The sequence below is a fragment of the Phaethon aethereus genome (genome assembly GCF_964289735.1).
Source record: "Phaethon aethereus genome assembly, contig: HAP1_SCAFFOLD_313, whole genome shotgun sequence".
Taxonomy (NCBI): domain Eukaryota; kingdom Metazoa; phylum Chordata; class Aves; order Phaethontiformes; family Phaethontidae; genus Phaethon; species Phaethon aethereus.
This window is the reverse complement of record NW_028114043.1, coordinates 4,491-129,162: the sequence shown is the minus strand read 5'-3', so window position 1 is coordinate 129,162 and position 124,672 is coordinate 4,491. Positions and strand designations below refer to the sequence as shown.

Here is a 124,672-nt window from a genome sequence, read left to right as displayed (position 1 = left end):
ACAGGATCGCAGAAAAAAAAAGTCTGAACAACTTACAATTGCATGTTTGATATTTCTCCTTTGCCTTATGAAGAAAAGAGACAGTGCTCTTAATAGCTAAAAATCAGACAATAAAATGACACAAACCAAATCATTCTGTGTATTTTCAAATTTTAAAAGTGAAGCTCATCTTAAAATCGAGGGGGGGAACCCAAACGAAACAGTTTTACACATTTTGCTAAAAAACATGGTGGGGGGAACACAGAATCAATTGTTGCCACAACCAGAGCCATCCTCTCATATTTAAGTTTCTTTGTATTTCAAACAAACAGCAAAAAGCAGAAATTTCAACTTCATTTTTTAATACCAGAATCTTACTTAGACTGCGCAGGTAATCTTCTTAGCAAATTAGAGAATGGTATACTTTGTATGTTTGGCTGTAACTTAAAAATAAAACACGCATTCTGAAAATACTACATACTTCCGAGAATGATATGCCCAATTCTTCCACTTAGGCTGAAATTACTAGTTGTAGAGAGCATGTTGAAAATTCCTGGGAATTTATACCTCTTTGGTCTACATATACTTATTAGAGAGAAGCAGTACCTCATTCCACATTTCCCTGCACCTCAAATTTATGTATCTGGACAGGCTCCACTTACTTTAATGTGGCATTAAGCAATGCATTGCCATCCCAAATGGCCAACAGCTCAAACAGTCACAAACAGTAACATCAGCACCACAATTCTCTCTCTAAGTAGCTGGTATAGTAAACTCTGGGTTTAAAGTACCAAGAATAAGACAGTTTTGAGACCTTAGGATCACTGCAAAAATAAGTGCATCCAAGAAAATGCTTCAGTAATTGTTTATTTAGAACTAATCCTCTACCATGCAAACAGTTGCTTATAATAATTATACAGTCAGGCACACATTTTCATCAAGTAAGTGGCAAATTAAAATAAATACAATATATTGATTTGAACCAAAGACCAGAATTGTTGCCAACTGCTCCAATATTTCAAGTAAGTCTATAGGAAACTTGGGAGAAAGTTGAAGTGTTAGCTCAGTAGGAATGTGCTAATTTTCCTTGAGCTCTTTTCTCCACATAACTCATTATAGAAGTACTAATGAAGATAAATGTTATACTCTCTCCTGCCTCTGCTTTATTTTCTGGATGCTGAAGAGAATCAGGAGGAAATAATGTTATGCCATTCTATCATTTCATATTGTAAAAGGGTCTGAAACATCTTCTAGTTTCATCATAAAAATCGAGTCAAACTAAACATGTGGTTCATGATCATGTAATACTATCGAGGTCTCGCAGTACAAACAAACTGGACTTGTGCTCCAGACAAGTTTTGTCAAGTAGGCACTTTGTAGGGGTCCCTCCCCACCTTTTGTGAAAATTATATTTTCACATAATCCTGAAGTCCTATGTATATTTAATATATATTCCATCAAATAACAGGATTATGGAATTGTTTAGTTTGGTAGAGACCTCCAGAGGTCTCTTGTCCAACCCCCTGCTTAAAAGAGGTGCAGCAGTCTAGTCAGACCCCAAGAGCCTCTAAGGGTGGAGATTCTACAGCCTTTCAGGACAACATGCTCAAATGCCTCATATCTTCATCATGAACAATCCCTCCCCCTGGTTTATCCAGCCAAAACCTCCCCGCTTCAATTTATGACCACTGTCTGTCTCTTCTGTCATATGCTTCAACAAAAAACCTGGCCCTGTTTTGTCAGTAACCTCCTCAGGGCTGCTGTGAGTCTGTTGCCCCATTACCATGGGTTTTCAGAAGTAAACATCTGAAGCCTTTAAAAGATCATGAGACTTTAGGCATTAAGTCAGAATCCACTAGAGCACTTAGCTTTCTCAGTGTAGTCCCTTCAATTCTTCACTAGCTTCCGTATTTCAGATAAGTTTAATATGCAAGTTTAATACATGCTTGCGTAAAAACTAAACCTTAAAGAACACAAAATACCATGCAGCAGCTAAAACCAAATTTGGCTACAAAGTCAAGTTAAAATTTACACTGCAATGAGGTTTTATTGAGTAATTTTTATTTGGTAAATACCTATAGAAACTGCAGAACTATTCTCTGAATAATCTCAATGGCTTTTGTATCATCATAACACCAAAAAAAAAAAGCATGCCTAACGCTGAACTCTAAAAAGTGATTGTTTTTGAAGAGCTCCCAACAGTTTCAAGTTCCTGGAGAAAGGAAAACAGGAAAGTAAGTTATTTTGGGGCAGTTTCAACAACCTAGTTCTTTCTCCCTCTTATCCCAAATAAATGCTTGTATTATTTAACTAAAGCAAGTTTATTTTAACTACTCTAGTACAGTCCTGTTGGAGGAGCGGAGGGGAGAGGTGGCAGGAACACCCAACAACACACAGGCCTACAATGCTGTAGAAAAGTTACTGTATTATTTCTCCAAATTCTTATTCCACTTCATTCCTCTATATTGGAAGGACTTCCATTATTCTAGTTTGTTACAATATAATGAATATCTACAGACTTAGTCTATACCTGCAAACTCAGACTGTGCAAGAACTTAGTTTATTGGAAATAAGAATCTAAGTTTATAAAGCCACAATTTGCTAGGTTTTGTATGCTCATGTCCAAAGAAACTATAGTTCTTCCCTATAAACTCTTTCGAAAGAAATAAAAGCACTTTCTTGCTGCCCAGAGACTATACTGCAAATAAATTCTTGACATCTCTAATTATGAAAGTATACAGTATAAGTACTAATAGTTCCTCATGTTCAGCTGCTTCCACTGGAAAAAAATGAAACACTTTTTACTGCCCGTATTAATTAGCATACATTTAAGAAATAAAGCAGAGCTAGAAAGAAACCAACATTTTTAACTTAATACTAATTTTAAGTGTGTAGAGACACTAAAACATTACCACAAGTATCAGTTCTTACCGTTTATTAAAATATTACTCCATAGTTATACACAATATATTTCATATTTTCCAAAATAATAAACAGAACAACTGATAAAAAAATTCTACTAGTTGGTAGTTAAAAATACCAACTGAACATTCGGGATTTTCTCATCAGAACTGTGCTTATTCTAGGTCTGTACACATACAGTAGTTCTGTAAAAAAAGAATTTGAAAATTAAAAAAATATACAGGAACCTCTTCTTTTCCTGAGGTATCTACCAAAAGATCCTTTTATCCAGCATCAGGAATTAATAACTTTACACACATCATTACACATTTACCCTCAATAGTATGCCATATTCATGCACAGAGGTACTTATTGATCTTCCTCTTTGTCATTCCTATTTTGGAAATTCAATGTTCTTTGGCCTCTTTCTGGGTCTTGCATTCGGAGGATTCGAATACGGGAACTCGTAGGCAGAGAACTAAAAATAAAGTATGCATCATTTAAACAGTGTTTCTTCTCCACAAGTTTTAGTATTTGCATTTGATTCTTTCCATTACATATTTTCCTTTAAATAACTCCTTCTTTCTTTGGCAGTTTTAAAAACTAGTAACATGGTGTGAAGTTCTGGCTTCACTGAACTGATACTGGAGCCAGACTTCAGTAAAAACTTCAGGTAAAGACAATGACTGATTTCAGTCGTGTGACTTCTTACAATTAGACTACCTTAATTATGGAAAAGGTTATTTTAAGAGAAACTCCAAATGAAATAATAATCAAATATGGTTCATATTTGCCTTACAGATCCTGCAGTGGCACACACTTTATACATGTATAATCATGCACGTCATACTAAGAAAACTTACTAAACATACATTTATACAGGATTCTCCATCCATTATCTTAAATGTATTTTTTCCTGAAGGTGCCTCCTTACTATTGTTAAATTAGTTTGCTGAACATACATGTGACCAAACATAACACAACCAAGCTGCACATGAATTATTAAACAGTAACCATACAGAAAATTCCTATACGTTTATTGAATACAGTTTCAGAAATTCCCCCCAGTGCATTTCCATTGAAATAACAACAGGCTACCATTATTCTACTTTTTATAGACTTTAGTAAGGGAAGACAACTAAGAATAAATCAACTTCATTGAGGACTGACTGCTTAATTATCCTCTGCAGGCTTCACTGATTATGTTTGGCTGAGAGAAGAGTGGGCTGAATAAGGTTAGACAGTGACTGTCCCCTTAAGATGGACATGGCTTTACCAGGGACTTGTATGTAGGGTTTTTTTAAGAATTTTGGGCTACTAGATTAAAAAAAAAAAAGTAGTAAGGAGTAAGTTATCAGTTTCTAGATCAGTGATGTAAAAAAAACCATCAACTCAATTGACAAACTTCTTGAAAGTACTGTTAGTATTAACAGGAAAAACAGAAAAATGCAAAGGCTTCTGTTAATTTTGGGAGGGGAGAGGGAGATACAGGCTATGAGCTACCAGGAGCCTACTTTAGACAATAAAACATTTCAAAAAGCTGTTCTACTTAAGAGAAACTGATTCAAGTCCCACTGAACTACCATATTAAGAGTCATTACATACAGAAGAGTGAAAAACCTATTAAATTCCCAGAACCATCAGCAATGGACTGCTTAATTGTTCATGTTCTACTGCTACAAACAGGAAAATTTCTTTCTTTTCATAGTTACTTTTTACATACTCCTTGCAATAGAACTTCCTTGTAATTCTTTTACCAGGAAATATAACAAAACATTATTACCTCATGCTCTGTGGGGTAAGCAAAATGAACTGTCGATGCTGCTGAGAGTCAGCCACCTTAAGAATCATATCCATTGCAATTCTTCTGTTAACCATGTCCTAAACCCAAAAGATTTATCAGGTAGTGATACTGACTGTATACTTCACTGGCCTATTACTGCACAAATTAGGACAAATGCTCAAGAATAAATTCATTAGAAAGTGTCTTAGTAGAAAAACCTACGAGAATTAATTTATATGTAGTAAAGCTTAGCTAAAGAAAAGTCTAATAAAAACTATGCTAGAGAAAGATTAGGGTTAAATTCTAAAAGCTACAAACTATAGTCAGGGAAATTCTTAAACTCTACTTTTTAGTACACACATAATAGGATGATTCTATCAGAACAATCATACACTCCTACTCACAGTGGTTTTCTATCAGCTTTGACATACATGTAGTACTTCTTGCTTTATTGGTATGCTGAGAGGAATTGTATTTTAGCAGAATAATGTTTCCTATAAAATCCTGCCTCAAAATTACCTGAAAAGATTTAAGTGCTGCACAAAACCTATTATGTAGCTTGTTTTTATTAGTAGTAGTATTGTTATTATTATTATTACTATTTGGAACACAACCTTATACACTAGGCTTACTGAAAAAGATGTGTAATGGGAAGCTATTATTAGCAGGGGTTAAACAAAGCTCTGCTTCTATACGCTGTTATCTCCCTTGCCAATGTGCTGATGGAGTCCTCTTGTGGTGGGTCTCCAGGATTACACACAAAGTAACTACAGAACATGGAGACGGTAAGGTTGCACTTACTGGCACAGAAGTGGAAAGACAAATTGTGTGGAATTATTTATAGCATAGATGACATGGAAGTTGTCTGCAGGGCCTATGGTTCTGAGTATCCACCCTTTTCTGGAGAGACAGACAGTCTTCTGTACAACTAACTTGTAAAAGAGAACCTAAGCTTTGGAAGTTCACTGAAAATGACTGCTTGACCACCTTAGATGCATATTGTGTATATAAAGAATTTCAAAAGGAATTTTCCCTATAGTTCTGTGATTCAGAGTAAATCATTGGGACACTGAAGGCAAAATGAAATAATACAGTATCAACTCTGTCTCACAGCACTAATTATTTTCTCAAACCATACTATACTGCATACTAATAAAGGGGAAATAAAAATATATTTAAAAAATTGGCTAATTGCCTACTCAGGGAACCACAAGATGAGGTTTATCAGTTTTAGCTGACATTAGCAACTGTGAACTCAATTGCTACACTTCCTCTGAAAAAAAACACATTGATCTTAAAATCGGTAGGCGCCAAAGCACATGCTAAGCCCAGAACTGTCACAGCAATGTACAGAGGCAACCTGTGACAAACACAACAACTGCTTGGGGAACTAATAAAAAGTTATATCTTGTGATTTTTGCACTGAACTAAGGTTTAAGCATGTAAAGTAACGCAGATGCTCATAGCTCTGGGTATCAACTTCAGAAACAGAGTAGGTTTCAAAAGTCACTAAGCAAAGTGAACAAGATCCCTAACAAGTTCTGTCTGGCAGGGATTGGGGTTTTGGGTTTTTTTTATTTATCATTTACAGTTAACTGCAGTGTTTTAAAATCTAACCAAATACAACCCAACTATTTCACTAATATATACAAATCAAAATGGCAAATGTTTAAGTTTAAAAGTTTAAGTTTAACTTAAGTTTAAACTATACCATGTAGACATCAAATTCATCCAAGCATCTGAAAGGAGATTCAGTAATGGACCACAGAGAAAGAATGAAACAAACTGTTGAGAAGGAACGTTCACCTCCTGATAAGGATCTCACATCATTAAGGGCAGCTTTGTCTTCCTCTCGAGGCTGAACCTTGAAATAAAAATATTAGAGCAATTTTAAAACCTGAGATGGAGACTTACGAAGAGAATCATAATTTTAACAGCAAACACATTACAGATGAACAGATAGACATCACTTAAGAACAATTCTATGCACTTCACTGTCATTGCCATCCCAAATGGGATGGCTCCTAACCATTTCATAACACATTTCTAGGATTGCTACAACTTCATCCACCACAGTAAAATACACTGAACAGACTGAATGATTCTATCAGTGTTTTCTTATTAAGTTCTCCATTTCTAATAGCTATTAAACAATGTTTAATAAATGTCAACCAGTGTAGTTATATTACAGTTGAATCCCATGGTTACCAGCTACAATAGAAAAGTGAGTAATTGATTTACAGGAGGAGTTTAAAGGAGGAAGTTTCTTTACCAGAATACATGAAACACTCAACAGTCCTTTGGTTCCATTGATTATGACGACACCTTGTGGCATTCCCTCTTTAAGATTAAACTTAAGCATTTTCTTGTCCTATTAATTACATTACCTTTAAAAAGCTAAGCAGAAAAGTATGAATTATTTTGGAGCGGGGTCTTTTGTTTGGGGGGGGGAAGGGTGTGTCTTTTTTTCAAATTTACCTTCCTTGACTAAATATAGATCTCTTGCATGAGAAACATGAAACATCAGCTATGAAAAAAAAAAAAAAGGCATTCTGATAATGCCAGGCAATGACTTGACATTTTATGGACTGAATTCGAGTTCTTCAGATACATATCCTTCACCTGTTTAATTAGGACTGTGTCAACACATATTTATGTTGTCACTACACAGTCTTCCCCTCAATTCCTACAACTGAAGTCTCCCACAGAAACAAAAGTAGATACCCCCATGACTAAAACTTTTTGGAAGGTATGTTAAAAGATATGAACTTACAAAATACGTAGAAAAAACATAATATTGACGCTTTCAGCCATTAAAAGTTGTTTAAATAACAACTAGAGACATTATACAATCATGGAAATAACAGCAAACGTCCTACCAATGAAATAGGAATGAGTAATTTTGAAAGACTGAGTAGGATGACTAGCTACTGAATTCTTATTCTCAGCATAAGATGACAGTCCAAATTTATTCCATGTAATCTAGCAACCTACCCATAATAAAACAACAATATCAATTGTGTTTTTGCTTGTTTTCAACATCCTACGGTTTAGCATATCACATTTTGGAAAGGGGAGAAGAATTTATTCTATCCTTTGCAATGCATGATCTTGTATCTCATATAAAAAATAATTCATTACATGGTAATTGAAATAATATAAAGTAACTTACTGTTATTGAAAGTGTCTCATTCTTGTGATCAAAAAGTATTTTTCCAGAGCAAGCGCGAATACGTAATAAATGGTCAAAGTAGAGTTTGCATCGCAAAGAAAGGAGCCTTAAATCAGTTAAATCAAGCAAACAAATATTAGGTCAGTAAGTTTTATAATACATGAAAAAGTGATAGATTTTTTAGAATAGATTTATCAACAGTTCCACATCATAATCTTAAATATTAAGCCCTGCCTCATTAATAACATTTCCCCAAATGCTCTGGACCAGTTGACATTCAGTACTGGACATACTGGAGAGAATCACTGACACAAAGTAACAAGGTAAGAAATCCAGAAGTACAGGCTTTCTATTTTCTAGAAGTCTGTTTCAGTAGACTGGAGGCTTTTTACACCTTTTTTCCACAACTTCAACAGAAAATGACCAAATTCCACTTCCTTCCTATCCAGTATTAGGACTGCACAGTGAGAATAGTAAAGAATTTGCATGGACTCTGCTAGACATATATGAGCACCAAAAGGCAAGCATCAGATTCTGCAGATAAATCTCACCCACTAGTATTTCTAGACTTCCACCTCCCAAAGTTGGGATTCTCCTGATCATTACTATCTGTCAGGATCATACTGGCACCCCCTCCAAATCCCAGATCAAAAAGTACAAAAAGCATAGCCAACACAGATATCCCTCAATTTCTGCTGAAGGGAATGATAAATGATAAAGGACTGCACTGTAAAACAGACCATCAGTCCTTCTGAAGTGAGGCCAGCACAAAATCTTCATTGACAGGTCTAGGATACTAAGGACAGAAGCAAGAAAGGAGGTGTGGACTCCCGGTATGGACACCCCACGAGAGAGGAAACTGTCAAATTGCAGAATTGGAATAAAGATCTTGAAATTTTTTCAGGACAGGGAGAAAAAAAGCGTTTGGCCCACACAGTGAAATTAAATGAGCACGGCACCACTACTTATACTCTATGAAAGTCAGCGACAGTGCAGATGATTTCAATGCCAGTATGTTGCTGATAATTTACTGACCAAAACCAGCACTGAAACAAAACTGCCTTGGATTAAGACAGGACGGTCGAGGCCTTTGGTGTGAAGCAAAATAGAGCCTCCACTGATCACATTGATTTTCCAGCTGCCACTCCAGGCTGCCACTGAACTCTCAGGCTTGATAGTATTGGATCTGGGAGCAAGATTAAGTTAGAAAGATTGCTGTGAATACCACCTTAAGGATACCTCATTCTCACAGGTCTGCTCTGTAATTTTCACTCTGGAATATGGGCACATACTTACCTCTACAATTAGTTTATCTAAACCCTGAAATTACAGTAGAATTAACTCACCTTAAGAACTGTCGATATATTTTGAATCTCTGGGTCATTATTTCTTCCAGCAGCCTAATGAATTTCTTTAAATTCCTTACTTTACTGTTTGCATCCTCATATCTTTTCTTTGCATCATGAAATTGCCTGTTTTAATTAACAGAAAGTCTAGGATCAACATGCATTACATTAAAACTGTAATATTGTTGTAGACAATGAAACTCAATTTGATAATCAAAACATTAAAATAAAAAACTTTCTTATGAGGATCTATATTAAAGCTAAAAGCATTTGATGAGTCAAGTAAGACACCATTCACAAATGAAAAGTCAAAAGTGAAGTTTTACTTCTATTTTTAATTCTTTTGAAAGGAAACTCTTACACCAAGCAGAATGAATGACTGGGCTCCCCATGCTCAAGAATATCTGAGGTGTTTCCTTGAAATGCACTGCAGTCAAAGCTTCAATTGCTTAACTTCTGCATTAGTTATTCAAACTAGAAGTATGCTTAATGCTCACTGCATCCCAGAACAAAGGTGGGTTATGTTCACACCACGTAGTCGTAATTGGGATACCTCTAAACACTAAGAAGGTATGAAATTATTGGTAACTTCATATATATAGTACAGACACCATCTAAAATCACTAGGGGGTAATTCAACACTCCTAAGCCTGTTCAGTAATGGTTGACTAAGCAATCAGCATAGCATGTTTCTGTACCTTCATACGTGGTTTAAGTACTAAAAAACACATATAAATGCATTGCGAGTCACCAACAAAACTCTTCTTTCCCCTATCTTTTCCATCTTCCCTGAATTACTTTAGACATTAAAGATAACTTACTGTATTATTTCTTCTCTGTTTCCGTGGCGATCATTTTCTGAATTTATCCTCTCCCTCAAGCGATTCATTTCTGCATCAAGACTCTTAACAGTTCTGCTGACCTCTATGCGCTCTGAGTAGATTTGCCTAGCTTGTGCAATTTTTTCCTAAAGTAATGTTCGAAACTCAATTAATTGTTACCTTTTTCAAAAAAATCTCTTTAGTCTTCACAACAAATATTTTGTACTACGGAAAACCAAGGTCTCCAAGCAGTAACAATATTTTCATATCGTTCCTTCTGTACTTATCACAGCAAACCTAGTTATCATCAACAATTTTACTAACAGCATTTATAGGTAGGCAGTTATTTCAGTGCTAAGAACTGTATATGAGATCATATGTTCACAGTTATTTAGCTAATACAGATAAATAAGGAACCAAATTCACCGTATCTAAACAGCACAGTCTTCCAAAAGTCTTTGGGGACGTGATTTCTAAGTTAGTTAATAAGGCTAGATTAGATGAGTCTTCAAAAGGTCAGGTATGAGGTCTGTATAAGGAAAAACCTAGTATATAAAAACCCAAACCGGTATTACTGAACTTAACGCAAATTTTATGGTTAAGTGATTTTAATCTTTTCATGGCAGAATAAAGAAGAAAGAGTCCTAGATGGGTAATGCCTAACGTATCTGTCAAGACAGAAACGGTGCTTTGCCAGACAAAAAGAGGCTTTGATTCATTTATACAAAATTACTCTTACTTGATTTAGACAGTCAGCTTAAGACATAGGTGAGAGAATATGCAGTGTAGCTGACTATTAATATACTCTATATGGAAGTGTAATGATTTATTATTAAATATTAGAAGGATCATGTCCATCTGACTTCACCGAAGAAAAAAAACCCACACCTACCTCTAATTCTTTTTCTTTGGCAGCTAGTAATTCTTTATGGCTTTTTACGCAAGCCAAGTGTTCTTTTTGTTTGTCTTCATAGTGCTGCAGACGGCGTTTACTGTTTTCCACTTCTGTGTCTGCTTTGTTTAATTCATCCTGTTTGGAATAAATCAAGGTGTGAGCTCTTTGGGCTAACTTCCTAAGCATCCCTCTAGTGTTTACTGACTTATCACAAATAATTATGTTGTTTTTAACACTGTCTAATTTATTTTGCTTTCAGTAAGAGTACTCCTTCTGAAGTCCAGGAGCTTTAACAGCAACTCATCAGAAAGTCTCTACTCAATTCTGACACGGACAAAATAAATGACTGTAATGTTTTTAGGAATCATATCTTGAGGGGATGTTTTAATCTTTAAGAAAAAGCCATCCTTTCTCCTAAACCTCCAAAAACTACCTTTATTTTTTACACCACTCTCTAGCCAAAATTTCTGATGCCTGTGTGACATCAGCCAGAACTGCATTTCTGTGTGAAAATTCAGTGTCCTGCTATACCTATAATATGATGCAGACCATAGCAACTTCTATACCATATAAGTGTTGATAGAGCTGAAGTGATATTGTATCTTTCCAGAGAAAGAGGTATAAAGAATGACATAAATTAGATGACGATTTTCTTCCTCATCTCTGTCAACTAGATGTCTTATTTAAAAAAACAAAAATTAAAACCCCAAACCAAACAAAAACAAAAAAACACCCAAAAACACCAAACAAGAAAAGTAATTATCACCAACAGTAATTGATGCTCTTACCTTTTTCTACTCCTGCCTTAGAGCCACAACTTGCCATATGAAAACAATTCATTAAACAACTGTAGAACACATAGCAGTACATCTAATCTAAAATCCTTTCAGGAATGTAAGAGTTGCCCTCTATTGTGTTTAGTACTCTTAATAACAATCAATAATGTTCTAATATTCTGAATAAATCTATTCTCTTTCCTTACACAGTTTTTCTTTCCAAATAGAACATATCTTTAGAATTTCCATATTAGATACATTATAACTAACGTATTTATCAGTTGTTTTCCTTACCTGTTTCCTTCCTCTTTTTGATTACTCTTGCTTTTTTGATTTGGGCTGACTACATAGCAATATACAATTTAAGTGAGGCACATAAGAGATTCCTATAGTGACATTACTAAGATTTTCCTCATTCCATCCTTCTACCAGTTTACAATACTGTAAACGTGTTGGACCCTGTTATTTCTGTTTTCCATTTTCAAACCATGAGATTGCCTTCCATTTGCCAATATCAAATCTTGCTTGCCACCACTCTGCTACTTATCTCAAGTCTTGCTACTTCTCTGCAACTTCCAAGTGTCTTCTGTAGTCTTGAATAATTAAATCTATGTATTGGTACCTCTGTGATTCTATGAAGTTGAGTTGCGTAATAACAACCATTTCATATAGAACTTTAAATGCTACTTTGAAAACTGAACAGTTATGAACACTCTTAGCCAGGCTTTAACAGAAACAAACAAACAAGCCAAAACAACAAATGTGATACACTTAAAGGAAAGTCAAGGAACCTTCTTCTCTCTTATTTGCAATCTATGACTAAGAATATCTGGAAACCAGCTCTTTAAACATAAAACACTATAGCAACTACACTTAACAATCAACATAAGGCAATATTTTGAAGATTATTTCTTGACATGCTCTAGATGGAATGCTCTATTTCTATTTTCATAGGTAGACCTTAAATGTATCGGGAAGGAGGATATTCTTTTCTCCTGCCTCCTTTTAACCTCATGCCCCTTGCTACACAAAGGGAACAAATTAAAAATACAATACGAAATTATTGCTACCTTAATTGGACCAGCAGTTTCTTCCACTTGATGAATTTTTTCTTTCATTTCTTCAAATTTTTTTTCAGCTACCTGGAGAGTATTTTTCAGTTCCTCCATTTTTCTGCTTTGTTGCTGCATGTCGTTTTTTACAGATTCCATCTTACCCTTATTTTCTTCAGCTTCATCTTCCTGTCAAAATAGATTAAAATGAAGAATAATAAAAGGAGACATATATTTGCAAATTGCTGTACAATATTTTTATTTTTTTATCACTATCAGAGTACAAGACTACATGCAATACTCTAACAAGAATACAAACAGCTCAATGTAGTTGTCACTAAAGCCCAAACAAAGAGACTGACAGATCTTGTAAGAGACCACTAAATCAAACTGCAAAAGAAAAAGAGGAATTTCCTAATTACCTGACTGAAAATTAAGGGGACTTTATTTGGGAGCTGTGATGAAAACACTAAAGGGGCTGGGATTTTGTGAAGACTTAGCCATGCTAATATTTTACTACATTAATTTTTTTAAACAAAGAACAAGGTAACTTCCCTCTGGATCTGTGGTAGAACATATATATTCACTATACAAAGGAATACAGGGAAGAATAAGTGGATCATCGCTGTTCCCTAGACAATTATACTGCTCCTAATGAACTATCACCATACAGACTTTCTGAAGAGACAAATATTCCAAAACCTGGGAAAAATATTTAAACGAAACCTTGTATTGCTAAGATTCTTTTTCACAATCAGACAGTTGTGAAATCAAGGTAGCAATTAAAGACAAATACCAAGTGAAGGAATAGCAATTAATACATAATATTAAAAAAAAATTCTGGGCACCATAGCCTCTCATTGATCCCAGATAAAATAGTGGGAAAACTGGCATGAAATTTAACTGAAACAACTGTAGTCAGGATTATTATTAACATCTATCAACGTGAGTCTCAGAATTAAAATCTTGGCCATCTATATTACAGAGTAACAGCTGAAATTCATGGCCACCTACATGAAATTCACAACAGATGATCAAACATTTTTTTCTGTTCTTAAACTATTATGTGTACATTTTAAGAACACATGGATAAGAATAAGAGTGCTGAAGGAATAATCATATTACCATGATCCTTCCTTAGGGCGATATATGAACGTTAAAACTTCTAGATGGTAAAGCTACAGCAAAGCAAGAACTGTGGGTTCTGGGCAGAGTGGCAGTGCTGTGACATTAATTATGCTCCAGAGCGGCCTTTATCTATGCTTTCATGATGCCACTTCCGACCTCCAAACCTACAGCACTGCTTCTCCCTAACCAGTCTCTTACATCACAGCAGGTCTGGAACCGGGAAAGAAAATGCCTGGAATACCATTTTACAACACCACCTTGCCTTCCATAAACCTGCAGTACTATTGGTTTGAAAAAGGGCAGAAGACAAAGAAAAGAAGAAAGAATCAAACAAAGAACCAAACAAAAACTCATCAAAAATAAATAAAATCATGCCATTGCCATAATTGTTGACATTCTATCAAGTGCTACATTCTTCACTATTTATCCAACTTGTACACTAGTTGAAAAACCTACGGTATTTTCTTATTTCAAAACATTGCCAACATTAAAAGACTACTTCATATCCTTATTAGACATAATTTGATAATCTAGTCTTACTAATGTACGGATGTCCACCGACTGGTGTTCTTCCATATTTTCAAGATCTGCTATTTCTGCATTTGTTGTTCTTATTTTTATCTGAAAAGAAATATAAGAATTAAGAATATACATATTCTTAAGCTTAGCTAAGAGAAAAATTCACTGTTCATTTAAGTCAGCACAGAAAGCAAGATATTTGGTCTTCTAGTTTCATTAGTGCCTACAAAAAGACAGAACTCTTCACACGTACCTATGGAATCCATTTTTCTAAGATATAATTTGTTTTGAAAGTCACATGCACTTCAAAATCGTAAGTTATTGTATTTCCATTCAAAATGACATTTGAATAAAACCTACTTTATTTTTCCTTCAAATATTTATCTTCAGCAATTTGAGTCCACGTGCCATGTTTTTTGCTGGTTCTTATTTGTAATTTACTGAATATAACCTTATATAGCACGTATTGTCTTACACTGCCTAACTGTAACATCATTAGCCACCACAAATCCATATCCTACCTAGAAGTACTGGAAAACAGAGAAAGGCAACTAATAGTTGTAAAATGTTTTATAAAGAAATTAAAATTAAGAAAACCTAAAGGTGAAATATTCAGCATATTAAAATGCATTAAGAATATAAATGAAGAGCTTGAAGAGAAACAAGATTCTGCGAATTAAGAGGCAAGGCTCAACAGAAATAAAGGAGAGGGAAGCAGGGAAAAGAAATTTGCATCAAATACTGCAACAACTTCCTATTTGTGTCAAATAAAGCAGCAGAAATTTGTGAAATTTAGCACAAGAGGAAAAAAAAAAAGATACCATGCAGAAACAGCAGCATATGCTAGGACTGATGTGACCTGTATCGTTGTGGCCTAAATGATGAAAGTAAACAACAAAAGTAAGGATAAACATTAAAACCTATCATACACTCAAAATATATTGCAGAAGTCAAATGAAATAGGGAAAGACTGACCAGTTTCTAAAAATTAACACTATACTTATTTTTACCTGTAGTTCTTTTTGGTGTCGTCGATGACTGTGAAGATGATCTTCATTCTGCCTAATCTCATTTTCAATGGAATATAAATGTTGCTGAGATGCTGCCAATTGTGCCTTTTTGTTTTCAATTTCTTTCTCCAAGTGACTTTGTAAACAAAGTGATATTAAGATAATATATATTACACAGATATTATTTATTACACACACACAGAGAAATACACAAATAAAAATTAAATGCATAACAAGACAAAGGGTGAAAATGCACTCCCCTAAAAAAAAAAAAAAAAATCTGAAGTTTATTACGCATTGGATGGTTTTAATGATCAATAAAGAAACACCAAAGCTCTACAGCAGAACTCAGTTAATAACCAGCAGATAGCTGTTTGATGGTCCTAGTTCAATGCCTAGTGTATAAACCATTCATCTAATTCAAACCGTCTCTTAACTTCTGTTAAGCAATTGTCACACACAGGGCAAATGTTTGAACTGAACAGTGGTGTTATTTCCAAAAATACTACTGCATCTTAAGAGAAAACAAATACTTTGATTAGGACTCTCTCTCCAGTCAGAGAGAAAATACATTAACAGAGATGTGGAAAAAAAAAAAAAAATTATAGTCCCATACTTTTCCTTCTACAAAGAAGGTCATGTCCAGAGATTTGCATAATTAGTTCCTCCAGTTTGTTGTATAACTATTTGAAATTCAAAACAAAGCTATTTTTATTATTATTTATAGATGGAAAAACTTTTATAGTCTTTCACCCCTACAAAAGAAAGGGGAAGCTTTACTAATATTACTGAAAATAAAAAAATAATCTTAATGCAAGTGTTTAATCCAACTTTTGTTATATATGTATGAAGCAGACTGATTAAGCCTGATCCCAGAATCAGTGTTTAATAAATTGCACAGACTATTCCAGATAAATGTGTCATTGCTTTAGGCTAAGTTCTCAAGGTGGGGTAGGTGGTAAGACATTTTTACTTTTAAACTGGCCTACACCATTCCCCCATGGCAATACTGGTAATGAAATGACTATAACGCTTTGAAAGTTAAGGTAATCTTTGAGTGGATTTCATTATATACTGACATGAACAAAGTACACTTAACTGACATATTTAAAACTTTTGAGTTTACAGAAATAAGTTTTTTAACATTCAATTCAGTCTACACTATCAGCTATTAACACTAAAATTAAAATATTTACTTAGTATGTCTGTAATATAATCTGAGCCTCAAAATAAATATATTCTATTGTCACCAATTTGCTTGGTGATAGTCCAAGTTTTTAAACTTTGAAATACGTTTGGCTTTTATACTACCATTTTGAAAGTAATGAGGAAAAACCCCCTAAGAAATAAAATGGGGGGGAGGGGGGTGTGTGAAGTCAAGTTTTTCAGAGTGAAGTTTACCATGAGTGAAGTCAAAAGCCTGAGAAAACACAGATGCAAAATTTGAAACCAGTAGGACTACATGTGCAAATGTAATTTTCGTTTGAATAATCAGGCTTCCTTTGCAGTAAATTATGATACCACTGTTCAGGTATTAGACTTTTAAAGAAACAGCTTTGACTCCATGTTCTTTTTCAGCAAGCATAAAACAAAGAGGAAGGTAGCTAGATTTCCTGGCGTATTCAGACCAACAAATTCCCTACTTGCTGGGCAAGATTTACATGCCACAAGCTGAAAAATATCTAGGTACAACTCAGGTTTGTACTTAGCACAGAGAGGCATTGAGATTTTCCAGAATTCTCAGAAAGGAAGTGTAAATCTCAGAAGGAAAATGAAGAACAGTGTACATGCAAATAGACAAATACGCAATTCCACTATTCATGTCAACAAGTGCACTTTTTACAAATACAACACTACAAGATGCTAACCTTATTTCTGCTTCAACATCTTTGCTTAGGAACTTGGCTCTGAGGTAATCAGAAGAATAGTATCGTCTTTCAAATACTTGATCACCTTCAGCAGTGAAAGCTTCTCTACAATTTTTTGGAGGCCGATTAAACTGCATCACTTCACGAGCTTTATGGCTACTCTGAAAAATACAATAACCTTATTATACCAATGGAAAAAGCAACCATAATTAAAGATATCAATTTAAAGCTGCTCTGAAGTTCTCACCCAGAAATAATTTCAAGTCCTAATGACATAATACCAATAACAATAATAATAATGAAAGAATGTGAAAAAAATCTAGAATGTCAAGAGTCTGCTTTTCTTAGTTGAATAAGACATTTATGTTATCAAAACCACCACTTAGTTTAGCTGCCCATTTCTTTTATTCTATTACAAATTTATCTCAACTGTAAGTTCCATAATTTAATCAGGCTCTTATAATTTGCCATGGGGAAAGAAAAGAAAAAAAAAAATCACTAATCCAGAAGTCACTATGCACAGGTATATTTAACTATCAAGAGTGGAATACACATACAGGAAAATCTTCCAAAGCAAGCTGTGAAGTACAGCAAACAATATTCAATTAAGTTTGGGGAAACATGCTGGTAAAAAAAACATTGATAGTGGTCAGAACTGCCTTTGTCCAAGGCAATCATGTTATCCATTCAGAAGTATCATTTCTTCCACACAATACCCGTTCAACTTCTTTTAGATTCAGTTGAAATTATTATCTTTGAGCCCTACCTGAACAATGTTATGAAAATCAGTGGTTAGGTAAGGCAGAGGGGGAAGAACAAAACTAGCATTCCTGCCATGAGAAAAGCCTAGAAAGTTCAGCTGTTATGTATCCCATACAGTAGCAGCCATGTTTGCTAAACAGTCTCAGCTCTGCACGAGACAGTTTAGACAGTATAAACTGCCTCTTTTCCAGTAGGAATGTCAGAGGACAAACTGGGACAAGCGGTTTTGGAGAAAAAAAAAAAAAATCTACAAAAAGTAAGCATCATTGGTTCTGCTGCTTATGGAATACCCTGCTTTCTTTAAATAAGATGATATACATCTTACTTTTGTCTTTGAACTGTTTACCCATAATCTTATCTGCAGGATCTGGTATCTTCAGTAATAACAGAAAATCAAAAATCAGTTAAGACCAGAAGTTATATAATAGCAAAAAAACAGCTAATCAACATGTTTTATGGTGATCAAAAATGGGTTCCTATCAAAATAGTATGTAATCTTAATTCAACCGCAGTTGCTAGTCAACTCATTCAAATCTACTTAATAACTATTATTGATTTTTTTTTTTATTTTACCAGACTCTGTCCACAACCACATTTCTTTGCACTTTCTCATCTCAAATGCTTTAACACAGCAGAGTCCAAAGGGTCTCTGGTTGTTGTGGTAGGTGAAAAATAAATTAGGCTGTGAATGCTAACAAGTGGCTGACAGTTTCATGTACAAGTGGATGGTTGAATATCCTGAAGGGATCTTTTGAACCCTCAAGCACAAGCCTGCTGCAGCTACAACCGGTACCTAGCTACCAGTTGCTGGGTAGAACTGGTAGGGGCTGACTGCAAATTTTGGTAACACCAGGACTACACAAAACTGACACATCCTGAACCTACCAACTAATAGAGACATGAGACGGAGACAACAGCTAGGAGGCTGATCACATGCACATAGACTATTCAGACCGGGAAACTAGACCACTTAGGGGCTCAGAAAGGTGGTGGTGAACATCGCAGAAACAAGCAGGGAAGATCCTGGAAACACATGGGGAGAGATCTGTAGAGAAAAATCCTAGAGAATGCCCAGGGACCTTAGCCAGTAACAGCTCAAACAGGTATCTGTGAGTAGCTGCACAGCAAGAACCAGTAAGATTTTCTGCCTGACCTTCCCAGACCAGCAGTGCTCTCCCTTGCTGGGGAGAGAAGTTGAGACCTATAAAGGTGGTGGGGGGGGGAACAAGTAAGTGTGTGGAAATAAAGGTAAAAGCTCTAACCTTGCTGATCCTTAAATAAATCCCAGTATCTAAATTCACTATGGGTTGTTAGTTTACTGTGTCACCCATGATAGAAAATAGTGTTTGAAGTGGTATATTGACAGTTTATTGAATGCCAGTGGGGTCTACTGAGCCATCAGGGTCCTCAACTCTCCTCAGAGGGGAAAAAAAAAAGTAAAATTTTTCTCTACCTCTTTTGACCATTACGATACTTTCACTGATAGTGTCTGTATATGCTCCATACAGAGAGAAAATGCTTTTCTTTAAAGACCAATAGAGAGCATAGAGCCTTACTTTAATCAGTAGGATTGCTTCTATACCCCTCGCATCAATCAAACAATTGGCAACCACTGCACGATCTATTTCCAATGCTGTGAGAACTGATGGGAATTCTGGATGATGAACTCCTCTGATGAAAAGAAGAAAAACCACCATTCATAAAGCTCACATAAGATTGTTTAAAAAAACAGAAAATTACAAATAGTTCTTTTCAACTAATAACAATTTGAACCATCAAGGCTAAGCAATAAAATTCAAAACATAACTTACCTGTGCCTAACATCATAAATTGTATCCTGAAACTTATTTACAATTATTTGAGGTCTATATCCATGTGGATAATATTTTGACATCAGTAGCTGAAGAGTTCTTTCATCACTATGATTATCACAGCAAAATGCCTGCACTAGGCTCTTTAAACAAGATTCAATAGCCAAAGTCAGTTCAGCATCTTTCGGATGAATGAAAGCACCTAAATAAACATAAGAGACAAGGCTTTACGAGCTGTGTTCCATAACAAAATATCCTGTAGTGCTTTTTTACAACTCCAGGGTTTTGTTTTGTGGTGTTATGGGTTTTTATAAGAATCTAAAATAAACCTTTCATAGAATCATAGAGTGGTTTGGGTTGGAAGGGAGCTTAGAGATCACCTAGTTCCAACTCCCCTGCCATGGGCAGGAACACCTTCCACTTCCACTTGTCCAACCTGGCCTTGAACATTTCCAGGGATGAGGCATCCACAACTTCTCTGGGCAACCTGTGTCAGTGTTTCACCACTCTCATAGCAAGGAATTTCTTCCTTATATCTAATCTAAATCTACCCTCTTTTAGTTTAAAACCATTACCCCTTGCCTTTCACTACATGCCCTTGTAAAAAGCAATTTTTCCAGCTTTGTTGTAGGTCCCCTTCAGGTACTGGAAGGCTGCAATAAGGTCTCCCCAGAGCCTTCTCTTCTCCAGGTTCAACAACCCCAACTCTCTCAGCCTGTCCTCACAGGAGAGCTGTTCCATCCCTTGGATCATTGTTGTGGCCTCCTCTGGACCCACTCCAACAGGTCCATGTCTTTCCTGTGCTGAGGGCTCCAGACCTGGACGCAAGCCTGCAGGTGAGGTCTCATCAGAGTGGAGTAGAGAGGCAGAATCCCCTCCCTTGACCTGCCCGACATGCTGTTTTGGATGCAGCCGGCTTTCTGGGCTGCAAGCACACATTGCTGGGTCATGTTGAGCTTCTCATCAACCAACACCCCCAAGCCCTTCTCCTCAGGGCTCCTCTTAAACCCTTCATCCCCCATCCTGTACTGATACTGGGAATTGCTCCAACCCATGTGCAGGACCTTGCACTTGGCCTTGACGAATTTCATGAGGTTGGCACAAGCGCACCTCTCAAGCCTGTCAGGGTCCCCCTGGATGGCACCCCTTCCCTCCCTTCTTTCTTACAAGGAGGGGGGAAAAAAAAAAAAAGTTAACTAAAAGATAGAAAAACTCCGCAACAGATTAGCTACCCTGAGAACACAGACATATAATTTCTATTCCTCTAGAGATAACTATGCATATTTGGAGGCCTACATTTTCTTCCAAGATATTTGACAGGTCACTACTAGCTTCTAATTAAGGTACCAATTTTATGGCAGCTCAGCAGGAGTGTATCAAGGCAAAGATTGCTTATCAGCAATTTAATGCTTTAAGGGTGAAGGCAGAGGAACAGCTATGCTGTAAGTTAAACAAACATGAAAATTTCCATTATATCGTCTGTCTTCAGTAGTACGTGTGTTTGCACATTCTTACTCTGCAGTAAATGCCAAGTACTTAAGTACTTGGCCTTAACACATCCAGAACATGCTGAAGCCATTACTCCTATTCACAGACTGAAAATAGCATTCACTGTCAGAGCTGGTCAAAAAAATAATGAAACCAAACTTTACTAGAAAACCTCAGTTCGGTGTTACTCCATGCAAAACATGTCAAGTCTGACAAGCCCAAAAGTCAGCCACTGGACATTTTGAACAAAATCTGTCCAAGAGCAGGACAGCAGGTCGGATGCTTAGAGGGTGTGGGGGAGTTGGAGGGGTGCTTTGAAAGTTTACCTTTGTAACGACATAAAATACCTTAACAAAAACAGGCAGAAAATTAAGATAAACAGTAGATGTTAGCTAAACCATGACAATAACCTACCAGGGTAACACCTTTAGTCCAGGAAGTACAGAAGAAAGATATACCTGAAGCTCCTTAAAGAACAAATATTTTTTCTAAAAGATCACTATTTACATTAGCAGCCATGCAATAATTCTAAAGACTGTCTTTTTCAGCAGTCATTCTTACCTAAAGGTCCAACGGGTTTGTGTTTAAATCGCCCTTGCCTATAGGCTGTTTCAACTGCTTCAAGGAATGCTGGTATATGTGGTCCAAATCTTTTGAAGGTGTTTGTTTTACTGTCTTTCAGCTCTCTCAGCTGTTTCTGCTTGGCGTCCAATGCTTCCTTCACATCACAGTGTTCTCTCCTAAAAGACCAGATTTTTTTTTTCAGTAGCAACAGCTTATGAAGCCTTAATTTGATTAAAGTAATTATAAGGTCTCATTTTTCAAGTACTAATAGGACAGTACATCAAGACCTCAATACTCCAATGTACAGATAGCTACAGACATGCAATAATATTTTTATAGTTTCAAAAAACATAAGACAAAAAAGCAAGAAAGAAAATTACTACTTTGCAACAGTTTTATAAGACTTTTTTATTTCTAACAATTGATAATGAACTGATTTTGTTTCTCATTACATGCTTCAACTTCACTCTCTTCTACAAAAGTCTTCAACAGAACACAAAGTAATTGTTGGTTACAATTGATAAAAGATGTTTAAACTAATACATCAAGTGCAATAAGCAGCAATTCTCAAATTTTTTGAGACAAATACCCACATTGCCATAATCCCCTCCGGTAATCATTGTTCCAAGTTCAGGTTTCCAAATCAAAGCCAAAGAGTGCTCTGTTTTTCTATTTCGGGTATGGGCTAACTTGGTATTTGAACCACTTGCATCAAAGTCTCTACAAATTTGCTTTTAACTACAGACATAATAATTAACCCTAAGCGTATCTATTTCCTTGTATCATGTTATATATCTTGTGAGAACGTATCAGGATGTACTCATGTACTAAACAACATGAAAAAATTTAAATCATAGTCTGCCCACAGGTTGATAAGCGAATAAAAGACAGATGGTGAGAGGAAGAAAGAAGGGCATTAAACTGACAGTATGGATTTATATCAGGCTTTAAATTAGTAATACCTTTCACCTTTAACGACAGAACAGTTTTCTTAATTTTCCAGAATTTTCTAAATTAGGTCTTATTGTGCCAAACAGAAAAGTTTAGCAAGTCCTAAGATAAACTAGGGGAAAAAAATAAAAGAATCTGAAGACTAACACCTCAGAGAATGCAGGTATATACGAAGGGACCTCTCATAACTTGAAACAAAGGAAAACAGTTACTCAATAAGCATAACTTACCTATGTCTAACATGTTCTTCCTTACACTTACATATAGCCTGCTGAAACTGGTCCACCTGTTGACCAATCATTATTTCTTCATTGTGGAATACCTTTAACTTTTCCCTTAAGTGTGCAATTTTCCTTTGTTTTTCCAATTTTTCAGGCTCTGAAACCTGATTAGCACTAGAAAAGATCATACTTCAATATTTTAAAACCACACTGATGATTTATAAGTGACACGAACTTTGTTTTATTACCTGTATCATACAAAAGATTTATGTATCGGAAAGTTATACTTAAGATTCTGTATATTTACAATATCTACAAAGCATAAGAACCAATTTTTTAATTTTCTTTGTAATCACACATAACTTTCCCCAGTTACGTTCCTATTATATTTGGTTTAAAGTATATTTGTTTTGCAACACCATGGAAGCTAGAAAATGTATATTATCACCAACAAAAATAAAAGCTTTTTTTCTGCCCAATTATCTCATCACCTTCTAGTCAAGATCTTGTTAGGCAAAGAAGCAGGATCAGAAATATTAAATATTTAATGGGACCCTGCTAGAGTTGAAATAATATTTTGTTATTGCAGATTTTCTCATTAATCAGAAGACCTCACTCCCTGCATACCTATACCTTAATAAACATACACTGTAACCGCTATATCTGTATTTACCCGCTTTTCAGTTCTTCAATTCGTTTACGTAGCTGTTCATCATCTTTTCCCAGACGTTTTAACTCAGTTTTTAAACGATTATAAAGTACCTATGAAGAAAACAGGATACAGTAATTTAATAAATAGAAGCAAGAAATAATTTCAAAAAGAACTACGGTTTGAGTAATAAAGACTGAACTGCATCAAAACAGACAAACATAACTTGAATTTCAAAAATGTGAAAAAGAAGGAATACAAGTTAACTTGAATCATATTTATTTTTGACCTAAGCTTAATATTGCTTAATACCTGTGTAAAGAAATAAAACCTACAGCCCCCAAAGAGAAATTACTTGAAAGCCAGGCAGAAAATTACACCTATTTTGAACTGCACTATGGATTCAGGAAACCTAGACACAGATGGAGAAGTACATATGGGTAGAGCTAGGACAAGATTAAAGCTTTAAATTGGTATGTACTCTGAAAGTTCTTTTTGCCTACCTCAGCTTCATTGACTGCTTTTCTTCTTGCTTGCACATCAGCCTTCAAAGAAATACACTGAGGATGCAGGGCTTGTGCTTCTTCACTTATTGTCATTAACTTGTCTTGTATCACTCTGTACTTTTCTTCAGCTTCGTTCACTTTTACCTTTGTTGCAAAAAGAGAATAATACACAAGTAGTAATGAAGCAAAATTTTCTTCAAAACCTCTTAATGCTACAGAGGAAATATGTCTCAACAGAATCCATCCAACAGCTCTCATTTGCCTTTTTTTTTTTTTTTAACAAAAAGAAAAAGTAAGTCATTGCCACTATGAGTATGCTAAGATGAAAATTAATAAATTAACATACTCAAGAAACCAATGGACTACCAAACCTATGAAGTAAACAGCAACCTTCTTTTCTAGGTCATGGTTTACTCAAACACAGGACTTTTAATACAGTAAGGCCAAGTACCAGGATATGGAAAAAAGTGAGACCAGTATCTGGACAATGTTCCTTCAACACTACACAGACATGTTTGGCCATAAAATAAAAATGTCTCAATTGCAAAACACACACATAAGTCATATAAGTCTTTTTAACATTAAAAAAAAAAAAATCCATGAAAAATGAGTCTCAATTCAGAAAGTTTGGAGGAGTTTTAACACACCAAAAAGTTAAAAAAAAGAAGATGCTTAGTATTTCTCAGCACAAGATATATTTCATAGGTGAATCTGAATGCTTGGCAAAATTATTCTTTCTTGCTACCTACAGAAGTCTTAAGTACCATCCAAAGGGTCTGTTAAATTTCCAGGTATCTCCTGTAATCAAACGCTGATCTTTCCTAAGGCAATGATACCCAAGGAAACCTACATGACAGATCTCTGAAAGATGCTCCAACATTACAGAAATAGGCATCAAATAAGTACTCCCAACAATAAAACAGTTTAAATTACTGTTCACTGGTATATGCAATGTTAGTCATCTCAAATTCCCAGTCAAAATAATATAATCCTTACCTGAAACAAAAGTAGCAGCACAAAAACTACACACACATACCCCTAAACAGCAGAAACCAAAATGTCCTCATATTATTATCCAGTGGAATGTGGAATGCAAATGTTACTGTTAAGTTTTCGATGGCTAAAAAGGTGTATAAATAGGAATGTTCTTAGCTGCTTATGAAAAGCTAAGATTCCCTGTTTCAATAGCTTACAAGCTAAAGGACAATCATAGTTTAAATATTATTTTTATTCTTGAGTCAAGGAGCCAAAACTAGAGTGACATATGGTGTAAACCATGTATGTACCTGGCATTCTTCTATCTTCTGAACAAACTTCTCTGTATTGCCTTCTTCAGCTCTGATGCCGTCTTTGATTGGCTGTATTTCTTTTTCCATCTCACCCACCTAAATAGAAGCATATCTTAGCATGTATCAGAATGTCCACAGCAGACTGGGAATAATTTAAAGTACCTTTCATATGAGGCAACATATTTTAGCAAGACATTTACCACTGCCCATGCCATTTTATGTTTCAAATCTTCAAGATGATTTCGCATCTCATTCACAAATCCAATGCTTTTGTAACGTTCCTTTTTTTCACAATAAAGCAGCTTAAGTTCTTGAAGACGCTAAAAAAAAAAAGAAAGGTTCAATCATTAGTGCAAAAAGCTGTGATATAATATGAGATCTTGGAATTTTTTTTTTTATTTAATGTCACTGAGACCTAATGAAATCAAAACTAGGTAGTTTAACTCCTATAGTTATTTCAATGTTCAGATCTGTACTAATAATTACTCTAGCTTTTAAATACCTCTACTCCTTGTTCTATCTGAATAGATGTATTTTCCTTAGTTTTCATAATAGATGAATAATCTTCTTTCATTTGTTCCAGCTGAGTTGCCTTCATAAAAAACTAAAAAGGAATAAAAAGATGCAGATGTCAGATTCAGCAGCATATCTAAGTGGACCCTAAATAATTACCGTAGAAAGACCACTCATCCCAACCTCTGTGCCTGCTGAACGATACCCAAAGTAAAATAACTGGTGGAGTATTTCTGAATAATGAACTAAGTCAGCAGTGTCCTCTTTTTTTTTTTTTAAAATTTATCCATGTCTTCAGAGAAAAGAAACTTCAAAAAAATGTTCTTCCAAGTGGATGACTGCTACAATCAGATAGTGTCTGGGGTGGAATTAAGTTACTTCACAGCAACTGGTATGATGCTGCCTTTTAGATGTGTGACCAAAACAATGCTGATAACCCACTGTTTTAGCTATTGCTGAACAGTGTATAGCATCAAGTCCTCCTCTGTTTCTCACTCCACTCTCTCAGTGGATAGACTAGCAGGGTGTGCAAGTGGTTGGGAGTGGATACAACCAGGCAGATGAACGCAACTAACCAAAGAGGTATTACATTCCATAAAATGTCACTGTCATGATTTAGCCCCAGCTGGCAACTAAGCACCACACAGCTGCTCACTCACTCCCCCCTGGTGGGATGGGGAAGAGAATCAGAAGCATGAAAGTGAAAAAACTCGTGGGTTGAGATAAAGACAGTTTAACAGGTAAAGCAAAAGCCGCACATGCAAAGCAAAACAAGGAATTCATTCACCACTCCCCAGGGGCAGGCAGGGGTTCAGCCACCTCCAGGAAAGCAGGGCTGCATCACATGTAACGGTTACTTGGGAATCCAAGAGATTGATGAAGATATTAAAGAGTACTGGTCACAGTACAGACCACTGAGTGATACTGCTTGTCACCAATCTCCATCTGGACACTGAGCCATTGACCACTACCCTTGGGATGTGACCATCCAACCAATTCCTCATCCACCCAACAGTCCACCCATCAAATCCATCTCTCTCCAGTTGAGAGAGAAGGCTGTTGTGGGGGACTGTGTCAAAGGCCTTACAGAAGTCCAGACAGATGACATCTGTACCTCTTCCTTTGTCCACTGATGTGATCACTCCATCACAAAAGGCCACTAGGTTGGCCAGGCAGGACTTGCCCTTGCTGAAGCCATGCTGGCTGTCTCAGTTCACCTCCCTGCCCTCCATGTGCCTTAGCATAGCTTCTAGGAGGATCTGTTCCATGATCTTCCCAGGCACAGAGGTGAGGCTGACAGGTCGGTAGTTCCCAGCATCCTCCTTCCTACCTTTTTGAAAAATGGGTGCAATGTTTCCCCTTTTTCCAGTCTGCAGGGACTTCATCTGACTGCCAGGACTTTGTAAGTATCATGGAGAGTGGCTTGGCAACTACCTCAGCCAATGCCCTCAGGACTCTGGGGTGCATCCTGTCAGGTCCCATAGACTTATGCATGTTCAGGTGGTCTCAAACCTGATCATCTCTTACAGTGGGAAGGACTTTGCTCCTCCAGTCCCCATCTTGCAGTCCATCCACTCAAGAGGTGTGGGAAGAGAGACTGCCAGTGAAGACTGAGGCAAAAAAGACTTCCCCCAGCTTTTTATTGCTACGCATGATGTCATATGGTATGGAATATCCCTTTGGTCAGTTGGGGTCAGCTGTCCCGGCTGTGTCCCCTCCCAACTCACTGTGCACCTCCAACCTACTCACTGGTGGGGTGGGGTGAGAAGCAGAAAAGGCCTTGACTCTGTGTAAGCCCTGCTCAGCAATCACAAAAACATCTCTTATTATCAACGCTATTTTCAGCACAAATCAAAAACATAGCCCTATACTAGTTAATCTTCTTCATAGCAGCTATCCCAGCTGAAACCAGCACAGTCATGATCAGCAATAAGAAGGGAGAGGAGAGGGTTTACGGGTGTATACCCACCTTTTGCTTGGGAACTGGCTGGGCATCAGCCTATCCATGGGAGGTGGTGAGTGACTCCCTTTGTATCTCTTGTTTGTTTTGCTTACTTTCTCTCTTCTTCCAGCTTTTCCTTCATTTTTTAAACAAGTCTTATCTCAACCCACAAATTTTCTTGCTTTTACTCTTCCTTTCCTCTTGCCTCATCCCAAGCAGAGGGCAGCACGGAAGGGAAGTGAGTGAGTGGCTGTGTGGTGCTTAGCTGCTTACATGAGTTAATCCACAACAGGTCATTAAAATTAAGAATTCTGATTTTTTTTTTTCCTCCAAATGCCACCTCTAAAAATTTGAAATCAGTATTTTAATGTTTAATCAGAATGTTAAATTATTTTTCTTACCTTGTACTTGTCACCTTCATTTTTAGACTGTAAAAAGTGCTTACTCATCTCTTGGGTTAAAACAGACACAGGATTATCTACCTGTAAAAATAAATTACTTTAATTTTAAGTTAAAAAGTTCTCATATAACTGCATATGAAAATGAGCAAACCATCTCCCTGTTCCGTGCCCAGCAATTCAGTAATAAGCTTGAGAGAGGCAGATCCAGAAATTAAGATTTCTGCTCCTCTTACCCTTAAAAAAAAAAAAAACACAAACAAAAAAAACCCCACAAAACAAACCCTAACAACAAACAAACAAACAAATTTAAAAAATACAACTCCATCAAGATTGCTCACAGATGATAGCAAATACTTATCTGTCTAGGACAGAATCTTATTCTGCATTTTATGAAGTATGAATTTCAACTTTCTTTTGCCATTTTATTCAGTCTTGAAAGAACACAGAAGAGGTGAACCTCTCTTCATTTAATAAAATGGAACATTGTTTTTTATTTGAAGAATTATAACATAACATGCTGATGTCTTAAATTGCACAGAACTGAAACACTATAACAATTACCTGTATATTGAAGTGATCCAGTATTCCTATGAGTTCATCTTTCTTTGAAGAAATTAAGGTCCCTAATGGTAAAAAAAGAAAGGAAAAATACCAATAGGTCCAAAGCAGAGAGACATACAATGCCCTAGCCTTTTGTTCAATCTAGTGGTTCTTAGTAAATGTGAAAAATGAGATTAGTTTTTTTGTAACACAGTTTAGTCCTATATAAGAAACACTGTTTGGCTGAGTTTTCTAATTTTTCCAATATAATTGCATTTGTACATGAAGTCCCTCCTTGCCTCATAAACCCACTGTGACAGAATTTAGGTTAATCAGCAAATTCAACAAAAACTCAGAAAGACTTAAAAATATGTTCAGCCTCATCACACAAGCAGATTTTCATAAAGACGATACTGTATGACGTCACATCATGCAGAACTTGACACAACTACTGTCATGCTAAAATATTCTTAGTCTAAGGTAAACACAAAAAAAATAGACATCATTATCCTTGGATGATGAAATGAGAAACATCATCCTGTACTAACAACAAGGCATTTAAAGCAATGAAAACATTTGAAGAGCTTCTAAGACTGAGAACAAAACAAAACTACCACCAACCAGATTTGCTTTTCAGTCTGTAATTTCTGCTTCCATCCAGATTAATATGCTGATTCACAATAATAGAGCTGCCATATACTTCTGGTTTAAATGCATCTCTACCTTGGTTTCGCAATGTTATGGAAATATCTGCAGAACTAAACCATAAAAATAATAAAACAGACAATTGGCATTAGTTCCAAACGTTTAAAAAAAAAAAAAAATCAGAACATTCTAACTTTCCACAAAAATTGTCATGCCTTGTACGGGTCACAACTGGAAGTCAGTCATAGTACCTATCAGAACAAGATATATCTATGTTGTTTGAGCCAAAACAGCATTGCAGACACATGGCCAGAAAGGCTGCCACACACTGACTTGTTTGCACCTTCTATACTTCAGATAAATCATGAGCCAAAAGCAAATAGTTGTGAGATTTCCCCCACCCTCCCTTCCCATCCATGTGCTCCTTCTTTAGGTTGCAGAACCAAGTTGCTTTTTGGTTTTCCTCCTGTCCCCAAATCGGTTTCTGTAGAAAACAGTTGCTTAGCTTCTACAGCCACCCCTAACCAAAGTGAGCCTAGCACAGAGCTTGATGTTACTTTTTTGCCAGCAACTATTAAATGTAACAACCACCATCCAGGACACTTGCCTGCAAGTGACTTTGCCTGTACAGCTTGCTGGAGCGTGTCCAGAGAAGGGCAACAAAGCTGGTGAGGGGTCTGGACCACAAGCCTTCTGAGGAGTGGCTGAGGGAACTGGGGTTGCTCAGTCTGGAGAAGAGGAGGCTGAGAGGAGACCTTATCACTCTCTACATCTACCTGAAAGGGGGTTGTGGTGAGGTGGGTGTTGGTCTCTTCTCCCAACTAACCAGCGATAGGACGAGAGGAAATGGTCTCGAGTTGTGCCAGGGGAGGTTTAGATTGGATATTAGGAAAAATTTCTTCAACGAGAGGGTGGTCAAGCATTGGAACAGGCTGCCCAGGGAGGTGGTGGAGTTGCCATCTCTGGAAGTGTTCAAAAAACGTGTGGATGTGGCGCTTCAGGACATGGTTTAGGGAACATGGTGGCGCTGGATTAATGGTTGGACTTGATGATCTTGAAGGTCCTTTCCATCCTAGTGATTCTGTGGTTCTGTGAGAGTAGTATTTGTTCTAACTGCTGCTTGCAGATGCTTTCTTTGTGGTTTCACAGCCTGGTCATAAGGCAAACCTTTCTAATAAAGGCCTGAGAGAGTTGGCATTATTCAGCCTGGAGAAGGCTCCAGTACTTCCTGCAGCCCTCCAGTACTTCAAGGGGGCTTATAAGAAAGATGGGGACAGACATTTTAGCAGGGCCTGTTGTGACAGGACAAAGGGTAACAGTTTTAAACTAAAAGACAGTAGATTTAGGCTAGATAGAAGGAATAAATGTTTCTCAACGAGGGTAGTGAAACACTGGCACAGGTTGCCCAGAGAGGTGGTCGATGCCCCATCCCTGGAAACGTTCCAGGTGAGGTTGGACGGGGCTGTAAGCAACCTGATCTACTTGAAGATGTCCCTGCTCATTGCAGGTGGGTTGGACTAGATGGCCTTTAAAGGTTCCAACCCAAACTATGCTATGATTCTATGAAATATTCTATAGCAGAATGCTTAAGGTGTTCTTCTGGAAAAGATGAGATGTTATTTCACTTTTGAATTCAGATTTTCTGTTTCTCAAGTGAACGCTGAAACATTAAGTTGTTATACGTAAGGGAGGTACTGCCAACAATTTTACTCCAAGGACCTCTGAAAGGAAAAGCCTGGGGCACTGAGTTACAGCTTTATGTAAATGTAAACTTTTAAACATCCTCCCCTATCTTTTTATTAATTCCCCTAATCATGATATCCCCACTCTTGCAGCAGACATGAATCCACTTCCTGCATGTTTAGTAAACCACCTGTCAAGGTCTTTATATTGTATATTCATTCATGTCACCAGAAAGGCAGAAAAAGAATTAACCTCATTGCTCACAGAACAATGATAACTAGTTTCCTATGAATTTTTTCTAATGAACTCAATTTTTCTGTAGGATATTCAAGTACATTATAGAAGCAATACACAAGAACTGGGCAAAACGCAGGACATTATCACTATGTTAGCTAGTTCAGAGATAACGGTATACTACTGGTAAATTACTGGTAAAATTTCTGATGTGGTTTGTGTTTGTAGTTTTGGGGTTTTTTGGTCTAAATGTGGTCTCTTCAGTGTTATGCTTTTTATTCAAATCTGGTAGATCCAATAAGAGAACAGAGAAAACGAAGACAAATAGAAAACTGATCAGCTAACCTGAATCAAAATCACTAAACAACATGTTCAACCTTAAAACTTTCTCAGTTTTACTTACGTCTCTCCATCTCGTACAAACATTTTTAATGAGGAACCTCTATTAGTTGCAGTGGCTTTTCCACCAAGGCCAACAATTAGAGCAGTTAATACAGAACTTTTTCCACCTGTAATAGAAGCATTGAACTTTTAAAAAAAAAAATCTTGTAACTCTTTATCCAGTTTACCCATATTACAGATTTTGTTTGACTGCTTATGTGTTCATGGACTTAAAGTCCAAATTCTGTCTTTATTGAACAAACACATAAAATAGCAATAACTCTAGAAAAATATCCACCACTTCCAAGGTTCTCCCTTAAAACAAAACAAAAAAAAAACCCAAAACATTCTGAGCCAAACTTCTGTTAATTCTATTTAGCAATTTGCATTCAACAAGATGCCCTACGTCAGAAGGAAAGAATCTCCCCTTCCTTACAAGCATACAGAAAACATGTATACAACAAAAGAAATCAAAAGTATATTACCATTTATATAATCATCTGAAAGGTTTTAAGCTCCCTTTCAAATTTTATGTTTAATTTTTGAAATTCTCTCTCCAAAAGAAGCAAACTTGCATAAATAAGTATCACTTCCTTCTCCTATAACAGTTGCTATATGACACATACTTGGAAAATTACTGTGCATTTAATAATGAACATATGATTACATTTAGTTTAAATATAAATTTATGTATGATTTAGGTATGAAAAGATTTATATTCATAGTATCTTTTGCAAATCTCCAAATTTGAAGACCTAAATTTTTCACCAGCCTTGAACTACTGGGATAGACTTGTGCGGTTCCCAAGTCCAAAAGTGAATCTGTCTCCATTCTGAAAAGATAGCTAGTAATTCTTTTTCAAATAAAAATTTCATCTTCCAAATTATAGAACAAAAGTGTTCTTTGACAAAGAAATGATGCAACTAATACTTACTTCCATTGTTTCCAACAACAAAATTGAGATTTGATCCAAACTGAAAAGGCCCCAACATCGAATGGCACATAAAGTTCTTTAGCTGGATACTTTCAATTATCCCAACTTCCCCTGCAGTCTAAAGAATTAACAATTAAAACTGGTGTATGTATGCATTTTGATGAGATATTAAAAAAAAACCCACTATGATGAGAATCCAAACAGCTGCACTATATGAAACACGAATAGTTACAAACTACAAGGAAATCAGAAGGGTTTCATGACACTATGAAAAGTTGCTTGCTACAGAGCAGTTATGTAATAAAATGAGAGGAAAACAGTTATCAAAGCTGATCACTCACCCGTAGTAACTTTCAGTTCTCCCCATAACTAACTTAGAATTAATACAATATAAAAAATTAAGATCATAGGTTCTATACAAGTGTCATAGCAGTAAAGAGCATCATAGAAAGATTTTTTTGTTACTTAAATAATACCATTTGTGAGAATTCTTAGCACAGCCTAGAACAAGGGAAATTAAATTAGATCAGGAACGAGGAAATGAAACTAGAAATGGGACAGCCCACTGTTCAACTGATGAGGTATTGTTTTCACAGCAAATTTTAGTTTTGTCGCCAGTGCTTTAGACAAGCAATGTTTTCTAAGAAAGCAAAGTCCTCAGAAAAAATAAACAAACAAATGACACAGAGCAGCTGCTGTTCAAGAAAATGAAGTGAGGAATAACTCATCTGCATATAAAAAAATCAACCACGGTGTCTTATAATACACACAGTATCCGTAATTTCAGCAATTATTTTTTTAAAATCCTCCATCAAACTGGAATCCAACTATTACAGAAGACTACAAAAAAAGTGGTATTTCTGTTTTCAAGTTTCATTTTCATCAAAATATGCATTTCAAACACTTGATTTTTTTAGTCATTTGAAAGTGTCAGCTATGCAAAACAAACAAGTACTTGGTGCTTCTTCTAGTAAATAATTTGTTTTCTCAATATTGTCTCTGCTTTTATTACAACCATAAACCAAATATACCATACTTCTATCAAACAAAATCTGTTTCCTTTATTTGGTTATTTGACAGCCTCAACAGTATTCTGGTTTTATAGAATGAATACTACTATTTTATGATCAAGTGTTATAACTACATGACTCAAAAGATGTACGGTAATATGAACTCATGCAGAAATCCTCTTTGCAGACATTACCTCGAGCTTCTTTTATCTTGGTTCCACTGAAGGCTACATGCAAGACGTTTATTTCAACATCAACCAAATGCACATAACTTTTTTTATATCAACTTTTTCTTATATCTCCTCCCTGCAATTTTTTAAACAACTTACCGACAGTAAAGAGAAATTACTACCAGCTGAAGACTGTGAATTTTCTTCTTCAGTAGACTCATCGCTATGTTCATCTGTGTATTCTTGTCTCTGTCTTTTGTGGGATCCAGGCTTTGAAATACTTTCTTCCTTTCTCTTGCCCATGGGTACTGAAAAATGAAAGTAAAGAAAGATTGTAGGTTTCAGTCTTCTAGATGAAAACATACCTACAGATGATAGCACAGACATACCAATTTATTTACTTTGGTAAAAGAAATATTAAGATCATAGCAAATGTTGCAAGAAACGAATGTTTTTTCAGTACTGAATTCTCAGTGAATTTAAGCCTAAGCTTACTATGAAGAAGTTGTATTAGAACGAAAGAAACACAACTTCATTATTCTAATCAAGCTGAATTTTTTTCTTGATTAGCAACAAAACCAACCTTGATTCTGTTTTCCTTGCTACATTAGGCTTTGGGATATTTGCTGGAGTTGTTTTTGGTTAGTAATGGAGTTGAAGATGAAGTTGTAAAAAGTACATAACTATCATAATATGATCAGCAGCATCAATGCACATTTGATTAAAGTCAGCTGCGCAGCCAAAGAGAAAATGTATCAATTATGTGGTTGACAAATGCCTAGAAAAGTAATATGCAGAACACATTAAAACAAAATAAAGGAAAATTCAGATTCATAGCATTGCCCCTGTGCTGTTTCTTGCACACAGCCACCCTGCTTTTGTGTAAAGGTGGCAGTGTAATGTGATCACAGTAAACTGTGAACTGCTATTATTTTACTAATGCAGGCTAACAATTCTCTATATAGAGAACATACATCCACATTTTGTCTGCAAATGAATAAATAACACACAAACTTCCTGCACTAATGTGACTGGTCAGAAATGAATCCTGCAAAAGTAACAACGTCTACCGAAGTCACATAAAACTGAAACAACAGGCATCAAGATTAGTCAAAATCTCACATTTTCTGTAACTGTAATCTTAGGGAATGTTTTTTTATTCCCCCAAAAGTACATATTACATTCTTCATACCTAGAGTCCCAAAGCACTACACAAAACAGGAAAGTTCACATACTTTTGCCCAAAGTAGAAGCAAGGTCCTATTTATACAAAGGCAATGCACAATCTTTTTATTTGCCAGTAGTTAAGTCATCTACTGGTAAGTGTCCAAAACAAGCCAAAACTGACATCAGATGCACAGTCTTCCGATGTCAAAAAGTTTCTGAAATGGAGTATGCTCTCCTACTCAGACAACTTTGTTTACTAGAATTTAATCTAGGGCTGCCTTTTAGGAAAGGTGGCAGCGAACTTAAATACATCTCACCTGTACGAGCAAAATTCAGAGGCATTAAATGTAATTAATATCCACTGCTATAGAACGATCACTGCAGGACACATGGCCTAAGAGTAGGCTGAGTTTATTTAAAAAAAATAAATAACTTTTTTTTTAGATGGGGTGGAGCACAGGAAAGCAAAGAATGACCAGCATTAAAGACATTGCAGGCCCAAAGTAGCTAACCACGTGTCATGGTTTGAGACCAAACTGACTGCGTGGAGATTAAACACACTGGGGGCTTGGACACCAGAACACTTATAGTCACAGATACATTTAATGATAATGAGTGACCACCTCCTTGTCCCACAGGACAGATGGGACAATCCAGGAGAAGGCAGGCAGGTCAGTCTAACAGTTCCTGGGTCCTGCAGGGGAGATGACACGATCCATGAGAGCGCTGCGTGGATCAGCACCGCTGTTCCAGCTGTGCAATGCACAGTCCCAGAGCCCCATGGGGCCCCCTTGTTAAAGCTTTTGGGGGCCCCCCCATATCTCCTCTGTGGGTCTTGCTCCACATTCTCTCTTTAAATGTTTTAAGATTAATAACTTGAAGAATCCCCAGAGAATTCAGTGAAATAAAGACTGTTAAATTACAGATTTAGTCACAAGAACTAGCTGTAAGAACAAGAGAGGAACAGCCTTTCCTCCCTCTGCCTCTTCTGTCTCATCTCCCTGAGTTCAAGCAACTCTTTACACAGCACAATAATAAGCTGTCTCAAGGCACTGATTCTACTGAAAATTAATGCAGGCAAAAACTTTTTTGTTTTTAAACAAGGTAAGTTCCCAACCATTTCACCATGCAGATCAGTTCGTTTGGGTCACTGTGGAGAGAGTGCTTTTTTGAGCAGCTTCTTTTACTTGTGTCAGCTTAATGCTTGGGTCAGACTACAGCTTCATGTCAACTGGTGAAAGGTCAGATAGCTCATACTACCGATCATCACAGAAAATAGCAGGTATTACACAAAATACCACGACATTAAAATCTGTTACATCATTACAAAGAGTATTTAATTTCCATTCCAGATATTCACTGACTGTTTTATAAACTACACTGTCTAATAATTCCCTCATTAATTTTCTTTGACACAGCATCTAAATGATAATGAAAAAATAATATCCATCTCTTTCCATTAAGTGCAATTAATAAAATTCAAAGCAAATGCACAAATGCAATGAACTTCCCATCTGACATTCTTGTAATAATTTCGTACGGCAGGGATTTCGGATCAAACAGTAGATTATTATGTCCATTAAGTATTTACAGGGAATCTGTCATTTCCATTTTATGTTACACAGTTCAATACCAGACACACAGAAACCAAGGAGCAAATACACTTCATGATTCAGTTACATACCTTTTGCTATGCTACTTTCGGTTTCCTACATAAACACGTCTTTATGTTTAAATTACTCAGACCAGGAAAGAGACACTTGTATGCTCTTGTAATTCATCCATCACCCCAATATGAAGACAAGCATGCATTCAATCTGCTATTCCATTGAAATCTCTCTCTAGAAAGAAGGGAAAACACAAGATTTAAATATTGTAATTATAAACATCCAAACTAAAGATTGGAGCTGTGAGTTCCAACGCTATATGGTCATTTAAGAAAAAGAGAGCATAAAAGTCGAAAACAGAACAAAATAACCTAAAAGAAAACTCCCTCACACAATCTAAGCATGACGAAGGCAAAGGACAGAACAGTCTGCACCCCGGAACTCTTGAAGAGCTAGTACTGCAAACAAAACTTAACTAAAGCCACAAGCAAGTTTTACTGAAGTAGCCTCAGAGATTATTATGACAAGTACCAGTGGATGCAATACCTACATTGAGTACAAAAAAGCCAGAAGAAAAGAGAAACTGACTGCAGCAAGGAGTCATCCACTAACAAGACTTCCAAAGAAGCAAAGCTTTAAAATGTAAAGGAAGAAATAATCAACATCCAAAAAAACACCCCATAGAAAATGACACCTATATTTGAATTTTATCTTTAGATCATCTTGACATTTTTGACAGAAAAAGTTCCTTTTTTTTTTTTTTTACATTAATTGCTCCCAAAACTCTCACACCAAGACACACCTAATTTTCTTCATTAAGCTTTTAATTGAAAAAAATCCTTTACTTCAGTCTCGGCACCGCTTACCATGACTTTAACAATAGTTTGGGACTAACTATTCGAGGCAAAGGAAAAGCAGCCGATCTGACCTATCTGAAGGTTATTAAAATGTGTAGCACTATATTGGAAACAATTAAAGTGGCACAAACATACATTAGTACAAGTACTTTAAGATATGTAGAATAATGAGAAGCCAACAATGGACACTACTGACAAACATTAACAGAAGGTTTTTTTAATGGACCAGGCATCATATTTAAAAACCAAAATTTAAATTTATGTTTATATTGCAATACAAAGTAGGACTATGTTAACAGAAACTTGTGATGACAGAGTCAGGAACATTAATAATTCAAACGAGAACCTGACTGTTATTGAGAAAGACAAAATAAAAGTACTTATTTAAGACAGAAAATGAACTTCGCTATCATGGAATGTAAAAGCATACAGCTAGGAAGAAAATCTGGAGCTATAAACTGGGAACAAATAAGGGCAAGACAGATCCAATTATAAAAAAAAAAATCACAGGATCACTACAAGTAATTGTTATGCACATAACGAGTGCACGAAAAAAATGCAATCCCCAAATGTGCTGTATAAAGCTATTAGGACTATTACAAGTCATAGCAGAAAAGTATTTACCCTGTTAACATCGAAGTATGGGAAAACAGAGGCTGCATCCACTGGAAGCAACGTGCATTGATGCCCACCCATGTTCCAACGTAACCAATGGCATCTTTTTCCACAGTTCCCATTGCAGTGCAGGACTACAACTGTTTTCCCCTTTCCCTATCTGGCTAGTCACGGTCGGCCTCACTCAGAGCAGACACAACCAACCTACTGCCACCAAAACCACTCCACCGGTTTTCTAGCAGCCTCCTGTTGGCCTGCTGTCCGCATAAGGCAGGTAGCAGCTGCTGCTCAGAACATCCACTTCAACCACTCTGCACCCAGACCTGCTGCAACCTGGATTGCCTTTCGTCCAGGTAGCAAAACAGAGGCAGCGAGAGGACGTCGGAGCAGACCTACGGCAGGATGAGCGCAAGATCTGGGAGAAAAGCAAAGGCATAGGCTTGGAGAAGAGGAAGAAAAGAGTTGTGGTCTTCTGCTGATGTATAGCACACTACATTTGTGTAAACAGACACAAAGACAGTGATAAGTAAATTACAAAGTAACTCTAGTGGTTTATAATAATGAAGGAAGGGAACATACACTGTTGTACTCGAAAGGCACGTGTTTCAGAGGACTGAAGTCAGAAGCCTAGCTTCATAGACCACAGCAGAGTGCCATACATTTTAGAGGCTATCCAAACCAGATGCCCCGTGTTAGACTACATGACTGACAATTCACAGCCAACGCACAGGAAGTCTACACCATCCCATCGAGCCACTGCAAAGGCACTGTGACAACAGCAGCACAGAAGGCAGCTCCGACTCCCCTGTGGGGAGGCAGAAAGAAAAAGAGGCAGAAATCCCCCCGCCTCACACCTCCAATCCCACGGGTGTCTCTTGCTTGGCTTAGAAGGAGCCACTCACCTCCCAGAGAAGCGACACTGGTCCCTCCGCAGCTGGAAAGCCCAGGCGGCGGCGGCAGCCGCTGCCCTGTGCTTACGCTCTTCCTCCCCGCCTTCGCAGCGCCGGCTGCCGATGGGCCGCGCCGGGCACCCGGCGGGGAGCCCTCACACCAGGCAGGGCAACCGTGCTGGGCAGCGGGCGGCAACGGCCGGCTGCGGCTTCCGGCGTGCCCCCGCAAGACCCTCTGCGCAGGCCACCCCGGCGCGGGCAGGGTCGGCGCGGCGGGGCACGGGGCTCCCAGCCCAGCCCAGCTCTGACACTGCACGCCGGGCCGGGGGCAGACGCCACCGCCTGCCCTGCGGCCGGCCGGCCTCCCTCCCAGCCGCGCCCCGCTCCCAGACAACAGAAGCGCCCCCAGCCACCACGGCACCGGTCGCCCGCCCCTCGCCTACCTCTCCTCAACGTCGGCGGGGCCGTTACAGCCGCCGCGAGCTCTAGCCCTGGGAAGGTCCTACGCCGCGCGCAGCGAGAGGGTGGAAGCGCGGGACGGCGCGGTCACCCGGCAGCAACGGAAGAGCCGCCGCGGGCGCGGCGCCTGCGCGCTCCCACCCTGCGCCCCCAGGGGGCCGTTTCCGTGCGCCCGCCATTTTCGGAGGGGCGGAGCTGCCGCTGGGGCGGCGCCTGCCGGGGACGACCGTTTGAGGCTGAGGAGCGCGGCGCGGGTGAGCGGTCCTTCCCTCCCCGTCCCTGTGGACAGCCGCGTGAGCAAGCGGCTGGGCCTGCTCGGGGCTCAAACCGGGATGTAAGTGTCTACCGAACCCTTCCACGAAGGTTGAGTCGCCTTCGCCGGAGGCGTTGGGGGCCTCACGGCGCCCCGGCCTCAGCTCCGCAGGCGTCCGTTCGCGGGCGGGAAGGAGGGAGCGTTGCGAGGGAGGAGGCCCCTGCACCAAACCTGGAGTCCGGGCGTTGGGCCCGCAGTCCTCTCGAGCGCCCTCCGGAAGGCTTGTCCTCCCTCGGAGACAGCGGGTCAGGGAAGCGCCCGTGCGTGTCTGTGCGGCGCATCATTCTCTCTAGCACGCGTCGGGGCGGGAGTTTTAGATGCTTGTACTCAAGATGCCTGCGTGTCTGGTTATTTCGCTTTCAGGCAACTTCTCGGTTTTGTTTTCGTCTCGGGGGGGGCGGAGGGAGAGGAAAAGTAGGAGGTTAAGGAGGAATCTGTAAAATGCTGAAGCACGTCACTGCTGTGCTTCAGGTGCTCAGATTTATTGCCAAAGCTGTGCCAGGCTAGAGGAGCACAGAGAGGAAGTGGGAAAGTTGGTAAAAATGTGTCGTGGGCTGCCTTCTTTTTTTATTTTTTCCTTTTTTTTTTTTTTTTTGAGGCCTCTGGGTCAGACATATAGGTTATGCTTGGCAGTCTTTGCAAGTTACTTTGGCAATGAGTGAAAGCATATCTGCGTGAACAAAACTTGTGTTAAATGTCTTCTGTAGTTGTTTTCCAGTAACTGGCTTGCTTTTCTGTCTGTGTAAAAAAAACTTAGTAGAGCAGAATATAGTCTTAAAACACGATTTATAAAACATAAAAGCTATATAGCATTCAGGCTCAATGCAAAATTGAGAAGGTTTTTCATGAGCTTTTTTACATTATATTTCCTGTCAATGATCTTATAATAGCATAGTGTCTTCAGTGATTTGTAAGTATATGAAAACAATCAGATTCAATCTCCCTTCTTTGGAAGTTACTGTCTCTCTAAGAAGACTGGAGGCTTGTGATGGATGAAGCTCCTCAATAAAATCTGAATACACAAGTCACTCCTATTAAAAGTAGTAGATCTGTTTGTTTACAGGGTACAGATCTAAATATTTTACAGAATGTGCTCAAAAAAGCAAGGACTAGTAGGTTGCACAGGCTTTCATAGCTCAACCTTAGCTATACATTGAAAGGGGGTAAGGAAAACTTCTATCCTCAAATAACAATACCTCCTCTCATCATGAAAAAAGTGGGGTTTTTTAGTCTTCACGGTTTTTATACTTTTTTCTTTATTATTTGTAATCTTACAAAATGTGTTTTTAGTGTATTTGTCTTTCCTGTTATTTAAGTACCATGTGACATTCCATAACAATGTTTAGGAAAACACTGACACAGTTTTTTGTTAAAAAGTCTATTGATGTAGACTGGCAGGAACCAAATGATAACATCAAAAAAGACATCTCCCTTTTTTGCTAGGTGTTCTCTTGTTAAAATCCCCTGAAGCTGAAGATCACACTTGTCTTTTGAGACCGTTTGGATGCCTTTAATTAGCCTCCCCTATGCATCAGAGAAACTGATCATCCTGGATCCTAAAAAATTAGGCCATGCATTTGCATACTTTATATTTTTAATTAATTTTATGTGCTTGAGATATAGCAACAACAAAAGCAGTACATTATGCCCTGTATGCATACGACTAAAATCAGGTTGAGTGATTGAAGTAGTTAAAGAAATGGATTAGAGAAACATGATTTCTGTTGAAAATAAATCTTAACATGAGAATTTTATTTGAAAACAACCCAGAATTCCTGCAGTGGCAGAAATTATGTTTTATTGATTAGCTGCCTTGCTTTAAAACTGTTCTAGAGTATAAAATAACACATCCTACAAAGACAGGCTTGCTATTCTGACAGACTGTGATGGTGTTAAATGTGGAAGATTGCTGAATTTAACATGGCTGTGTTCACTATATGCCGCAAGGTGGCATAGCTCCTCATGTGCCTGAAGCAGATCTCAGAGCACAGGCAGCTAGCTCATCTACTCATGATTGATTTATTCAGAGGAGGGTTTGATTATATCCGAATATGTGGTATTTGCAAACTCAGGATGAAACAAATACAAAATGTTCCAGATTTTCTTTGATTTTTATCTTATACAATTGAGGGAGAAACAGGAAAAGTAGAGAAATAAGTGTGAGGCAAACTTTGTACAGTACGACAGTGCAGGAATAGATTGGTATTGTGAGAGGGGAAAAGCAGAGTATGTGTTAGAGGTCTTGTATAGAAGTGGCAAGGTATGAAAAGCAGAAGAATAATGAAAAAGGAAAGAAAGAAAATTAAATCCAGTAATGGGACAGCATGGAGAATAAAGCTATGTAAGTAAAGTTAGATAAGAGACAACGAAATATACTACTTAATAGCTATATGTTTTCAGCTGGCATTCATTAATAGGTAGTGCCAGTCACACAATACCAAATTAAAATAGTTGTCCTGGTTTTGACAGTAGTAAAAATATATACACTAGCGTGTTTCTGCAATTGCAGTGTTATAAATGTCTCAGAGTGTTTGTTGGAAGTGACCTCTGGAAGTTACCAATGCTGATTCCCTGCTCAGAGGGGGACTTCCACCTGTATGGGATTAAATCAGTAAGACAGTATGCTGGCTGGATGTTGAAAGTCTCCAAGAATGGAGATTCTGCAACCTTTGAGTAACCAGTACCCTCTGTCATTTTTTTCCTGAAGTCCAACTTGAATTTCCCAAGCCGGAATCTGTGGCTCTTATATCATCTTGGAATACTAAGGAGAATTTTACTTCTGTCATCATTGTAAATATTCCTCAAGTATCTTTAATCTACTTCTATGTGAACAGAAGCATTTTAATGTGAATCCTACTACTTCAGATCAGGAAGTAATTCCCGTGAGAAGTGTGTTTTTTCTTTGTTTTTAAGTAAAGCTTGGATTGTGCATATGTAAGGGACACGTGAGACCTGAAAATGTTTTTTGGTTTTGTTTTCCTCCAAGTGAGTTTGTTTTTATTTATGTTCCGGCTATTAGCAATGAAAATGTACAATCCAAAGACAATATTTAGTAATAAACCATCTGTGAACTGGAGTCACTACACACTTAGAAGGCTTGATTGCAAGTGTTCTTGGCTCATGAAAGTAAAACTGATAACGACTAAATATTTGTTTTCCAAACCTAACGTTCATGTCACACTTCATGTTATATTCTGAAAGTATTTTATTTTGTTTGGTCTTCACAGCAAAAATCTTCATGCTGACAACCAAGCAGCTGAAACAATGGGAGTGACTAACCTGTGGCAAATCCTTGAGCCTGTGAGACAGCCTGTCAACTTGAGCAGTCTCAAAGGAAAAACGCTTGCTGTTGATTTAAGTCTGTGGGTTTGTGAAGCACAGACCGTTAAAAAGATGATTGGAGTAGTCACCAAGCCACATCTGAGGTATGGTATCCATATAAATTGTTGTAGCCAAAAGTCTTGGAGCCGTATAGTTTAGGTACGATACTTATTCTAAATTTAAGACTACCTCCAAAATTCATATGACTGTGTTGTTTAGCTTCTGTTGTTATCACTTGTGCTACATGCGTAAAGGGTTTGAAGTGAAGACTCCATCGTACTCTCTGAATTCAGCTTAGTGATTGGGTGCAAATAGAAGTTCTTGGGCCCAGCTTGCTTTGTCTCGAGGCCTCGATGGTAGATGAGATGGATGTCAGCAGAACCATGTTTGTCTTACTGTGGTATAGCACTGTGTGATATACAGATTATCGAGGAACACGAACCAGTGTGCTAATTCCTATATATTTCTGAGTCTGTGTAATGGAAGGTAGTGTGAGAGTTTCAGCTGTTTATCACAGCAGTTTGGATGCTAGTCAATTCAGAGCACACTGAGTTATTAGCTGCTATTAGACGTTCCTGCGGCTTCTGTTGAATCCAGCTGATATGAAATATCAGCATCTTCTGAGAATAATTTCTTAAAATGTTACACTTATGACCTCAAATGGATAATTAACTAAAACTTGAAGCATGACCAAAGTCATTACTTCCGTATAGTAGGATGTCCTGTATGCAGTGGAATGGCAGCATCAGTCCAGATCACTTACGCAGTCTTTCCAAAGCAAGACAAAACCAAGACAAAAGAATGAACAGATTTCTAACAAAAAGAAAAATGTTTCCAGGCAGTTGGAAATTAAATTGTTTTGCTAAGTGAAACTTGTTGTAAGTGATTTTTGTATGATTTGTGAAAATAGAGCTAACCTCAGAAGATCAGCTTATCCTTTTTTACCAAGAGCAAATGTACAAAATTAAATCTAGAGTAATGGTCTTCCCATGTCAATTGAAGAGGTAGAAAAGCTTGGTCTAATCTTTTTGAAAGATTGATCCTGGAATTACTGGAAAAAGCATATGCTGTCTTATATTACTGCTCTCAATTTTACTATTATAGACCAAGCAGTTATTACTGCTCCCTTGCAAAATTCTACCCATCAGTGATGCTGGTTTGCATATGAAATAAATTGGCATGGTAATGGCATCATGAGTCTGTCTAATACTACAGCATTCAATCACTTCAGAATCTGATGTACCTGTATTGATAGATTTGGGATTAAAATTTGATATAAAATAATCAATGTGGATAGGTATTTGGAAGTAAGACTTTGGATATTGAATGTTTTTTTATTAAGCCTTTTAAATTTGCTTATGTTTTTACACATAAAGATGTTTCTTGTTCTTACGTGATATTTTCTTGGTAGTTTTGTAAAGCTGTTGCAAGTTCATAGTAAAGCAGGGATGTAGATAAAAAGTTTGTTAGCTTGGGGGTGAGGGAATCATAAAAGGTGGAGAGAGAAAGCTAAGATTATTCCTGGGGTAGGCTGAGGGATTTAAGGAAAACCTCTGAAGAAATTGGGGTTCGCCAATTCTGCAGCTTATGGAACACCTTGCTTTATTGCAGAAACCTATTTTTTCGGTTCTCTTTCTTAACATCAATGGGAATTAAACTAGTGTTTGTCATGGAAGGAGAGGCCCCCAAGTTGAAAGCAGACACCATGAGTAAGAGGAACGAGATGCGCTATGGACCTTCAAAGAAAGCTGGAGCTGCAAGAACAGGGAGATCTTTATTTAAAGCCATTTTAAAAGAGGTGAGGAATTGAGGGCTGTATTTCAGTAATTTTAATGTGATAGAAAGAAATCTTAACCAAATTAAATACAAGAACTTGAAATAATTAATAGTTTTCTACACAACAAAGTTCAACAGTATTTTGAGTTTTGAGGGAACATGTGCCTTTGAAATTGGGCATGACAGCATGTGCTAACTGTTGTTGTAGAAGAGGAACAATGTCGGTTAGAATATTTTTCGTGTTTGTTGTGTTCCTGTGCATGTTATGCTGTAGTGAGCCACAGTGTTTATTACAGAAATTCAACTTCCTTGTGCTTTAATAATGTTAGTATTGATACTTTTTTTTTTCCTAGATTGAAAACAGGAATGTGTTGTGTATCTATGTAAGCTAAGCTAGTGTGTTTTTGAAGGGGTACACAGAACTGTTTTGTAACCTAGATCTATGACTTGGCAAACTAACTGTGTATCTAAAGAGGATACACTTGTTGGAAACCTACTGGGTTAGGCTAAAAGGAAGATTGTATAGTCATCTTGGTATAAATGGTTGAGGCAACTCTGTCTGCAGTGACCTCCTTTTCAGTAATTTTGTTTTTCGTTCATTGTTGCAGATATTTAACCATTTTTGGCTGTTCAGAATTTTATGAAATAGCATTTATAGATGCTCATGGCTTCAGTAGGTTGAATGTATAAATTCATGCTTTATTCTTAAATTCTAAGATAAATTCTTTTCTCTGAAATTTGTAAGAAGTATATATATGAGTATATATCAGTGTGCCTTATACAATGGTCCAGTCTTACTAGGCCAACAGTACTGTTCTTTGATGCTTGATGTTCTCAGGGAGTGTGGTGTCTGTTGAAAGATTATCTGTCCTAGCCCAGTATTACTACTTGAGTAAACAGTGTTGCTTTACAAAGATAAATATTGCTTTGTTACTATTCTTTTGAAAACATCCTAAATAACTATTTAAAGTGTAAAGACTTTTGTGAAGGAGTAACCATTAATCATGTTGTCCTCAAATCCTGTAACTAATACTTTACTTTTAGTTGGATATTTCTTTTGAGTGTTGCGGTAAACTATATTTCTCCTAAAGCAGTGCTTGTATTAATGTAGTGTTCTATAGGCAGTGTAACAGTAGCAGTTTTTGTACACATTTGTGTCTGAGAAAATATAAGCTAGTAAGTGGGTCTAATTCAGTGTTCAGTCACTCTTTCCTTTTGGATTCCTTTGTTTAGTGTCTTGAACTACTGGAGTGTTTAGGTGTCCCTTGGGTTCAAGCAGCCGGGGAAGCAGAGGCAATGTGTGCCTACCTAAATGCAAAAGGACATGTTGATGGCTGCATTACCAATGATGGAGATGTCTTCTTATATGGAGCTCAAACAGTTTATAGGAACTTTGCCATGAATGCTAAGGTAATGTACCTCATCCCGTTCTCACCCCGTCTTTAGGCTCTTCCCAGAAATTTAAATAGAAAGAAGCAATTGCTTGGATATTATTGCACTTACCCTCTCATAGTTGGTTTTGTTTAGATTAGTACTTTTAAGACCGGAATGTTTTGTTTGATTCACTGGCAATACATGTATTAGATGTGAGACCAAATCAACTGAATTGAAGAACACTTATGGTCTGTGTAGTGTCCTGTGATGTTTAATACAAAGCTAAGTAGCAAACTCCCCATCTCATGCCTTCCCTCCTCTGTGGTGGAAAATTTGAGTGAAATAATTGCTTCCTATAAATTTATTGTTTAGGGCATATGGGAGTGGGCAGCCTTCTGGGTCTAACAACAGTATTCGCACACTTGCATCATGCAGGTTTGTTTTATTAGGAATATACTTAGAATTAATGCTATTAGACTCCGATTGAACCAGAGTAGGGTAAGGTTTGTAGATCTGTATAATGATCAATTGTTGTCATCATTCAAAAAAAGAATCAATTTATGACCTTGATCTTAAATGTTCACTTGTTAGGAATGTAATTTTTCAGAACTGGCGAAAGGCAACCCCAAACCTATACTTTCTGTATAAATCAGAGAAAGGAATGCATGTGTTATGTCTGAATCTTAACACAAAAGTGGAAGAAAAATTATACTGGGGTTGGAATTTTAAATCATGTTCATCTGAAAGACATTGAGAAAATATTTCAGTAGTAGGAGAAAATTGACAGAATAGGAAAAAAACCACTTATGAACAATTAACTTTTTTTAAAAAATAAAGTTGATTAAAGGTGATTTGCCATGGCACAGTGTTCGGGTTTTGTCTTGACTATGTTCTTCTCTTTCGTTCAGATTCCTTGTCATTTATCACCAAAAATGAAAGTGGCCTCAGTCTTTCAGGTGTACTTTCTTACATATCTAAGTCAACATAAAAACATAATTTATGTAGGTCTGTGTCTGTCAGGGGTATCTGTTCCAGAAAACTAGATTATTTTGGGTTGTTGGCTTGTGTGGTTTTCGGTTTATTTTGGCAAGGGGGTGGGCCGAGGGAGGGCAGTCTCCTGTGTCTTAATTCATGTTAATCTTGATTTTATGTTGGTGTGTTTGAGTCCCTCTAACCTTCAAAGCTTTAGGTGTTCCTTTTAGCTCATGTCTAATATGCTAGGTAATATCTTAATTATTTTTTCTTTTTTTTTACTCAAGTAGCACATTAAAATGTTTACATGGATTTTAAAAACTGCAGTTCCTAAAATGACTTGCACAGCCACTAGTACTAGATAATATTTGCTTTGCCATACTTTTTCTATAGGTAGTAAACAATTAAAACACCCCTTTGCTTATTTTAGTTTCTTTCAACAGATGATGCTCATACTTGCAATTTGAAATTCCAGAACTGTAATTATTCATATGGTGTCCATGCATTACATTATAAATTTTAATTGCTGCTTTATTTTTTTTTTGCTGTTGGATACCTCTTATGGGATAGACCCATTTCCTGCAGATGTGGGTGAATAGGGATGGGTAAGCAATCACAACGGAATGTGGCTGAGGGCTGTTCCTTCCCTGATGTTACAGAAATAAAATGTGCAGTAAATTTCCCTTGCAGGATCCACTTCTTGACTGTTACACAATGTCCTCTGTTAAGGAGAAACTTGGTTGTGACAGAGAGTCTTTGATTGGGCTAGCTGTTCTTCTGGGTTGTGATTATCTTCCAAAAGTAAGCAATATAATTTTTTTTTATTTGATAATAACAGTTTATTGTTTTTCAAGACAGTGTATCAAGGGAGACTGTGCATGCTGACGAAACAGTATGCAATGTATGATTACTGAGATCTAGTTGAAGAAGATGCTTAGTAAGTTACTGTACATTTTATTTTTGAACACTTAAAGATAATCAAAATGGTTCATGAACATTAATCTTTCAAAACTCTTGTGTATTATTCCAGACTTTTATGTAATGGAGGTGAAGACAAAAGTTTAGATGTTGATTATGTTGAGCAAATGTGAGAACTGAGTTGTTTGCCAGGATACTTTGAACCCATTCATGTGTAAAGTACATCCTTGGCTGAGTAGTTGTGGAAAATGAGAAAAAAACAACTTTGTCTATGCTGTTTGGAATAGCTAGTACTGGTAGGTTTGAACTTTAGTTATTAGTAACACCAGTTCTGGATATTCTTGGATATATCCACTTTTATTTCTATCATTTGTAAATATATGATTTATGAAGAAGTAGGAGTCACCTGTTTGAAAGCTTGTCTAATGGATGAAGTGAGAGGGATCTCACTCGTTACTACTTTTTTTTTTTTTTTTCCTTCTTTCTGTAAGCACTTGAATTTTTTTTGAGGCTTTGAACAGAAGCTGTTGCAATGGGTATTTGAAAAACAAAGGAAGTGGGATGAAACTTGTTTTCCATACAGTTCATCATACAGTGACTTCAGGCAATGGTTACTCCCATTGAGGCTTGCAGTGGATATCTAGTTATTCTTAAATCATTGTGTCCCAATTTGATAAAACTGACTTTTTAAACAACTGATACTGCTGAAAGAGGAAATAGCTCTAATTAATTTTTTTTCTGAAAGACTTGTTTCCATTATAGGAATCTTTAAATAGTTTATTATTATTATTAGCAGCAGTAGTAGTAGCATTACAAAATGTATAAAGAGAGGAGTAAAAAAACCCGTGGCTAATCAGTGGTTATTGTTATGGAACTAGCAGCTGCCAGAATGCCAGGTTCCTGCATAGACCTAAACTGACACAATTGTGTAATGACAGATAGGTCTTTTGAGCTACTGCAGCCCAGCAAAGTGGATAAAGATAGGAACTTCTAAGGAAAGCTGAATTACAGGAGTGCATTGGGAATGGGGATTGGCAGAACAGAAAAATGAGAATACCACTCTATAACTGCACTTACTTTGTTGAATATATATCAAAATGATGCTTTCCTTGCAGAAGCTGAGTATCTGACTCCATGCCTGAGTGTCTGGCTACAGTCCAATGAGGACTTCTAGTTGGTTTTGAATGTACATTTATTTCATATGGTTGCTTATATTCAGTTCAGCCATTACAGCTGAATAAAAATAAGCTATAGTTTTATTTGTATCAATGCTACAGAAAGCACATTCAATACAATCTTTATATTTAATTGCACTGATTCTTGGCAAAATAGAGTAAGGATTGAAAGAGGAATTGGAAAAGCAGTATGTGCCTTTTGAAACAGAATAGTTTGGATTCAAGGGACCTTTAGAGGACATCTAATCCAGTCCTCCTGCAGTGAGCAGGGACATCTTCAACTAGATCAGGTTGCTCAGAGCTCCATCCAACCTGACCTGGAATGTTTCCAGGCATGGGGCATCTACCCATTCTCTGGGCAACCTGTGCCAGTGTTTCACCAACCTCATTGGGAAAAATTTCTTCCTTGTATCTAGACTAAATCTACCCTCTTTTAGTTCAAAACCATTACCCCTTGTCCTGTCACTACAGGCCCTGCTAAAAAGTCTGTCCCCATCTTTCTTATCAGCCCCCTTGAAGTACTGGAAGGATCCAATAAAGTCTCCCCAGAGCTTTCTCTTCTCCAGGCTGAACAACCCCAACTCTCTCAGCCTGTCCTCACAGGAGAGGTGTTCCATCCCTCTGATCATTTTTGGTCACTCTCCTCTGGTTGTTTTGAATCCACTGACTTTCACTCTTCAGTATGTCTAGGGATTACTACAAAGTTATGGATTTCAGTCCATAAGCTAGGTTCCAGAAAAGGAACCTCCAAGGTCAGGATGGGCTCTGAGCAACCTTCTGTAGTTGAAGATGTCCCTGCTCATTGCAGGGGAGTTGGACTAAATGACCTTTAAAGCAAACTATTCTGTGATTCTGTGAAAAAATTTGCTGTTCCTATCATTATCCATAGTGGTAGTCCCTTTTCCTATGAAGGGCATGCATACTACAGCTGTAATAATGGAGTAAATACCAAAATCAAACAATTACTGAAAGGGAGGGGAGGAATTCTTTGGTTTTGTGGTTTTATTGAGGGTTTTAATTATTTTTCAGAAAATGCTCTTGCACTTTGTCACTTCTCAGTATTGATTTTGCATAAGTGCTTGAGGTCTTCAAATATTAGAAGATGTTTCTGTTGCTGTAAAGCACCTCTTTCCTGAGAGTGAAACGTTTTTCCTGGGTTTCTTCTATGTTTTAAGTTCCAGCCTTTTGACTCTAAAATCCAAAAGATCTGTCTTTATCTTGTCTTTCCAGGAAATTCTGAAAAGTTTCAGCCCTCTGTCAGTTAGCTGGCAAGAACGTTACCAGTATTTTATATTGTTGTCCTGTTGCAGATAGCAAGAAGGAAAGCAAAACAAACCAACCCTTTTTTCCTATTGTTTTCTGTTACCTTCTTTTTGTACCTTGTTTATCTGAGCCACTACTGAATGTAAGAACATTTTATGCAGCTTGTGTGTTACACTGGTAGTACAGCTGTAATCTGTCACCTTCTCTGACTTTAGAACTTGGTCAAAAATTATGTTTCTCAATTTATTATCAACATCTGGGGTCATTTTTGTCAGTTCTCTACATAATGTTTTGAAGGCAGTTTTTATGAAACTCTGAATACATTCTGTTTGTCATTAAATAATGTTTCATATTTCTTTCTCTATAGGGCGTGCCAGGAGTTGGGAAAGAACAAGCTTTAAAGTTAATTGAGGCTTTACAAGGTCAAAACTTATTGCAAAGGTAAAGTAAAAATTTCTGTTGTATGCTGAAGTTGATTTTATTCAAAGACTTGCTGGTATGTACTTCAGCCCCAAGATGGTGTTTATAGTACTTCAGTTTGGGAGGAGGAAGACATTACCACATTTCTTACTTTATATTTGCTAAATTAATTACATGTTTTGCTAGGCAAGCTTCTTAACTGTTTTAAACATTAGCTGGCTCCTAGCTCTTGAGCTAGTAGATGTATTTTGATATATTGGAAAAGAGGTCATAGGGACTGATGAGAGACTTTTGCTGATTTTTTTTTTTTTTTTTTTTTACTTAATTGGGTTGTGGATCGGGACATGAAATACCAAATGCTTTCTGTGCCTATTATCATAATGTATGTGTCAATACTAGAAATACAACGATCATAATGTACTTTAAAAAATCTATTTCATAAATTAGAAAACTGTTTCTCAGGTAGATGCCTGAAAAGTAGAAAGGGAGTATTTTTCAGTGTTTTATTTTAAGTATGAAAGTTAAAAATGTTTCTTAAACCTTTTAATATCATCTTTTTAGGTTTGAGCAATGGAAAGAACAATTTCAGTGTGATGATAATAATCCACCTTTGGTTGTTAAGAGGGTAACTCACTGTTCTGAGTGCCATCATCCAGGTCAGTATGAAAAGCACTGAATTTTATTTTTAGCTTAATCATTTGTTTATTCTTTGTTCTGGGGGTGGGAGGTGGTGGGTTTTTTGTTTGGGTTTTGGGTTTTTTTATGACTAGCATTAAAAACTACTTTTCTTATAATTCACTTTCTGGGCTATCTTCATATTTTCAATATTGTGTATATGTATCTTTTATGTAAGTATTTTTGAGGCTGGGGACTACGTTTCTTCAAATGTGAATGTAGTTGATAGTAAAGGGAATGTTATCACAATGCTGTCATGTCATCCCAGATGTTTGCCTTTTTAATACTATCAGTGACAAAAGTATGCTGTACTGACAAGCAGCTATTTCTTTAGTTGCCTGAATTAGTCTTGCATCCAGAGGACTGAATCCACTCACATTGCTGGGTTTTGCTGCAGTGTTTTCTTAAAAAGAAATTAGTCTCAAGGAACCTCATTTTGGTAGCATCTTTGATCAGTGAATTCATTCAAACCCATCACTTGGAGAAAGAAAAGCTTGTATACAAGTAACACATTTGAAACATTTGCCAGGTTGTCACGGACTACTTCTGTAGTTCTTAGGTAATAAAGTTTTTGGCAAAAGATCTGAAACTCTTGGGGAAAACGTCTTCCAGAAAAATGAAAGCTTGCTTCTATTTTTCAGTTTTCACTGTAGTTACAACTAATGCACTGAGATCTACCTACAGCTACTGTTCATGTCAGATTCATGTTGGTGTTCTGAGCTTTGTATTTGTACTATTAGCTTTGTATATTTGGAGATTTTGGAAACCTCTATTCTCCTTACTCTTTCTTGCATCTGCTTCTATAGGATCTTACAAGGAACATGAACACAGTGGATGTAAATTCTGTGAAAGCACTAGATACTGCAAACCCAGTGACTCCAAATGCTGCTGCCCTTGTGAATGGCATCAGTTAGAGCAAGTGAAGCAAGCAAGTGCAGTGGAGGACAATATCAGAAAGTAGGAATGTCTTGAAAATTGAACTGCTTTTCCCTGTGTTCATGTGCAGGGTGAGCGTTTAAATTCTGCATTTTTCCCATTTATATTCAGTTCCTAACACATTTGTTTTACCTGCAGAAAAGCTAACAGTTGTGAGGGCTTTCCATTCTCTGAGGTAACAAACAAGCCTATTTAAAGATTAATTTTTTTACTCAGTTAATTGAGATTTCAGTTTTATACCCTCTCAAAATGCTTCTTTTCTGTTTTATCTCAAGGTTATCCAAGAATTTCTTGTAAACAAGAATAAATTAGTCAAGATAAAGGAATGCCAAAGGCCGAATTTATTGTCCTTTCAGGTATATAGCAAAATACTGGATATTCAGCTCTGTAATTTTTTTGTTTATTAGTAAGGAAGGCATCTGTGATAATTTTGATCTTCATTGGTAATTTTACTGGAAATAAGAATTAAAGAAACTTGCTGCAACTTCTTTATACACCTCATTTTTGAAAGCCTAAAATTGAAGACTTAAAAAAAAAAATCAGTTGATATAAATAGGTATGTAGAAAAGTGGAAGGAAGAGAACTCGGAAAAAAGGTCACTTGCCATTGTTTTGTTTTTCACTGTCCAGTATTACTAGATTGGGTTGCTGAGAGCTGCATTATCTATATAGTGTATATAAAGTACTATATGGTTATATGACATAATATATGCTTCAGGGATGTTATCTTTTTTGTTTTCGTACACCTTTCATACAAGGTGTATGTGGTAACTTTGGGTATTATAGCAAGTGATTATTGTAAACTATTTTTTTTAACTCTAAACTTTCTTTTCAATATTTTTTTGTATCAACATAACCAGCTTCTCTATAGAACAAGCAGAAGTAGCTTTTATTATGAATGTTGCATGGTTTCACAAAAAGACATAGCAGGCTTGTATTTAGCACAATACTGCGAGTTTTCAAGTTCAGAGACCCTTTAATTTGAAGTGCACAAAGCTCAGAAGTGGTCTAGCTTAATCCTCTCTCCATAGAAGAGAGGATAAATATCCTGTGAAGCTTTTTTTTGGGGCACGGGGGATAGGGTGGGGGGGTAATATATGCATGTTAGCATTGTTTCCTAAGAATGATTTTTTTGTTGCTGCTGTTGTTTTTTATTGGTGAAAGCAGATCTTTTACAATGTTTCATTTTCTGGGATTGATGACAGTGTGAGAATTATCTGTAGCATAATAGACTGCAGTTAAGCAATGTAGCTTTAATGAAAATCCGTGTTCATCCTTCTCTCACATGCAAAACTTGTAGATTTCACAGCTCCTTGCATAGCTGATTTAAAGCTGATAAGGTGTTTAGCAACTGTCTGATTCCTCCTGCTGCCACTACACAACTGTTCCCTCGGCTTGTTATTGACAGCTGATGCATCTGCCCTCTAATGGATGACTGTTCCCTCCCTTGGCAGAGAGATATCAGGCATTGCACTAATGTATAAAAGCATTCTAGATATTCTAAGTATTTAGTCCTGTGTCCCTACTACACAGCTGTCTAATGTGATATCTAACAGAACAAGAAAATTTTAAAGTTTGGGGTGGGTTTTTTTTTTATGCTAACAGATATTTGCTTCTGAGAAGATGGAATGGACCAAACATTACGCTTGTAAGAAACTGTTAGCATTATTGACGTGTTATGATATGATCCAGAGAAAATCTGGATACATTGATTCAAAACAACTGCAGGCAACACGGTAATGTAGCTTGATTTCTTGAACTTAATATGTTTATTTCTGCTGCTGGATGAAAATCATGGGCGTTTTCCTTTTTTACAGAAGCACAGTGGTTTTCTTCCATCTCTGTTTCAAGCTTTGTGCTCATTTTGAGTAGAGGTTAAAATTTAGATCAGTACACCAGTTCCTATACTACTGCTGCACAAAGAAATACAGATAGCAGTTTCCTTTCATTCTAAGTGACAATGCCTGCTTTTCCTATGCTTACTTTCTATTCTGTTTCCTTGGATCTGCACATGAGATTTAGCATTACAGGTTTGATCCTCTGCTCAAGTTCTTAGCAGAAGTTTAATTGAGTTCTGTGATTCAAAATAAGAGCCTAGACGTAGAAATGAGCATCTGCAGATGCAGTCATGGTCTCTGATTCCTTATCAGACCTACCGTATGATGAAATCATTAGGTTATGGTTCTGTTCTACTACCCCTTCTTCTCAACACTTTCATTCAGGACTGCTGCATTTGGAAATATAAAAATGGCCAAGTATCCTGTTACTAAAAATAGATATGCAGGGAAAAAAATCAAGATAAGCATGTAACTAGTTTCCCCCATAATATTTTCCCACCATCCATGTTTCTGTTACTCAGGGTGTTTTCTGAGACAGAATTAGCACCTTCTTATTTTATCAATGTATTTTTTTAAAATGATCTAATCTTTTTTTATACTTGCACAAACTTTTAGAGTCTACGGTGTCTGTTAGCAAACCTGAACTTAACTTCACTGTGTGAACTCACACTTCTTAGTATCTGATGGTTTCATTTCCCAAATGAAACCCAAATTCTCCCTCTCCCCCCGCCAAATCCTTGTATTGCAAGAAGGTCAGTAGTTTTTCCATGTTCTTTGATGCTATTCAAGATTTTATAGACCTTAAATCTGGGGGGACAGAAGGATGGTCAGTAGCAATGTGATAGTGTTTCTTCTGAGTTGATTTGTCATATTCAGTTAAATTACTACTTGCAGAGAAGCTGTTCTGTTCAGTGTTAACTTTCAAAAGTTAAATGGGTTGGCTGGATGAACTACCCTTATTTACCTTGATGAATGAATTAATAGACATTCTCTGTTTATAACACTTCCTAGTTTTTCAGAGTTTAAAAGGTAGATCATGTGTGCTCTAGAAGGTTTCTTTTGTTAACAAGTGTTTAAAAATGCAGTAATGATTCATCAGGAGCCTCTTCACACGTAGGAGCCTATTAAACTGGGATGTAGATAATGTTTTTGAAAAATCTCATAAAGACTGACTGCCCCTGCTCAGTTCATGTTTTATCTTCCTTCATCTTCATGCAAAGGATATTAATGACCCTGTCTGGTCATTCAGAAAATTACTGTCTATGGCAATTCTCTGTGGCATTAGTTGAAGATATCAAACTGATGTTTGTAGGAGTCTGTGTTAAGGTTGCCTGTCACAGAATAGTTTTTTGATTTCTTGTTAAGCTCCTCTGAGCTGTATCATTAAAAAAATCAAAATGTTTCAATACTCAAATCTAGACACAAAATTTTACTGTGTATCTTACACAGAGAAGTAGTGTATTTTTTAAAAGGTGTATTAATTTCACTATTCAAGAATATTTTTTCCTCAGAATAATTATAAATTAGAGTATTGAAATATTTTTAGATAACTTGGATTTTTCATTTCCTGTTTAAACAAAATCATTTAATGGGTTGCTTCTTGTTCTTACAGGATAGTCAAGACACGTGTTAAAAATGGAATTCCTTGTTTTGAAATTGAGTGGCAAAAACCAGGTTGGTCTGTTTTCTGTGTACATTATGGAACAAAATGGTTCACATAAAAAGAAAAAAGCATGCTTTAAAGAGAGAAAGAGTTTGACAACATTATGAGGCAATGAAATGTGGGTGAGATTGGAAACTGTTCTATGAAAACAATAGAAAATGTGCATCAAATTTCACATACCGTGAAAGTAAAAGCAATGCTTCCCCCCCCCCCAAAAAAAAAAAAAAACACCCCACCCAAAAGTACCTAGCAAACAAGGGACTCTATCTTCAGGTACTTTTTCTGGTACATGTTAACAAGACCTGGACTCTGTATTTCGTATCTTATTTCACTATGTGCCTGAAACTGACTGTTTGCTAGCTAGAAATTTTTCTGTGATGACAGACTTCTACCTTTAGTGTGCCCGTTTGTGCCAGGAGACTGGCAGAAAGAAAAAGATTTTACTTGTAGATAAATCTCAAACATTGTACTATTGCCCTTTTTACATACCTTCTTCATACTCAAATCTTTTGTTCTTTGTTTTTCTTATTCCCTACTTTGAGATGTGTGTATCATAGATGTCTAATGTACATTCATTAATTTTTTAGAACATTATGTTGATGCAGAAGATGAGCCTGTGGAGTTGTTTGTAGTCACAATAGAAGAGCAGTCTTTGTTTCAGGCTGCTTATCCTGATGTTGTTGCCCTTTATCAAGTGGAAAAGTCAGAAGTTCTAAAGAAGAAACAGAAAAGTAAGTCCAAAAGCTTATTTCTTACGAACTTATGCTACTTGCCAGAATACAAGAAGCAAAAGCAACAAACATTTCTCCCACTATTGAGCAGTATCATGTTTTATCAAGATCAGGGCATGATACCTTGAAGGGACTGTGCTTTTATCTTGCCATGTTATACTAGCACTAGGAAATCTGAACTGTGGTTTATATGCCATTTTGATATACCCGTGTTGTTTTTTTCAGACAGGAAAGACAGACCAAAAGAAAAGGAATTATCAAATGTTTACAATGAAGTTAGCGATCTTCTGTCTCAAATTAATTTAAAATCTAGATGCGGAATTCTTCCTGTGCAAGAATCCAAGTCAGATATAAAAACTCCCCCAGAAGATGAGATACACCAGAGAAGTACTGAATCAAAAGATCTAGTGTTAGCTGCATCTTCCTGCATAACAACGGTTCAACTGCCAGCATCAGCAGCCACTCTGACTCCATCACCTTACTTGCTCTTACAGAGTACGTTGGCTGACTCACCTGTATTGCCAGCACAATTTACTAAAACTTCAGGGATATCATCCTCTTCCTCTGTAACAGCTGATCTACAACTGAGCAGTATTCATTGGGAAGGAACCCTCTCCAGTGCTTCACCAGCCCATGGGGGTCATACCCATGATCCAGCAGCTGACTTAACTACGTACATAAAACACTCACATCCACTAGGTCATGAAACAGTAAGAAATAGCTTAGAGTATTCTGATGCTATGCAGTCTGATCATCATCATTCTGATAGTGCAGATGATTTGGTTTCAGAGGATGCTATGGGACAACTTCAGAAGTGGTCTTGGAGTGAGCGAATACTTAAGATGACTTCCATTCCATCAAACCCGTTGTTTGAAGATGTAATGCAACCGGGGTCTCTGAAATCTTTTAAACAAACAAAAGAAACATCGAATCCTGATAAAGATTATGTCTCTTCTTTGTGTCAGTTAAATAAACTAGTGCAGGAAAGTGAAAATGTGCTATCAGAAAACCATGCAAGGGAATCCAGCATACACATTTATCAAGATCAGTACAAAAGAGCTGACAGCCTGGCTGAAATGAAGCAAAAAGACTGTAATATAAGCAGTTCAACATCTCTAGCCCTCAGTGGGCAAACAACAGAGTCACTGCATCCTGGGTGTGAAATGTTTCCAGTGTCTCAAAAGCCAGCAGATGTTGTAACTGTCTGTCACATTAAAAAAGCTTGTACTCAAACAACTTGGAAAACTTCTTTTAAAAAGAGTGTGTGTCAGAACAGATGCTCTTCTAGTGAAGACAGTGATGGTGGGAACATGAATAAAAATCTGATTTATGAGCAGCGGAAAAGGCAACTGAACCCTGGTCAGTTTAAAAAATGTTTTACAAAGAAAAGGACTAACGTTGTTACTAACAAAAGAACAAACAGTGACTCAGCCCTTATAATTAAAGGGCAGAAGAAAAAGACCAATTTAAGAAAAGCTGGCAATAGTTTGTCATTGCAAGTATCTCTAAAACCATTCTCTGTGGGGGAAGTTAATTGTTTCCAAAGTCCAGAGCAACCGTTTGAGAGGTCAGGTTCTGGTTCCAGGCAGCAATCCGAAAGTTCTGTTCTAACTTACACATGGGCAGACAGTCCCCTTCCTCTGTCTGAAAGACTAAAAGGAAGAATCAAAATCAATTAGGCTCTCCATAAAAAAGACTGTGATAATAACTGACTCTGAACCTTCAGCTCTTACAGAGTTCTTTCTCAAAGTTTAGGCAGTATGCTCCATCAATTTTAGGTTGATGCAGTTTTGATGAATCAAGTGCTGTGAAATACTGCATACTGGAGCTTAAGTATGAAATTAAAATGTTAGCAAAAGTACCAAATAGCTGATTATAGGCAAGTGCCAGTTATTCTGGACCTGCTAACATTCTGAACTTGATACATAAGAATCGGGATATAGTATACAAGGTAGCAGGGAGGTTTATTTATGAAATAAGAAGGTTTTTTTCCCCAGCCAATTGTGAGGATTTTGTGTACAGTGGTTAGTCCTCCTGCTTATAAACAGACTTATTAAAATAGTGCCTGCACTGCTGTTGGATATTCTTGATAAGACAAAGTGATATTTCCAACTGAAATTTTCCATTCTGCTCCACTATTTTAATTTTGCTAGTTTTAAAATGGGTTTTCAAATCCTGGGATGCTAGCTGTATTGATGGCCTGTTTTTTTTTTTTTATTATCTCTGAAGGACCAGATAGAGAGACGCAGCAGATGTACCTTGCGGGGTAGCTAAATTTATATCTGCCATGCCCTATAATAAACTGTTCTTTGAGTGTGTGCATCTTCCAAAGAATGGAATAAGTCATGTAAGGATATTCTGGTTTTGTAGCTGTCATATCTAATACTTAATGAAATGTGATGACTGTTTTAATGAAACATAATTTGGGTGTTGTGGGTTTTTTTTTTTTTCTTAAAGATATGAAATCCCATCTAACACTCACTTCTACCTATAATGAAGGTTAAGTTAGAGAAAATCAAAATTTAATCATGATATTGCAGATTCTTTGAATAATACCATGTAAATGCTTGTTTTTAAACGAGGAACTTGAATACAATTGCATTTTTTAAGGTGTTCTTCCTACCTCTTTAATATAGAAGCATACACAAAAAAAGTTATCTTCAACAGCTTACTAGAAAATGCCTCTTTGCCTGCGTTAAGTGTTCATATCTTCTTCTGTGGACCAGCCGGAAGGAAGACTGCTCTTACCAAGATATAATGTCAACAATAGAAAATTAGAATATCCATGCCTTAATGAAAATGTCGGTTCTTTCTTCATAAAGGCCAAGGCTTTAAAAGTTAGGAAGCTAAATTTCAGGTGTGTTTAACGAACAAATAGGTAGGCTATAGATAATACAATCTGTAATTAGCCAAAATGGTAGTTTCTTATTTTGCTCTGTGGGCAGCTGAAGAAAGTTTATTTGTAGTTACTTTTCCAAATAAGAGCTGTATTATGGAAATGAGAAAAAAATCCAAAACATTGGAAACTTATTTTCAGTTTTGAAGATGGTTTCTCTCTTCTGGAGACTTTTTAACCTCCCCGTCTGATGGGTAGGTAGAAGAATAAAATTGCTAAGGAGAATAAGAGTAGCAGTCACCTGAGGACCATAATTGGAGAGATTCCTTATGCAGTGGTCAATAGTGGAGAGATCAGACCACTTTTTGTGGAAAAATACTGTATTGGTTATGTATGATACTTTTCCTTACTGTTGATTTTGAATACTGGAATTTGGAATCAATAGTTTGGATTTTGATTAATAAAAATGCCAACATCATGTGAATGACCTCACTTTTTTTCGCTCCTGGTGTATGGGAATGCACTCTTCTCTTGGAGGGATCATACAATTGCACCCACGGTGTGTGGGTTTCTGAGTTTTAGGGTTTTGTTTAGAATTATGGGGCAAGAGCGGTTCTTGGAGGATTTTTTGTTTGTTTTCCAGATCTGGCTGGGATGACTGCTTTAATGGATGATTCGCTGAAAATACAGTGCCAGAATTATAAGTTCATGTTTTGTGGATGATGGAAACCAGAAATAAGACTTAATCATAAGGTATTAAGAACCACAGAGAGGGGAAAAAAAGAGACTATGTTGCTGATTATTGCAACAATTAACCGGGTTTCAAGCATGAAGAGCACAAAAATTTCAATTTTTTTAATTTGCAACCCATCTCAATTTAGTGCAGGTTTTCTGCCACTAGTTTAGAAGCAGCAATAGATGTGAAAACAACTGTATAGGATGCCCTCTTTCATTTAGGTTATAGCTGGTCATGGCAGCAAATACACACAAGAACATGTATCACTGGGGGTGACTGTTGCTTGAGTTAAAACTTGTGATTTGTTACAGAAGGGAGATTCATTTCTCATCTTTCTGTAATTTACTCAATCTAAAGATTAGGGATGATTTTTCTTCTTGGTAGCTGTTCTTACTGTGCCAAAGCTGACTGCTTTGCAACCTCTCACACTTGTGAAGAAAATGTTTAAGTAAATTGAGTGTGTATAACAAATAACTTTCTTCTGCAGGAAATATTCCTACAAGATTATGTTAAACTGGCTGTGAGTATAAAAATGTGATGCATCAGCCCAATGGCCCTGAATATATTTGCATGTATCATCTGTCTTGGTCAGCCCAAACAGGGTGCTTCATCTCAAGTAATAAAACTATACTTGCTGTGAGGTTGGGGCAAGTAAAAGATCCTTCGTTCTTCAGGTGCTTCTCTGAAAGTTTTTCTGCAGAACTACTGTACCAGCCTGAGTACTTTACCTGGGCTGTCACTCCTGATGTCAGCATCCCTCTAGCTTGAATAATTCCTGTGGAGATCTAGAGCAGATCCATAGGTTCTGTCATAGCAGTATAAATACCATTATTTCCACTTACAAACAATATTAAACATCTCTTTAGATGTAGCAAATCTATTTAGCATAGCTTCACAAAGGGAAACGTTTATTTGGCATTCCTTGTGATTGTAACTCACTATTTCAGGTCCATGGGGAATCAGCCAGAAAGGAAAATAAATACTGTTTGCATGGAATATATACATAGAGAGCTACAAAAAACTAGAATGTTAAAAACAACCCAAAACCGCCCCTCTAACGAGCTACGCATGCTCTTAATTTTTTCATTGGAAGATATTACTGAAACACTTACCAACATGCATGAACATGCTTAACAAAAGGAAAAATTAGTTTTCGTTGCATTTACCAATTTCTACTTTATTGGTAGAATTGACGAACTCGATAAATCTTTTGCTATTTAACAGAGACATTTCCTAATTAGAGAAGGGGATTATTTAACTTTGAAGCTTTGTAGAGGCTTGGCTCTGTGCTCTTATGTCAAGAAAGATACTTGGAAATATAGTGGTGAAAGAGACGAACGGCAGCTGTTACTTGAGACGAGATAGTCTTTTCATGTCTAAAAAGGTGTCAAACCCTGCCATATTATATCAGCAGATAAAAGGAAACGGGTTAGAATATTATTGAGAGTTGTTATAAACCTAAGTGCTACTGACAAAACAGTAAACTTCGCGCTAGATTTAGCGCTTTTTCCTTCAGGAAACAAAACACTTTTAACTTTTTCAAGAAAACAAAATTACGATGGGTGACAGAACCACTCTTTGCACAGTGTCCTGCATCATAGTTACTATCAGTACTGAACTTAATTTAATTTAATAAGATTACTCACATATCAAGCTTTAAAAGCTCCTTATACCCAAGCCTCGTTTCCACCCCCCATCCCAATTTCCCTTGACGGGATTGGAGACATTTTGTCACTTCAAAGACTGACCACAGCTGGAAAAAGGGACATACCTTTGAAAATTTTGCTCCATGGAAACAGCTACCTATACTAAAATTCCTCCTGATGGCTATTTAAAGTGAATTAGCTGCCCGACTAAAATACAATGAAGAAAAAGAAGGTCAAATTATTTCAGGTCAAATTCAGATTGTTTTCCAATCCGACATGAACACCAGCTCTCAGAGCAGCTTTAGCCTTTAAGTTTCTTGTTGCTCAGCCCACTGCGATGTCTTGTAGATGTTTTCTTTGAATCTTTGCACTAGTGAGCTAAATTGGCTACTTGATCTGCAGATGGGTGGAAAAGAGCCCTGTGTTCAGGATCAGATTGCCCAAGGCTTGGAGTTTAATGGAACAGAAGACTTTGGGAGTTACAGCCACGTGCACACCTACTGTACAGGGGCTTTGTATGACTTTTCATCCAGACTAACGTTGCTAGTTTTTGTAATTGTTGAGTGGCCTCTTTACCAAATGAGACCTGCCGGTTAGAAATGTGGGAGGTGATGGTCTATTTTCTTCTAATTAGTTAAAGGGTTGATGTCTCAGTATGACCAAGGAAGACGCTGCTGGGATAGACAGCATCTTTCATGAGATGCTGCTGAAGGGTTGGGCAATTAGCAGTTTGTAGATGACTTTATGGCACTGGGACAGTTATATTAATTGCATTTTTCAATACATAAATTGTTTTTGTGGTTTAACTGTGGGTAATTCTCTCCAGAAAGCTTGCTTAGCAGTACTGGCTGCCAGTCTCTTAGATTCTTTTGAGTTTATAGAAATATGAACGTTTCCTGAGGGTGGGTAATCAGAACTGCTGCTTAGTAGACTTAATCAGGCCTCTATTCTTCTGTTGAATAGACAGAAGAATGTGGGGTGTCTTCTTCATAGAAGTTCTTAATAAATAGAGAATTTTAGGTGTGTTCTTGGCCTGGATGGGTTCAAATCATCTGTCTTCTGGGAGAGTAGCCACACCACCCAGTTATGGGCCCGGAGCCTTATGGAAAGATGCCTTGTCTATGTCGTGTGACTTCTTTCCCTTTGTCCTTCAATGATGTTTTTTAACAACTGTTCAATTTTAACCAAATTTGATGGTTTCAGGGCTATAAATTTTTGATAATCAGTTGCTCAGGGAAGAGAGAAAGACTTTTCATGCCTTTCCTGATGGAAAGAAATCAGCAGTGGCTCTGATGACAGCCAGCTGGTCAGTCAGCTCACACGTGCTTCTCTAAGCTGTGACATGGGCTATCTTTTGGCTATCAGGCAGATCAAAAAAGATGGAGGATGCATGGTGGAGGTACGTGAGGGGTTACTAAAGAAGATGCTGCTGATTTTCTGGAGAAGTTCAGGAGATGCAGCAGAGGACCAGGAGATACTGCAGTAGGGTGGCATAGGGCATATATGAATCCTGTATTCCTAAGCACTTGTGTTATCAGTTTTAGAATAAACTCGTGGGAGAGCCCAAGGCACTCAGTTCAGCAACTCTGCCTTTGTGCAAACCTGTGCCAAACTTCTGTCCTCCTCTGTCTGGCTCTTACCATAAGTTGTAGTAACGCACGTACAGCCCAACATCTACTTTTGCTTCTCTATTACCTTTTTAATCTTTTACAGCATGATTTCAGATAGTGGTTTGCATTTATTTTGAACATCATGAGATGTGTAAGATCTGTAAGTGTTCTCACCTTCCATGGAGGTGATGGGATCACGCCCACATGTCTCCAAGCACAAATACACCTTCGTTCTGCTGTCTGCTGATATGCCATCATCAAAGAGGATGTCACTGTTTTCTGGACTTTTCTTTTTTACCTTTCTAAAAATTCCAAATATTAAAGCTTGCAGATTGCTTAGAATTTGCAAGATGGATAGTTGAGGAAAGTTGTAGGAAACATTTGGGGAAAATTATGGGGAAAAAACCCCATAATTTTTGTCTGTGATTTTTAATTCTTTTTGGTTGATGATCTATTTATATTTTCTCCAAGTATTACTGTCAGTTGCCAACTGTTAAGGTGGTTAGTACGCTAATCACAAAAGCTCATAGAATTTGTTACTCTGTTGTCCTGTTTTATGAATATTCTTTCTGGCAATACCATAAGAAAGCACACATGGTTAAAAGGCTCTGAGGTATAATGTAGAAAAAAAAGCAGGATTCACAATGACATTTTCCATTTTGTTTTTTGTTTTTTTCAGTTGGAAAGTCTGGTTCTATCTTCCAGAAAAAACCCTCTCCAGCACCACTCCTCCAGCACCTTCCCCATTCCAGTCTCTGGTATTAGTGGTTTGGAAGGTGGGCTGGAAGGTATCCTATAGCTGATTGATCTCCATAGCAGATTTCATAAATAATTTTCAAAAAGCCCCTTGTCCTTTGCTCTGTTATCTATAGCCTGCCACTGAGGTCTTACAGAGAGGACATTCTTCTCCCTGCATTGATAAGCTGAAGAATATAACTGTGTAAAATGGGCATGTGGGTCCTGCACTGAAGGTACTTGAATTTGTACACAGAACTGAAAAATTTGTTCAAGAATATTATATTTCTTCAGTAACAGTGATGTGGATCTTGCAACAACTTCTTAGCGATAGCATATTTATCTTGTAATATATCAGGAAATTAAGTTTGTTGGGTTTTTTCTTTTCTTCTTTCTTATTAAAAAAACAAAGCCAAACATTTTGTGCTGGGAGACCATGAATTAGAGATGCAGAAAAAAAATTACTCTCAGCAATCGTAAATTTCTTCCAACTGCTAGGCCACCGTCACCACAGAAGCCCAAGATTTGGAACTGCTTTGACATAACAGTGAATGGGGAAAAGCTTTCAAAGTGCAGGGTACTCCTGCCATGATATGCATGTAGGTATCTATATAACCTTGTAGAGCTTTCCTGTATGAGCTCATATAACCTTCTTCCTTGCCCCTGGGAAAAAGACTCTCGTTTGTGTATTGTGTTTAACCAATTGTATAATTCAGAATATAACCCAAGTAGGTGACTGTGGCAGGATGAATGTGTCAGAGGGGGAATATATCAAAACTTTGACCAACAGAAGAGCCAGTGAGGTACAAAGTGTCCCTGATGCAGATAAAACTTACCAACACAGATCTTGTAGGGGGTCTCTCCAGACCCATTCAAGGACACCTTCTGAAGATGCTTGCTGAGCTCAGGGTCCCCAGTCAGCTCCCCTCAGACAACACCCCGTCCATCCTGACTGAGCACTTTCTGATCAAGGCGTATCCTCTTTCAAAGATCCCAATAAAGCTCACTTAACCTCTCTGCAGTTGTCTGATTAACAGAACAGAGTGCTAGGGTTTCCCCTTATAAATAAAGATTCAGTATAGTGCAATTTTTTTTTAACTCTTGCTCTTCTAATCAATTAGATCAATCAAATATTCTACTACAATACTGAAACTAGCTATAAAAAACCCAAGACACAGGGTCTTTTAAGAAAGTAATTATGTTTTCAGAATAATAACAGCCTAAAATAAGGATGAGTATGGCATCTGTCAGGAGAACATACAGTTTAAGAAGTGCACATTAAAAAATTCCCCTAATTGTAAGTCAAGCTAAGAACTCAGTTGATAATTGTTAGTTCATAAATCAGAGTAGCTCATAGTTTGGCGATTAAAAAGAATGGCTTATTGTAAGTACTCTTTTAATAACCCATTGTCACAGATCTCGGTTTAACTTTAATAGAAACATTATGCGATCACATATTTTATTTATGGATCATTTGAAGAATTTGTTATGCAGATATTCTGATTAGTGGGCTATTGGACCATTAGCCAAATAAATCTAAAGGTAATAAAACTCACAGGAAGATAAATGGTTTTCTTTTTCTTGTTCTTTTCAACCAATTCAGGCTAATTTAAGCCTTTCACAGAATGGTGATAATGAAGGATTTGTTCTCAGCAGCGTTATGGCAGGTGATTTGCATTTGAAAGTTTGACACATTTACAGGCCTTTGATCTTTTCCTTCCAGTGCTTGTGCCCCTGGCCAGACACCTACATGCACTCTTTACCAGGTGGAAGATCTAGGAGCAAAAGCAGCTCCGAGAGTCACTCTGAAGATGTACACTAGAAAAAATAATTCTACAATCTGTGTCCAGAAAATATCCTATTGCTGAATTTGAGTGGCCTTTATATAATGCAACAGAAAATATATTTCAACTTCTTTCATTAGAGTTTCTTTTAAGCTAAAGAAATTCCTCATAGAAGATTTTAAAGGAATACAGAGTCTGATGTAAAGCCCACTGAGCTGTAAATATTGGCTTCTTCTGTAGGTTTGAATTCATTGTGGAAATGAGACTTCTTACGGTAGGACACTTCAAGAATTTTGGCACCAAGTGAACTCAAGAAAAGATTAACAGCCATGGAGCCATTTCTTAAATATTATTGAAATTTTTGCTTTATTATTTAAAAAAAAAAAAGGGGGGAAATTCACTTTCTGGGCAGGATAGCTATCTTTGCAATGGAAGAAGAAGCCTTGAAAAAACAACCAGGGTGTTACTGGCACCAGGAACATATGTGAGCAATATCAAGTGTGTAACCTAGGATATATAAAGGATGTTCTTAATGTTTACTATTTGACCCCAAAATAAGTAGGAAGTCACAGGATTCAGGAGGAACATAGCTGAATATTTGGTTTGAAACAGGACTATTGCATCCCTCATGATTGTCTAAAATTTAATATAATCAGCTGATTTATCTGCTGGATCATAATGGTTAATTCCAGGTCTGTGAGCCAGGGGCTTATTTCATTCCCATCTCCGACTTCATTCCTAAGGTAGGCTGGGTTCACTAATTAAAAACTGCCTGCATGAAATTCCTTCCTGTGCCCTGAGCAAATGATATTTCTCCAAACGGAGCTTCTCCTCTGAAAGAAGTCAAGGCTTACTGGGTTCCCTGGAGGAGAGCCTGTCTGATCTCAGGAAAACTCCAAGAATGGAGGTGTCTGGCCATGTAGCTGGCTTCAGGCTGTGTGTTGTATTTGGGAGGATGTGGCTCATCACCCCGGAATGCTCAGCCTTTTTAAAGCTGTGTAATGAGTATTGATCAGCCATTCTCTGAAGTACATTGAAAGCAGTGGAGACTGTGTAAATGTTCGCTTAAAGCACATATAAATATGCACTTTAATATGCACGTTAATAGGGAATCCCCAATAGCCTTTCTGAGCTTTCTTTTTCTTCTTCCCTCCTCTCTTGCTCTTAAAAGTTGCTTCTACAATTTAAGAGTTAACTTCACATGGAATGTACTTGAAAATTCAGTTCCTGGTACATTTTGTTCTTCAAAAGAGAGCACTATCCATCTGTGTTGCTTTGCTTTCAACTCGTCACAGAATGTCAGATATCAGATAAGAGCAAGAGACTGATGAATGTGCATCCCAGCCTGACAGAGCAGGTCAATGTCAGGGAAATTTAAGTTTCCCTTTTTTCCTTTTTTTTAAAATTTTTTGCTATAACCCATTTGCCAGTCTTTACTTGAGAAAATTTCTTCTCTGGGGGCTCAGCTGGCTTAAAACGATATTATCTGGACAATTTAGATTTAATTGTTTTCTGATACTCTCTCCATTTATACAGTATTTATTTTGTAATAGGACAGTGTCACAAGCTTTAAATTGACCTCTGTGGTGGGCATCATGTAGAAGATCTCTGCAGAGAGGTAATCCGTCCCTTGACACGGTCTGTATCTAAGGCAGGGAGAGATGTAGGGGAACAGGAGCAGGAGATGGGGGTCTCTGTGGCCATGCAGGTCAGTAGCAGAGCTGCGAACATGACATTTGTGACCTGATTTTCCATCTGTGTGATTATCTTCAAACAGTGCTTTACTGTTCTCCCTGGTTTGCGGCAAACTGGACCCGACGAGGGCAGAATTTTAACCAGGACCAGCTGCCCTCAAGATTTGCATACCTGCTGTTGTAAGATGTACTGGCTTATTCATGCATGCACCGATTTTACACATCCCAATTACCATTAACTAAGCAGGAACTTAGGCAGGGTGCAAACCAGATGTCTGTGTCTCATCAGAGTGATGGGGTGGCCAGCGGCATACAGTTAAACAGGCTCTCAGACTGAAGGCAAGCTAAGAGGTTGGTTGCTAATCCCTTTTTCCCACTAGTTCTACATTTTACCTTCTCTTTGTTTGCCCTAATAAATTTATAAGATTGACTTACTACTGGCCCATACATAAGTTTTTCTGGTAGGAATTTAGGTTTTTTGTTCTCTCGTGTTTCAAAAATAGAAATGAATATAAATGTTCTAAACAATGGTGGCTTGAAGTAAATTACTTCTTTCAACTTTATAACCTTAACTGAGCCCCTATCTATAACTATATGCTGTAACTATTTATTCAATAACCTGTGCTTTGGACTTCCTGAACAGCCTTGGACAAGCTAGAGGTAGAAAAATTGAGAAGAAGTGAAAAATAAAAGTTGATCATGAGGCAAAGAAAGGGAGCAGGGTCTTCAGCGGTGGAGAATACACACCTCTGCACCATGCCCTTGTCACCCAAACACAACTGTCCAAAAATCTAATTGGGCAGGAAAAATATTGGTGTCTTCCATTACCAGAAGTACAGCAGGAAACCTATAATGCATCAGTGAATGGTTGAAGACTTTTAAAACTGGGAACTCGACGTGTTCGTTGTCTCTCTTTCTTCCACTGTGAACTACTGCAAAGAGTTTTGGTGCTCATCTTTTCACTCTCCCGTCGGGTAGCTGCCCGCAGCGGTAAGGTCTCCCCTGAGCCTTCTCATCTCCAGCCTGGACAGACCCAGCTCCCCGCGCCTCTCCCCCTGCGCTGCGTTCGCCAGTCCCCTGCCCAGCTCGGGGACCCCTTGATGGACTTTCTCCAGTCTGTCAACCCACCGGGTTCCCCGGGTCTGCTGCTGCTGCCTCCTGGCCAGGCGTCCTGAGGCTCTGCTGCTGCGCGGGGGTTACCATCGCCCCGGCACGGGGCTTTGCCTTTGCTTTCTTTGCACCTCCTGGGGCTGCGCCCGGATCCTTTCCTCCAGCCTGTCCAGGTCCCTCTGAATGGCAGCTCTGCCCTCCAATATATTAACCGCTTCCCTCCAATTTCATATAATCTGAAAACTTGCTGTATGTATGTAGTTTACCTATTAAAGAAATGGGAATGATTTTACCCAAATGTATTCATGGGACCGTTATAACACCGAGGTTAATTTGTTAGGCAAAATTCATGGAAGCATTCAGAGCAAATGTAAAAAAAAACCCCCAAGTTCATATGTCATTCATGTTTGTCAGTAGACCGAAAGACAGATTTGGTTTTTGTGGGATTGAATGTGATTAAAATTAAAATTTAGCAATTTGCCAAGAAATTTATGATTGCGGTTTAAAATCAATGCTCCTCACCCGCGGGTTAACCATGCGCTTGTGAAAGGTGGCTTGCACAACACACAACGTTTTATTTCAGAATGTGAAATATGTAAAAGCTAAATAAAATTCATATTCTAACACTTGTATGTTGTCTCTTACCCAGACTATCGATCCATTTTATAATTATTAAACTGAACTGCAGGCTGTGCCCAGAGCATAACTTCATTTAGCATCAAGATGAAACATGGTTTCTATTAGCAGCACGCAGCAATTCTGCACATCAGTGCGAGGATACGGGGGAGGAAGAAATGAGCAGATACTGATGAGGAGGTTCAGTGGATGAAAAGGAACAGCCTGAGCTGAAATGTAATCACAGCAGTTGAAAAATAGTTCCTTTCACAAACACCCTTCTTCAGCCGTGCAGCTCAACTAGAAATAGTCGCTACCGACTTTAATGCAATTTTCTTGGCTATTGGAATTTCTTATAAGATTTACCTAGTTTTGGAAAATTCATCATGCTGCAAAATGAACCATTTAGAGCACAGGGCACAAACACCCACTGCAACAGCAGGAAAGCAAGAGTACAAGCCTTGAACTTTCTCTGGGACCCTTCGGTCCTATCACAGCTTTTTAAAAAGCTCTGTAAAACCACTATCACACATGGCAAAGGCAATCATCAGGCTATTCATGGGGAGAGTAAAAGGAACACTTGGAGATAAATGTACTTTATCATTTATTAAATTTGAATGTATGCTTTTGGGTAGAAAAGGAGGCATTGCTGATGATCTTGAAATATTTGCAACAGGTAACCCTCCACCTCTCCCATGAAAAACTGAAATAAATCAACTTTATTACAGTAGGCAAAATTTTTTGAAACCACATGTGAAAGCTGACACAATCAAACTGCAGTAAATGATAATGGAGTTCTCCTACCGAACCAGCTTCTATTATTTTGATAAGGTCTGTTACTTTTCATTTTCTGAGTAAAATAAACCTTGTTTGGCTCTTGTTCCTCCCCCAGCTTTGCCCTTTCCTTCTGGCTGAAGTAGCCAGTAGACATTAAAGACCAACCACATAGTCAAATCTCCTTTCAACTTCTGTTAACAGGGGTATTAAAAAGACATTCCTAAATATCAGCTGAAAACCACTAGGTAATAAAGTCCCTACTTAAAAGGTGGGTAGGTGTAAATTCCACACGTAGGTCTTTTCATCTGGGAAGCCAGTTGCTTGGGGATCAGATGTTTTAAATGAATTGCGGAGCTGATGTCACTTGTCAGTCGATGGAGACTGCCACTATTTGAAGGATCAAATACTTACATTTGAGGATGTAAAGCAAATAGATAGGTCCTGATCCTGCCAGGGCAGCTCCAGAGAAGTGCTTGTCACTATGAAAAGCCCTGGTGAAATCAATGGTACTTGACTGTTTCTTCTCCATGAGCAGGCTCTTCATTTGGCATTTTGGAGTTGTGCCCTTGAGAACACTAAAGGGTTCAAAAGCTTATGGCAGGATTTTTTAACAGCACTAGAACTGGCCTATTTCTGGTCTTACTACAAATGAATAACAGCATTTTCTCCTATGCACAGGTTGCTTTGGCCAAGGGTGGTAATAACAATTAGAAATTAAATTACGCATGGTTTTCATTGATTGTAGTAAGGGTTGTGGGCTTCCTTTCATAGGGCTGGGCTCAGGATCGGTCCTGGTTCTCTTACTGCCTTCTTTCCCTCTGGAAATTGTAGCTGGCTGTTCATCTGTATTTTTTGGCATATTGACCTAAAAAAAAAAAATCAGTATTTCTTGACCAGCTTGCTTACCTAGAAGTCTTATTTGTTTCAATTCAAGTTGGACCCAATTTAAACCATCTTCCACATGCAGAAAAAAAGCTGCAAAGTCTACTCATTTAAAAAAAAAATGCATCTACCCAAATTGAGGGAAAGCCTTAAAAGGGAGAGAAGCATCTTCTGGTGGCTAATGTGACCCTGGATACCAAATGTGGTGGATCCTCGCCTTCCTTTATTGCCAGCTTGGGCGTAAACCGAGGTGTTCAACACTATTTTTCAGAAGTGTTGAACACCTGCTGCGTCTGCTGAAGTCAGCGAGACCTGCAGCTGCTCGCCCCACATTTTATGTACGGGCAGTTGACTCCTCATCTGCACCTCTGATGGTTACAGCCGCCTCCGTGGTGAGCGGGCAGTGTAGCGGCTGATAACTTGGGAAACCTCTTGTTAAATAAGACATGAAGTGACTTTAAAAACTTGGTTGAGATAGATATTTTTTCATGGTACAATCTGCAAGATGAGGCTTTATTGTCTAAGTGCTCTACAAGGATATTAGTGTGATCTGCTTCTTGTCAATAAAATAAGACTGGACTTCCATCCTAATTGTAAAGGAGGCTGACAGTAATGGCATTAGTGTTGCCGAAACACATTTATCCATGTTTACTCAGTTTCAGCTTGCATTCTCCCCATCCGACATGATTTTTTACTTATTCTTATAAGTCAGTTTCTTCTACCAAACTCACAGATTGATGAAAATATACTCTAAAATATTTATAGTAAAAAATGCAGATTAGTCCTTAAATAACTGTACACAAAAATGCATTTATCTACCATACTCGTGGATGACAGTGATTATCTGGACAACTTATTTTAAATTTAAAATCTGAATCAGACACATATGGGAGCTCTAAAAATTTTCTATTCCATGTCTTTCATTTTAAAATGGAAAAATTTTTGCTCCTTCCATGCATCCATGCTTTTCCTCTCTTCTAGAAATATGAGCAGGGAACATTTCATTTTAAAGGAGATGAAGATTGAGATGTTAGCCTTTATATTGCAGAATAAATTACTGAAATGAAAATCAAAACTATCAGTCAAGCAGAAAATGCCTTATCATTTTTTAAGTGTCACTTTGTATTTTATTGGTGTTGGCCTCATATCTCACTATTCTTCAATGTTTTAGCATTACTGGCAGACAAAAAGGAAATGCCCAAAATTTGTGAGAGGTAGAATAAAATGAAGATTGCAAACATATTTTTCTTATTTTTATTTCATGGATTTACTTTCTAAGAAGGTGCCACCTGAAATACAAGACTTTCTTATCTCTTCAGTGAGAGAACATCAGAGAATCATAGGGTATAGAAAAATAAACCAGCCTGTAGCCATCTCTTCCTCTGTATGGTACATTTTAAGGCCCTGTTATAAAACAACACTGTGAACTGTTCTACCATTTACAGTAATTTTTGCCTGTTATAATTGTCCTACTTTGTGAAATAATTTCCTAACTGGGGATTCTCATACTTGCAGGTGGAAATATAGTGCTATCCAAAACTAACTAATCCAAGAACAGCTAAATTTTTCTGGGACTCAGGGAAAAGAGGAGAGTTTATCATCTCTGGAAGAAGGGGCAGGCAACTCACGAAGAGTACAAGGATCTCGTTAGGTCAAGCAGGGACAAAATTAGAAGGGCAAAAGCCCAGCTAGAGCTCAGTCTGGCCACAGTCATAAAGAATAACAAAAAATGTTTCTACAAATATATTAACAACAAAAAGAGAGGCAAGGAGAATCTCCATCCCCTACTGGGTATGGCGGGGAACATTGTCTCCAAGGCCGAAGACAAGGCTGAGGTACTTAATGCCTTCTTTGCCTCAGTCTTTAATAGCCAGTCCAGGTATCCACAGGGTATTCAGCCCCCTGAGCTGGAAGATGGGGATGGAGAGCACAATAACCCACCCATAATCCAGGAGGAAGAAGTTAAGGACCTGTTAAGCCACCTGGACACCCACAAGTCTATGGGGCCTGATGGGATCCACCCGAGAGTACTGAGAGAGGTGGTGGAGGAGCTTGCTAAGCTACTCTCCATCATTTATCAGCAGTCCTGGTTGACAGGGGAGGTCCCAGATGACTGCAGGCTTGCCAATGTGATGCCCATCTACAAGAAAGGCCGGAAGGAGGATCCTGGGAACTACAGGCCTGTCAGCCTGACCTCCGTACCGGGGAAGATCATGGAGCAGTTCGTCTTGAGAGTGCTCACAGGGCATGTGCCGGACAACCAAGGGATCAGGCCCAGCCAGCACAGGTTCATGAAAGGCAGGTCCTGCTTGACCAACCTGATCTCCTTCTATGACCAGGTGACCTGCCTAGTGGATGAAGGAAAGACTGTGGACGTTGTCTACTTGGACTTTAGTAAAGCCTTTGACAGCGTCTCCCACAGCATTCTCCTGGAGAAACTGGCGGCTCGTGGCTTAGACAGGTTTACTTTTTGCTGGGTGAAGAACTGGCTGGATGGCCGAGCCCAGAGAGTTGTGGTGAATGGCGTTAAATCTGGCTGGTGGCCGGTCACAAGTGGTGTTCCCCAGGGCTCGGTTCTGGGGCCAGTCTTGTTCAATATCTTTATTGATGATCTGGATGAGGGGATCAAGTGCTCCCTCAGTTAGTTCGCAGATGACACCAAGTTGGGTGGGAGTGTTGATCTGCTGGAGGGTAGGAGGGCTCTACAGAGGGATCTGAACAGGCTGGATCAATGGGCAGAGGCCAACTGTATGAGGTTTAACAAGGCCAAGTGCCAGGTCCTGCACTTTGGCCACAACAACCCCATGCAACACTACAGGCTTGGGGAGGAGTGGCTGGAGAGCTGTCCAGCAGAAAGGGACCTGGGGGTGCTGGTTGACAGCCGGCTGAACATGAGCCGGCAGTGTGCCCAGGTGGCCAAGAAGGCCAACAGCGTCCTGGCCTGTATAAGGAATAGTGTGGCCAGCAGGAGTAGGGAAGTGATTGTGCCCCTGTACTCGGCACTGGTGAGGCCGCACCTCGAACCCTGTGTTCAGTTTTGGGCCCCTCACTACAAGAAGGATGCTGAGGTACTGGAGCGTGTCCAAAGAAGGGCAATGAAGCTGGTGAGGGGTCTGGAGCACAAGTCTTATGGGGAGCAGCTGAAGGAACTGGGGTTGTTTAGTCTGGAGAAGAGGAGGCTGAGGGGAGACCTTATCGCTCTCTACAACTACCTGAAAGGGGGTTGTGGTGAGGTGGGTGTTGGTCTCTTCTCCCAAGTAACTAGTGATAGGACAAGAGGAAATGGCCTCAAGTTGTGCCAGGGGAGGTTTAGGTTGGATATTAGGAAAAATTTCTTTACCGAGAGGATGGTCAAGCATTGGAACGGGCTGCCCAGGGAGGTGGTGGAGTCGCCATCTCTGGAAGTGTTCAAAAAATGTGTGGATGTGATGCTTCAGGACATGGTTTAGGGAACATGGTGGCCCTGGATTAATGGTTGGACTTGATGATCTTGAAGCTCCTTTCCAACCTTAGTGATTCTGTGATTCTGTAAATGCCATGAGACTCTGTACACCTACATAGGCTGTGGATCATACAGGGATCTCAGAGAGAGGTTACATAGCTTCCCAATTTGGCCAAAACTGAGGCACACTTCATGTGAGTCTATTTTGGGAACCTGGGAGCCATGGGTAGAAACAGGATGTTATTACCCAAAACTGAACCTTTGGCTGCATCTGTACCAGTAGAGCAAATGGCCACAGCCCCTTCTGTGGCTCTGAGGACACATGTTGGGGCAAAGCTTGCTTTTATATGGGTAAACCCTTTGCTTAACCCTGTGCCCTTGGTGGCATCTCCTGAATCGCACTCGGGCAGTTTGGGACATAACTAGGTGGGTCCAAGCTAAAATAGCACCAGGGAGCATGATGGCAATAAAACAGGATGCACAACTGCAAGGCAGCTTTCAAGTATGGGCATTAGCCCTGTGTTGTCTATATAAAAGCCTATGATTTTTTTCTTGCCCATGTAACAGTTTATAAGAGCGCAAGCTTATTCAAAAAACGTGTGGACGTGGCATTTCAGGATATGTCTTAGTGGGCATGGTGGTGTTGGGTTGATGGTTGGACTTGATGATCTTAAAGGCCTTTTCCAACTTTAATGATTCTGTGATTTTTCATGCAAACAGAGCAGTTGTCCACATACTGTAATAGCCTGCCTTGGTCGCTCTAAACATTTACCCAGAAGATATAAGAAAAGGTATAGCTATTTCTGTAATTTGCATTTCTCTTCCCTGCCTAATCTCATCCCAATCCCTATATATAAGGATACAGAGATGAAATCTGACTGTGTTCACCTGTCATTTACAGGAATGGCATCTCGGACATGCACAAAACCTCATCCCTTTTGGTGCCTGAGTAACATTTTCTATGATTTACCCAGAGATTAGGGGTATAAATTAATTGTCAACAAGCATTGTTTATAGTCAGCAAACAAGTGACTTGCTGAAATTTTTGCTTCTAAATTTGGCTGCATTTAATTAACATTTGATTCCAAAAACAAAACTGCTGAGCAGAACAGTTCATATATATATATGTTCAATATGTGCTCAATAGATGCTCAAAAATATATATAGTTTATATATATACATATTGTACATACACATATATTTGCAAGCTCCTTTATTCCTGGCACACCCTGACAGAAGTTCCTCCTCTTCCACCTCCTCCTCCTGATTTTTGTCCATTTGTAGACTTTTAATTGTTATGTTTACAAAAAAAAGGAAAGACAAAATAAAAGTGGGGGACATCAAATGGAAAAGACACTATAAAAACAAATACGGGGAGGAAAAGAGAAGAGGAATGGGAGAGAGATTTTAACTAGGACAAAAACGAGTCCCCCATTTATGCTAAATTAGGCCTTGTGTCTGACTTCTGGCCTTGTGACCATTGTCTTGGTGCTCAGTGAAACTCAGTCAGTTCACCGAAGTTCCAGAAAATACTTGTTGTTCATCTTGTGTTATTTTAATTTGTAGCAGGCATTTGTGATTCTTCAGAGTGTTCCAGCTCATTTTCCTTAGAGAAGGAGTAAAGGAGAGCACAAGGTAACCATAAACCCCAAAGCAATCCTGACTGTGGTGAGCTGTGCCCCGAGTTTCTGTGTGGGGTAGATGTCATCATGTCAAACCATCTCAGCCTGGGCAGAAATGCTGGAATCCTTCACTTTTTGGTTCATTCTTATTCATCTCAGCATAAAACCAGTAAGTCTCCCTCAAACTGCTTCCCAACTTTTTGATCCCAAACTCATAAAACTTCACAAAAGCCTTCCTAATGACTGAGTATTGTAATTTTTTTTTTTTTTCCTGAGTGGCTGTAATGAGGATTTCACAATTAAAAAGAACTGGTGTGTTCCAGAAAGCCTCAGCTTGCTCCAACTATGTCCCATTCAGAGACATTCCTCCCTTTTTTCAGATTATGGTGCACACAGAGATTGCTACACTGAAGGAATCTCTAAAGCAAATCCTACTTTTCTTTTTCCTCCAGGCTGGCACTCTTTCTCCCCTTCTTTTCATTATATATTATATTTTGCTTCATTATGGGCCGATACAAAGTCGGGGCTGGCAGCTGAGCTGCTCAGTAGAGCTGCAGTAGTTTTGGACAGTTTTCCTGGCTCTCCTAATGATTTGCTGTGTGATTTTGGGCAAGTTACTCCTTGCCTCTGCTTATCCATTTTCCCAGAGTAATAGAGATCATTAATCATCACTGTAAGCTGTTCTGAAGCCTACAGATGAAAAGCGCTCATTATTAATGTTATTAATTTATAGGATATACATTTTCACTTGAACTGCCTAACATATAACTTCACTTTTGCATTGAAACAGAGCTGGAAAAGGTGGTTTTTGGCAGAAAAATGGATTCCTAGAGGTAGAAAGTTTTACAGAAGTAGCTTCTAGCCTTCTCTTACACGTCTGTATATTACTTTGAATTAAATTTCCATGTAAAACATTTGTCTGGGACCAAAGTTTATACCTGTTTATTTTATTTCCTAGATTTTTTTTTTTAATTACATTTTCCTATTTTTTTTTTAAATGGGACTTTGACTTGGTTTGGAATTACAGATATCCTTTTTGATTTTCCAGTCATGATTTAAAACAGCAAATAAATCCACAGCCTGCAGGGAATGCATTACTGTTCTTTCCTCCTTTCTCCTGTTGCAAACAAAAAGCGATCCAGAAAGAAGTTGCAATCTAATGAGAAGAGAAAGCCACAGAGCCATAGGACACACCAAGCCAAACCAACCGTCTTTGACTTTCACGATTAAGATGCAGATACTGAGGGACTACTTCAGCAGCAGGCAGCACGGATCAAATAGTCACGGCTGTAATGCCATCGCCTTCAGCGACCCAGAAATCAGGGTTCGATGGCTTAAATTCAGGGGTTGTGTTAGCGGCCGTTATCTTTAAATTCCACGTCTGTAAATTGTTTTGTAAAATGGTTAATTTTCTTTTTCCTCTCTCACCATTTATCTGCCCAGCACAACGTTACATGCAGATGCGCAGCCTTAATTGGTTTAGTTGCAAGAAGATAATCTTTTTTTCCTCCTTTCTCACTGTTGTCTGTTAGCTTAAAGGCTTTTTAGCTGAAGGTTGATAATTATCACCGAGAAGAATCTAGCACATCAGGAGTTCATTTTCCATCTTAGCACTTGTGGCGCTCCTTTGAACTCCTCTCGCCAAGCCCGCGTTCCCACTCCGTCACTTGCCTCCCTCCATCATAAAAAGGTCTCGGCAGCCGGCGGCTCCAGCCTTTGCCGCGGGCAGAGGGCATCGCTTCTCCCCGGCGCTCCTCCGGCATGGACAAACTGCACGAGACGTTGATAAACATGGAAGACGCTTTGGGTTCAGAGCACTCCGTCTGCTTGTCGTCCTGGGACTGGAAAAGCGCCGCCGGGTCTTTTGAGCTGCACCCTGTCGCGTCTCCACACAGCTTATCCCCGACACCCTCCTTCGAATCCTACTCCTCGTCCCCTTGCCCGGTGGCGGCGGAGACCCCCTACGGCAGCGGCGGCAGCCTGGTGGGCTACGGCATGGTGGACTTCCCCCCCGCCTACCTGCCCAGCCCCGGGCAGGCTCGGCTGCCCAAGGGCACCAAGGTGCGGATGTCCAGCCAGCAAAGGAGGAAGGCCAGCGAGAGGGAGAAGCTGCGGATGAGGACCCTGGCCGACGCGCTCCACACGCTGCGCAACTACCTGCCCCCCATCTACAGCCAGCGGGGACAGCCCCTCACCAAAATACAAACCCTGAAGTACACCATCAAGTACATCAGTGAGCTGACGGAGCTCCTCAACAGCGTCAAGCGGGCGTAGACCCCACCTGGAGTGCCCGCCCCGGCATGCCCAGGGTCTTTACAAACAAAAAAAATCAGAACGATTCGTTCCTCACCAGAGTACAGCGGTGCGGGGTGCGAGAGGAGGATGGAGCGAGGGAGGGAGAGCAAGGGCTGCCGTTGTGCGTAGGATGCGATGCTGGAAGGTGATGTAGGATTGCCTAAAAACCTGAGCTGCGGGTTGGTGAGACAGAAGTCTTGCTTTCTGCTTTTTTTATGTCTTTTTTTTTTTTAAATAGTAAGCTTCTGAGAAATATTAAACCTAGTCTGATACAAAAGTAAAAAACAAAAAAGAAGCCAAATGATCTTCCTAGGATTTACCTGTCACTGTTCTGACTGATGTTCTGTTTAATAAGGACAATAGTAAATCCATAGGTTTTAAACTGAATTTTAAAAAAGTGACAACAACACTATAGGAATACTAAGTGTATTGATTTGTAGGCACTTTAAATATTAGGATGAGGAAGAACATGTATAGTTAGTTCAAGTATTGTCTATTTATCCACCTTTCCACTGTACCTAAATATCAAGAAACAAAGTAATAGTGAGAACATCTTTGCTCCTAAACCAATAACTATCAGTGTCATAGTCTGTATCTTGTATTATATATCTGATAAGTAAAATTTAACAATGATTGATAAATTCTGGAAATGAAATATAAGCAAACTGACATTTTGTGTAGATAAACTGCTGTTAAATCCTGTCTTCTTTATTAATATATGCAGAAACAGATAATATTTCTGTATTTAATGTATAAAAACCCCTTGCTTCAATGCCTGATAAATTATGGAAAACATTTTTACATCAAATTGCTAGAACAAGTAATATTATGCTGAGTTATCTTCTTTGTCTCCACCATGCAATAAATTGATTCAGGTATCAAAGATGCAAAGTTTCATCCTCAAGGTGTACTGAAACCTTGGAGGACTCAAGTAACCATAATGTCTCCTTGTTAAAAGCTGTCAGATCAGCTGTTCCCTACAGCTAGTCACGGTCCTGTAAACCACACACATGAAACCCCCCAAAAACCAAACAAACGGGGACATAGCCTTAATCCTTAATTACTTTGATTTTCATCTAACAGATATCGCACAGGTCTCGCCACACCTGTAGCGAGCCATACATGCAGAGCACTGCAAAGTTAAAACTTTATTGCATCCTTCTCTTTTTTTTTTTTGCTTTCCTTCTTTCTGTTTGTTCGGAGGGAAAGTTGTCTTTGTACATGTTTTTGTCCAAGGCTCAGCCTAAGCTGACTCACTGCTCTTCTCACATGTTACGTGCATATTGGAGCAACCAGTGTGAAATCCATCAGTGGCTCAAAAAAGCAGCTACATTCAAATTTATGCAGGTAGCACTGTCACTCAAGATATAACCACATTTAAGCATACCCCATATGCTTCTGTTTTGCTTTAACCCATGTTAGATTTCTCATAAGCTTTAGGGTTTCAGCAAGAATATAAGTAGAATTATTTTTAAAACCCTATAAAATTGTCAAAGTAGAGAAAATTTTATGCACATATAACATGGCAGCACTAATATCAGCATAATGTTCCTCAGTATAAGCCTGTGCAGCTGATCCAGATTTGAGCAGATGAAGAGCCACATAGACAAGGTCAGTCTGGATCATGTTTTGTAAGGGAGTGAAATTGCACATTGCCCATGGGATCTTGCACAGAACCATGGCTGAGAGTTTGATGCCACATCCTTTCTCCAAGACTCTCTTTGTCTCTGACAGCTGTAAAGGGGTACCTGCTCACTAGTGCTGGCCAGCCACCAGCAGATGCACAGGAGGATAGCCCTTTCATTCCGTGATGTTAGTTAAAGACCATCATCGTTCACAAGTAGAGTGGTTGGGTATTTTATCTATGCTTGGGAAGACTTAACCTCATTATTTAAGTCTTCCACACTTGAAACTACAGGTAATAACTAGACTTTTCAGCTCTTCAGCTAGGGAAAGCCTATAGGGTCATGGTTAAAGTAGAGGAACAAGGGATTAGAAGGATCCACTTTTATTGCTGGTCATCCAGCATTGCTGCCTCAGTTTACCTAGCCACAACTGAAGACTCTGATAGCTAACTGCTGCTCATAGCCAAAGCTAAGTAATTCTGTATGCAGAAAGAGTGGCCCAGTAGGATGTATCTTGCAGATTTGAGAAGTGGCTCAGGGTCAGCATTTCCCACCACCCCAGAGAAAGTAGCAGGTGAAGGCCCTGAATGTGCTGGGCTATAGCTTGTTAGGTGCCTGTAGAGTTCCTCTGTCTCTCTGCAAGCCTGAGGTTGAGGCTTTGGGTTTCAGAAGGTCATTTTACTTGCTTCTCTGCCAGTGAACTAGACCTTGCCTGTGCCTACTCCCTAGCCCCAGAATTCCAGTGGCCGCTCCAGTGGTTGCTGCCCTATCTTCAAATACTTTGAGCTCCAGCACAAGGGGACCTTAGGGAACGGTCTGCCCTAAATCACTCCCTGGGATGCAATAGGGCCCAAAGCCCATGTCCAAGATAGGGTTAGTTTACTAGAATATGTTGCACTCTTGCACTGTTTAATTTGTTTGATCACTTTTCAGGGGATCTCTCCTTCCATCTGCATGTGAGGGATGAAAAAGTGACAGAGATGTATAAGTAGGAGGTAGAGGCAGGTTCGGTGCCTGCTTGTGGCCTGGGATCTCCTAGGATGGGTCAGGTTTGTTTCTCCTCTCCCAGGAAGAACGGAATTCTTGCTTTGCCTGACATAGAGCATCTCTCTCAACCCCTCCCTTTGTAATTCTTCCCCTTGGTGTAGACTATTTCAGAGGAAATAAGCCATATTCTTATATTCTTGATGGCACAAATCCTCTTGCTACTAAATGGTGGATTTTAACTTTTCAATAAAATAGAATACACTCAAGGATCCTCCTCTTTTCTCTTTCCTTTATCCCCATGAATTTAGAATATTTAATTGGTGTGAAAGAGACCAAGTTAAGTCCCCCGCTTAATGGAATGAGATCTTGTGTCCAGGACTGTATGCAAGGTCCGTAAAGCTATACTGAACTCCAACAGCAACACCATAATAATCCATAGAATAGAGGCCAAAAAATGGTACCTCAGTCTGAAAAAGTCACAGAAGGAGAGGACATCTTTCACATACAATCATCCTCTCAACACAGTTTGTTAAAAGTCTCCATGAAAATAAAGCTAAAGTAGCAGCCCAACAATCCCTGGAAGTCCATGGCTGAGGAATTGAATTACATTCTGCCTAAGGGATAGAGTTGTTTACCATACTAAAGAGAAAGAGATACAGGAGAGTGAACTGGGATACACCCAGACAATGAAGTGAATTCCTATGGCCCCAAGATCTCCCCCATTTCCAGGTTAGCATGTCACTGAAATTCTTCGCTATGTGCAGAACAGAACACAGGGGCTAAAGAAGAAAGCAACACCACCACCAAAACAGTTCTCACACAAAAAATTGGTACATGAGGTTGTACTTCATGAGTGATACCAGTTATAATCTGCTGCCCTTTCAGCATAAGTGCTCAAATGCTAAACAGAGGAAGGACAAAGAACGTTATAAGATCTTGTACAGAAGTCAACTGAAACATTTTAGAATCTCGGGAAAAGCCTTGAGATACAGGAACCTGGCACTTTTGTTGAATTACTGGTCCTTCACTTTCAGCTTACTGGTGAGACAATTACACCATCCTGCTGCTACCAGGGTCACTTGCTGCACACTATGAATAGATATTTTGCCTTTTAACAAGTGCTCCCAGACAATAAATAATAAAAATAAGAAAAACAGGAAAAAAAACACACCACAGTTTGCCTTGAGCCAGAGAGAAGCAGCCCAGCCCATGTGCATGCTCTACCTGCAGAGCTAAAGGCAGGAGAACAGATGTGCAAGGGGCACCAAATCTTGGGCAGGACAGCTGGACCCCACCAGTTGCTTTCCTGAGCAGCTCATGTTCAGAGCTGTGCCCTTGCCTCTGCTCTGGGTGAATTGCTGAAGGTGTGATCACAGAGGCAGCCCTTCAAGTTTCTGAAGCAAGAGAAAAGACAGACTTTTTCCCCACAGCCATCCTAACCCTTTAATCAGGAAAGAACAAGGCAGGGCAGAGCAGGCAGTTACATGTAATGGATTTTAAGTAAGTTAACTCCACTCGTGCCATCAGCCAGGCAGCTGGTGCTGCTCTCAACAGCATGAGAGTAGGCTCCAGGTTTCTCATACCCCAGAGACCAGAAGCTGCTCTGGGTATATGATGCTGCTTTATTTAGCCAAAGGCACACCAACGGAAAGCAGGAATCCTGGTAGGTAGGGTATTAGCCCAGGATTCAGGAGACTCGTACAGCTCTGCTCTCCACGGCAGGTAGTAACACCTAGAGAGACACCCTGAAGATGGCAAGTCGGTCAAGTTCCCTCTTGGTGGGAAGAGTAAGTACCTCCAAGCGAGTATTCCCCAGCGGTTAAGAGATCACACGTGGAAGAAGCTCCCCGGGCCAGCCCTGGTGCTGTGAGCAGAGCTCAGCCCCCACCCCCAAAGCAGAGGGGAGCCCGGGGCCACCCGCCAGCACACACACCACACACACAGCACTTTGAAATTCTACACTGCGGAGCACCACGTAGGTGACAAGGGGTTTTATGGTTACACATTTGGGCTGCACATAGGTGTGCGTGGGGGGAAGAGAACCTCCCGCTGAAGGGCTTCAGCCAGTTCCTTAGGGGAGCTGCTGGTCTGGGAGCTGCCGCAGCTCCGCATCCCCTCAGCCTAGGGATGCCAGGGGCCGTCTCTCCAGCTCTGCATGGCAGTAGCTAAAAAAAAAAAAACCCAAACCACCAACACCCCCCTCACCCAACAAAACAAACAATCCCCACACACACACAAACACCCCCCACCCCAAAACACAACAATATACATGCACCCCAGCTTCTAAGGAGCCAGTATCTGACTTTTACTCCCTGAGTTATTTGCCATACAACCACAAATGTTATTGTTGCATTTAACAGATGAGAAACAGTTCTGGAGAAAAGTCCCAGCTCCCAGTAAAGCAGCTTGTCTCCATTAGCTGCAGAAGTTGGGTCCATCTGAACCCCCTCCCTGATCAAGCTCCCTGATCCCCTGACTTTTTTGCTTCTTTACACAGCAACGTGAACCTAGGCTTGCTCTTCTATCAGTACGCCAAGTACTGTAAGGAGACCAGTTCAGTTTACTTCTGCTTTACAGCATTTCTTTCAAGGCACATTCCTGTCTAGGATTTGGGGGATCTACCTAACACTGTGTTTAGGTGTTTCTGGACTCACACACAAATGGAAACAGCGTTTATATGGGAGTGACTAGCTAAGGACTCAAATAGACTTGTGGCAAAAGCCAAATCTTGAACCAAAGCTTCCCCAATCATTGGATAGTTGTCAGAACATGTTTTCCTCTGGGTTTAGGTGCATGGCATTTATTCTTGTCCTGCAGATGCTGAGATTCAAAACAAAAAAGCAAAGCAATATACCAAAAGAGAAAAATAAATTAGGCCAGAAAAAAATGTGTCAGTTTTCTTACTTTTTCAGTATTAATAGTAAGTTTTTGCTGCTTTAAATAACCAAAGCAGTACATAGTTTTAAAATATTAGCCATCTCATTGAATATAGACTAGAGTAGAAATGAGAACTCTGCGTTTCTATCAGTGATCGGTTATAACAAGGCTGTGTGTAGCACTGACTTACCACCATTTATTTGAAGTGGAAATAACTGTCTGCAGTACACTACTGTTATTGTTCCTATTTTCCTATAAAAACAAATCACACCAGACTTCTCTTTTCCCTTAGACTTTTATCATTCACCTGCTGAAATTGCAGAAGACATCAAGCATAAACAAAGAAGATTGATCTCCTTTCAACTTGTGTTAACAGGGATATAAAAATAACATCCCAAATACCAGGGGGAAAAGCATGTGGTCATAAAATATCCACTTAAAAGGCAAAGAGGTGTTGATACAACACTTGGAGAGGATTTTTTTTCTTTTTATATATAACCAGGAAGACAATTCCTGAATTTTAATATAAAACAGACACCTCTGAGGTGGAAAGAGTATTACTGTCATGTCTTTAAAGGAAAGGAATCAGAAACCCAGAAAGCCACAACCGAGATTGAGTTAGCAGTACTGATATAGGCTGCCCAACCTCATGATGCTTGGTTCTCACAGCAGTCCCTAGTAGCTACATTTTTCTCACACACAGCTGTAAGAGGGGAGAAGGTGGCTCAGGCTACCCGAGACAGCCTACACTGTGCTGGGAGAGTGTCATGGCAGATGAAGGTCTCACCTATCTGGACAAAACACCACATAAGAGTCTCGTTTCTTGAGAGACAGTCAGCATAATGTAAGATGCAGGGAAGTCACAACACCACTTAAAGTGCCCATATTTGTGTTTTGTTAGGTACAAAACGCTGGCAGCATGTTATAGATGTGTCCTTTGGTTTCTCAATAAATTGTGCCCACAGACTAGGGAGTAGCTAGTGCTTAACCCACTGGGTTAATGTAGGGGAAAGCAGTAAGCATAAAGGAACTGACCTGTCAGGTCTCCTGCCAGGCCTATATGTTCTGCATTTTCCTTTTATTCCCATGCTGACATATTTACATGTCATTCTTCACTATCACAGCTCCATGGCTTTAGTCTTCATCTACCACAGGAGTAACAAATAAGACGCCTTTAGCCCAGTAGCCTCCTCTGTTGGAAAACAGCCTTGATGCACAGCTAGGGACTTGACATGTCCCCCATCATGAAGCATGCACAGATTTCTCCAAAAATAACAGTACAAAGACACCTACTACAGATATGCTTAGCAGGCAAATGGAAGACAGACAAGACTTAGAAACATGAGCTTGTAATTTTAGCACAAACGGTTTAGTGGGATCTCTATAGAGGTATTGTAGTGACAGAGCTACAATCATTTAGACACCATGCTTTTTCACAAAGTGCAACTAGATTCACAAAATAGTTTCTTGCTCAAGCTAGCCTTCATAGAATTATATATTAAATAGAAATTCGCTGTAGTAAAGTTAAAAAGCAGACACTAGTTATTGTATCTTTAGCCCTAAGCAATAATGATACATGCTAAGCAATAGCTTTCCTTAGAACAGGAAAATACAATCTTGAGTCTGAACTGTTTTCACATCACTGTTCAGGTGCAAAGAAGAAACCAAGGACTTTTCCTCCCATTAAAAAAAAAAAAAGAAAGACGAAAGAAAGATGACAGGATAACCTGACAGGAGTTCCTAAACATCATGTTCTCTAGTAAGGAAGAATCTGTAACACTTTGTGGATAGACTTCATGTAGTAGTAGTAACAATAATACAGGTCTTCACTAAAATCTTTTTTCCTTTAGGCTGACTGCTTACTCGGCTGAGCAGTCACTGATGCTACCTGTGAGTGATTTGCCCCCAACTAGGGAAGGCAACTTGACATTGCAGAGCCACAACACTCTTGTGAGATCCAGTTTACAGTTTTTCTGTCAATAGCCACTACCTGATCAGATAAGTTCATCCCCATCTTGCTTCAAAAAACGCTTTCTCTAACTGACATTAAGCTCCCTGCAATCATTTGTTCATACTGAAGCTTAAAAAAACCAAACAACCAACCTCAAAGTGATTTACAATTGACTTCACACCTGTTGCCACCTTCCTCCACCTACCCCAAAACAGATGCTTCCAACTGCAAAGTGACTAGACACAAGTTTTGGACATGTTAACTGAGCAGACTAGGTTAGATTTAAGTCACGCAAAAGACTAAAAGAGTTTGACACTGTAGAGGAACACAAGAGCAACACACAAATTTAACTTAAAGATACATCCACACTGATTAGCTGACCTTTTTCCTCAGATACCATCAATATATTTTCCCAGTAGATACTTTTGAGATGTCCTTACTGGTAAGTCTGGCAGGCTGTGCTAGCTTAGCCCACCTAACTGCAACTTCATAAAACTAAATGGTTCTCATTTAGTGCCTGTCAAAAGCCAGTATATTCACCTATAGGGAGAAGAAAGACATACAGAAGTCTGTTATGTTACAACAGCAGTATGCTTGGTGTTTCAGCAGTGTAATTTAAGATTGACACCAACCTCTGCTAGTCATTTTCCTTCCTAACAAGCACTGCTCCAGATGATGCTTGCCCATGTGGATGTGGTTCTGCACTGCGGTCTGGTGAAACATTTCAGCTTTTAATTTTCTGTACAGCAGGTGCTAGGACTAGGAGTCTGTCACCTGACACAGCTCCTGAGAGCATGTGCCATATTGCTGAGAAAAGAGTCAGGAATGACTCAAGAAGTGCTCGTTTTCTTACCAAGTCTGTGTTTCCTGGGATTGCATCTCCTTGGACAGAGAGAGCCTGAAGGATGTTGCCCAGTGCTGCAGAGCACCACACTGCAGTGGAAATACAGCTACAAGACACGAATATTTATGTTATGTGTAGAGGAGTCTTATTTGGAAAATATCTGGTATGTACTGACCCCAAAGGGGATGAACTGAACCCTTGAGTGGGTATATTATTTACTGCTCTTATAAAGCCATGCCTTCAAAGGGATGACTAATAACTCCAGGCAGCACCCAGACAGCCGAGATCTTCCACAGCGTTTGCTGCATGCACCGCTCCAGGCTCACGTATCAGTACTGGCAACAGCATGTGACAGACCATGGAGACGACTCACCTGCTCTTGCAACGGAGTTGTGCCTTGTACAAACGTGAACATCCTCACTTCAAACCTCTTTAGGTGCTGAGGAAATTTTACTCTGAGGCCATAATTAACTTTGTGGAAGACAGTTCTGTAGGAGTCTTCACTGTTTTCACACCTTTTTGGGAAAGTGAAAGAAAAGGTATTTAATCTAAACCTTCATTACTTCAACCAGATCTTTAAACAAAGCAAGGAGGTGAAATACAAAGAGCTTCCCTCTCTTTTCCTCAAGCCTTAGGGGTATGGACAGAGCCTCCCCCATTCGTGATCCCTGCCTTTGGCCACAGTCAGGGTTGTTTCTTGTTCTTTCTTTCCAGTTGGAAACTGTTAGCTAGAAGCACTGCTGGCCACCCCCATGACCTGCTGCCAGCAGAAGGCACAGCCACTGTGCTGACACTGACATGTACTCCACAGCCTAGCAGCCATCACCCATCAGGACAACGCAATGCATCCAAGCTGACTTTTGTCCTCTTCCCCTGTCCTCCCACCTAAGGTAAGGGGCCTTGTGCTGAACAGTTACCAAATACAGGAGAGAAGCCCTCCTTACCCATTTATAAGGATAGGCCACTGTGGAAGGCTGTCCTGGCTTTGGGAGTTCGTAGCCCAACAGTCATCCAGGTTTAGTTCTAGTCTTGCATCTTTAGGCTGGAGCAGTTCAACTTCAAAATACAGTGCCTCCCTCAGGTATTTTACCACAGGATATTCTGATTCCTGGTAGGGCTCTGAATAGGATTTCTCTAGGAGAGAGTATTGATGTTAGAGTTTCATTTTTACAGAGTAAGTATTCACAAACTTTCTGCTTCAGTTTTCTTTCCACCACCATTTACTCTGGCACAGTAATACTGAAATCTAGGGGAGTATATGAGTGTCAGCAAATGGGGATAGAATGGCAGAAAAGTAAGAACTGGCAATGTAAGCAAAGATCTGAACTGTATTCCTTGGCTCTAAGGATCCAGAAGTGAGACACTCCTCCTTCTGCAAAAACGCATTGGATAGTTATTCAAAACTGTATTTATAAAGGTACTGGGGGCAGAGGGGTGAAGTAAAAAAATTAATCAGAGCCACTCCACTCAGGGTGAGTGTTTGGTTCAAGCTTCAATTAGCCCTTTCAGCTAGCAGCATTACCATTTTACAGCAGTATTGCATGTAGCTTCCTTCACTGACACAGGTTATAATTATTTTGGTGCATGCTAATGAGTTGACAGGGGAGAAAAGCTGACATCACATCCACTACACACAACTTTTAGCATGCCCAGACCAAGCAGGAAAGACACATGTATCAGTGATGCTAAGACTGATCCACTACAGGTACTTGACCATGTATGTTACATTCTGGAATGGAATTCCTCTGTTAGAGGCCTTAGAGGTTTCCACTTCATCCTTGGAGATATTCAAAAGTCATCTGGACATGGTCCTGGGCAACCTGTTCTAGGTGGCCCTGCTTGAGCAGAGTAGATGGACAAGATGACCTTGAGACATCCCTTCCAACCTCAACTGTTCAGTGATCTTACGTATTCTAATCATAAGTTTTACCTTTGAAAAGCTTCAATGAAAGAGCAAGAGCGCCAAACCCTGGCTTAATACTGGGTGGTGGGTTCTTCTTAGATTCATATTGGATATCAACAGTCTGCTTGATTGCATACCAGCATACAAATTTCAATCTGAGGAAAAAGGTTTAGCATTAGATTTTTAGAGACTAAAATACCTTGGACAGCCTTCTTCTAGGGAATGATACTTACTGGTATACTGGTGTATCATCGCCAGGTCTGAAATAGAGTATATCGTTTTCATACATCATAGCTGTGCTATTGAACTGAAAGATACACATCATTACAAACAGGACAGTTACACTAGAGCTTATTTTGGTTTTGACACAATACACACATCCCTTCTCTTGACTGGCAGATTGCACTGAGCAGACTACGCTTAGGAATGGCCAGGAATTACCAGCCAACAGCCCTACGCCTACTGAACTAAAGCTGACAACTATACCACAGTCAAGAAGAAACATTTTATTAGCTAACACCACCTTGAATATGACATAACATCCCAGAAAGGGAGTGCACTGAGCCTGAGAAAAAGAGATCAGTTGTTTCTGTTGACAGAATCAACATATAGCATGAGATGCAACACTCACAAAAGCAAGCTGCATACGTGGTGACCTAACTTTGAGCATCATCTGATCCTTTGTTATTTTGGCAGGTTTTTATTTATGCAGTACATAGGTGGCAGGAACGGGACCCACTCTGGTCTTGGGCTAGGTCGTCATTAGCAACACCTAACCAGCTTCTGTACGGCATATGAGTATATCTTGACAACGTAAACTCACATTCAAGTCCATTAGTAAACAATTCAGAGATGTTGTCCTGGTTTTGGCTGGGATAAAGTTAATTTTCTTCCTAATAGCTGATACAGTGCTGTGCTTTGGATGTAGTATGAAAATAAGGCTGATAGCAGCAACTAAAAACACCAGCGTGTTAAGCAGTCACAGTGCTTACGCTCAGCCAAGGACTGTTCAGCTCCCCACGCTCCGCCAGCGGGGAGGGGCACAAGAAGCTGGGAGGGGGCACGGCCAGGACAGCTGACCCAGCCTGGCCAAAGGGACATTCCCTTCCAGGTAACATCATGCCCAGTGTGTGAGCTGGAGTTGGCCGGGGATGGGCATCCCTGCTCAGGAACAGGCAGTCGATCACCAGGTGGCGAGCAATGATTGCACTGTGCATCACTTGTTTTCATATATTCCTTTACAAGTAAAATTATTATACTCTTCCTTTGTTGTCCTATTAAACTGTTTTTCTCTCAACCCAGGAGGTGTTTTTTCCCCCCAATTCTCCCCCCCATCCCACATGGGGCAGGGGGGCTGCAGAGAGCGAGCAACTGTGTGGTGCTTAGTTGCCAGGTGGGGCTAAACCATGACAGATCTCAAACTGAAGGCTACTTTTCAGAAAGCAACCCCTGACCTTGAAAACCATTTTTACCAAAGAAGAACTTCTTCCCAAATGAATTTAGTATCCTCAGAAAGAGTGGAAATGTACTACTTGACAAAAGTCAGCTGTGACCTTCTTGTAGCTTCTGCTCAACTCTGAGCCTCTGCCAGTTCTAGTGATAACCCTACCCCAATGCAGAGTAAACTTCACATGACTGAGCCCGTACCTTTCTACTTGTTCCACAAGTGTTCACATTGAACTTGAAGGTTGCAGTCTTCTCTGTCACTAGACTAGGCTTGCATCGTCTGTCCCTCAAGACAAGTAGGCTGGTGTCCAGATCTGCAACTCCTAGCAATTTTACTGCAGTAACAACCACAGTGCCATTGGGTAGGCACTCTGAAAGAGAAAAATACATTTTCATACTCCTTTATTTTGTAGCCTAGCACGACAAAGATGTTCTGTATGGGTTTGCTAGAAAGTTTTTTGGCAGCTCACAAGGGTTAAGTTTAGAGCAAGACTCATCAGTACTAACACCTGACTTTCCTCAAGCTAACCACCAGTAGAGTGTGCATGGATGAAGCTGGTAATTTCACTTACTTTTCTCCTTCTAGGAACTCTCATCCTCTCCCAAAAGGATTATTCTAACCAAGATATTCAATACATTCAATACTGATGAGTAGCTTTAAAGTGACTAATTAATATGCTGATCCTCCCCCCACCCCACCAAAAAAACCCCAAACACATTCATCTCCAAAACACCGTTTAAAAAGCTTCATGATTTTGGAGGTGTGAGGGGAAGTAGGTTTTCCCACCTCCTTCCCCCACTCCTGTGCTAGACAGGATAGTCGCTTCCATCTGTAACTTGTGTTGTAGCATATTACTTTGTAGGAAACCTGACAAGCTAATAGGCAAAACTAAATAAACAAACTCTAGAAACATTTCAGACTACATGGGCTTGTGTGACTTAGTTATGCAGCTCAAAGAGCATTAATAACTAATCCCCAACATGTTATTACGTATTAGCTCTGAAGGTGAAAATCTGCAGGAAATTGAGAAGTCCCTCCTATTAGCCAAGGTGATGCCATCCTTCAAGGTTAAGTGGAGCGAAGCCTTTATTCCAGAGGTATGAAAAGCCTAGAGATGACAATCACAAGTTAAACAAGAGAATAAAGACACACTGTTCAACCAAAGTATTCAAAAATTAAGAGGGCAGAGAGATTTTTTTTCTTTTTAATCTAAGAGCTCACACTGAGCTTTTTCAGTCATTTTGCAATACAGTGCAATAGAAACTCCAGCGCATGTACAGTTGCCATTAAGATAGGTCAGCCCTGAAGTGCTAGCAGGATGTTGTTTTTTCTTGCCTGCTTCTGCCAACATTAACCAAGGGAAATAAAAGTGTTCTTGAAAGGACAAAATAATATTCCTCCATTAATCCTTTGAAACCTACCTCAAAGGGAAGTTTTATTTCACCTTCAAGGACATAGTGTATCATGTTCATGTCTTACAGCTAGAGCATACCTTTAATCGCTACATGCTGGCATCCTTACCTCATAGTTCACATGGGAAGAAAGGAAGGGGACAGAGATTGTCAAGTGAGTGCCATTGTCCCTCAGGCTGTAGTTGTACTTCCGTGCAGCCTCTGGTGTCAGGTGCCAGTCTGAGATGAAGGGTAGCCAGTTTTGGTCCACGTTCCCATGAGTGATAATGAGATGAAGGTTCCTCTCATCACAAAATCCTCTTGCGCTGGGTAGTACTGTTAAGAGTAGTTAAGGGTCAGCCAGCATGCTAGCTTCCATCAGAGTTTACTAGGGCTATTTAGGACTGACAGTATCCCTGGCTCAAGTTAACAGCCAAGTTAGTCGCAGTCAGGCTGCTACAGTTTTGCCCAAGTTCCATTAGTTTACCTGCATCTTTAACAGCAGACACTGCTATGACCGGGACAGTGAAGGTCTCAGCTGTTGGATGAGTTTTGAATGCAAGTGTGACATTCAGGGTGTATGCTCTCATGTCCGCTCTCATGTACTAGGAAAATCATATTTAGAAATAAAAGTCACTAAGCAACACCATCATTTCTATACCATGGTATGCTGCAGTGTCCTAGTACACACCTCTTTCTTAATGCCTGGTGCATCAAATGGGACTTTTATTACATAGGCTTTGCTTCCATTAGCATATCTGATCTCATACGTTAGGTATCCATACTGAACAGCTCCAGGTACAGCAACAGTTGCCCCCTCAATCGTTAAGTTCACAAGCTCCACATCTGGGAGGAATGTTCCCACTGTCACATTCATTAGCCTCTCACTCAGATTTGAGTCTGAAAAGGAACACAGCAACATTAAGCTCTTACCAGTACGAAAACTTTCAGTAAATTCAACATTAGGCTACTTACTGTTGGTTATAGCAAGTTCTAATTGTTCAAATGCTGTTTCTATTTCCTTGATGATAGTATGTTTGGTTAGTCCCCATTTGTTATCTTCCCACTGATGTTCCAAGAACAGGTTGATGGTGTATTTTGCCCCATGCTGTCCACTGCTCACAGAAGTCTAGAATTTCAAATCAACACCCTTTAGTATAATGTGATTTTTACATTAAAGTTGCTTTGTAGCATCTCAAGGTCCAGCTAGAGCTACAGCTCTAAACAATTGTCCTCCTCAGCTCTTTGGCCCTGCTTTTATACTGGGAAAGAAGTTCTGAAAAACCAACACTTTTGAGGAATCATGAACTCTTAAGTGATCTTTACTCTATCACTATTATTGGCACTTGCTGTATCACTATTATGGGCTCCATTTTTGCTTAAGAGTTTAATATTAATCTCAGAATACTCAGGGGACTTCCTTTTGAAAATTGTCCACCACTCCTGAGTTTCAAATCAACAGGGGACTTTAACCAGCGAAAGGGCTCCTCCTACAATTTCCTTTGAAGTTCAGTTGTGACAGCATTTGCCCAGGATTCAGTTCACTCCAAGCAACTAGATTTAGATGTGTAGTCTCAGCCCATCCTAATATCATACGGTCTGGTGGACAAATGAGTTGTTCCCATTCTCTTAAATGGTCTGTGTAAAATACGACAGAACCCACGCATGCTTTACAGTCCAGTTAGGACTGTCTCCAAGGAATATGACAACAAGACTGAAAGGCAAAAGCTCTGCATTAGCCTGAGGAAGGAGACACTTCAATAGTTCTGTATGTGATTCTGTCCATCTGCGCTTGTAAAAAAAAAAATCTTCACAAAGTGGTATTTACAAGAGCTATCTTTGGCCAGGACTTTGGGATTTTTAATACATCCTTTTTCTTCTGACTCATCACCATCCTTCATTTGGAATGAATAGGGTGAAGAATTATTCCTTTACAGGGAAAAAAAAAAACAAAACACACACACAAAAAAACACAAGAACAGAGAGTAATTCACCCTCCACCTAACATAAATAACTAACCTTGTAATAGCCACCTTCTGCACCTATTGGTATCTTCATTGTAATTGTATTTAAGTCATTCAACAGCACATACTTCCTGGAATCCATTTCTTCGGCAGAGAGTTTGCGTAGATCCACACCAGCTTCAACAAGCACATCCTTAAAGCTAGTTGCTCCAGCAGAGAGTGGTTGAATATATTTTGGAACAGTCCAGATGATTGTTTTGTTAGCATAGTCCACACCATCTTAGGGACAAGGTATGAAAGCCGTCAGCTCATTACTCTAGGTGTAAGTCAGCCCCTGTACATTTAAGCACTGGAATGCAGGACAACATTTCTCACCTACAGGACACGCCACAGCAGTATCCACCACCAGGATCATCCTTCGCTGTTTGTAAAACGTACTTGATCTCACTGCAGAAAAGGCAATTCCCTGAGCCTGTAGGAAGAGAGAGATCTGGTTAGACCTACACGAAGAGATCTGGTTAGACCTACACGACCTGACAACTTGCTGGGCCAAGAATGAGCACACCAACCTCGACCAGCTGAATTTGTGCAGCCGTGTATGGTATTCGCAGCAGAACCCTTGTGTCTGTGGTGTTGAGTCCATAGCCCGCACTCCAAGCGTCGCTCACAAGCAGAGCCTTTTTTTCTTCTGGCTGATGAAACACTATTTGCCATATTGAGGTTTCTCCTGCTTTTGCCTGTCCAGAGAAATCCATCAGCAGTTTAAACATTCTGTTCAAAGTAACTTCTCGTTTGCTACGTTGAATGACTTATTGCGTTGAACTGACCAGCAGTTTTGTTGCCTTATTCTAAATACCACTAGTGTGATCCCGCTCCAGCCTTCCCCTGCTCAGCCTCGCACGTGCAGAAAACTTCCCGTACTAAGAGCACTGGAGATTAACTGCTCTGCTGTGCTGCATATACAGGGCCCAAGAGAAAAAAAAGCCTATCCACAGTTCACTCCTGGGCCATGATGTCTTGGAGACGGTTTTCATTGCACAGTCTCTTGCCTGAGGAAGACAATTTATAGGCTCTTTGAGAAATGAGTTTCCATTTCTTCCTTGGAGACATGGCCTACAGATATCTGTATTTCTAATGTACAAAATCTCTATGATAAAACCACTTGGTACAGAAGTTCTGCCCTTCCTACTGACTGAAGTGCTTTTTGAAAGGACATTTTACGCTGTGCAGACATAGAATAGAAGAATATTGTGCCAGAAGCATCACTAGCTTTTACTAGGAAGAAAGCCTGTAGCTTTACCTCTGGAAAGGCGGGAGTCCAGTCCTCAAGTTCATCTTGAATGAAATCTTTCACAGTCTGCGGAAACTCCCTCCTGACAGAAACCTGAAGGGAAAAAGCCTCTGTAAGGGGCTTGCTCGTGGCATTTGTCTAATTGTCTCCAATACCCTGTAAGTCTTTTTCGGTAGAAAAAGTATAGTAGAACAGTACAGAATTCACAAGGGAGACTAGCATTTCCTAAAGGGAGGTTCCCACCCCCTTCAAGTAAAAAAAAACAAAACATGGCATAAAATGCTGTCATGCATGGTGCATTATCTATAGTCCACTTGATTTCAGGTTCTTTTTATTTTTAGTATATCTTCCCTTTTCGACTTCCAGTTAAAGCCCATATCATCTTTGAATTGGAGTCCTTTTTCCCCATCCTTTTTCTTCTCCCCAGCAAATTCAGTAGGGAAACTTCCTTCAGAGTCTACATTCTGTTGTCAACTCAAATAAGACTTGTTGAGGCACCATTCAGCAAGTTCAATCCATTATCTCAACCTTTTGAATACTATTTCACAACTTTATTAATGCTGGCTAGTAGGTTATATACGCGTAATATAAATGTATCCCTAAACTCAGGCTGCATGTTGTGCATTCACTAGCGAGCTGTTTGTGGTGGGGCATTCAAATTCTGTTTCCAATACACACTCCTAGCATCTAAAAAGCTTCCAGAGAGAGCATCTTCAAGTATTTACTTTCTTACCTTATCTTAAGTACCTTCCCATTTGTACTTCCAGTACTTACCTCCATGTAGTTACTTTCACATACTAACTCTCTCTGACTCCATGGGCCATGATGGCAACTTGCACTTTTCAGATGAATTGCAGCATTCTGCATATCTGGAGTATGCGATGCTTTGATTTGTATAGTTACTGTGAACACATCTTTCTGCATGGACACAGGGAACACTTGCTTGTTAGACCAGTTTTTCCTAGTTAGACATGACCTACCCTTATGAATGAAGAGTAACTTACAAAATCCACCCAGCAGTCCTTGCACAGAAGAGCAACGCCATACTGAAGCATTACTGTTTTCTACTCAGTTAACTACATAGGCTGTATAGCTACGTAGCAACATAAATACTTTGGGGAGCAGCCTCAACCTTTCACATAGTCCCAGAGCTGAACAAAAAATTCTCCCTAAAATATAGCTGATCTTGTGTTTTATGACATAGTAGCAGTGAGCAAGCAACACAAGCAGCCAAAGCTTTTGAGCTTTTACCTTAACATGTCTCAGACACTAAATGCTAGAAGAGAATGCAACACAGCTGCCAGACAGAATTGTATATTCTTATCAACGAGAAAACAGTTACCCTTCAAGGGCATGTGTGACATACTCCTTCATGTATTCATCTGTAGGCCATTCAAATGTCAATACCATGGAACATTCTCAGACCTCTGGACACATTTGAGGAAAATTAAATCATTTTCTGCTCATAGATGTTCAAGATATTATGACACCTCAATTAATACCTACCAATAATTTGGTGACCTTTTGCATAAGGGTCATATATAACAACGCTCTAGTCAAAATGCCTGTAATAGACTTACCTCTAAGTGAGAATGGCAGCTTAGTGCAGAAGCACGAAACTCAATGTTACTCCAATTGCTGTAAGTTACTGTATAGCCACACTGTGATGCCATGGCCTCATCTAGCTCCCAGGCTATGCCAGATTGATCTACGGGCAATTAGCAAAGAGCAGTATTAATGAGTATAATTCGTCCTTTGCAAACTCCCTCAGCAACCTGACCTTGTCCCAGGGTTCAGCTGACCCCATGCCAATACAGCCCAGCTGCATGCCCTGGGCTTAGACACAAGAGAAAACTGCAAAGTGTTGAAAATGAACCATAACAAAGTCTATAGAAAGTAAGAAAGGTAGAATTACAGACAGAATGGGAGAATGGGACAGGTAACAACAGCAGCTCAAGGACTGAAAACAGAAGTCACCAATGTGGAAAGATATTAAATCCTAAAGGGGCAAAAACCCCAGTAGGCACAGAACAGTCAGTTAGGTCATCAGTGTCAGAGTTGTCAAGGTGACAGACGATGACAACCTAGCAACATCAGGAGTCTGATCTGTGGCTGGCACAGGGCCATGTTTCTCTCTGGTGCCTGCCTGGCCAACAGAGTCTCTTCAGAGGTCTTACCAGGATGACAAGCACACTGAAGCTTAGCTTGGATTTTTTTAGGCTACTTGTCTGTGTAATTTTGGGCTTTTTTGTTTTGTGTTTTAGGTTGTGGGGCTTTTCTTCAAAAAATAATTGCTTAATACTTTCAAGCTGTACATCCTCCAGTTGCAGAATGTCTTTATGTATGGATGAAGATGCCTGAACAAGGAACATACATTAAGTGGGTTTTCACACAAGTTTAACATTCTAGAAAGATGGATGTGGATGCCAAACTATATCTAGTTAGATAGCCAACTAGCACGGAGGGCTAGTTCAAGGCTGAGTTTACATTTTACACATACAGTCTTACAGTTGAATCATCAACTATATGTACATGTTTATAGCCCAAAAGCTATCTCACTTTGCCCTTCCAGGACACTCTGTGGTGCTTTTCACATAAACGCACCACTTGTTGATTACTAAGTCCATAGCCAGGGGGCCCAGGTAAACTTTTAACGCAGTTAAGAAAAATTATGTGCCTCCAGCAGGTCCCTTAGCAAAGAATGTGGAAAGCCACTAGTGCAAAACCAGTAATGTAGTGCCAGCTTCAGACAGTGAATTTTCAGAGTAGTATGTGCTGTTTCTGGGAAACTTTTTTACCACAAGGGAAATCCACCAGCATTAACATGGTGGATTAATGTTAACTGCCATGTGCATTTTAATTTGAGTCTAAATATAGCCATGATTAGACTTGATATTGCTAAGTTATCACACAACAAGTCTACAGGATAGGTTATAGAGAAATAAAGGTAGTGGTTGGCTTTACTTACAGTAAGGTCCAACCTACTAAGCTCTATGATTTTAAAATAATCCAGGGAATTCTAGTATAAGAGAACTTCAAATATTTCACCATGTGTAATTCCCTCTCCAAGTTCTATATCAACTTACCAACAACAGAAAAAGATAAATATTTGTCCTCAAAGTATTCTGAACTCAGTGTTATACGCAAAAGGCTCCCCAAGCACTCTGCACTCATGGGTCCTGTGTTGAATACATTGGAAGACTGCTAAGTAGGGGATTAAAGGTAACATACAAACAGAAATTTGCTACTTCCCAGATCGCTTTATAAAAAGTCAGTGTTGTGACAGTCATATTGTAGCACTTCTAGTAAGGAGGTGTTAGAGGGTTGTTTGTTTTTTTTTTAAAAAACAGCAATACTTCCAAGAGAAAAGCCAGCCCTGAAATCAGTATTCCAATACTATGTCTGGTCAGCTGACAGCGCTGCCTGCAGTAGCCAGTCATGGAAACAGGATTTTGAAACAGGGACAAGAAAGCACTGAGTTGGCTGCCCCCATCTGAACACCTTAAATGGAATAAAACAGAACAAGAAAGTTCAGAAAGTCAAGAAAGCCCCCCCGCCCCCCCAAAAAAAGAAAAAAAAAAAAATCACCAACTAAAAAACCCCAAAGCCCCAATCAGAAAAAAAAAAACCACCAGCAAACCAACAAACCCATAACCCAGACAAACCCACAGATGCCTAGTCACAAGAGGAGCCACAAGCCAAGTCCGGATGGGGAGCAGCCACATCAGCTACCCATCAGCCTACTCTGTTCACCTGCCTGAGTACCAGTACCACAAGGCAGTTGGCTCATGCTGGGAAAGGGCCACACAGGAGTAAAGAGGATGGCTTGAGAAACTCAAGTACCAAGATGTCACCACAGCATAAACCAGGCTATGGCTAACCTAACCTCTTAAAAGCAGGAAAGAGGTACAAACTGTTCTAAATGTAGAACTAGACACAAGAGAAGACTTTTCATTTGACATATACTTCTACTAAACCAGGATTTATTGTTTCAAACGGAAGTTTATGTTATTGTGAACTAATGTTGTTACCAAAGAAGTCAGCAAGAAAACCCTCTGACACTTAGTTTGAAGTTTTAGAAGGCAGGCATTCCTTATTGCAGCGCTGGATGCACGGGGCATCGCTCCACCTAACGTGCATACCCCGAAACAAAAGTTCATCCTTTATATATTTTAAAGACATGAACATTCACACATTTTCCAAGAAATCTCCACCTCCCTGCCTATCTACTACATTTACATAACGCTGGCATTGCAAAACTACACTAGGCATGCGCGGGGGTCTCGGGTGGTCGTCGGAGGTCATTTGGGGAGGTAGCCCCCACTCCTTTTTCCCTTTTATGGTCACAGGTCTCCTGAGGATAGTTTCTTCTCCTTGGATGTTTGCCCCTTCTGTTGTTCAGCCAAGCGATTCTTTCTTATCATCCTTGTTTGAGCACTCCTGCTAGGATGTTTCTATTCTCAGGGTTAAGGTATCTTCTCTGTACTCATTAATTTCTCAGTCCTTGCTCTTAACTCTTCTTTGTTTTGATTTCATGAGGCCTCTTGGTTAGCACTGAGGCAAGTATAGCCTAAGAACTATGAGAGTAGGCTGTTAAACATAATCACACAGTTATTAGGCTAAAGAAATCCGTACAAAAGTTAGACTAATCATGTAATCAATAACCCTCCAGAAAGTACATAAATGTATCAATGTTAACTAGTCCTTTTATAGTAACAGTGCATTTCAAGGGCTGAGAGGATCCTTTTTGCTAGAGAGTTCAGCCCTATAATCTTAAATTAACCAGAAATGCAACTCTCTCAACAGAGCCGGTCATACTAGGGAGCATTAGGCAGATGCTGGTGAACACAAACTTATTCTGCCCGTATTCCAAGCTACCAACCTGATCCACTGCAGAAGTTACCTAATTGCTCCAAGCTAGATAAAACCTCCTCCAGTTTCTTTTTACTTTGACCTTTGGTAAATGCTGACATGTTTATACAGCACCCATAGCGTGTAGGGCAGACAGTCCTAGAACAAGCTCTCTGTATCTGTTCTTCTAGGACCAGCTCTGTTTTGTAAGGAAGCAATTAAAGCAGACAGAAGTTTTGGTTAAGAAAACAGGCAAAGCACTGATATCTTTATAGTATTTAAAAAACCTTACAAATTGTACCATCAATAACAATAACTAGGCTCAAGAAAACAAGAACAACAATAAAGTCCCTATTAATTCATCAGTACTTGTTACCAGATTAAGGAAAGGTAGAAACATTTTCTTAATATGACAGTACATAAACCTAAAGATTGGCCATGAGTAGTTACCAATAGACATCTGTATGTTTGGAGTATCTCAGAAACATGTAAGTATGGCTGCCACAAGAGCTTCAGACTCCTCTGAAACACACACACAAACACAGATATCACCTATGAAAAAGTCTGGAAGTTGTTACATGAAAGCAGTTTACAGCAGCATTACCTGGTCTTGCTCTGGTCCATGTTTCAGAGATGAATATCCCCATTAGTAACAACCTGTAAGAGAAGACAGGGATTAGCAGCAGCTTCAGCTGTGACAACAGCATGTTAACAAACTTCTGTGTTTAAAAAGTTCCAGTCTCAATATTAAACTATTCTTAAATTTAGAGCTACAGATCTAGATTTGGAAATTGCAGAATGGGATTTCCTCAAACACCACTAGAAAGGCAGGGAAGGTAAATCAGAGGATTTCATATATTTAATGTCTTAGGTAAGATGATTTATGTTTAGCAGCCATGAAGCTCTCACCTCTGCACCAGACCCAGGTCCATCATGAATATCCTCAGCCTCTACCTGTAGTGCTTTTTCCTCCTACAACCACACACAAATGAAAATCTCCTTCATCAGTTTTGCATAGAAATCAAAGTCTTTCTAGCTTCTCAACATCTTAGGTTAAATAGAAAGGCTGCCACATTTATACTGATGAAACTCATTTTCAGCTGTTTACCTTCTTAACTATGGACCTATAATTCATGTCACCTGTTCACTTGCTTTACTGATTAAATCTGCTCTTACCTAGGTCCCTTCAGATGTTATGGCTGCTAGCTCCTGACTAGCAGGTTGTCAGCGGGTAGTGGGATAATTGATGCTGTTCTGGGAAAGTGTATGAAAAGTCATTGTTTAGGAGTTACTTCTCTTCACCCTTTTTCTTCTGTGGGGGATTTTGTGTAGCCTTCCCTGGACAGCTGAAGTTTGCTAGCAGCAAATGTGTAAAATGCAGTTTTAAGACAATTGGTATAACAAAAAAGGGAAGGAACTGTTGACTTTCAAGGTAAGTAGTCAAAGCTAACAGTAAAAGGGAACATAGCTGGAGAGTGATGAGTGTCACAAACTAAGTTCAGAACTATCTGACTGGGTGATCTGTGGGAGACCTAGACCACAAATCATTCCCGAATTTGAAGAAAATTAACCCAAAAACTGTGGAGGAGTCAATCTGACCACAGACAGATAGGAGAAAAGGACCCTAAATTTGCTGTGTGCCGAAGAGAGAGAAATTATACCTGTGGCCTTGGGTCTGGATCAGTGACAATTTTCCACCATTATCAGCACGCGTCCACACTGGTCACTGTGAGTGATGTGTGGGAGCATGATGTCCCCAGGGCTGCTGAGCTGAAATGCTGATGGTCAGAAGGTGGCCAGGTCACTTAGTGTGCAAAGGCATTGCTGGGGTATCTGTTCACGTTTTCTGTAAGTGTTGAGTGCTGTTTGTGTATAATTATAGCAATATCAGTAGCATAAACAATAATAACTGCACTGTTGTTTCATTATTGGGTATAATAAAGGGTGCTAGAATTCAGTGTTCCTTGTCTTGTTCATCATTCAATTCAGCTGTCAGTCACTCTGTGCAAATACATCCTTAACTCACAGAGCCATATTTCCCCTGTGGCAATGATAATTTCTACTCTTTCATGGATAAAATATTGCTTTGACTTCCCCATTTTCTTTGTAAACCTATGTATTTTCTAGCAACTTTACCGGGACATAAGGAATATTATGCATGTCAACACATGCCATTCTTCTGTTTGAAACACCTTTGTCAAGAGGCAAGCTTGGCAGTGTTTCCTAATGAGTGGTCAGAATTGCCCGCATCCCTCTCTGTATATATATTTCATATCTAGTCTAAACTTACACTGGGGATCCTTTTGTCCTAGCCTTTTGCCTGTAACATTCAGGGTTTGGTCCTTCCTTTAAACATGTGAAGGCTGTAGGAGCCGTAGAGCTGGAAGATATGGACCTGTTGGAGGGGGTCCAGAGGAGGGCCACCAAAATGATCAGATCACTTCTCCTATGAGGACAGGCTGAGAGAGTTGTGGTGTTCAGCCTGGAGAAGAGAAGGCTCCGGGGAGATCTTTGTGCAGCCTTTCAGTTCTTAAAGGGGCTTACAAGAAAGATGGGGACAGACTTTTCAGCAGGGCCTGTTGCTATAGGACATGGGGTAATAGTTTTAAACTAAAAGAGGGTAGATTACAACTAGAGATAAGGAAGAAATTTTTCACCATGAGGGTGGTGAAACCCTGGCACAGGTCGCCCAGAGAGGTGGTAGATGCCCCATCCCTGGAAACATTCGGGGTCAGGTTGGACGGGGCTCTGAGCAACCTGGTTTAGTTGAAAATGTCCCTGCTTGTTGCAGGGGGGGTGGACTAGATGACCTTTAAAGGTCCTTTCCAACCCAAACTACTATATGATTTATTTGTAATTAACACCGATGTCCTCGAGAGGGAGCCTGAGGCTCTCCTACCGGGCTGCTCAGCCCAGTCCCTCCAGCCCTCGGCACGTTCCGGAGCGCAGCCTCTGCAGCGACTTGTATTCAGAGTTTGTTCTTAAACCCGACAAAGATTACACAGGGTCGTTTTAGACAGACATACGTGTTTATGCTTCTAATCACGCTAATCTTACTGCACCACTCCCACATCTTAAAGAGTATAAAAATTAATTGAATGTAAAAACCAACGTTTGCTGTGCTCCAAGATACTGGGTTTTACCCTGGCAACAAGTGTTATGCCCAACTGGTTTGTGTGGTTTCCTTCTGAAATTCCCTATCTGATAAATTTTTAACTTTACAAGGAGTTTTCCTGAGAAGCACTATCCACCGAGGATACTACATAAATAATAGATTACAATAATAAATAAAACCATGATCAAGCAGTCAAGGCTTAAATATAGCACATCTCTGTTATTGCTGGAGTGGAGACCGTTTGAATTATGGGTTTATTTCACTGTGCAGTGTAATTTTACAGTATTGCAAAAAGGTTATTACACTTTTCCGGAACTTGATTTCAGGTACCACCAGGAAAGTGCTTGAGATATCCTCTAGCTTGCATCAATTCTATCCGACATTTAAAGCACATCTGCTTTGTTGACAAGCCCATCACACCAATTATATGGTAAGTGTCAAGGTTGCCCATGCTTTTTCCACCCCAAAAAGGTTCTAGCCATGTTTCCATCAATCCTTCAGTCTGCCAATACTCACGTGCAGGCTGAGGTTATGGGCAAAGCGGCATCCTGGAGGTGCCTTATTCACTTCTTGCAGTTTAAACAGGATCATGATGACTAGCAACCATATACTGGAATGGGAAGAGAATTGCAGTAGTCCTGCTACAGCTCAGCCTTACCACAACTATACTGAAAGCCTTATGCATCTAGTTTACCCACACAGTCACTGCTTGTTTCCTCCTTTTCTGTTTTTACCAATCAACTGTAGATTAATTCCTAGATTCTTTTAAGTTTCTGGGTTGTTGTGGGGTGTTTTTATTTTTTTTTTTTAGTATATAGCACATATTGTCATGGTCCACAATTATGATTCTGGGCAATAGAGTAACACAAATCTGAGATTATTTAGATCCAGTCAAACCTAAATTACCAGCTAACTTACCTAAAAAGCAAGAAGACTTGTCTGTCACAATTTTAACTTCTAAAGAATACTGAAACCTGAAAGGCTTTATTCAAACTCTGTGGCCAAGATGACAGACCAAATTTTCGTTATGGCCTTTCAATCAGTATCAGGGAAAGAGGAAGAAGAAATGATGTAGTATGATGCACACTTTCAGGGCTAACAACTATGTGGAAGCATGCTCCGGTGTCAGCATATTTCGTGTTACCAGCCTTTCAACTGGTAACTGATAATTCTCCCACAGCGAGCAGTGACTGGGCAGTAGGGTCAGGTCACGTAGTGCCGTGACCCTTAGATAAAGAAAAAGAGGAGATCTGTACAATGTAATATGAGTATCTGTTAAGTGTACCTTAAAAGCTATTTTGACTGCATACAAGAAAGTATGATGAAGTCAAATCATAGTTCCTTTAGGATTAGGTAATAGATAATTCTATGCTAATAGGGATAATAAAACTGAGAGAGATTTTCCAGTCTGACCCTTATAAATGGACCCTTGTAAAATGTCCACCAGGAAACGGATTACTCATTTTCTTCACAGGGTTGCAATTCAGAATAATAGATATTGTCAACTACTCTATCTGTCTCTCTCTGTTTCCTCCTCCTCCCATGAATCTGTTCCTAGACAGTGTGTTTATGTGCTAGCCTAATTCAAATATTTTCCATGTTAAAATACCAGAGACAGAAAACACACAGTTCATCTGTAAGTGGTATCTGCAAGAGCAGACACATTAGATAGAATGAAGCCATTAACTAAAACTCAGCAACTTAGGCTGGGCTGTTTCTGTTGCAAGATATGCCTCCTCTGGGGATACGAATTATTTCCTAAATCATCACTGACTTGATTTTCAGTTAGACACAGTCCTGCTACAGGAGTACAGTAGAGCTAAGATCCCCACAGGGTCAGGAAACCATCTGTCTCAGAGTTACGGGTGGTTTCTTTTGGGCTCCCCTGTATTCAGGGGCAGTAGGTATGATGATTGTCAGCTGACAATTCACAGATTAAACCAAGGACCAGCACATTTAAAAGGACAAATGCCCCTAATTAAAGCTTTATAAGGCATACTATGGTAGTTCCTTCTTCTCTGAATAGGGTACAGCAGGACATTTGAAAGAAGCGTACCCCCAAGACTGTTGATCACAATGTCCTCTCGATTGCAGGACGTGATGTCCTGTCGATCACAAGACATATTGACCTGTGAAGTGCATCGTGTTTGCACACAGAGCATGCCTGAAGCTGTGCCTCCACCCCACCTTCTCCCTGCTCTTGCTTTCTGAGTGTCACCTCATTCAAAGTGGTGGTGCAAGAGCAGTGGATGCCCTCCCCTGAACCAGGACCATAAACTATGGAATTATGCATGAGATTGCCTGTAACTGAGAATGCCATTCTCAAAGTTTGTCTGCATCAATAAAACTGAGCCACATTAAGTGAAAAAGTTACACTAGGAAGTAATTTGGCCCTTGAAGTCCAGTTAGGATTTGAGAATAGGAATTTATGTGTAGTGGAGAACAGTCTGTGGAAATGTCTGGAACCAAATGCAAAGCAATTTAGATTACTGTGATAGCACAAAAGCGCTTTGTGTAGACAATTTAAGACATCTGCCCATGGTCCAGACATCTGTGTGCAATGAATACCATTTTTGAGCTAGCTCTTTATTTATCATTCAGTGATGTCCATTAGTAATTGCTGCCCCCGTACAACCCTGTCTTTGTCTATATGTAGCTATATACGGTTACTTGACAACTGTAATAAACCAGGAAAGAATTACTTGTTCTTAAATTGAAAATACAATCTGTGAGCTAGTTCTATTTCAAATATAGACAAACACATTTTAGTCTTCCCTCCCATTCCCTCTCTTTGTCTGTATTTGAAGATGCTGTTGCACATTTATATCCCTCAAAGTAATGGACGCATAAACTAGCTCCTGTCATGCCAATGGGCGGTGCAGAGATAATCCTTTCGTATTTTTAGCTCATCTTCAGTTTCAGTCCTCCTGCGAGGCTGGAGAACCTGAAACACTCAGGCCTATGCTCAGAAGCCAGGCTTCTCTGCAGACATAGATTTATTTTCTTTGATCTCTTCCAATACTTCTCTGGATTTATACTCGCTATTTCACTGATTTGGAATCCTATCTTTTCTCTATTTATGTAAAGTCTTTGAGATCTTGCAATATAATTTACTTATCTAGTAAGCAAGTCTTTGGTGCTATAAGAAGGAAGAAAATTTTCTTTGGTGCAAGACCATGCACCAGTACTAATTAGACTTTGTAGCAACAGAGACAGCAAGTGAAAATAGTATGTCATCTTCAGCAAATAAATAAACAGATCTGTTCTGTCTGTTGAAGTAGTTACGCACAGTGTCTTATTAGCAGTCAAAATGAAGCGATATAGAACCAAGGGAAGAATCTTCCCAGAGTATCTTTATAAAATGTAACTTGTAAATCTAACTAATTTATTTAAATAGAGTTTTATGCTTGTTTATTGAAGTCTCTAAGGTTTAATACTGCAGTCTTGAAGGAACATCAGTCTGATTGTCTCTGCTTTCAGTGAGCTTTCAATTAGGCTCTCAAAGTTTGGAGGATGAGCTTGTCTGTGTTTGCAGCACACTGTAAACAGTGAAAACCTTTTTTTAATTGATTGATTTATTCTGGAATTTGGAAGTGCAAAATTGCATCAGTGTTTATCTGCACTGCTCTGCTGATAGAGCTCCATATTGCATGTGCGGAAGAAGATAAGTTTAAATTTGGATGACACACCTCCTCTCCCCAGAACTAGCAGCTATCCAGTGTGGATGAAAGGTCTCACAGTAATTTTCATAATGGTTAGGGGGCAACTAGGGCTTTTTGCCAGATGTCCTCCTTCTGTGGAAACAGGTTCTAATCATGAAGATCCAAATGATGGATGACTTTTATGCAGGACAATGAAAGATATGGATAAGGTGTGGGAATATCCCCACCTTGTGCAATGGATTGTGTAAGGAACCAGTCAGCCTCTTGTATATGGAGACTATGCTATGGATGAAGCCAGAGGCAAAGCAAAATGGCCTTAACCTCCAGTTTGACTTCCCAGCAGTCTGTGGAAATGACCATGCTAAAGAAAAGCCATGTTGGCTCTTCCAAACTCCCTCTCCAGTTTTTCCTCTCCATCCTGGGCAATGAGACAAAACAGGAGTCACTGCACTGAATTAGAACATCATTCTGAGACTGGGGCAGTCTGCTTCAGATTTTCCATGTGATCTTGGAAGTCTCATTAAAGATCGGTATCTGCTCTCTTCATTTATAAGGCAGTCTTAACAATGTTTCACACTGTTGTTAGGCAAGAAACAAAAAAAGTTTGTGAACTGCTCATACACTGCAGAATATGTATTCAAAAATACAGTCACATAAGTATGGAAGATCACTTGTGCTTTACTGTAGCTGCATTATTATAATTAAGCTACATTTACACTGCCTTCAGGTAACTACAGGGAAAATTGGGCCTAGCTTAAGTATTTTACAGAGATGGGAGAAGTTTGTGGCATAAGAAGATACTGCTGACATCTTTTCTATGTTTCGTATACTCCTACTGATTCCACAATAAATGTCATTGAACATTCATCAGTTCCAGTCAAAAAAATAACATTATGTCCTGGTAATAAGTTTGACATTTGTTTTACTCCCAAATAGAGATAAAGAGCAGAAATAATGAAATACTTAGCAGAAGAGAAAGTTCAGAAGAACTGAACTTCAGTCCGGAAAGAAGAAGAATTCAGAAGAAATTCAGTCTAGAAGAATCTAGGGGCTTCATTTCAGCTTGCTTCAGACGTTGGGCTGAAATCTCTTGAGGTTCTGTGGTATCATTTGGAGATTATAAACTAAATGTCTTATCTCACAGCTCTCCACAGTGGGCCAAATTCCACTGCCAGACTTCCCCATCGGCAATACATTCTGGTGTCATGATGGCTGTCCCACGTCCTGGAAAACGTTGCATAGCAAGAGGCTCCAGACCATGGAGAACAGGAGATATTCAGCAGCCAAACCACAGCTTCCAGGAGGTACCGTGGTAGCTGATTGACAGTCTGCCAACACTAATAATTTCAGAGCTGCATGGACACTTAGTAGTTTGGCAATAAGTCATAGCAAGTTTTAAAATAGATACTGATGTCATCTTGCCAAAAGGAATCACTCTACAGTAATTACAGTTGAAATAGTCAGGGTGATGCTGAAATCCCAGGATGGGTGAGGGGTGTGGCAGTCACCTTTACCCAACAATAATCAGAACAGCTATGAGCCATTCAGGCATAAGAACATACTCTCTCTGAATCCTATTTTGATTTGACCTTGACTTATATGTTAAGTTTTGCTTTTTAATTTCACTTTGCTGAGAGAAAACAATTATTCACTAAGAATTCAGAATTTGAGTCTAATAAAAAAAATCATAAATTGACCCTTACTGATTTCATGTGAAAGCTCAGTATTTTCTACTGAATATGGCAACTGTTATTTTTGCCTCTATTCCAAAAAAGCAGAAACTGGTTCTTAAAAAAAAACCACAAAAATTTATCAAACAATTGAATGTTTGATTATGACCTTACTCTTATCACAGGAAATTAGGAATTGTTCTTTTGAAATCAGCAAAGACCAATTAGAAAACTGTTGTCGCATGACCCATGATCTAGCTCCAAACAGGTTCTGGCTGTAATTTCATTATTTAGGCTGTAGGTGGGATGTAAAATTAGAGGTTCTTGAAGAGCTCAAGAGTGCTTTCAGTGCAGCTTAGTGAAAACACTTGTTAGCTTATTGGGGTCCTTTCAGAATAGGCTATGGTTAGACTATGCGTTGCCCACAGTGGCAAAATTGCCTTAATGTCTTCCCTACTGGGCTCCCATGACCTGGTAGACCTTTCTGTCTTCACGCTGCAAGGTGCTGCCCACGTAGGAGCATCATTTCAACTACTTATGGGGCTATGTTGTGTATTGAATTGGCTGACTGCACGACCATTAGAAGAAAACACATATTTTTGCAGTTCCTCTAAATCAGTGCTGGCACAACTGGACACGGGGAGAGGATCTGGGTTGTTTTGGTGTTGGGGAGGGACCATGTATGGAGATGATGTACTGCTACTGATAACAGATTGTCAAACAATGTATTTTCAGCACAGTAGATGTTTTGATGACTACTGCCAGTTATTGCAGAGACAGGCAGGATCTGGCAACCTTGAAATACCAGGGAGTGCAACTTACTCCTCCCTTGAACTTAGAATGACAGGTTGTAGTCAGAATGCCTATGTGAGGCATCTGTAAGATATGATTTGAGCATGGCATGTAATGACTACAGAAACCTCCTGAAAATTGTGGTTTTAAGATACTTCATAACCTTGTATGTTTATAAAACTACTATGTTCCTGTGCTGAACTTGCAGGTCGATTTGCAAGCCTGAGCCTGTGACACTGTCCAGCAAGAACAAGCCTGTGACGAGCCTCCTGACTCTAAGAGTAGGAGAAAAACAGAGGGAAGAACTGGGGACTACTGGCTTTTTTATGATACAGTTACCATACCCTAAACAACATATAAATTATCTATTCTAGATTTTATACGTATTAGAGGCAAGACTCCTACAACTTGAGAATAAAATCATGTTAGACTTAGTGATATGATTTAATTTTACATAAGTTGAAGGGATTCCCTTTCAATGCTATTTTTAAATTAAAGAGCACGCTGACATCAGTAGAGGAGGAGCGATGCAGCTTTTAAAACTGTCAGCCTGATAGTATTGCATATTAGTCCAGTAGATGTCCCAGGACTGCTTTTAGAGCTCCTGTGTGTAGCAAGTGAATCCTGTATGTTTGCAAAGCAGTTTCCTTTAAACTCCTTTGCAGTGTCTGTATAGCACAGGAATGGGAAGCAATGTTAAGTTGATTTTCTTTTGAGAAAGCACTATGTGCTTCGAATATCTTCAGCTCCTTAAGGCAATGAGTGTTGTTTTTTTCCTCTTGCAAGGCAATGAGCAGTGGCTGGTGTTCAAGAAGGTATTAATAAAATAACAGATTCTGCTGCAACTACTTTAACTCAGCTATCTGGAAAAATCTAAGTGTTACAGGGATCATCCAAAAAATTTGCATATGCCTGTAGGGATCAAAACGCTCATGTTTTGACACTGTGCTAGAACCCTCAGAATTCTTCCAGATAAATATTTTGCTGAGTTCTGTACTATTTATTGTATTTGTACAAGGGGTTGCTACAGTGCCATTAAACGTAAACTCACTGTGGGGTTCATATATCTTTCCATTAAGCAATCAGCTGATTTAGAATTGGCCCATCTGTTTTGACTTTGGTAAGCCCAGTCTCATCAGATGCGTTGCTTGCATCTATGTTCATCTAGTGTTTCCACGTTCAAACTGGGCATATAAATAGGTGTTTGTTGCTGAAGGAAGCAGTTGTTAAAACACCTGATTCTAATCACTGTGAGAAAATGGATATAGCGTTAAAAGGGCTTTTGGTCAGGGTAACTATTCACAGCTTCCTTTGTGCGAATGTTAAATGCTACTACTTTAATTGAGAGGTTTTACATATTTGCTTGCAGAGGTATCCTTAAAAATCTCCGGACTGGGAGTTTTATGAGTCCATAAATCCATGTACTTGGTACCCCACTATTGCAGGCAATCCTCTGTACAATTATTTTCATCAGCTGATTAAAACCCACTCAAATAAAATCAAATTTTTGCCTCCTTCCCCCAATGAAAGAATGTTCCAGATCTTTATTTCCTTGACATTTGGAAATGTTCTAACTTTTATCCAGATTGTGTTCTTGAGCGGTTTATATTGATTTGTTCTTGTAGCAGTACAGCTCTTGAACCTAAATTACTGTTATTCACCTCCTGGTTTTATTTCTCATTTTCAAAAGGAGAACTCATACTCGCTGTTACTCTTCATTTTGTGGACTGAAGCACCCTAGTCTTATTTTGTCCCATCTCTTACACTTGAGTCTCTGTTCCCCTGAACATCCTAGCAGCATGTTTTTCTGTAATATGGACGTCAGAAGTGAATACAGATGAGGTTTCACCAGCACTATATAAAACAATATGAATGTTTCTCTATCTCTACTGAAAATATCTTGGGTTTTTTATGGTCATTTTCTGTTGATGGCTTAGAGCCATGCTGTGACCGATTACCTTAATGACAACTTTCTCTATTCTTTCTAATCAAAACTCTGAGCAGATGGATTCAGCAAAAGGCGTATGTCCTTGGTGCATTTGAACTGCTGGATGTGAAACGGTCCCCACCTTTAAGAGACACAAAACTGTACCATGTTATATGCCCTGTTAATACAGCTATATGAAATGTACCTTGCTTACATTCAAAAAACTTGCAGAAGTACAGAGAAGCCCCACAAAAATGTACGTGTAATGTGAAAGTAAACCAGTCATACGCATTATTAGTCCCTAGTACAGCTTGTGTCCTGCTTAATCATCCTGTGCTGGGCATTGGACTTGATATGAGTTCTAAGCTGGGGTTTCAAAGATGTTAATGTTCTGGGTTCAGGGAGATTTGGGGGGAGACTATAGAGCATGCCAAGCATAATGCAACAGATCATATTGCTCTTTAATGGAAAATTAGATAGCAGCCAAAGAAGGCTTTGGCAAAGCACAGTAAAGCACCCTATTTCATCCACTTTCTTCACTCAATATCTACATTTTTAGCCAGCTTATAGACGTAGTGATGAGGATGATTATCAATTTGAGGGCAGAACAAGAATTCCTTCTTGAACATCAATGTTTCTTCTTGATTGTGTCACTGAGAATGTGTTAGTATCTCATCTACAATGGGCTGTGCAGTCATTTTGTTGGTGCTGACATTTTGATCCATAACTGCTAAATCACACACACACACAAAAAGTTAATATCCTTTGTCTTAACGAGAAGGAGATTTCCTTTAATCATGCAAAATGCAATTCACTTTACTTTTAGTCCTTTGATTTTTGGTTTTTAACCTAAGATATTAGGCTTAAGCTTTTCCTGTAGTCTATCAGATGAAAATAAGCACCCCCAAAAAGCAATTCTTCTTATCAGCTGTGTGTCTAAGATATACGGAATAAATCACTTACTACTGACAGAAGAATGTCCTAACTGATTATGTTAGACTGAAGACCTAACCTTTGAAGGGATGCAAATGGGTGAACTTCATACCATTTTACTAAAATGCAGTATCTCTAGAGCTGAAAGGCTGCTGTACTGACCGTCTTTGGAACTTATGTAGTAATTCTGTCAATGGTCTGCCTCCATAGGTTCTTCAGAACAGAAACTTTCCAAAACATGTTCAAAATTCTTAGCTTTTAGTGCTCTATTTTCTTCCAGAACAGATTAAGTAAACACAGAATGGTAATGACGATGTAGTAGTCCCTTCATAAGCTCCAAAGCTTTTATTTGGCTAACCCGGAGCCACAAGAATGCCATAACTTCTTTCATTATTCATGAGAAGAGCATGGTAGAATGCTTTTAGATGTAAATACCCTTACATCTCAATAATCAGTGCCATATGCCTGTATAGCAGTATTGATTCCTGGCCTGTTTTAATCTTAAGTATTGAAGGAAATCTTTGCAATTCTATCTTTCACCCCCACAGCTGGTGACTGATGGCATGTCAGAGAACTGGACATGTTAAGGACTTCAGAGCTGAACAGAAAAGCAAAGTAAGGATAAATCCCACAAAGGAAAGAAAAGAAAGTAGAACTAGAAGAAAGAGTGTTGTAGATTTAAAGAGAAATAGAAGAAAAACAGGTTTAAAAGATAAGCAAATTGAAACACTGTTATAGCCTTAATATTGCTCTATTCATTTTAGTATTAACTCACCTTTCAAACCCTGATTTTCTGTTTCTTCTATAGCCCTGTCTGTCTTATCCAGTCTTCAGGATTTCTTCCCTTGAACTTGACTGTATCACATCTGCCCAAATAAAGTGATGTGCCTGGACTGAGGTTCCTAAGGGACTACCTTGGTAACACTGAATAGTAATAGAGTTGAAAACCAAGAAATAAGACAGCAAAGAAGAAATAAAGGGAAGAGAAAGTAGGTTCAAGAAAGAAGGCCCCAAACTGCTTCTACTTAATTTTCCTAAGCAAAAACAAACAAACTCCAAATCTATAAACTTGTAGGAGAAATGATTACATACAATCCTTCTTCACCATTCTCTACAGATGTGCTTTTCCCATTGAAAGACCCTGCTGTCTTTTACCTCACTTACTATGATTTCCCATTAATTTTTAAAAAAGCATAGCACTGTAGAGCCCAATGTATTTGTTGTAACCAAGGATTGGGCTGTGACAGGCAAGCCAGTTCATATATCCAATGTGTAATTACTGTATTAGTAGCCTGTGTAACGATAGCTGCTGCATTCAGCATTTCCACATGAGTTGTCATTTATATATTGTGCTTCCAAGGCCCTGCTTTCGACCTATTCTGCTACAGGTCACATTGCAATTTCAAATTAGTTTGAGTTGGGAAAGGTACCAGGCATTTCCTACCTACCTCAGTGAATAGTGATTCAGTAACTTGCCGTCCATCATCTCCTATTAAACAAGCTTCTGCATTAATATGTTTTCAGAATAAATGGCAAACATACTTTTCAGAAATGGAATATGCTTAATGCACATGTACATTTGACTTCTCCTTTTAAGAAATGTGTCAGTAGCCCAGTAACCAGTGAGTAGCTGGCACTGATAAATTTCTTCCCTTCTGCTTGACTGAAGATCTGGTATGGTTCACATATTCCTAGAAACATTTACAGATGCTTTTAAATTCATATACTAGCAGTATTCTCCTCTGACTACTCATACTTCACTATCAAACTCAGTGTTAAAAAGTCAGTAAAAAACTCCAGAGCTCTAAGTTCTGCTGCATCTGCCGCAGATGTAGCGGTTCCTCAAGTTACCAGATCATGCTGCCTCACAAACCCTTTAAAGATTTTTCTCTCGCTAATACTTTGTTAACACGGGAAAAATGCTATTTAGTGAATTGAAGACACTATGTTGCATTACATGAAGTTATTTTTTCAGTCTAATTAAGGAGGCACCCTGTCACTTACAAAGAAAGTTTGTCTTCCTGAACTCAACAACAAAAGTTGTACATTCCCACTGATTTTCTTAAATCAAAAGAGCATAGGCAGTCCCCAGAATGGGTACACAAAAGCAAGCCCAGGATCACTCGTTTCCAGTCTACCTCTCACATGTAACAAGTGAAAACATTTCATCAGTAGTTCCTCTGAGTTGTACAAGAGGGAGAACTGAGCCTCGGCGGATGTAGAGCGAACCCCGTGTAAAACCCAGCTGAACGAGACAACTTGCACCCAGCCAGGGTGCAGATGAAACCCGGCGTCCTGCGCTGAGAAACACGGAAGTCGACGGGAGCCTGAAAAGCCGTCGCTCGTGCGGGCGGCCGCGCAGCCGGTGCCGGCTCCCTGTGGGGGCTGGCGCGGGGGCCGCGGCCGCGCAGCAGCAGCCGCTGCAGGGCCTGGGAGCGCTGCAGTGGGTGGGTTTGCAGCCGGCAGAGCAGACCAGATTCAGCTCTCGCTGACAGAATTGCCATTCTAATTGCCTTTTTTTTTTTTCTCCCCTAAGAAAGTACCTAAGGCAGAGTTACTCCCACTTTGTCCTGCAGCTGTGCAGTTTAAATTATGAGCATTTGTGGAGGAAGAACATTGAGTCCGTTTGCCTTTAATAGGGTCCCCCTGGTGTAACTGCTGACAGAATTTGGTCGAGTGAAGGCAATTCAGGGAAGAAAACAAATAAGGGGGGGAAATGGCCAGCCCCTAGGGATGGCAGCGTTACACAAACACAACAAACTCATGCACAACAGTGCTCAGGGCATTGTTGTTTCCAGTTTAGGTTAGCCAGTGGCAGCTTGACTTTGGATAGGCTCCCTGCATGCTTTAGAGAGCCATAAAAAGGATGTAAGCCACTTTATGGGGGGTCACAATCCCTGCCGATGTAGCCATATGTTCACTAGTGCAAACTTTTCACTCGGTTCACTCCAGTGGTGAAAATCTTCTCATCTGAAGAGGTATTTAAAACAACAGTTTTGTCTTGAGTTAACTTATTGCCAGCAGCTTTGAAGGAGTTAATATTTGTAAAAACTAGTCTGGACACTTTGTAATGAATAAAAATATTTCTATTTGCCTAGAGCACAAGGTACTGTGAGCCAGCCTTACATATGCCACTTTCCCTAAGAGTCTTCATCTCACAATCCTTTTAAGCTGGTGAGCAATAGTTAATACCATTTTGCAATATTATAAACCACTGCAACGCAATGAAGATGATGGTGTTATAGTCTAGATTTCCCTTCCTCTCTTCTCCCCACTGCCAGCAGCTAAGCTCATGCCCACCATAAACAGCTGCCAGTAAGTTTTCCTGCATCGGGAAGCTAGAAATTACTTCTCTCCTTTTCCAGATGAACGAGTCAAGCAAATTCCAGGGCATGTTTTCAAATGAAGATGCAAAAAACTGCCAAAATCCTCGAGTCAGCCCTCTGTGTAAAAACATGATTGCAGCTCAGGAGAGTTGCTGTGTTTTAGTGGAGGCACATGAAAAACTGCTTTGTAAGGGAAAATGCTCCTTCAGACAGCTCAGTGCTCAGACGCTGCTTATATGAAAAGAAACCATGATGCATCAAATACAAAAATAAATGCAATTCCTAACTCTTGTGATATTTCTTGATGCAGATAAAAAAGAGAAGATGTCTTGGTCTGCAGAACACTTGGAGGAGGGAACTGGAATTTCTAAATATGCTGCCCCCAAGGGACTGGGTCTGTCGTCCAGAAAAGAGCAATGCAAGATCATGCTGATGTAAGGAGCTGTAACTTATGATAATGCAGGTTGCAGTTTAGCAGGCTCGGTGAGAAGCCAAGACAGCGCATTTTTGCCCTCCATGCCAGGCAGAGCAGGACTGCGGGACATATCCAGTGGCCACAACAGTAGCTAAGGACAGGGTCACCAGTGTCACCAGTCATGTCGACCTGAGCAATGAGCCCACCACATCCCCTTTGCCACTACAGATCTCACTGAGTGTAACAGAAGAGTGTGTGCCCTTGCTGCCCCGGAGCTGCTGCTCACCTTCCTGGGCAATTTCCAGCATCTTGTTCTTGCCTGTGATGACTTCGGTTGCATAACCATCTGACAGGCTGTTGTGCTGCAGTATCATTTCCAAAGTCAGTGACAATATTTCTGCAGGATCTTTCAAATTTTATGCTGAAATCTCCAAATGACCCACTAAGATGACCTCATTTGTCTTCAGGAAGTATTCTGTTCGCATTCTTGTATTTGGATAGTTGTGAGAAATTCACTCCACACTCAGGCCATTTCTTTCTCATAAACTTTCTATAACTAAATGTGCAGGTCATTACTTTTGATCTTAATATGACTGCTGGTTAATTATGGGTTTTTTAAAAAAATGTAGCAGAAATGCAAATTGCTGTGCAAAACATCGAAGAGTTCATGTAATATCTGGGCAAGCCATATTCTGCAGTGATTAAAACTTCTGTGATTAATGAAACAGGAAGGTAATGAACAATGCAATTTATTAATGCAAGTATACACCATTAAAAAAAAAACCTTTTCTGCACAGCAATAATAACTTAAGGGAATACCAGTAAACACAATCAGAAGTATATTTTCTTAGGATCCCTACTCTCCCCAGTCTTCACAACTGTGGATACTTATAAGACTTCAAAATTATTGCGAGGAGCACAACAGCATGGTAAGTATTTATGTTGACTCTACAGCAAGGGGTTATTGAATTGTTTTGCTTAAAACATGTAATGAATTCTAACAAAAAACGAGAACCAAACTGAGGAGAATCACAGGAGAATTTTCTGCAACATTTATTCATGATTTTTTTCAAGGGAAGATTGATTAGAAAAAAAATGGCAGAAATAGTTACTAAGCAGATTTTTCTTTTTTTTTTTTTTCAAAATCCTGCAGTTGGTTATGACGATGTTGATGGTTTAGAGGGCTTTTTTTAAGGAAAAGTTTGGAGGAGTTTGACAAAAGTACAGGAAATACTTTTATTTCTGTCAAAATTTGTTACAAAAGGATAAACCTCCACGTTCATACTCGGCAGTTTTCAAAACGGTACCGGTGGAATTGCCAAAATGTTCCATTCTCGAAGTCTGGCGCGGCTGAGCTTTGCAGTGACGCTCGGAGCTGGCCTGGCCTCCCACCACCCCTCTGCCTTTGACTGAGGCAGAAATGAGCCTTGATGCAGACAACTACTTCGGGGCGTAATACGGGGGAGAAACCACTTCCCTCCGCAGCATGTGGGGGGGACACTCCGCATCTCCTGCTCTACAGCCGGCAAATAAAGCCGTGTATTCGCCACTTCAGCAAATCAGCGGTAGTGGATCAATAGCGGATCGATCCCGCCCGAGCTGTCATTACCTGCGCGGTACTTGGCACCGTCGCTGCACAAAAGCAGGAAGGTAAAACCGAGCAGCCCGGTCTGTGGGGATCGGCGGCGGGCGCCGAGCTCGCTCCGCCGCAGCCCGGGGGCAGGGGGGCGGCCTCCAGCCCGCCCACGAGGGCCCGGCTTCGGCAGCGTCACCCTCGCCCGGCGGGCTGCCCCTCTGCCCGCGTCTTCCTCCGGGTCGTGGCAGCGAGAGGAGCTGCCTGGTGGTGCCCTGGTAGGTGGCTGCGGGAGGGAGCGGCGCAGTCGCTCGGGGACGGGGCTCGGGTGGATGCGGGACTCCCCGAGGGCACTCAGCGGGACCCTCGCCCTCCCCCGCGGACGCGGAGCGGGACTGTCCGGGCGCGGTGTGAGACCCAGTGGGTGAGGTGCGGGAACCCCAGGCAAAGTGCGGGAACTCTCCGGGAGAGGAGAAGGACCCCCGGGGGCAGTGTGGGACCCCCGGGGCCACGGAGCAGGATTCCGCGGCTGAACTTCCAGCGAACACGGCGTTGGACCGCCCGGGCATGAGCGGGACCCCTGGGAGCGGTGTGGGACCCCCGGAGGCGGGGCAGCACCTCTCAGGCACGGTGCGAGACCCCCGGGTGCAGCGGGACACTGCCGGCAGGTCCGTTGCGGCGCTGGGACGGGAGCCGGGCGCCGGGGCGGGGGCCGGGGGATGCCCGAGGCCGGGGTGGGGACTCTCCCGAGCCCGCCCGCTGCCGCCTGCCTTCCCCTCCCACCTCGGGCTGCGCGGTGCGGTGCCGGGCGGAGCGCGGCGGGGCGGCCGGCGGCGGCCCGCAGTTCCAGGTAGGCAGCACCGCCCGCCCGCTGCGCCCCGGCCCGCGGCCGCGCTCCCCGCCGCGGCGGGGCGGCCCCGGGGCGGGCGGCCTGGCGGCCCGGTGGGGAGGGCGCACAGGTCGGCTCGGCGCGGTGCCGGAGGCGCGCTGGCTTGTCCGTGCGGTTCGCGGGGAAGTGACCGGGGCAGGAGGAGAAGGAGGAGGAGAAGGAGGGTGGAGGGTGAAGCTGGTGCCGGGTGAGCCCCTGCGGGCTTCGTTGCTCCGCCGAAGTCCTGCCCTGAGCTCCCCGGCTCGGGACGTGCAGCCCCGCTCCGACCCGCGGACAGAGGCGGCGGGGACCGCCCTGGCCCCCGCGGAGGGTCCGGGGCGCGGCTGGGGCGGCCGCGCGGTTCTCCCGTCGGCTTCTCCGCGGCTGCTTTTAAATGGCTTGTGAGGGAGCGGATCAAGAGAGATCCCTTTCGCATTGCAGAGCTCTGCCTTGCTTTTTAAAAACACCTTCAGATTAAAAAGTAAACTAGGTTTAAACAGGCGAACCACTATAGTAGCCTCTATAGCTAAAGAAATGTGGGAGAAGTCTCATCTCTCTGCATGGCCGATATAAAGTAGACTTATGAAGTTGGGGATAGTTTACCTGATTTTAGATCCAGGTGGATTTTTGAAGGGGCTTTCTCTTTTTATAAAAAGACTTGTCTTATGTGCTTCTGTAAGAAAGTAAAAATCCTCATGGCTTGTTTTCTGGATTTTCTCGCCAGTGCGTGCAGTGTGAGAGAGCCCTGTGTCAGTAGTATTTCTCTTTTGTCTAATGCAAAGCACAACTGCTGGTTATTCTGGGAGCTGAACTCAGAGTCCCTGCTGGGGAAGGTAGACCTCAAGATCTGAGCAGCGGCAGCGTATTGATTCCATTAGCAGGATTTACAGATCTACCGACAGATCCCTTTTAACACAGTTGCTTTCCCAGAATTAAAGTTCTCCTCAGAGCATCGCCGCTGGTCTAGGCCAATAGATGGCATAAGGTACTCAGGCTAACATCCGAAGAGGACAGAGGAGGCAAGGATACACTTTGTACATGGGCTAGGATTTTCGGAGGGTGTGTGTGAGCCAAATTCTGGGTGTTAGACTTGGGATACCTTGGGAAGGTCTCATTTTCAGAGGCATGTCCCAAGCCACGCATTCTTGTTTTCCTCGGTCACGAGTGCAGTGTTTTCCAAAATCCTTCTCTGCTCTAAGTAGTTAGGATTAAATCATTCACAGTTTTGGTAGGATTTGATCAGTGTTGGTATCTTAAACTCAGTAGGAAGCAGGGGTGGCTTTTCAGCTTCACCGGGTGTATTTGGTATCTGCTGCTGGGGGGAAGATGCCCATTGTAGCAGAGTTGAAACCAGTAATCATCTGTGATGAGAATGGAGGGTTTTCTACAGACAACTGTAACCTCTCCTCATTGCCTTCTACTTTTCTAGATTTCTCTGCTCAAAAAGGTAGTACTTGGGGGAGTGGAAGACAACTGGCTAATAAGGAAAAAGCTTCTTAATTTCTGTATCTAAACTTCTGCTGAAATAGCACTGTAGGTAGACAGAGATGTTTTTATGTTCTGAAATTCTGTAAATTATTTGTGTATAGGTAGGTAGCTAAATGATGATAAAAGAGCTTTAACTGACAGTAATCATGCCTTGTTTTATATGGTGCATGTTATCTATAGATTTCAAAGCAGTTCTTTTTATAAAGAGGTGCAGTATCATTATTTGAATTTTTTTCAACTGCAGGAATTGAAGAATGGGAAAGGTCCAGAAATGGTATCCAAATTTCCTAAGTCACAGTCCTTTACTTGCCTGTTAGACCTCCTTTATACAGGCTGAAAAGATTTGTTTAAGTTGATCTTAAAGTAGGAAAAATCTGTATATATTCATAGCAGAGGACATTAAAGCTCTTTTTGACAAGACCTTCTTCCTTGAACACCGTATCTAAGCATCTATGTCTTGTTATCAGTCTCAGCACTAAGACAACCCACAGAAATGTTAGCAGCCCTTCAAAGTCCCATTTGTAAGCACGGGCAAAGGAAAAGAGATGAACACAGGTTTTCAGCTGAACTGATGCAGACTCACTCCAGTGTGATCCCTAGCATTATTCGTACTGAAAATCAAGATCAAGCGAGCTTTTGCCCTTCTGCTCTGCGGGAGGTTTCCATCCTCCCTGAGCTCGCCTTAGGACACCTGCGTTACGCTTGGACCACCCCAGTCAAACTCCCCACCTGCCACTGTCCCCAGAGTGGGTCACGCCCAGCACGTGCCGGGCGCTTGGCACCAGAAGCAAGAGCCCCCCTCGGGGCTCCCCCCCCGCCTCACCGGGTAAGTGAAAAAACGATGTTGTGGTGAACGGCGTTAAATCCGGCTGGCAGCCGGTCACAAGCGGTGTTCCCCAGGGCTCGGTTCTGGGGCTGGTCTTGTTCAATATCTTTATTGATGATCTGGATGAGGGGATCGAGTGCTCCCTCAGTAAGTTTGCAGATGACACCAAGCTGGGTGGGAGTGTTGATCTGCTGGAGGGTAGGAGGGCTCTGCAGAGGGATCTGGACAGGCTGGATCGATGGGCAGAGGCCAACTGTATGAGGTTTAATAAGGCCAAGTGCAGGGTCCTGCACTTTGGCCACAACAACCCCATGCAACACTACAGGCTTGGGGAGGAGTGGCTGGAGAGCTGCCCGGCGGAAAGGGACCTGGGGGTGCTGGTTGACAGCCGGCTGAACATAAGCCGGCAGTGTGCCCAGGTGGCCAAGAAGGCCAACAGCGTCCTGGCCTGTATCAGGAATAGTGTGGCCAGCAGGAGTAGGGAAGTGATTGTGCCCCTGTACTCGGCACTGGTGAGGCCACACCTTGAATCCTGTGTTCAGTTTTGTGCCCCTCACTACAAGAAGGATGCTGAGGTGCTGGAGCGTGTCCAGAGAAGGGCAACGAAGCTGGTGAGAGGTCTGGAGCACAAGTCTTATGAGGAGCGGCTGAGGGAACTGAGGCTGTTTAGTCTGGAGAAGAGGAGGCTGAGGGGAGACCTTATCGCTCTCTACAACTACCTGAAAGGGGGTTGTGGCGACGAGGGTGTTGGTCTCTTCTCCCAAGTTACTAGTGATAGGACAAGAGGAAATGGCCTCAAGTTGTGACAGGGGAGGTTTAGGTTGGATATTAGGAAAAATTTCTTCACCGAGAGGATGGTCAGGCATTGGAACAGGTTGCCCAGGGAGGTGGTGGAGTCGCCATCTCTGAAAGTGTTCAAAAAACGTGTGGATGTGGCACTTCAGGACATGGTTTAGGGGACATGGTGGCGCTGGACTAATGGTTGGACTTGATGATCTTAAAGGTCCTTTCCAACCTAGTGATTCTGTGATTCTGTGATTCTGTGATTCCTGAGGCAGGTGAGGACAGATGTTTTCCTAAAATATCCTTTGTAGAAACAGAGAGGTCCTGAAGGAGAAGCATTTCTTTGCTCACCCTCTCTAGGGCTTAGCAAATTTCCCAGGGCGAGAAGAATAAAACCACCTCAAACCTGAACAGATGATAAATCAGTATTAAACCACCAGTATCAGCTTAGCTGTGGAATTACAGCTATAGGCAAGGTAAAATCAACTATGAATACTCAGTGCCAAGACCATGGGCCAGGTTCAGCCTCAATGCAAAACAAGGTTCAACAGTGACTGAGCTGAGCTGCAGAGGCACCTTAAACCCTTATGGAGAGTGGAGACAGCCGGGCTTTCCCCGCCTAGCGTTGATGCATCTGCCAGCGGTCTGCTCTTTGCTCTGGCTGTGCCTCCAGCGGAGCCGGCATTGGAGACATGTTGCCTGCCACTGTGCCGGGATCACTGCCAGAGACCTCTGCCACCTCTCCTGTGGCTGCCTGCTCTTTGCATCCCTCCTCCCTGCCGGCTGAGCAAGCTGAGCCCCACATGCTCTCAGGTAAAGTAAGTGCCGATTAACAAGGAGTGCGTGTGAAAGGCAGATGCTCTGCAGAGTCTGATGCGAGCTAGGGTCAGAGCGAGAAGCAGACTGTATCCTGTTGAGCAATATCTTTCCTAACAACCTGTCCCTTCAGCTTGGTTACTTGAAAACAGGTTGTGGCCATGCTTTCTTACTGTCTTTTCTCCTGGAATCCCTCTCTAGCTATGCCCATTTGTTTGCATCATGCCTCCTGTCTAAAGGCTGTTGATTTAAAGAACTTGTTTACTTGCTACTGGGGCACGTATATTAAAAAGACCTGCCCAAGGCTAATGACTAAAAACAAGGCTCAAGTCTCTAACTCGCTTTATTCCCTGCCTCGCAAATTTTCAGTTATGGGATATCTGCCAAGGACACATAATAAAACAGAGCTCATGAATAAATAAAATATATTCCACTAACCTGTGGATATTTTCTTGTCATCTTGCCTTTGCCCCATCTCTTTGTTCTTATTTCTTGCTCTTCATCCTTTCTTTTTCTATTTAGTCTTTTTCTCTTTTTTAATTTATGGGATTATTTTATTTTCTTCCTGTGTTTCTTTTTTACTTCCTGAGGAGGAAAACACCCCCAGAAAACCAGGCAGGATGCTGTCTGATTGCTCTTGTCTGGCTCTGTGTAGAGGGCCAAATCCTCAGCTGATACCAACTGTCCTTGACCTGTTCCAGTCAATGGTTCTGCACCAGTTAATGTCAGGTGATCATCTGCTCCAAGGTGTAACACCAGTATCCTTCTCCATCCTTTACTATTTATTCTTTTTTATACCCCATTTCCTTCTGGCCCCTTTTATTTTTCCATATTGTACTGATGCTTCTTCCTTTTATACTCTACTTTCCATTATTCATAATGTACCTAAAGTCCTAACAGTGGTGTGTTAAACTCCTGTCATCTGTCATTTCATAGAATCATAGAATCATAGAATCTTTGGTTTGAAAGGGACCTGTTAAGGTCACTTGCTCATTTTTTCTTAGAAGGGAGTTCTGTATGTGACAGTTGCTTGTAATAGCTTTCTTTTGTTTTTCATTCTGATCTAGAAGTAATGACTTCTGAAATATTTACCTTACTTGTAGGGGAAGATGGTGTTTACCATGTTGGTCTTTAATTTCTGAGGGAGCTCATTCCACAGTCACAATCTTGTTTTCAAGAGATGTTTGTCTTCTGGAAAGATGAGCTTTATCACTTGTGTTAGAAGGTACCATTGTAGTCACTGTTCTTTTTCTGGAGTTTAGTTTACTTTGGATTCATGCCATTTGCTGTGTTACAGATAAAGCCCGAGACCTTGAACTTCATGTGCTCTTCTGCAAGGAGCTAGGGTAGGTCTGGAATAAGCATGGTGGTCTCTGTGGTTGAGTTGTTGGTAATGTTGATATAAAGGATTGAGAAAGGCTTCACTCATTTTGGCCTCTCTAAACTGTTTCCCTCACTGATATCTGTCCTGCTAGGTGCTCCTGATGTCCTTGGTCTTAGCGTGATGTTCTCTTCTCCAATCCCTTTATCCACAAGCTCTCCTGCTCATCTTCTCACCCTTCACATCAAAGTGCCTTATCCATTTTGACTTCCCATCCCTGGCAGGTGAGTGGGGACTGAGGTGAGAGATCTTGATTTACTGGCTCTCAGAGCTGGTGAGGAATTGCTGGGAGGTGGCACAAGGGGAGGCCGTTATGGCTTAACCCTTTGGACTGACTTCTGTTTGCTCTGTGTCTGTTGCCATCTCTCCTAGGCAGGTTTATGTCTTAAAGGTTGAACTTGAGCAGGGGGAGCTGCCTGACTGTGACCCAACGGAATCGACTGACGTGTGGTGGCAGTCAGGCAGCATTGCACCATCCTTACCTCTGCCAGCAGCAGCAAGATGTGCACTGTCCCCTCTCGCCCCACGAGCAGTTGTGGTGGCAAGGTGAGTGCTCCAGAGCTGTACCTATTCTGCTGGAGCCGCCTGTGCCCAGAACAGGATTCTCTTGGGGTAAAGGCAAATAAACGAACTTTTCTCTTTTCCTTTTTTTGGAAATATTTTGGTCTTACCAGCCTGCCAGTAAAAACCAGCAAAAGGCACATGGACAAAACAGAGTGTGGCTGGTTTAAGGAGGACAGGTTATTTATTGTCTGAGACAGAGAATTTTGCTTTCCTTTTTTTCCTTGTCTTTTGTACATTTTTTTCCTTTGTTCATCAACTTGGACAAGCATTTTAGATGCCAACTGATATCTTAAAAACTGGTTAATTTTTCCATGTTTTTAATTATTCCAGTCTAGTGCTGTTCTAATGACAGGCTCAGAGCTCAATCTGTGCAGAGGGCTGCTGGCCCCTCTTCTCCTTTGATTTTCACTAAAAGCAAAGCAAAGACAGAGGCTTTATGGACTTGGGAATGTTGAAGTAGAACATGTTGACCTATGTGAATGCTATGTGACGTTGAACAGGTCTCTTCTCAAGTCTCAGGTTCACCTTCCAAAGCATGGAGCTCAAGGCACCTGCCTGTCCTAGTTTTGGCTGGGACAGAGTTAATTTTGTTCCTAGTCCCTGGTATAGAGATGCATTTTGGATTTAGGATGAGAATAATGTTGGTAACACACTGATGTTTTAGTTGTTGCTAAGCAGTGCTTACACTAGGTCAATGACTTTTCA

General features: G+C 39.9%; 4 protein-coding genes across 4 annotated transcripts; 2 read left to right on the top strand and 2 right to left on the bottom strand.

The window, feature by feature from the left end:
- Positions 1–3,249: 3,249 nt before the first annotated feature.
- On the bottom strand, positions 3,250–34,247 carry SMC6 (structural maintenance of chromosomes 6; the record flags this gene model as incomplete). The annotated part of the gene is made up of 26 exons (XM_082015915.1): positions 3,250–3,358; positions 4,664–4,761; positions 6,375–6,527; positions 7,836–7,941; positions 9,182–9,307; positions 10,003–10,148; positions 10,895–11,032; positions 12,744–12,914; positions 14,394–14,474; positions 15,383–15,518; positions 17,251–17,411; positions 19,569–19,683; positions 19,824–20,025; positions 21,873–22,051; positions 23,057–23,221; positions 23,721–23,809; positions 24,200–24,346; positions 25,489–25,587; positions 25,692–25,811; positions 25,994–26,095; positions 28,348–28,428; positions 28,909–28,970; positions 29,509–29,645; positions 31,853–31,958; positions 32,765–32,882; positions 34,104–34,247. The coding sequence occupies 26 exons, from the start codon at positions 34,245–34,247 to the stop codon at positions 3,250–3,252; spliced, it is 3,291 nt and encodes a 1,096-aa protein (XP_081872041.1).
- Positions 34,248–43,116: 8,869 nt separating this feature from the next.
- Positions 43,117–58,592, top strand: GEN1 (GEN1 Holliday junction 5' flap endonuclease; the record flags this gene model as incomplete). Its single annotated transcript, XM_082015916.1, has 13 exons — positions 43,117–43,277; positions 44,785–44,971; positions 46,183–46,359; positions 47,986–48,096; positions 51,019–51,092; positions 51,633–51,727; positions 52,553–52,703; positions 52,821–52,857; positions 52,958–53,038; positions 54,287–54,417; positions 56,132–56,193; positions 56,770–56,913; positions 57,139–58,592. The coding sequence occupies 13 exons, from the start codon at positions 43,117–43,119 to the stop codon at positions 58,590–58,592; spliced, it is 2,865 nt and encodes a 954-aa protein (XP_081872042.1).
- A 19,571-nt stretch (positions 58,593–78,163) lies between these two features.
- On the top strand, positions 78,164–78,676 carry MSGN1 (mesogenin 1; the record flags this gene model as incomplete). Its single annotated transcript, XM_082015914.1, has 1 exon — positions 78,164–78,676. One exon carries the CDS (start codon positions 78,164–78,166, stop codon positions 78,674–78,676), a length of 513 nt encoding a protein of 170 aa, XP_081872040.1.
- Positions 78,677–86,657: 7,981 nt separating this feature from the next.
- Positions 86,658–98,771, bottom strand: LOC309416352 (uncharacterized protein; the record flags this gene model as incomplete). The annotated part of the gene is made up of 19 exons (XM_082015913.1): positions 98,064–98,771; positions 96,558–96,685; positions 95,752–95,895; positions 94,987–95,070; positions 94,256–94,423; positions 94,062–94,158; positions 93,742–93,965; positions 92,698–92,851; positions 92,414–92,622; positions 92,210–92,327; positions 91,853–92,058; positions 91,322–91,439; positions 90,532–90,701; positions 89,118–89,191; positions 88,912–89,039; positions 87,926–88,115; positions 87,355–87,496; positions 86,991–87,087; positions 86,658–86,677 (listed from the first exon to the last, which is right to left on the bottom strand). The coding sequence occupies exons 1-19, from the start codon at positions 98,149–98,151 to the stop codon at positions 86,658–86,660; spliced, it is 2,559 nt and encodes an 852-aa protein (XP_081872039.1). The 5' UTR covers positions 98,152–98,771.
- Positions 98,772–124,672: the final 25,901 nt, after the last annotated feature.